Source organism: Watersipora subatra, chromosome 9, assembly GCF_963576615.1.
Source record: "Watersipora subatra chromosome 9, tzWatSuba1.1, whole genome shotgun sequence".
Classification (NCBI taxonomy): Eukaryota; Metazoa; Bryozoa; class Gymnolaemata; order Cheilostomatida; family Watersiporidae; genus Watersipora; species Watersipora subatra.
In genome coordinates, this window is record NC_088716.1 from 27577 (window position 1) to 153937 (window position 126361).

A 126361-nucleotide genomic window follows, 5' to 3' on the forward strand; every position below is an offset into this window, starting at 1 on the left:
TCCATCCTTCTCCTTCATCCAGAGCAACTCGTCTGCTGTTCTTCTGATTGGTGAGAGAAGCAGACGACAGGTTTCTGTGTGGGCTCCGTCTGCAGCTAACATAACAGCTGAGTATGAGTCATGCTTGATAGTAATCAGTAACCTCAGCAGCTCAGCTGGTTGGACTGACTCTAAGGCTGCCCTCAAAGCACTAATCTCCAACTTTCTCTCTCTAACATAATCCTTCAGCATCCCTTCCATGTTTAACTGTAACATATGTACTGCACTCTATTAGCTGCTGCATACAGTAAAATATGATAGAGAAATGAGTACAAAATGTGACTCAACTGCAGAGTTGGAAAGCTGCCAACCATAACAGAGTGGCTGCAGGTGAACCCTGGATATTTACAGAGTATAAAAATAAGGCCAGGGATGTCATACTCTGGCAGAGCTGAGAAACATGAAATATCTGCAGTAGGAAGTGTTTGCGGGTCTGATTATGACTGAGGAATGAGATCAGAGCTTCCTGACCTTAACTTAACCTCATTACATGACAGACTCTATGAGTCTCCTCAGGGTAGTGAGTGATAGACTCAGGAGGTCAGAGTTATATTATAATCACACTGACTCAGTGACTCTCCTCATCTACTCTATTATTCCCAGTAAGTACAACATCAACAGATGCTACTATAATATACAAGTTATACTCACCTGTTGCTATTCTGTTTGTCACCTGCTCTGACTACTACAGGCTTCTTTATAACTTGTAGCTGGTTATAATAATGTTATCTGTCTCCTGATTGGCTGAGCTGAATAAGAGTTAGTCAAACAGTGATTCATGATGAATTTATCAGATATTGAATAAAGGAACAGGAGCTGATTGTTACTGCAGCTTCATGATTGGCTGGTTCTACAGCCTTGTAATTGGTTAGTTTCACTTTCTGTTTATTATTTAAAGTGAAGTTTATCTGATTAATTTCAAATAATAAAATAACAAACATTATGTTACTTTTATGTTACTCGGTCACTATAAGTATTTACATTGTGACTACTGGCAGTAATGTGACGAATAGCATATTTTTTATAAAATAAACCTTTATACAATTTGTGTTGCTACAATTAAATAGAACTCAAGATAAATATCCGTTTTTGATTAACATTTAGGTACTAAGTACAATGTTTTACATTACGTTTTAGTAATAATCTATCACAAACAGTAAGTAGTTAATGAAATTATTTAAAAAGTCAAGTAAGTACATGTATGTTAAACATCCCAGCATATCAGCTACCAATACTGAGCTAGCAACAATAATGTATAACTTATAGACACTTGCTAGCCAATGTCACACACAGTAAGATAGCTAGTGGCAGGTGCTAGTCAAGGTCTACTAATTAAGGCTACTGTTTCTCAAATAAGTTACCAAATACCAAACACTTAGTTTAAGGGCAGATAATTAACAGCATTGAGGTCAAGGATGCTTAAAAGCTTGTTACACTTTTCAAAGACACATGAAGTTTGGTTTGAAATAAGGATTTGTCTGCTCATTGCAAAATGTGGCTATAGTTGTGACAAGGTACCCCAGCTTAAATCAATAAAATTAGATATTTTATCTTTGGTCAGTTGATCATGTGACAAGGCAAGCTAGCAGTAAGTGAACACTATTTAAGTATTATTACAACTTTTCTAAAGACAAAGTTTGGTATTAGAAGCTGCAATCAAACAGCAGTAGATAAAATCTTTTCAATTTATTTTAACTTACTGTAAAACCTTTAAATGAACTCTACCTCCATTTGAACATCACTTTGACATTCTTTTAACTTTACAAACCCATAATAGCAAGTGAACAGTAGAAAATTGTTCTCAAAATTGTACTAATAATGACTCAGTTCTATTAATAACAAATATTTATAATTACCTTTGAAAGCAACGCCATAGAAACAATAAATATCTGTATCAGAGTAATAGTATTTCCTTTGTTTGACACGTTCTTGATTCTTTGATGTATGTAAAAACGGTTTACATTTACGATGGTATGTGAGCGACTAGTTTTAGTCTAAAAGTTGTGCTTAGCAATGCCGCTATAGGTTTATCATTTGCATAAAATGCAACACGTAGGTGTTTTGCTCTGCTCAAAAAATTGTTTGAACGCTAATATCATTTAGTTCAGCGGCGCAGAAGAAGAGTTGAGGTCAGAAAACATTATGGAAGGTATTGAATAGCCAGAAGATGTTTGTTCTATCAAATGCAACAATCAGAACACAATTGGCGAAGCTAACGAGCAAATATTCAGTTTCAGATATCTTAATTTTTATTTCTACAGGTAGTAAGTTGGTTTGTTTATGTTACTTGTTTGTGAATGTATATACGCTTGTGACATCTGATAAATTATTACTATAAAGCTTGTAAAGTTCCAGATTTATGGCGTATTATTTAATAGCATTCTTGCAGTTATCCTAACACGGATTGCAATGGATCAACCCTCATAACTCCTCTTCTATTGCATGTAAATGTCAGTTTTGTTTGCAAACTGTAGCAAACCTATCAATGAATGCAATGAGCTTGTATGCAAGTATGTTAAATATAATTTAGCATGAAATGATACCTCCAAACTTGGTACAAAATAAAAAAATTCAAAGCTTTAACAACTTGCAAGGCAGGGTAACAGAATCACGTGCTCTAAGTATCATCGCTGGTTAACTGTAAGCAATAGATATCAACTGGTAGAGATATTACTCGACTTCCCATGCTTGTTATTTAGAGATCCTCAACAAGTTAGCAGATTTATTGCATTCAATAGGGTTAATAACATTAAGGGTTAAGACATTGACTTCACTTGTAAAAGGGTCAAACTTAGCTTCCAAAATTCAGCCGAGCTATTTGCAAAATACAAAACCACCGTTTATTTGACTGCCATTATATAGGAAAGGTTAAAAAATAGAATGAAATGTCATTCAAATAGAGGTTTCACTATAAATTTAGTAGTAAACAATTCTAAATTATGAACTGAATATCCTTTGACATACCCTCCAAGTCAACTTGCTCTGTCATTCAGCCAAAGTTCCTCCGTGGATGACATAGTTTCATACGAGCAAAGTACAGAATAATCCCTGTATATTGAGCGTACATTGTCAACCTTTGGTTGGGTGTATCTATTCCTCAGATAGTTATCAAAGAGCAATAAAATTCTTGATGATATCAAACTTTTTATTACGGTGACCTGAAATTGTAAAAGAAGATGGAACTGTCCTGTAAAAATTAGCATGACTGTTACTCGCCATGATGCGCCTTAAATAAAAATTCCATATAAACACACAAAATCTTTAATAAATAATACAGGTGTGATACAGGACGGAATTAAAGCATGTGATACCACTTCTCTATCTGTTTAGAAAACAAGAGAAACAGAGCTATAAACAAAGTATTATTAATGAGTTACTAGTTATAGTTGATAGCTATAAAGTACTATAAACAACTATTTTTAATAATATAATTACTATTATTACTTGTTACTATTATGTCTTATTGAGAGTCTCACCATAGAGTTGAACTCCAGCCCTTTGCATCACACTCAAGGCCCACCTACTATCCTCTATTGTTGAACTCAAACTGACAGTTTTTAGCTATTGCCACACAAGGAGGGACCACCCAAGCTACAAGTTGAGCTATTTTAAAGCAGTGAATGGAAATAAAGAGAGCACTCAATTAATGTGACCAGCTATGCATTCACCAGATTGTCTGTCACATAATATAGCTTGTAAGCGAAACTTCACCGGGCTACAAAATTCACAAAAGTTTAAAGTAAAATAAAAAGTTGTTTTCACTTGTATGCATAGTCAGCTCAATTAATTTGAGTTGAATATTTGACCGAGTTGCGGTCAAATATTTCCCTAACCACCGCTAGACTCTACTCTGCCAGCCGCTAGCCTCTAAAACTCTATACAGTACTGCAAATAAAGAAGTTGTTTTATTGTAGACCATAACCAATAGATATGTACTTGTTACTTTGTGACAGCAGGTGGTGAATTAAACCAATGAAAAACATATTTCCATTGTATTATCCACTTTAGCCTCCTTATTCTACTGGAAGTAACCAATTAATTCCTATTTATTAATTACATAAAAAAAATTGTTTTGAGATATGAGAATTGAAATGGTAGCTATGTTCCAGAACTCATTAAGCTCGTATGTTGAGGTATCGCTCTATTTCTGTTGATGAACCGGAAGATATTAAACGGGAGACAAAAAGTAGCAAGGGATTATTTTGTTAACATCTCTAGATACTTTGACTAGCAATACATAAAGGTACGTTGATATCCTAAATTAACACTCTCCCTATAACAATTCAAATCTGATATACCGTAAAACCTCTGAACGCTACCTACATTTGAATACCACCTCTATTTGACTGTCACTTTGACTTTCTTTGACCTTTATGAACCCATAATATCAAGTGATCAGTAGAAAAGGGCCCACAACATTGTATTAATAATTAATCGCTAACAATAATAAAAATCGTTATTAATGTAAACGATACGATTATTTTTAATAGTGATAATATTTATGTTTCCCTTCGCCTGTAATAGGGCTAAATTTATCTTTCGAGGATTCTGACGAGCCATTCGAAAAAATACAATGCCTGCCTCTATTTGAATGCCGCCTCCAATCGACCACCACTGTAAAAAGGGTAGAAAAATAGAGCGCCATGGCGTTCAGTAAGAGGTTTTACGGTAATATATTTAATACACAAAGTGAAAATTTAAAATTAAAACCAAGAAGATTCTTCGAAGCAAAAAGTTCTAAAAAAGTCAAAACTTTTTTTACTCTTGTTTTTTATTGGTTACAATACAGTTACTAAGCCTTCTCTAGCGGAAGTACTGGGATGCTAATATCATTTAGTTCAGCGGCGCAGAAGAAGAGTTGTGGTCAGAAAACATTATGGAAGTATTGAATAGCCAGAAGATGTTTGTTCTATCAAATGCAACAATCAGAACACAATTGGCGAAGCTAACGAGCAAATATTCAGTGTCAAAAATTATAATTTTTGTTTCTGCAGGTAGTATAAGTATGGTTTATTTATGTCACTTGTTTGTGAATGTATACATTTGTAACATCTGATAGATTATTACTATTAAGCTTGTAAAGTTCCAGATTTATAGCATATTATTTAATAGCATCATTGCGGTTATCCTAACATGGCTTGTAATGCATCGACCTTCATAACTCCTCTTCTATTGCGTATAAATGTCAGTTTTGACTGCGAACTGTAGCAAACATATCGATGAATGCAATGAGCTTGTATGCAAGTATGTTAAATATAGTATAACATGAAATTATACCTCCAAAATGGTACAAAATAAAACAATTCGAAACACTAACAAATTGCAAGGTAGGGCAACAGAATCACCTGCTATACTTATCATCACAGGTTAATTGTAAGCAATAGATATCAACTGGTAGAGATATTACTCAACTTCCCATGCTTGTTATTTAGAGATCCTCAACAAGTTAGCAGATTTATTACTTTCAATAGGGTTAATAACATTAAGGGTTAAGACATTGACTTCACCTGTAAAAGGGTCAAACTTAGCTTCCAAAATTCAGCCGAGCTATTTGCAAAATACAACACCACTATCTGTTTGACTGCTATTATAAATAGGGGAAAGGTTAAAAATAGAATGTAATGTCATTCAAATAGAGGTTTGGCGGTAATTTTTGTAGAAAACAATTCTAAATTATAAACTGAATATCCTCTGACATACCCTCCAGGTCAACTTGCTCTGTCATTCAGCCAAAGTTTCTCTGCAGATGACATAGTTTCATACGAGCAAAGTACAGAATAATCCTCATGTATAGTGAGCGTACATTGTCAACCTTTGGTTGGGCGTATCTATTCCTCATACAACATACATGTTGTGTCTAGTATTAAATTAATAAAAATTCTGTTTATTATGAATTTTTAGAAGAAAAAAGGCTCAAGCTGGGAAAGCTCAATTGCAGAAGGGAGCAAGAAACCTGTTCACCAAGATGACCATGTATGTAGCAAGTAATATAGACATGAAATATACTTGCTGATTGGTGATATCAATAATACACTTTAATAAAACAGATATCAACTGCGTTATTAAATCCTATTGATTAAACAACTTGTCATGGAAACATCAAAAAAACATTCGTTTCACTACTTTTAATGCAATCTAAATAGCAATGAAATAATAAATATACATGTACCTGCCAACTTGTGAATATGTTAATCGTGCATAAATAACATAATAATAACATTTTTAGCAATGAAACTGTTTGCTCTGTCACTTTAGGAATAGCTGAAATTGTTTATAATTATGTAACACATTCAAGGACACCGAGAGATGCAAAATGGCTGCATGCATGAAAGATGGCGGTGCAGAGCAGCTGCAGTGGATTCAGTGTGATGAATCCACCGCAATGCACTCCATCCAATGTAGGTAATTATCCTATCATTATTTGTTGCGAAATGTTGCGTTTGTCAAAACCTTTACTGGATGTGCTCCACCTACGACAGCTGAACTTGTTCCTACATTTCGTTTTTTGGATATGATGTTTTGTCCTATGACTATGCTGTTTAGATTCTTTCCATATGCCACGATAGTAGGGTTTGTGTTGCAACCATTAAGAACATCTCGTTGCGATGAGAATAAGTTTTCAACAAGGTCCGAGTTTAACGGATGGAGTTATACTGCTGGAGATAAATCCTGAGTCAATCGTATCTTTACATATGAGAGCATATGCATAGCTTTCATCATTGAAGTTAAATCTTTAAAAGCTTGAGGGGATATAAAAGCTTTTGGATGAATCTTAGTTTCGTTCCAGCTGGTCAACCATTATAGAACATGTTTGTTTGATTGGAGTCTTGGGTCAAGCATGCTTGTAACGAGGGAACTACTGGTATAGGTTTCTACCAACTGACTGGCATAAGTTAAAAATTCTATCGTGCCATTCAGATCGGTATGAGCAGCTGCATCTTTATATACCTAAAAATAAAATGCAAAAGTTAGTACAAAAATTAGCATATTAATTCACATAGTAGGTCCAATTACTACTGCTTTGACCAGTTATAGTAATAACTAAAATGTTTGGGATATGCAGACAAATATGTGACAGTTTACTTGTTTGGTTCTTTTAGCGTATTAATGTAACTGCATCATTTATAACTTCTCATTCTGTTCACTACCTTACCTACATACATAAAATATACATAGAATTTCAAAGGTCTTTTCCTGAATTTTATCCACTTGTAGGCCTAGTCGCTATTAGTGAATGCTCACTAGGTATACTACTTGAGGAGTGGAAGAAGCTGGCCAAGACTCGCACTTCCAGAGAAAGTGAATCTCCTTGCTCATCAATTCATATGACACTTGAGAAAGATTTGTTAAACATTCATGTTCTCAGCAGTGTAAAATCTTGCAGTGCATGTATTCTTGTTTTCAAGTGTTGCTTTTGGTGACAATACACACTTTTATCAATTGGATGTCATGTTTTAGACTCAGAGAATGAGTAGTAAAGTTATGTAGCGATCTGAAGCTTCATACTTAGTAAATGTTTAGTATTTTTGGAAATTTAAGTTCACTCAACCGAAATAATGGGTGCACTATTTCTTGAGTGAGAGAGTTTTGGCTACCTGAAAAAAGTGTTGCATAATAAATGTTGCTTTTTACATTTATTGGAGGTTAAAATAATCCTTTAATTTATATTATTTTGGTTCTTTCTAGTCTTAGAAATCTAATATTACATACATTTATAGTGCTTGGGTAGTAAACTCTAGAAATAATGAATCATAGTTAGCTAATTCAGTAACAGCTTTACAACAGTTTTTGACAGCACATGTCTGTTATAGTGTTCATCTATTGGCATAAATGAACTGATTTAACTCTAAAATAATAGATTATACTTGCCTTCATCAGATGTAACATCTCTTTATTCAAAACTTCAACTGCCAAACTATTTCACATCAGTTCACTATTATCAGGATTAATATGATGTGGAGAAAGCACGTAGTAAACGCAAAGATTGTTAGTACAATAATCCCAGTTGTAAGCATCTCTCCAGTGTGACCAGAGAATGTGATTGGGCCCATGTCGAAGTAAGCGCATACCTCCATCTTTGCTCTTTAAAACGCTATTACTAATATTCTTAAAATCATGCTGTAAATTATATAAATGATTTCTCAGCATTTATTTTCAATAATTGTATTGTTTCAAATTATTTTGGAGAGGTTATAATGCTGTAAAACAAAAAGCTTATTGGCTGTAGATATATTACAGCGGTCATTACAGATTATGTTAAACATAATATGTTTACATGGGTATTTCATCACTTGAAAATCCATGTATTTATATCTTACCATAGCATCCATCATCATAACAAGTGAGTATAATTAGCCTGTCTTGACAAACTGTTGTTTTTGCGAATTTGTCCCCGTCGAGCGGGCGAGCACAACAGCTTGTCACAAGACCTACTGCACCTGATGCATCAGCTGCACTAATAGGGAGTTGTTCTCTTCCGTCCACGCGGCTAATGTCATGCGATGTTATGTCGGTCGCTCCATTGGTAATCAACAGATTTCACGCAAAAATTTATGTAGAAAAATTAAGATAAGAACGTTTAACTAGCGACCCGTCTCTGCAGTAAACTTTAGTAGAATTTGAGAACTTAGGCACCAACAGCGACTAAACATGTCGTTATTTGTGCGCTCAGTCAGTTTTATTTCTATTTTTGTATCAGTCAGTTTTATTTGTTTTTATTGATTTGACTTTCAATTTATTTTATTCTTAAGTTCTGCTAAAGTTTACCACAGAGACTGGTTTTTTATTAAACCTCGTAATCTTTATTTTTACATAAATTTTTGCGTGAAATCCGTTGATGACTAATGGAGCGACCGACATAACATCGTATGACATAAGCCGCGTGGACGGATGAGAACAACTCCTTATAAGTGCAGCTCATGCATCAGGTGCAGTAGGTCTTGTGACAAGCTGTTGTTGCTCGCCCGCTCGACAGGGACAACTCCGCAAAAACAACAGTTTGTCAAGGCAGGCTAGAGTATTACATGCTCATTATGAAGTGATGAATATAAGCCCTTTGATTATATTGCGCAATCTCGAGTGAGGAACATAGACTAAAGTGAGTATAATATGCTCTTTATGAAGTGAGGAATATAGGCTCTTCGAGTATATTGCGCAATTTTGAGTGAGGAACATAGACTCTTGTGAGTATAATATGCTCGTTATGAAGTGAGGAATATAGGCCCTTTGATTATATTGCAAAATCTCGAGTGAAGAACATAGACCCAAGCGAGTAAAATATGCTCATTATAAAGTGAGGAATATAGGCCTTTTGATTATATTGCGCAATCTTGAGTGAAAACATAGACCCAAGTGAGTATAATATGCACTGTTATGAAGTGAGGAATATAGGCCCTTTGAGTATATTGCGCAATTTCGAGTGAGGAACGTAGACCCAAGTGAGTATTGTGATGGATTTACTAAGCTGAGCTGCTTTAATTGCTATAAGCATTCAGCTATTCTCAGATTAGCCCTATGATTTAAATGCCAGCTTGCGTGGAAAGCCCGTTGATTAACACTCAGCCCTTGCTATATAAGCAAAGGTGCTTCAGTGTTAAGACGAGAAACAAAGAGCACAGAGCTAGCGATACAGAGTACAAACGACAGAACTAAAGACTGAGAGTTAAGTTCTTAATTTGCATTAAGAACAGTGCGGTAACATTAACCTACCTTTGGGCAGCTTTGTATATTTTTGGTAACATATATATTGCTTAACATTCTTACATTTACAAGTGCAACTGTTTTGAGTATTTATTATTGTAACTCATTTCAGCATTACGCTTGATTGTAGTGAATTGTATCTAATTGTCCTATCTTCTCATGCTTATAGAGCTTGTGTGAATAAAAGCCATTATTCACCAGACACTTTGTTTGCAACAATTACAGTTGTGCATGAGAGCTATTACTCATTCGGTATAAGACAACTTGTCCGCAGAACCCACTTGCTAGTGGCTAGTCAGCGCTGACTTCCACAACATTGGTGGCAGCAGTGGGATATCTGTAATCCTGTTGCTACTGAAAGTTTAGCTGTATGCACAACTTAGTAATTGTTAAACAGCTCTCCGGATAAAAAAGATGGCTCAAGGCGGAGACCCCAGAATGTCTACTAATCCATTTCTGCCATAAGTAAGCCATTCTTGGATGCGACTAATCCATTTACTGATACTGATGAGAAACAGCCAAAGCAAGTCATGCACTCCGATACATCAGTACTCGTTGATGGGATCATCAAAGTGTACTGATGTAACGTCACTTCATTGACGATAATTACCAGAAATATGTGTTGGAACTGCAGGACAGACAGGCTGCCAGCAGTCGCATATCTTCTTCAGCAGCAGAAGGACTCCACAATTTGGCACATTCTACTGTTTCCACTCTCCGACCAACGGAGCAGCTACAGTCAACCAGGTTGGTCGAGCCTACTTCAGAGAAGGGTGATAGTTGTTGGTCTACCCAAGAGTTGTTGCGCACACTCAAAAGACAACTAGACCAAGTCTGTAATAAGAAGGCTGAGGTTCCTAACTCTACACTCAGTGGTCGAGTGGATCTCAGGTTACCACACTTTGATGGGCATGGAAATGTAAACTTATTTATACAACAATTTACTTAAATTTGTGACGTAAGCCGATGGGATGACCGAGTCGTACTAATACAACTAAGATCCTGCTAAGAGCAAACAGCCAAAGGCTGTGGAAGAGCTGAAACGGTTGCTGAAGTAAATATGAAGCTACTACAGATGTTCGGACTGTCTGCATCTAAAGCAAGAGAACAGCTGCACTATTTACACCGACGAGCAGGAGAAGATTACCTATCGTTGAGTAACAGAGTAGAGAGGCTGTCGACGTTAGCCTATGATGATCTTTGGGTGTGCTGTCGAGAATGAGATGGCCTTAGAACACTTCCAGCGAGCCGTGGATGACCCTGCACTTCGGCGGCACCTGCTGCTGGTCAAGGCTTCAAATCTGGAGGAAGCCATAACTGCAGCAAGACATTATGAAATAGCTGGGCGTCAACCAGTACAACCCTCAAGAACTAGAAATCCTCCAAGAGTTACCCAAATAGATAATCCAAGCGGTATTAGTGGCAAAGCTGCAAAAGACAACTCTGAAACGGATCTGGCTAAGGCTCTATTCTCCATGTCATTAGAACTGGAAAAACAGACAAAGCTTATAAAAGATCAGTCTGCCCGGATTGCTGCTCTAGAGCAAAGATGTGTTGACACAACCAATGTCAAGTCTCGTAGAGCCAGATGTTGGTTCATATGTGGAGACTCTTCCCATCTGATGCGGAGTTGTACATTAAGGAAGAAAAGACCACCACCATCCACAAACCCTAATCAAGAAAACTAGCAAGGTTCACTCCTAAGATTACGGGTAAAGTGGGTAGACCGGTGTCAGATACCCGTTACAGAAAGCCAAATAGACAGGGCAGGAGAGAAACAAGGGTGAGCCAACCAGACAGTCCTGGTGAGTTGTCACAATTAAAACCAATCATTATGAAACCTGATTTGCTTCCCTTGCCTCTTCATTGCTCTGGAGATGCCGCAAACCCTCCGGTAGGTCAATCTATTTGCAGTACTAAGGTTGATGCAGAGCATCCTTGTATAAATTTTGCAGCCACTGCTTCTGCACTCTATATTCCAGGAAAAGTTGAGGGCTGTTCAGTACACTATTTAGTAAATAGTGGATGTACCCTCAACTTGCTGGCAAGGAGAATGTTTGATAGGCTGCCACGGAGGTTTCTTGGTGGATTGCTGGCATTTTAACACACTACAGGCACTCTGGCAGATGGATCTGGTTTGAACTTTTATGGACAGATAAAATTAGCTGGCAGATTAAGCTCAGAACCAATCGAATTAGACTTTGTTGTTGCAGATATTGAGCCAGAAGCTATACTTGGAATGCCCTTTTTAGTAAGCCATAATTGTCTAGTTAGTTGTTTAGACTCTACTGTTGTGATGAATAGTAAACACCTTAGATGCACCAACCAGCGTGGTATAGATTTTGTTAGTAGAGTACAGGTAATTGCTAATGAATCTTCCTGCTAGATCTGAACAGTTGGTTCAGTGTCGGTTGTTAAATAACATTTGTACCCCTGTTGGCATAGTAGGAAACACCAGAGTTGCGGCCAAGCATGGCATAGCTATTGCTGCTAGTGTAGGAAATTTTTTGTTAGATGCATTAATCCTGCAATGCAAGTATGTCATCTTAATGCTGGATCTATTATAGGGTAGTGTGTCAGCTTAGAGAAGGGACAGATTGTCAATTCATCTGTTCATATGATGGATGGGAACCACAGGAAGCGTGTCTCAGATGAAAATATCTCTGCTATTCCATTTCACTTGGAGAGCCTATATGAAGAGGCAACTGAGGCATGTTCTCATCTTTCGCAACGCAAAGCGATTGCCAAGTTGTTGCATAGCTTCAGTGATGTCTTTTCAAAAGGTGACTCTGATCAAGGACTGACTTCTTTAATGAAACATTCTATCCCTGTTAAGGCGATGTCACAGCCAATTAAACAGGCTCCCAGATGTTTAGGGGTGGAGAAAGAAGCCGAGGTCAGCAAGCAAGTTCACGAGTTGTCAAATCAAGGTTTTATTGAGCCTGCATATGGAGCATGGAGCTCTCCTGTTGTACTCGTGAAAAAGAAAGATGGCAGCTGGAGGTTTTGCATTGACTACCGCAGATTAAATGCTATTACAGTCCATGATGCTCACCCCCTGCCTCGTATAGATGAAAGTCTGGAGGCCTTGGCTGGCAGCAAACTCTTCTCTACACTGGATCTCATGAGCGGCTATTGGCAAATACCATTAGATGAAGATGCTAAAGAAAAGTCGGCATTTTGCACTAGAGAAGGCCTGCGGAGATAGAAAGTTTTGCCATTTGGTTTGACGGCAGCTCCGGCAACATTTCAACGAATGATGGAGCAAGTGTTACATGGACTGCATTGGAAGACTTTGCTGCTATATTTAGACGATGTTATAGTCATGGGTAGCAGCTTCAAAGAACATTACCTCAACCTTGAAGAGGTCCTATCTCGGCTTCGATCGGCCAAGCTCAAGCTTAAGCCATCCAATTGCCATCTCTTTCAAGAAGAAGTGGCATATTTGGGACATATAGTTAGTAGTAATGGTGTAACAACTGATCCAAAGAAATTATCTGCTGTTGCTACTTGGCCATCTCCGAAGAATGTGACCGAGCTACAATCTTTTCTTGGGACTGTTGGTTACTATCGTCAGTATGTCCAGGACTTTGCCAACAAAGCCCGACCACTGACAAAGCTAACCAGTAAAACAGCCAAGTTTGAATGGACTGAAGAGTGCCATGCAGCTTTTAACATACTAAAGCAGTCGCTACTGATGGCCCCAGTTATGGGTTATCCAAACCCGGCTCTTGATTATATTCTGGACACAGATGCTTCTCTCAATGGGGTTGGTGCAGTTATGTCTCAAATCCAAGATGGCCAGGAACGGGTAATATCCTATTACAGTCGTGCTTTGTCACGTGCGCAGCGAAACTATTGTGTCACTAGAAGAGAACTGTTAGCTGTTGTTAAAGCTGTTGCTCATTTCCGTCCATATTTGTATGGTAAAGGGTTAAAAATTCGTACTGATCATGCTTCACTTTTATGGTTATGCAGGAGGATTACGCCTTCTGCCCAAGTTGCAAGATGGTTAGAGATCTTGAGCAAATTCACCTTTGCCATAGAGCATCGACCAGGGAGAAAACATGGGAACGCTGATGGGTTATCAAGGAGGCCATGCCACGACTGCACCAAATGTGACAGAGTCACCAAACAATGTGGAGGACCAAGCATGGGCCAAATTCGACATGTACTATCAAAGCGGGCACAAAATGAAAACCCTGTGTGTACTAGGATTGCTGGAGAGAAGTTGATTGCAAAAGAGTGTGCCAATGACTTATTGGATGAAAACCGCATTCATGAAGTGGTTGGTACAGACTGTAAAGCGTCAGCTAGGAGTGGACCAGAGTCCTCGCAAGCTGCAAGCTTAATCGTAACTAACGGTGATGGTTGTTGCATGGTAAAAGATTCCAGCACTAGTGATGACTGCCAGAATGATGAGGAGCAGACAACTTTAGATTATTCTTTTCATCAACAAGGGGGTCACAACCAACCTTCACCAACACCACAGTCGGATACACCTAACTCTGATGAACTGTGTCAGGCTCAGTTGCTCCCAAGTGATATTGCGACTATCTACAATGCTGTCAAGAATCAACAATCTCTGGATCCAGCTATAGTCAACCTTGGCAGTACAGAATTACGAAAGCTTAGCACCTGCTCTCTTGAATGCGAATAAGAGAGGATCAAGTGCTGGTAACTCGTATACTTGTTGGGAAAAGATCTCGGGAGGTGATACTTTGTCCCATGAACATGCGGAAGCAGGTGGTGTGGAACACGCATACCCTTTCTCATGCCGGAATAATGAGGACTCTCCAAAGACTTAGACTGACATGGTACTGGCCTGGAATGACGTCTGATGTTCGACGTATAGTAAACAGCTGCGAAATATGCCAACGAGCGAAGTCTGGAGGGTTGCATCATTATTCAAGTCATAGACCTCTCTGGGTTGGCCGTCTTTGGCAAAAGGTTGCGATTGACTTAGTTGGACCGCTGCCTTTGACCCCTCGAGGAAACAGATGGATTTTAGTGTTGACAGATCATTTCACCCGTTGGCAGAATGCTGTACCTCTACCTGATGCTACAGCTCCTATAATTGCTGAAGCTTTAGATAGCCGCATCTTTTGCTACTTCGGATTACCCGAAGAGCTTCATAGTGACCGAGGAACACAGTTCGAAGGTGACCTTATGGCAGAACTTTGCGCCATGTGGAGAATCACTAAAACTCGGACAACTGCCTATCATCTCAATCTAACGGGATGGTGGAATTTGGAAATAGAACCTTGGGCGATTCCCTTCGCTGTCTTCTACTTGGTCAGATGGAAGCGCAAGAAAACTGGGGCATTGCGCTACCACAGATCATGAGGGCCTTTAGGGCAACCCCACATGCAGCAAAAGAAGAAACTGCAAACTATTTGATGCTAGGACGGGAATGTAGGCTACCTGACCAGCTAATAGGTTGTACACATGATGTCGATGAGACTACACGAAGTGAATACGCCTCCCATATGCAAGACCAGTTAGATACTGCTTACCAGTTGATTCGCACTCAACAAATGCTACCTCCTAGATTACCTAAACAGGAGGATGAAATCTTCAAAGAAAGAGATCTGGTGTTAGTGCAAAACAAACGGAGGCGTAAAGGGATTCACCCAAAATTACTACCAAAGTTTAATGGGCCATTCACAGTAAAGAAAGTTTTTGACAACGGCACTTATAAAATTGCTGGTCAAGGAACCATCAATGAATGCCGTCTCAAGCTATTCACACCGGCATCTGATCCAGCTGGACAACTGAGAAGCCCAAGGATCAGCTCGGATGTTGACCAGTCAAGGAATGATTCTCCTAGTGATATAGAAGAGCATATCGGGCCTGAAGAGAATCCAGCATCACCAGATGCCTCACTCGATCAGCATTTTGATGATCTCAACATGTCCTGGGAAGAACAAGTTCCGCTTACTCAACGGCCAAAGCAAGCTTTGAGAAAACTTCCCTGGTTGAAGGATCATGTGTTATATTGAGCTTCGAGGCCTTAAAAGAAGATGTTGGTATGTCCGATGACACCAAGTTTGGAAACTCACTTGGGGAGTCTCGGATGCCTTTATCTACGGTCTCGAGCCTTGCTGTAGCATCAACCATCACTCAAAACATTCAACTCACTCAAACCAGCTGTATTATTAGAACAACTAAGCATTGTAACCTGAGGTTACAACAGGGTTGTCAACATTGGAGCTGGATCCCTAATCCACCCTTTATCGACGCTTGCGAGCCAATATTAAAATACCGGCACTGCATCTAGGGGTGGAGAATGTGATGGATTTGCTGAGCTGCTTTAATTGCCATAAGCATTCAGCTATTCTCAGATTAGCCCTATGATTTAGAAGCCAGCTTGCGTGGAAAGCCCGTTGATTAACACTCAGCCCTTGCTATATAAGCAAAGGTGCTTCAGTGTTAAGACGGGAAACAAAGAACACAGAGCTAGCGATACAGACTACAAATGACAGAACTAAAGACTGAGAGTTACGTACTTAATCTGCATTAAGAACAGTGCGGTAACATTAACCTACCTTTGTGCAGCCAACGATATACAGCCCCCCTGGGGGCTGTATATCATTGGTGCAGCTTTGTATATCTTTGGTAACATTCATATTGCTTAACATTCTTACATTTACAAGTGTAACTGTTTTGAGTATTTATTATTGTAACTCATTTCAGCATTACGCTTGAATGTAGTGAATTGTATCTAATTGTTCTATCTTCTCATGTTTATAGAGCTTGTGTGAATAAAAGCCATTATTCACCAGACACTTTGTTTGCAACAATTACAGTTGTGCATGAGAGCTATTACTCATTCGGTATAAGACAACTTGTACGCAGAACCCACTTGCTAGTGGCTAGTCAGCGCTGACTTCCACAACAGTATAATATGCTCATTATGAAGTGAGGAATATAGGCCCTGTGAGTATATTGCGCAATCTTGAGTGAGGAACATAGACCCAAGAGAGTCTAGTATGCTCGTTATGAAGTGAGGAATATAGGCCCTAGTGAGTACCTATATCGTAATATAAGTGAGGAACATAAGCCCTCATGATTATAATTATATTATAATTGAGTGAGGGACATAGGCCCTCATTATTATATTTATAATAAAATAGAATAAAAAACAGAGACCTTCATGATTTTCCTTCATGATTATGTAGCCTTTGAATTTATCTATAGCCCTTAAAGATATGACTAGAAAAGATGGTTTTTTGCGTATTCGAATTTAATAATTCGTGTATTATCACTACTACTACATTTTTAGTGAACGTTCATTCGTCAGATCTTTTTACACGTACATGTATTTTCTTTCAAGTTCAGAAGAGCGGTTTGTATTTTTCCAACGGCGTGATTTCGCAACGACGGTTTTAATTTAAACAGCAATAATTGCGTTTGCTTTAGAAGTTGTCTATCCTTTTTAGAAATTTCATCCGATTTTGCAGAAAAGTGCGGACACATAAGACCTTGCGGAACATAGGGCGTGCGGAACATAGACCTGTCACCAAATTTAAAACAATTATTCGGTATCAAGTGTTGACCGTTTTGGCTCGAGTTTGTGATATGAGCCCTGAAGGCGCTTCTTTTTCAATTAAGGACATCCAAAGCAATATAGTATTGATCTAAAATTATCTGAAAAACGATTATCGTTGTGTTGTGAAATTACATTTTGGCGAGTCCAATGATACTAATTTTTATAGCTTATGTTCCTAGAATTATTTTTTTTGTATTGTGTGATTTTTCTTTTGTGATCAGATGGCTAGCTTTACTTTTAAATGAGATAGCTTTTTGTTTTGCGTTTAACTCACTCTCTTTTTGATGATCATTCAGTCAATTCGGACGTGTTTTAAGAAGAGTGTGTTAGAGGTAAATAGAATTCCATCGGAATTGTTAATTTTCCTTGTCGTATTTGTAATTGTAATTGTAAATTGTATTGTATTGTATCGTTGTATTGTATGTTTTGAATCTGGGTTGATTCTACAACTTGTTGTACAACCCAGATAGTATTCATTTGTAATAAAGTAAATACTCACTAGACAAAGGACCCGTGTTTTTGATTTGGAATGATATTTATTTGAGATATATAACCAATTCCATTTCAGTTGTCACGTTTGCATTTATATGCTGTTATGTGGTTAACGCAAGGACCCTCCCGTACACGATTACTCCGACGAAACACAAATGATTGAGTATTTCTGCACCTCTCTTGTGGATTTGTGTGTTGTATAAACGTGTACATTCACATGTATTGATGTGAAGAAGAACAGAGTCCGTCTTTTCTATCCCTTATATTCTTTCAGTACTGCCTTATACTGTCTAATCTACTAGCTTTATCCACTCACCGTAATTACCAAGACCACCTTTACTGCCTTGAGCTTGGACACCAATGTAGCCTGAGCCTAACAAATCCCATAATACAGCAGTGTGGTTATTTATCTCTGCGGTGTATAATCCTACTGAGATGGTCAAGTAATGACAGCTTAGTCTTGTTGTGTGCGTTCAGGAAGAAATGATGTTATCCATAATCTACTATATATATATGATCAATCCTTATTGTGGTAATCAATACACATGTTTTACAACATGTTTTCTACCAGGTAATCTGAATGCACACGCAACATCAGTGTTGAATGTGCTTTCTATTTTACCCTATTTTGATTATGTTTAGTTTTGTGCACTTTTTTGACTTGTGGGAACTAATTTGATTATTACCGATTTACAGACCTGCCAACCCAAGAGTGGGGCAATGCGTGAGATTTGGTTTTGGGGCAATTGATGTATCAATGATAGTATATATAAAATTGTGGAAATTGGGGCAAAAATCTCACGCATTTCTCACGCATTTTCATTTTTTCTTTGGGGTGATTGCGTGAGTCTCACGCCCAATGCGTGAGTCTCACGCCCAATGCGTGAGAGTTGGCAGGTATGCCAATTTAGGTACTAGTGAAGGTGTTAAACTATTGCAAGCAATACTTATATTTTCCAGGAATAATTACTCTGCTCTATAATTTCAACAATTAAATTAAACAAATCATAAAATGTTAAAACAATCATGGTAATGACAACAGGTTAAAATAGCCCTTAAAAGTTACACTGTTACTCGAAAGGTCGTTTTGTTTTTTTCTCGTCAGTCCAGCTGTGAGTCATGACAGTCCATAGATATAGCGGCTCAGTTGATGATAGAGGAAGAGGCTTTACAGACAGGGGAAAGAGAGTTTCAGCCGAGTCATTGGAGAAGCAGAGTCATTGGAGCTGTTCTCTTTTGTAGTTGTCTACCATGGGGAAGACTAGTTTGTGGGGTATAAGTTGAATGGTAAGGTTCAATGCTTTATGTCAGGTGTGAAAAATATCTTGTTTGCATAAGTTTCCAGCAGTTGTATGTAGAGTAAACATGTAGGGTGGAGCTCACGACTAACTTCTGGTATTTAGGTCGAGTCTGTGAGAGGTTGGCAGATCTGTATACATGTAATCGTCTGATTCGTCTTCGATGTCTCTTTGGTGATTCTGTGAGTTGCTGAGTTGTGTATCTTTCTGATTATTTTTTGCTTGTTTTTATGAATGTCTTTTTGTGGTTCTCAAATTTTCTAAGTTATGTGATTTTTCTGGCGGAATCTTTTTAACATAGTAAATGTTTTGATGATTAAGTAATTTGTACAAATTCTATCTTTTTCCAATATTTTGTATTGCTAACATTTCCGTACAATAATCTGTTAAGACTTAGCCTAGATCTTAATGCAAACCTAACTATGCCAGCATCAAGATAGCGTTCAACATTAAAGGCGTCTTTTATTCTTAAAACCAATACCTCACTACAAAAGTAAAAAAAATTCTAGAATAACTAGGAATAATAATAGTATAAGCTAGGTGATGGCAAATATCATAAAACTTCTAATTGAACCCCATGGCGCTCTATTTTTCAACCCTTTCTCTCTAGTGTCGGTCAATTAGAGGTGGCTTTCAAATAAAGGTTGCATTCAATTAGATGTGTATGCAAAAGAGGACGAGCAATTTTAACTATCTTGTTTTATAGATGTCTCTACTAGCTTGTGAGCATGTCTCGGTACTCAGGTTTGTATCTGTAGGTAGCAGGTAGTTAATATACGAATGAACGCTGTCTTTTGTTACATCGTTGTCATGCAGGTCCAGTAGGAGATGATGCCATTATTGTGTAGTTTTCTTATTGTGTGAGAGGTTGGCTCTTGTATACGTCAAGAGAATGTATTAGGTTGAGGTGGTTATAAATTCTCGTGATTGGGGTCATGTTTAGCAGTAGCTGGTAGGTGTAATTGTATCCAATTTTCTCTTGCCGGTTTCTAGCAGATCAATTGATGCCTCTGTTCCCATGGATTATTACTTATACTAAATGTTCCTAATCGTGTGCATAGGTATATGATGACTGTTTCTTCTTCGATGTATCAGTTGTTTCATTCATTGAATATTGTGTATATCTCCGTTAGTTAAAGGATTAGATCCTGCTGGCAACTGAGTTTGTTCATATTTCTATGCAACCATGTTAGGCATCATGCGCAACACAGGTATGCAGTTAAGAATCTCATATCCCGCTGTTACAGGCTACATCAATAGTTATAGTTAAGGGATTTTGTAACGTTAGTGTAAGGTGCACCGCCAGATCAAACGTTATCATCTTCGTTCCTGTATGCATTATCACAAATTCAATAGTAAAATCTTTTCCAAATTTTGTTTTAGTTTTGTTTGCGTTCTTGCATCGACAAGTTCTAATCATAATCCTACCCAAGCCACATTCTCTGACTTGCTTTTCTTGAATGTGAACCCAATGTTGGTTTTGGCATAAGCACATAAAAGCTTGTATTTTGTTATGTGGACTACGGAGGAGTTATGTTATACTCAATTAATCCACATATACATTAGTTTTGGACTTGCTTTATCATCTTATTCTATTTTGATTACTTTTAGTTTTTAGTGAGGACTAATGTGATTATTATTGGCTCAGACAGTAACAAAAGTTTTACGTTATAAACGATACCAATATTCATCAGTAAAAGATACTTCCTTATTTCTGTAAGACCAACAATTAAAATACTCAACTAACAAAAATCTAGAACAATAATATTAATGACAAAAAGGTAAATCAGCCAATAAAAGTTACACCCTTACTCAAACGGTCATCCGTGTTCTTCCGCTCAGTCCCATTTGGCTGTGAGTCTTAACTGTCAATTGAAAGTCTTGGCAGTTCACAGCTAGAGAGGCTCAACAGCTAGAATAGAGAAAGCTTTGGCAGTTTGAAAAGCCAATAGAGCCACAAGAGGGTTAGCAGACAAAGTAAAAAGAGAGAGTCGTTGTAGCTGTTCTTTTTTATAGATCTCACTTAGAGCTGCAGAACGATTATAAAAAATTAATCGCAATTATTAACTGGTCTGAACGAGTTAATCTTTGATTAATCTTAAAATTAAATTAATCTCGCAAAAACCTGCATATTTTATAACGAATAATACAGCTGCATGTAAATTAATTACATTTGAAACATTTATTGTTAACAGGAGTACATGTTATGTACAATGTATATAAGTTACAATGTAAAAAATCTTATGCGTATGAAAAGTGTCTATGAAAGTCTATAATTAGGCCAGCCAAGAGTTGAGGCAACACAGTTAATTCACATTATCTGAATGAAGAGATGCCCTTTTCCTACATACAATATTGCCAGCTTTAGAGAATAGCCGCTCACAGGGGACAGTAGTTGCAGTGGTACATAGGTATTTTCTCGCCAACCTACTAAGCCTAGGATATGCAGATGATCAGCCTTTCCACCAGACTAGTGGGTCCACATCATCATCAGCTTCGGTACCATGCCTGTAGTTTTGTAGTTTTTCATGCATTGAAGTGCTTGTAAATTCATTCTCACTGTCTTCATCTTCACTGGAACTGTATTGGTATCGACTTCTTTTTATAGAACGCTCATCAAAGCTACTTGAAGACTGACTGGTATCTCCTTCCTTAACCTTGTTAAGTATGAAATTCCACACAGTTTTTCGATCTTCCTTTGATATAAACTTCAATGTCTTAAATCTCGGGTCCAGGGCAGAGGCAGCTTTAACATGCATGTTGGATTCAAGGACATCAAGCCTTGGTCTCAGATCACTAGTGCAGGCTTGCTTGAACTCTGATATATATCCAGGATCGTTATCATCCACACACATCAACTGCAAGAGATGATTGAGCTCTGGTAATGCGATTGATACAGATACATACTTCTCACCACCAAGTCTCTAAGTAGCTGCTTCCAAAGGTGTCAATAGATCTCGGACTTTCCTTAGCTTCTCCATTTTTTTACCTGGTATAAATACAAGTAGCTAATAAACCTGTAAAAGCACTTCCTTCTTGTGGATAGGGACTAAAATAAAACATTTACCTGTTGGTGATAAAATTTTCTTATGACTTTCACCACATCAAACAGCTTGAAAGCAATCAATATTTCGTAGAACACTGTTAATCATGGTTATTGTAGAAGCCCACCGAGTAGGTACATCTTGTTTCTGTAGCAAACAAAATGTGGATTTATGCTTACATTGTTGAATAATATACCAGTTAAAGCTGGGCATAATCATTTAAAATGAACACTAACCAGTGACTTCTTTAGAAGGTCCTGTTTGACTTGCTCGGCATGTAAAGAAGCAGTGTTTTTTGGAGAGTGCTTGAAATGACCTACAAGTTTTCGAGCTTTAGCCAACACCATCCATTTCTGCAGCTTTAATTCCCTTGTTGAAGAGAATGAACAACACAAGGAATGTGAATCCAATCAAATTTGGCTGCAGCACCCAGCATGTTTTTAGCAGAGTCAGTCCCTAAGCTTACTACTTTGTTGCTAATGCACCACTCATCAACAATAAATTGGATTTGTTTTGAGACCTTGTCAGCTGTATGACGTCCATCTTATTTTTTCTCAGCCAGAGTTAGTGTCTGCATCTTCCAATCATTGTCTATATAATGAGCAGTTACCCCAGCAATGCTTTCATTAGCACAGCTTGTCCAATAATCAGTTGTCAGTGCGATGAACTCGACATTTTGTAATTCGGCTTTGATACACTTCTTTTTTTTCGTATAGGCCTTCAACCTTTCTACTAATAGTGGTTCGACTTGGTGGTTTGTATTGTGGGTTAGCCACAGCTGTCTGTAGCACAGGTGTCCTTTAGCAAGATATTGCGGAGGCCGGGCCGTAGTCTACACACACAAAAAACAACAAAGGCCCACGTAGTTATGAGCAAAAACATAAGTATCCACCCAAATATCTCACCAATTCGATGAGCAGCACACACAAAAACTAAACCAATCGACAGAGCCACCCATCATGTCAAAATATTCCAAATTTCAAGTCATGTCTTGCACAACTCACCTTATGGTTTTTCAAGACTTGCCCAAAGTCCCTATTAATTTGAGACTGTCCCATTGCTGCTTTAGAAATGGTCGCCGCTAGCTTAACCTAACGTCCTGATTCAACATCTTACTAACTATCGGGGCATTGCTAAAAGAGGGAATCAAAAAGTTCGGGAGCACTCAGCAATGCCCCGATAGTTACTAAGATGTTGAATTAGGACGTCAGGCTAGGCTATCAGCGACCATTTCTAAAACAGCAATCGGACAGTCTCAAATTAATAGAGACTTTGGGACAAGTTTTGAGAAACCATAAGGTGAGTTGTGCCGGACATGAATTTAAACTTGGAATATTTTTACATGATGGGTGGCTCTGCCGATTGGTTTAGTTTTTGTGTGTGCTGCTTATCGGATTGGTAAGATATTTGGGTAGATACTTATGTTTTTGCTCATAACTACGTGGACCTTTGTTGCTTTTTTGTGTGTGTAGACTACGGCCCGGCTTCGGCAATATCCCGCTAAAGGACACCTGTGGTCTGTAGCAACTTGATAAATCGATTATCTTCAACAATGTTCATGGCCCTGACATTCATAGCAACCCATCTTGCAATAGCATTAGTGATCTTGTTTGACCTGTTTGGGGTAACAGGTCTAGTAAATGACACGATGGTTAGTTGCTGTTGCTTATTGTTTGCGACAGCTGGTAATGATTTCTGAGCGGTAGGATGAGAATTAGTTAAATGATATCTTAGTGAGGATGTGCTGTGGTGGTAGGCAAATTCTTTCTGGCATATATTGCACTTCACTTTCTTGTTTATGCTTCCAACAACGTTTGAAAACGTGCCACCGAGTATGGAGGACATATTTCTGCTTTTATGTTCCAATAAAGTGTCAATCTTATACAATTAATATTCCGAAGCTGAATTATGATTGTGATTTTTTTGGAAAATTAAAATCCTTGTGTAATTGATCTAAAAAAGTTGTAAAATGTAAACAAAAAATAGACTGTAAGATATTAAATAATACCGAAATCGCTTTTGTTGCTATTACCCAGAAACACTTCCAAACAACTAACAACATGGCGGCTTACAGCTAGATCGACTCAGTGCTTGTGTCATTGTACTGCAAGTTTTATGTTAGTGACTCCCTTAGTGTTTTCATAGATGAGTGCAAAATAATTGTGGTTGTATTTAATTGGTAAAAAAGTGCTGCTTGTCATAATATTTATTTGTTAGTAAATTAAATGCTAGCAACCTGCCACGTTGGTATCATATAGGTACTAAACAGTACAAAGGAAAGGAACCACATCAAGATCATCACCTCGGTTGCATTTTAATTGAAGACTAATTGGCTCGACTCAGTTAATCGTTTATTTGTATTGATCACGTTAATCGTTTAATTAACGCAATCATTGTGCAGATCTAATCTCACTATTAGTCTGTGAGAAGGTGTTTAGGTGGTTTAGGTTTAGCATCCTCATCCAGGAGCACCTGTCATTACCCGCTGAGTGTGCTGAAGAACCAGTTTCTGAAAAGAGCCTCCATTCTGTCATCTATCTTTGGCCGAGGGTATGCATCCTATTCGGTAACGGCATTCAAATGCCAGTATTCAATACGGAAACGCAACTTCTTGTCTTTCCTCTAGATCAGCACCACCAGTGGACTTCAGGCTCAGCCAGCTGGCTCTATTAGTTTGTTTTGCAAGTCTCGCAATCGTTGTTCGGCCTCTGCCCATTCTGATGAGGAAGATACCAGATAGGTCTGGTCCCCTCCCTGAGTGAAATATAGTGCTTGACCTTGGAGGTCTGACTCGCATCGTTGTTACTCATGCTAAAGGCAGTATCGCACGGGTCAGCAGGTTGGCCAACCTTTCCTCCTGGCTTGGTTCTTGGCAGTTTGGTCTGACTGTCTGTAACAGGGCCTCCTGTTATGCAGGCACTCATCCTTCTGACGCAGATTTCCTCATGACTCCTCGTGACCCATTCTTCCATGCCTATTTCTTTGCTGCAGAGGCGCTTTGTCATGCACCTGTTGGCTTTCTACGGCTGTGTATGTCCCAATGGTAGGGCAAATCAGGGGTTGTTTTGCAATGTTGAGGCACCTTGCAACCACTTGACCATCCAACCTTTGGGCAATTCCGGCTGGTTGTCTGTGGCGGACTTTCCAGGCAGCTTTCTAACACCTCCAAAGGGTAATAATTTCAATTGGTAACCCGGCAGTGAATAGCCATCTCCATTTGGGTCGGTTTCACCGATTCTCGCAACATTTGGGCTCTGCTTTGCAGCAGTTAGCTTTGCCTGTTCATACAAATCAGTGACTTCTCATTCATCGAACCCCGGCTACTCCAAGGAAGGTACTTACAAACAGCAGTAAAAACAACTACCTGGTTAAATTATAGTTAGGAACAGCAGTAAAACAACATCCTTAGTTGAATTATAGTTACTTAAAGGTTGACTTACAACAAAATTCACATTGCAGTTATTTGGTATCAAAAGATTCACCATGTCTTACTCTGCTGTGTTGTAGGTGCAAAATATGTGGAAATGGGATTTAAAGCTCAAAAACGAACGCATGATCGCCGCCATCACGAAACCGCCGTAAATTGGAATCGATTTATTTCTCTGACGTACTCAAACGATTTGGTTAGTGTTTTGACATGTGATGTTCTCACGTAAATTGAAAGACCAATAAAAGGCTCAATATAAAACTTCTCGTAGTACTAGTTTATGACAAACACTTCGGGTTTTACCGAAGAGCCTTTACCAAATATAGATGCTCGCTAGTTTACAGTTTTGTTTCTGCTTAGTCTAATAGTCTATTCGTAATCTGATCATTTGACCCATACTTCCTACCAAACAGCGCGAATAATTTCTGCAGCCTGTTTTAACTATTACAGGTGACCAACAGGCTCGTCATGTTTTTCAGAGGATGATATGCACTCCTTCGAGCTAAGGTTAAACAATTAAATGAATTTTTACAGTGGGTTTTGAGATATCAGTGCTCAAAATTACAGCATTACAATGATGATGAAATTGGCATGTAAGGATAATAGACATGGTTTTATTGAATGCGTGAAGTATATTTGTGAAAATATTTCGACGAATAAGGTTGCATGAAAGTGTAAACAGAAGCTATCTTGTTCAACTACGTCCCATTTGAGCTGTTTTGAAAAGCGAATCTAATCTACGGCAGTTTTGTGATGGCGGCGATTAACTGTTCGTTTTTTAGCTTTTAAGAGCTTGTAATCACATTTCCACATCTTTTGCACCTATAGCACAACAGAGTAAGACACGGTGAATCTTTTGATACCAAATAACTGTAATGTGAATTTTGTTGCAAGTCAACCTTTACAAACAGTGGTAAAACAACCACTTAGTTGAATTGTAGTAACTAAAGAACAACATTAAAAACAGCCACCTGGAAAATTATAGTTGCTTACAAACAGCTGTATCATACCTAATCTGTGTTAAACCTTCTATTATCAGCTCAGCATCGCCAAAACTTCTTCACGTAACCTCATACAGTAAATGCAAGTTTATTATCTTCACGTTTTCAAAATCTCACAGCCGTGTAAAATCTTTTCTCCACAATAGACATTCTAGCTTATATATCTAAATTATTTGTGCTAGAGACTGTGGTAGTATAATAGTAGTTGCAGTTTCTTTGGAACGCTTAATAAATTAACCTTTAAAGTGAAATCTACATTTCACTATTGTGATCGTGTTACTGACACCAAAAAAGTGCACCAGGATCTTGTCCGTTTAAAATCTACCAATTACATGGTATGTGGTTTTCATAGTTGGTTGTCATAATAATAATATTATGTCTCTTGATCAAATTTGCACATTGGTCAAGTCAAACCTTCATCACATTTGTATCACCTGTCAATTGTTTGTTGAAAGATTAGAGGTGAAATGAGACAGGTCTTTTATGTTCGAGACGAGACTCGAGGCACTTTCTTGTAAAAATTCGAGACACAGGACAGTAAAATAATGAGCATTTGGTGATGATTTCACTACACAAGGACTAGCGCACTTGATGTATGAAATTGATAAACCTCTTTAAATTGAGTTTTCTCCTAGTGTAAATGGTTTAAATACAACATTTTCATAGCGATATGCATGTATTTTTTGTAAACAGAAGTAACACAAACTGCTCTGAAATAGCGAAGTTATATATGTTTAAGAATTTTGAGCTTGATTGATAATAACTATTATAAACATGTTGCTTTGTACATGTATATTTTTACCATCTATTGAATAGGTCTTACTTTATTTCCTGCAACTTTATTTACCTTTTTCTGCAGCCATGTTTTAACAGCCATGCGCAGCCGCTTTAGTTTTATTTCCTGTATCGAGTTTGGCAATATTTAGGTCGGGGCGAGATAGATCCTAGACGAGACAGGTCGATACTCAAGATGTTTCGTTCCATCTCTATTAAAGATAGCAGCTGTAGCCATGCTACATGTTTCTATGAAAATGTTTATCTTTCTCGAAATATTCTGAGTGTTTCTCGAAGCATTCAGTATGTTTCACTACTGAATGCTTCAATTGCTGATGTACTGAGAGTAGTTCATCTTAATTTACTGTAGAAAAGTCTGAGTGTATGTACCCATTTTTCTTCCTTGAGCTTTTTATAGACAGTTTTTTATTATTATACAACCCCATATACTTACTTTGTGTGGTTTCTCATTTCGTTAGGCACAATGATAGATTCTGATAGCTCATTTGATGATCTGCTATTAGAGGGAAAGGAGGCGAGACAGCTTAAGAAGCAATCAGGTACTTTTATTCCAGGTGTATGGCGCTTCATATTCTTATAATACCTACTTATTCAAGTAGGCATGTATCAGGTATATAACTCATCATCTTCTTATATTACCTACTTGTTCAAGTAGACATGTATCAGGTGTATAACTTGTCATATTCTTATATTACCTACTTGTTCAAGTAGACATGTATCAGGTGTATAGCTCATCTTCTTATATTACCTACTTGTTCAAGTAGACATATATCAGGTGTATAACTCATCATATTCTTATACTACCTACTTATTCAAGTAGACATGTATCAGGTGTATAGTTCAACATATTCTTATATTACCTACTTATTCAAGTAGGCATGTATCAGGTGTATAGCTCATCATATTCTTATATTACCTTTTTTATCAAGTAGTGCTCTATGGTTTAAAGTCAATGTTCCACCGAAGCATATAGTGAGCTGCAGTTTATGTAGGTTACTTTGCTGACAGTTCTGTATTGTTATAGAATAGCTATTAGAATAGCTATTTAGAATCTGCTATATCGGTAGTGATGCCAGCAACTACAGGGTCAGTATCGTGAGCCTAGAGTTGAACAGATCTGCCATGCAACAACAGAAGTTAATTCTGCAGAAGGCCAGCATATTCATATATTCTTTGATGAATTAAACATGTCCTACTTTGTCCTTTACAGATATCATCAGCTACCAACTTGCAGATTTACTTACAGACGATGAAGATGATGGTTTGTGTCTTTCAAGGTACTCGCTATGCCTTCGGTAGTACTTCCTCACTCGCAAAAGTATTCAGAAAGACCAAATCAGTTATTGGTTCTCTATCATTAGAAAGATGAAAAAGGTTGTATTTAACATTTCTTTTGTTTTCAGGCCAACTGGCTCTGATAGTCTGACTGAGAATTCGGACTCTCCTAACAGTCTTTTATTATCACAAGCTTCATGCTCTGATCTTTCTCACTCTTCGTCTTCGGGCTCTAAGCGACGACTCACTTCCTCGATTGATGACTTTGATGGCCACCATCGGCAGTCATGTTTGACTGACTGCGAAGATTCCTCTTGTTCATCAAAGACAGACAGCGAGCTGCAAAGGGACTGTCAGTCAGGTGCGACGCATCACTTGTCTAGAGGTGATCAGTCCAGCCAGTCATCTGACGGTGATGAAGCTTATGAAAGATGTAAGCCAGCTTTTATCGTTAAAGATTTATGTATATTCCTTTACAAATCTCACGCAATCTCACTGAAGTCATTATCATGGGGTTGTCTTGTTTCCTATAGATTTAGAGAGAATTAGGGGAGGCCCTTACAGCCACCAGCAGCGCAACGCGGAGTACTTTACTGATGACGAAAGGTTAGTTTGCTGAAGCTTTTTTGCTTGTGTCTGTACAAACAATTCTCTAGGCTGTAGGATGGTACAAAGATGCCTCTCACACTCATTCCATAGACTCTTCTCGCAAAGTTTACTTTCGTTCACTATTATTCACCCATTATTTTTGTTCATTCTGATCATTCATGACACACTTTGACACACTCGCCTCTTGTATCTCTCTACTTTCATGAAAGTTTTTTAGTGTTTTGCATAAGCTAGCGGGTACCCTAAAACCTTTTTAATTTTTTATAAATCATTTTTTGTACAGGAGCGAAAGCTAAGTGTTTGCATTAATTACCAAAGTAATGACATCGTCTATTTGGGTCATGAGGTTGAGCTACTCTAGAAGCTTGTTCAGTACATTCATCATCTATTCCAATGCGTTCAATACTACAATGTCATGACGTTCTAGTTACAGTCCTATGTCAGCTAGAAGGATGCATTAACTATATTTCTATTTTTGCTTTGTTCACCAGTTTAGATGATTTCATAGTCTCTGACGAGGCTTCACTTAGCGGTGAGAGTAGCGCAGATGATAGGCTCTTCTATATCAAGACCACAAATTTACTCGAGGAGAGGTAAACTAGCTCTGCTCTACTATTTTCACTTTACTCAGCTCTTTGAAAGGTCGGTTTATTAGTGCTTTACTAGCCGCTGTGTTAGCTAGCTAGCTACTTGCTGACACATATCAATTCTGCGGTTACTAGTTTGTGATTTGCGTGATGTCACACATGGATGGGGAATGGCTAATAGTATATTTGGTTGTCTTCAGGTCAACTAGCGTTGCCGAGTCCTTATCATCTCAGGCTTCTGATGATTCAGTGGGTAGGTGCTTTACTTTAGTCTAGTCGGGTACTTAAGCTCAGCTTTATCTCATATGTCATGATATCATTTATCTTCTATTGTTTTTACCCTACCATGTACATTCAGTTAAATACGCTGCTCATTCATACATGTGTATATTGAAGAGGATGTTCCTCACTTCAATCTCTCCGGTGACATGACATCGATTTCCTTAGAAAAAACAAAAGAAGAATCAAGCTCAATATATCTACACAATTCAGTATCAAATGAAGGTTGTCTCAAAATTCCTGGTAGGCAATATATGTCATTCTCTGTATGGTTGATATGACATACAGCCAAACCTCAATATGTGAAATTAACCTTTTTGGCAAACATAAAACCTTTAATTGAACCCCACCTCTATTTGAACGCCACCTTGAGAGATGATTTGAAAAATAAACCGCCACTCTCCAATTGTACACCACCTCCGTTTGACCGCCACTTTTGACATTATTTGATCTTCATGAGCCCATAATATCAATTGATTAGTAGAAAAATGTCCACAAAATCACATTAATAATGAATCATTTACATCAATAACAATTAATTTTCTCGTTGCTCAATTCCAAAGCTTTTCGTTTTTTTTTCGTTAAAACTTTGAACGCATAGAAACATAGAATTAATTAATCACTCTCTCAGGTTAATAGTATAGTTTCTTGTTTAACGCGGTCTTGGTATTTCAAAGTGCATGTATATATAAAAAATGGTTTACATTTACGATGGTGGATGAACAACTAGTTTTAAGGTGAAGGTTGCGTTTAGCAAGCAAAATATTTACGCGTTGCTTTTGTGCTAAATGCTACCCGTAAAAGTATTGCCCTGCCAAGAATTAGTTTGAACTCTAATATCGACTAGATCAGCAAGGCGGAAGAAGAGTCGAGGTTAGAAGACATTGCCGAAAGTATTGCACAACCAGAAGAAGCTCGTTCCATTGAAAACAAAACTCAGAACACAGTTATTCAAGCAAACGATGGAAATATTTTAGTTTTAAAAACGGTAATTTTTTTTTGCATGTGATATATGTATGGTTTGTTTGTGTCACTTGTTCATGAACATATATCTTTGTAGCATTTGATTGATTATCATTATATAACTTATAAATTTGCAGATTTATAGCATATTATTTAATAGCATCCTTCCGGTTATCTTAACACGGCTTACAATGGATCGACGCTCATAATTCCTCTTCTATTGCACATAAAAAGCTAGTTTTGGCTGTAAACTGTAGCAAACATATCAATGAGTGCAATAAGCTTTTAATCAACATTGTTAAATATAAAATAAAAATTTGCATTCAAATTTAGAATTAAAAAAAATTCAACGCTAAAAAATATCATGGCACAGGCTATATATAATATCATCACGGATTAATTGCAATCAATAGATAACAACTGATAGAAATATTTCTCAGCTTCCCAATGCATGTTTTGTCTAGAGATCTTTGACAAATTAGAGGTAAGTTAGCAGATTGATTGCATCCAAAAGGTTTAACATCGCTCCGCTGGAAAAAAAGGGCAAAATATGTATAGGCGACATTCAGTTCGCCTGTAAAAGGGCTAAATTTATCTTCCCAAAATTCTGACAAGCTATTTAAAAAATACAACGCCAGCCTCTATTTGAACACCACCTCCAATTGACCGCCACAGGAGTGGTTGAAAAATAGAGCGCCATGGCGTTCAATCAGAAGTTTTACGGTATTTTATGTTAAAACTGACTCATTCCTAAGCAAATATTATTACAAAGATTCATTATATTCTATTTAATTCATTTTACAGCAAAAACACTTATTAATAACAACTTTGAGAAATGACTTGTATATATCGCTTTAAAACAAACGCAGTATAATACTATTTTTAGAAATCTAAAGGAAAAAGAGTAATTTACATTTAAAAACTATCAAGTAATAATACGTCCAATATTGCTACTTTTAGTGACACATCCGTGTAAGCAAAGATTTGACGATATGTAGATTCAGTGGTAGACTGATGCGTGTAGCTTACTCGAGCTTACCATAGATACAGTTTAACTCTACTAGATCTATAAATTTGAATTAATTTAGTACACAAATTTTTAATTATTTTTGTGTTATAATTATTTTTTTTATTAGCCTTTAACTTACAAAAGGGTAGTGTTTTGAGAATGTTGTATTTATTTTGTATGTTGATACAAATGTTTGCTATCGAAGCATTTTTATGTACAGGTTTAAATATATTGCATCGTGTGTGTTCTTATCGTATCTTGTGTACATTTTTGTATCCTACATACAATAAGGTATCTTGTGTACCGTGCTGGGTCATACATACAATATGGGATCCTATGTACAGTACATATGTACATTGTATCAGCAACCCATGGAAATAATGTCCTGAAGCATAGCTGATTTTGTGGAATTGCCTCATAGCTAACTGAGTCGCATTGATATTGAATTGAATTTATGACTATCCTACAGCTGCGAGAGCTGCATTGATATCAGATAGTGATGAATCCTTTGATGAGTTGATTCAGGAAGGAGTGAAGAACCAGAGGGAGGCAACTTCTCATCGTTCTGGTAAATATTGCATTCGTTGTCCATCTACACTCTACAGTATGTGACTGAGATACTTTTATGTGAAATGCTTGAGTTCCTCGTAAAAATTGGAGGGTTTTATTGTGCAAATTTTATTTGTTTAAACACTGTTGCCTCTCTCTCTCCCTCTCAGGACTTTTCATATAAGATTCTGTACGGTTGTTTCACTGTGCTACTGTTACCTTGGCTTTTAGATGGATCTTCAGACAGAAACACAAGCTCTTCACTCGCGAAGTCAAAGCAAAAAGATTCTCTTGACCTGGTGATGACATAATACCCATAGTTTTCCACTTATCATTTTCATTTCGTCACCGGTCACTCATTTCATCATGTTTCGTCACTCTCTATCCCCTCTATTCACTGACTCTCTACTTCCTCTATTCACTGACTCTCTACTTCCTCTGTCCACTGACTCTCTACTTCCTCTATTTACTGACTCTCTACCTCCTCTATTCACTGACTCTACTTCCTCTATTCACTGACTCTCTACTTCCTCTATTTACTGACTCTCTACCTCCTCTATTCACTGACTCTCTACCTCCTCTATTCACTGACTCTCTACTTCCTCTATTCACTGACTCTCTACCTCCTCTATTCACTGACTCTCTACCTCTTCTATTCACTGACTCTCTACTTCCTCTATTCACTGACTCTCTACTTCTTCTATTCACTGACTATCTACTTCCTCTATTCACTGACTCTCTACCTCCTCTGTTCACTGACTCTCTACTTCCTCTGTTCACTGACTCTCTACCTCCTCTATTCACTGACTCTCTACTTCCTCTATTCACTGACTCTCTACCTCCTCTATTCACTGACTCTCTACTTCCTCTATTTACTGACTCTCTACCTCCTCTATTCACTGACTCTCTACTTCCTCTATTCACTGACTCTCTACCTCTATTCACTGACTCTCTACTTCCTCTGTTCACTGACTCTCTACCTCCTCTGTTTACTGACTCTCTACTTCCTCTATTCACTGACTCTCTACCTCCTCTGTTCACTGACTCTCTACCTCCTCTGTTCACTGACTCTCTACTTCCTCTGTTCACTGACTCTCTACCCCCTCTATTCACTGACTCTCTATTTCCTCTGTTCACTGACTCTCTACCTCCTCTATTCACTGACTCTCTACTTACTCTATTCACTGACTCTCTACCTCCTCTATTCACTGACTCTCTACCTCCTCTATTCACTGACTCTCTACTTCCTCTATTCACTGACTCTCTACTTCCTCTATTTACTGACTCTCTACCCCCTCTATTCACTGACTCTCTACTTCCTCTATTCACTGACTCTCTACCTCCTCTATTCACTGACTCTCTACTTCCTCTATTCACTGACTCTCTACTTCCTCTATTCACTGACTCTTTACTTCCTCTATTTACTGACTTTCTACCTCCTCTATTCACTGACTCTCTACTTCCTCTGTTCACTGACTCTCTACTTCCTCTGTTCACTGACTCTCTACTTCCTCTATTCACTGACTCTCTACCTCCTCTATTCACTGACTCTCTACTTCCTCTATTCACTGACTCTCTACCTCCTCTATTCACTGACTCTCTACCTCCTCTATTCACTGACTCTCTACTTCCTCTATTTACTGACTCTCTACCTCTTCTATCCACTGACTCTCTACTTCCTCTATTCACTGACTCTCTACCTCTATTCACTGACTCTCTACTTCCTCTGTTCACTGACTCTCTACCTCCTCTGTTTACTGACTCTCTACTTCCTGTATTTACTGACTTTCTACCCCCTCTATTCACTGACTCTCTACTTCCTCTATTCACTGACTCTCTACCTCCTCTATTCACTGACTCTCTACTTCCTCTATTCACTGACTCTCTACCTCCTCTATTCACTGACTCTTTACTTCCTCTATTTACTGACTCTCTACCTCCTCTAATCACTGACTCTCTACTTCCTTTGTTCACTGACTCTCTACCCCCTCTATTCACTGACTCTCTACTTACTCTATTCACTGACTCTCTACCTCCTCTATTCACTGACTCTCTACTTCCTCTATTCACTGACTCTCTACCTCCTCTATTCACTGACTCTTTACCTCCTCTATTCACTGACTCTCTACTTCCTCTATTTACTGACTCTCTACCTCCTCTATTCACTGACTCTCTACTTCCTCTATTCACTGACTCTCTACCTCTATTCACTGACTCTCTACTTCCTCTGTTCACTGACTCTCTACCTCCTCTGTTTACTGATTCTCTACTTCCTCTATTCACTGACTCTCTACCTCCTCTGTTCACTGACTCTCTACCTCCTCTGTTCACTGACTCTCTACTTCCTCTGTTCACTGACTCTCTACTTCCTCTGTTCACTGACTCTCTACTTCCTCTATTCACTGACTCTCTACCTCCTCTATTCACTGACTCTCTACTTCCTCTATTCACTGACTCTCTACCTCCTCTATTCACTGACTCTCTACCTCTTCTATTCACTGACTCTCTACTTCCTCTATTCACTGACTCTCTACTTCCTCTATTTACTGACTCTCTACCCCCTCTATTCACTGACTCTCTACTTCCTCTATTCACTGACTCTCTACCTCCTCTATTCACTGACTCTCTACTTCCTCTATTCACTGACTCTCTACTTCCTCTATTCACTGACTCTTTACTTCCTCTATTTACTGACTCTCTACCTCCTCTATTCACTGACTCTCTACTTCCTCTGTTCACTGACTCTCTACTTCCTCTGTTCACTGACTCTCTACTTCCTCTATTCACTGACTCTCTACCTCCTCTATTCACTGACTCTCTACTTCCTCTATTCACTGACTCTCTACCTCCTCTATTCACTGACTCTCTACCTCCTCTATTCACTGACTCTCTACTTCCTCTATTTACTGACTCTCTACCTCTTCTATTCACTGACTCTCTACTTCCTCTATTCACTGACTCTCTACCTCTATTCACTGACTCCCTACTTCCTCTGTTCACTGACTCTCTACCTCCTCTGTTTACTGACTCTCTACTTCCTCTATTTACTGACTTTCTACCCCCTCTATTCACTGACTCTCTACTTCCTCTATTCACTGACTCTCTACCTCCTCTATTCACTGACTCTTTACTTCCTCTATTCACTGACTCTCTACTTCCTCTATTCACTGATTCTTTACTTCCTCTATTTACTGACTCTCTACCTCCTCTATTCACTGACTCTCTACTTCCTTTGTTCACTGACTCTCTACCCCCTCTATTCACTGACTCTCTACTTACTCTATTCACTGACTCTCTACCTCCTCTATTCACTGACTCTCTACTTCCTCTATTCACTGACTCTCTACCTCCTCTGTTCACTGACTCTTTACCTCCTCTATTCACTGACTCTCTACTTCCTCTATTTACTGACTCTCTACCTCCTCTATTCACTGACTCTCTACTTCCTCTATTCACTGACTCTCTACTTCCTCTGTTCACTGACTCTCTACCTCCTCTGTTTACTGACTCTCTACTTCCTCTATTCACTGACTCTCTACTTCCTCTGTTCACTGACTCTCTACTTCCTCTGTTCACTGATTCTTTACTTCCTCTATTTACTGACTCTCTACCTCCTCTATTCACTGACTCTCTACTTCCTTTGTTCACTGACTCTCTACCCCCTCTATTCACTGACTCTCTACTTACTCTATTCACTGACTCTCTACCTCCTCTATTCACTGACTCTCTACTTCCTCTATTCACTGACTCTCTACCTCCTCTGTTCACTGACTCTTTACCTCCTCTATTCACTGACTCTCTACTTCCTCTATTTACTGACTCTCTACCTCCTCTATTCACTGACTCTCTACTTCCTCTATTCACTGACTCTCTACCTCTATTCACTGACTCTCTACTTCCTCTGTTCACTGACTCTCTACCTCCTCTGTTTACTGACTCTCTACTTCCTCTATTCACTGACTCTCTACTTCCTCTGTTCACTGACTCTCTACTTCCTCTGTTCACTGACTCTCTACTTCCTCTATTCACTGACTCTCTACCTCCTCTATTCACTGACTCTCTACTTCCTCTATTTACTGACTCTCTACCTCCTCTATTCACTGACTCTCTACTTCCTTTGTTCACTGACTCTCTACCCCCTCTATTCACTGACTCTCTACTTACTCTATTCACTGACTCTCTACCTCCTCTATTCACTGACTCTCTACTTCCTCTATTCACTGACTCTCTACCTCCTCTGTTCACTGACTCTTTACCTCCTCTATTCACTGACTCTCTACTTCCTCTATTTACTGACTCTCTACCTCCTCTATTCACTGACTCTCTACTTCCTCTATTCACTGACTCTCTACCTCTATTCACTGACTCTCTACTTCCTCTGTTCACTGACTCTCTACCTCCTCTGTTTACTGACTCTCTACTTCCTCTATTCACTGACTCTCTACTTCCTCTGTTCACTGACTCTCTACTTCCTCTGTTTACTGACTCTCTACTTCCTCTATTCACTGACTCTCTACCTCCTCTATTCACTGACTCTCTACTTCCTCTATTCACTGACTCTCTACCTCCTCTATTCACTGACTCTCTACCTCCTCTATTTACTGACTCTCTACTTCCTCTATTTACTGACTCTCTACCTCCTCTATTCACTGACTGTCTACCTCCTCTATTCACTGACTCTCTACCTCCTCTATTCACTGACTCTCTACTTCCTCTTTTCACTGACTCTCTACCTCCTCTGTTTACTGGCTCTCTACTTCCTCCATTTACTGACTCTCTAATTTTATTAGCGTACTGATTAATTTTCTATCTTTTTAGTATTTTGGTAACAACTTGTAACAACCTGTACGTCGCTGCCATTGTTTACTAATATCAGCTTTAAAGGTTGACTTGCAACAAAATTTACACTACAGTTATTTGGTATCATAAGATTCACCTTGTCTTACTCTATTGTGTTGTAGGTGCAAAATATGTGGAAAGGTGATTGCAAGCTCTTATTAGAAAAATATCATCGTCATTTCCTTTACTTTCACTGCTTAGGACATCAGTTGAAATACCAAAGTACTCATTATAAGTGTCCAAAATGTCAGAGTCCGGCAGAATCGGCAAAAAAGAAACGATTACTTTTCAGTACTTTGACGTTTATTATGATGTGTAATATGTTACTGTTATTATATTTCAAAAGTATTATCTGCGAAATTAAGTAATAGGCCTACATTTTCTTATAGATATACATCTATTTCTATGACAACCAGCTAAAATCTGTTTGGATTTCTAAATTCAGCATAGTTTTTTAGAAATAAATACAGAAATCTAGATGAATATCACAGCTTTTTGATATTGGTTGCTATGACGTTTTGAAATGTAAACAAAAATGTGCTTTGGTTTTCGTTTCGCAAACTTTCACACCAGTTTTCTTAGAACTATATTTTCGCACTAATGGTAAACATGCATTCAGTTTGTTGACCATAAAATCTGCTGTAATTAAGCTGGAATCAAGTTTTTTTCTCAAAATAGCTGGGAATTTTCTCCTTCAGCTACTAATGTAGATAACTCTAAATCTCACACACCCGACTTAACCATGGTTTCTGTGACATGGCCCATTTCTTTATTTTGCTCCAGTTTGCAAAAAACTTCCAGACACACGTGAATGCTAATGCTTGCTTTCTGTTACAGATACTGTCAAAACCATTCTACATTCAACACAACCAACTTTCAAACTGTGTATATTACACAGCAGTTTGCCATTTTACTTCTAATACTGCATTTCTCCTATTGCAGGGGAGAGATATAAACATATAATATTTTCCTTTCATTATTGCTGTTTATTGTACATAATAACACCCAGTACTTTACAGCTACCATTGCAGTTCTCCTATTGCACTGCAGTGCCATTCGACTGCTAATATTGCATTTCTCAACCATCAGTACCCTTTCTTTTACCATTATCACTTTGGTCGTGGGCTGTATGATGGGAATTTCTAGTATATTTTCAATGTTTGCAATGATAATAGATGCACATCCTTGTTTTCATGTTATAACTGTGCAATAAAGCATACGATATCTGCTCTTTCCTAGGATGTATCTTCTCTGGTATTGACTGACAGTGATGATCAGGTAATGATCGTAAGCGAACCTATTAAAACTTCTAGTAGACGACCTATTTCTACTAATTCTCAGACTTGCCGCCCTTTTGCTCCCAGGGGCTTTGGCAATAACTATACACCACCAACTAACAGGTAAGTTAGCATCTAGTTAAGCTATTGCCGTGTATCATGCTAGGTTGTCTCTGCAATAGTGCTGATTGTAGGACAATATTTAACAGCAATCTAAAGCATGTGACGATGACTTCAACAATCGGAGATACTTTGGCTGTCTTAGCTTTATCCACAAGAATGTGTTATTTTCCCATTTCTATAAATAGCAGTCTGACTTACTCTGCTTCTCATTATATAGATACAGTGCACCCTCGAGATCCGATTACCCTGATATAAGATTTTTTCACCTTACGAAGTGGAACATGGTAAGACATTCACCTCGCCATACAAATTTTATTTCACCATACGAGTTCAAGAAAATTTTTGTCGGAGTTCGAATTTGGCAGTCGGTGAGTTTATTACGTACGTCGAAATAACAGACCTGCCAAAATGCGGTTCGCCGAAAACATTTTCACAACCTTTAGAAGAGGCACGATGACCGAATTTTCTCAGGTCGGCTTTCCATGTGGGAAATTTTGTGAAAAGCAAGAGCAAATATTCATTTTTAGCATTATACTCCATATTTTTATAAACTTTTATTCAGCATACAATATAACTACATGTATCTATATTTAATTTGTTAGCTATGGAATCTGAGACCGATACAAACGCTACAAGACGAAGGAAAAATTATTTTTATGACAACAAAATTGGAGGTCATAAATAAGTTAAAAGAAGGCGCTGGTATTGCTAATATTGCCAAGGAATATGGTCGCAATCAATTAACAATTGCGATTATTGTTATTAAAAACAAGAAATTCGTTAAAGCAAACTCAAGGAGGAGCTTAGGACTGGCGACTTGAAGGAGTTCAAGGCACGAGATCTGTATTTAAGTTGAGCATCCATTTAGTAGTAGCAAGTAAAAGAGAAAGAAACCTACATCGGCAGAACAATGTCAAGTGTTTAATTTACTGGTGTCTACTGGTACATAAAAACAATACCGTACGATGCATGTATTAGGTATATCATTAATTTATCTTCTTTGTGTGGCGTGTTCTTCATGTTGTATTCACTCCATGTTTGATTTTATTTCATGTTTAATTTATTTCATTTTGATTTGTTTTATTTTCTTGTTTAATCATGACTTTGCAGGTAGGCCTCTTTTTTACTACGTAAATATAAATCATGTATGTATGTAACTCTTATATAACTAGCTACTCAAGATAGTTGGCACATTCACATTACTTTCTAGAATTTGTTAAAGCCTTGCCTTTTGGGGTGTAAATACATACAAACTTCTGCATGTACATTGATTCTTGTGCACATTTCATACAAGGCAAACTACTGTACAACCTTTTCTGGACCCTCTTATAAGCGTTAGCTAGCTAGCAATTTCCTGCATTGCACCAGCATCTACAGTGCACCAGCAAGCATCATCCTCAATAAGTGATGAAGTAAGCTATTTTCTACATGGCACCAAGTTAGCTTGTTTTTTAGAGCATTCTCTGCACCAGCAGGAAAGCTGTGTCTTCCTGGCCATTTCTGCTTTTTATGACCCTAAAGTATAAAAAATTTTCTTTCAAAAACGTTGTAACAAATTGGAAAAAACAATTGGACAGGACTAGACAACCTTTTTTAGCCTGCCAAAAAAGTCCATTTCATTACGTAGTAAATTTAGTTTTTAACTGTATTGTAACATAATCAGCATTGATACGTCTTTGCCTCTTTTCTGCTCTACTCGCTACATGTACCATCTCAAGTCATGTTACTCCAAAGGTATGTACGTCCTGTATAATTAGCATTGATACGTCTTTGCCTCTTCTTTGCTCCACTCGCTACATGTACCATGTCAAGTCATGTTACTCCAAAGGTATGTACGTCCTGTATAATTAGCATTGATATGCATTTGCCTCTTCTCTGCTCTACTTGCTACATGTACCAGCTCAAGTCATGTTACTCCAAAGGTATGTACGTCCTGTATAATTAGCATTGATATGCCTTTGCCTCTTCTCTGTTCTACTCGCTACATGTACCAGCTCAAGTCATATTACTCCAAAGGTATGTATGTCCTGCATAGTAAATAAAATTTCACTTTTTTTTTTCGGTAGCCATTAAGTGGTCAAGTGCACGAGAGGCCACTTTTGGTAACTGCATCGCTCGGCCTTTCTTGTTGAATTAGGTTGAAAAAGGTTTTAACCAGACACGCTAAATGTCAAAGTGGAGACAGCAGCTGATGATGAATAAAATTTTTGTGGTATAAAGTTGAAATTCAGTAAAATTGTTGAAAAACATACTAAAACTCAGTTTCAAGTGTGAGTTTAGTAAGCTAAACTTATTTGAAGTGGACTGAAAGTTTATGTTATGCATACGTCTTAAAGGTAAGAACTTTTTACCGTATGTACTGCACTTAGTCACACATTATGATGTTGCATTTTACAGTATTGCAGAACATAATCACTAGGTGCACTTAATACAATGCAGCTACTGTAGGTAACTATAGTTACTAATATTGACATACTATTTTGTTACTATTTTTCAATATGTACAGCATTTTAATAAAATGTTGGACGATTTTTACCATTTTTATTTTGCATTGTATAATTACAATGGTTTCTATACCCCTACATACAATTTTTTCACCATACGATGCCAACCTTGGAACGGATGAACATCGTATCTCAAGGGTGCGCTCTATGTGGTTAATGGCTCGAAGTAGAGCAAGCACGTAAACTTCTGTTCACAAGCTATCTCCATGTCCACGAACTTCCTTTCACACAAGTTGGCATTAATTTGTGTTTATCTTGTTCTGTCAATTTGTATGGTGCTGGTAGACCCGTTACTGCAAATTGTGTTTTGGGGTAAGTTTCTATTGTTCATTTTCAGAACATTTTCTGAAAAAAAGCAGCCCGTATTTCAAGCAAAGACTGAGCCGAGGCTCCGAACGACTGAAAGCAGTTTTTTGTCATCGTTGTCAACTCATCTTGATAAAAATCAGCGAAGACACCATGCTGCTGAGAAGTAAGTGAGCACTTAGCATTAGCTCAACTTGACAGAGTTTTGTTGTAATTGAACAATGCAGGAAGTTGGACGACATCGAAAGCTCAGTCTATCACAGGTAATCAGTTTGTTACGGGTACTTGATTTGTTAAAGGTACTTGGTCTGTTGCCGGTACTTGATCTGTTATGGGTACTTGGTCTGTTACAGATACTTGGTATGTTATGGGTACTTGGTCTGTTACAGGTACTTGATCTGTTATGGGTACTTGGTCTATTACAGGTACTTGGTCTGTTACAGGTACTTGATCTGTTACGGGAACTTGGTCTGTTACATGTACTTGATCTGTTACATGTACTTGGTCTGTTACGGTTACTTGATCTGTTACAGGTACATGAGCTGTTACGGGTACTTGATCAGTTATGGGTACTTGGTCTGTTGCAGGTACTTGATCTGTTATGGGTACTTGGTCTGTTACAGGTACTTGGTCTGTTATGGGTACTTGGTCTGTTACAGGTACTTGATCTGCTACGGGTACTTGGTCTGTTACAGGTACTTGGTCTGTTACAGGTACTTGATCTGTTACGAGAACTTGGTCTGTTACAGGTACTTGATCTGTTACAGGTACTTGGTCTGTTACGGTTACTTGATCTGTTACAGGTACTTGAGCTGTTACGGGTACTTGATCAGTTATGGGTACTTGGTCTGTTGCAGGTACTTGATCAGTTACGGGTACTTGGTCTTTTACAGGTACTTGATCAGTTACGGGTACTTGATCTGTTACAGGTACTTGATCTGTGACGGGTACTTGATCTGTTACAGGTACTTGATCTGTTCTAGGTACTTGAGCTGTTACGGGTACTTGATCAGTTATGGGTACTTGGTTTTTTACGGGGACTTGATCAGTTACGGGTACTTGATATGTTACGTGTTTTCGATCTGTAACGCGTACTTGATTCGTTTTGGATACTTGGTTTGTTACGGTTACTTGTTCTGTTACAGGTACTTGAGCTGTTACGGGTACTTGATCAGTTATGGGTACTTGGTCTGTTGCAGGTACTTGATCAGTTACTGGTACTTGGTCTTTAACAGGTACTTGATCAGTTACGGGTACTTGATCTGTTACAGGTACTTGATCTGTTCCAGGTACTTGAGCTGTTACGGGTACTTGATCAGTTATGGGTACTTGGTTTTTTACGGGTACTTGATCAGTTACGGGTACTTGATATGTTACGTGTTTTCGATCTGTAACGCGTACTTGATTCGTTTTGGATACTTGGTTTGTGACGGTTACTTGTTATGTTACAGGTACTTGAGCTGTTACGGGTACTTGATCAGTTATGGGTACTTGGTCTGTTGCAGGTACTTGATCAGTTACAGGTACTTGGTCTTTTACAGGTACTTGATCAGTTACGGGTACTTGATCTGTTCTAGGTACTTGATCAGTTACGGGAACTTGATCTGTTACGGGTACTTGATCTGCTCCAGGTACGTGCGGGAGTTTAAGAAATACAAAGATGAGCTAGTGAAGAGGCTCAATGCTTTTTACAACCAAAATATATATGGTAACAAAGTAAGTTACGATACTGTTATCTATCTTATTACATGCTTTTTATCTCATTCAGCAGTTAGATTTTGGTTTTGTCATTCTGTTTATCAAACTTTCTGGTATCCTTGTTTCTTTACCGCAATGGCGTAGTAGCTTTATAGTATTACTACTATAGTTGCGGTGTAGGTGTAGTATCATTATAGTTACGCTGTACTATTATAATAGTTCTATATAGTATTATCTTAGTTACTCTGTACTATAGTTGTATGTAGTATCATCATAGTTACGCTGTACTATAGTTGTATGTAGTATCATCATAGTTACGCTGTACTATAAGTCTATATACTGTAGTATCATCATAGTTACACTGTGCTATTATAATAGTTCTATATAGTATTATCTTAGTTACTCTGTACTATAGTTCTATGTAGTATCATCATAGTTACTCTGTACTATAGTTCTATGTAGTATCATCATAGTTACTCTGTACTATAGTTGTATGTATCATCATCATAGTTACTCTGTACTATAGTTTTATTTAGTATCATCATAGTTACTCTGTACTATAGTTCTATGTAGTATCATCATAGTTACTCTGTACTATAGTTGTATGTAGTATCATCATAGTTACGCTGTACTATAGTTGTAAGTAGTATCATCATAGTTACGCTGTACTATAGGTCTATATAGTATTATTATAGTTACTCTGTACTATTATAATAGTTCTATATAGTATTATCTTAGTTACTCTGTACTATAGTTCTATGTAGTATCATCATAGTTACGCTGTACTATAGGTCTATATAGTATTATCATAGTTACGCTGTACTATTATAATAGTTCTATATAGTATTATCTTAGTTACTCTGTACTTTAGTTCTATGTAGTATCATCATAGTTACGCCGTACTATACGTCTATATAGTATTATCATAGTTACGCTGTACTATTATAATAGCTCTATATAGTATTATCTTAGTTACTCTGTACTATAGTTCTAGTTAGTATCATCATAGTTACTCTGTACTATAGTTTTATGTAGTATCATCATAGTTACGCTGTACTATAGTTGTATGTAGTATCATCATAGTTACTCTGTACTATAGTTTTATGTAGTATCATCATAGTTACTCTGTACTCTAGTTTTAGTGCGATTGTAATAGTACAGCTGTTGTCATTCTAGTACCGTGTTACGAGTCTGTGAACCTGTTTCAGTTGAATGATGTTACCATAACCTTCAATAAACTGCTACTTAAAACGGCTGGGTTGTGTAAATACATGAAGACCAGTGCCAGTCACGCTAGACAAGCCTCCATTGAGCTCTCGGAGAAAGTCTGTGATACAGCAGGTCGGTACAGCTAGTTGTGGCTTCTGTCCATCTCGAGAGATGGTTGTGATTCCTGTTATGGAGGCATCTACAAATTATTCGTGGTTGCAAACAAATTACATACAGATATGAGGTTTGCTTCTGTCTTCAATTTTTTGTATGTTAAACTGCTTTGTAGAGAGAGTTAGGGATACTTTGATACATGAGATGTGCCACGCTGCAGTTTGGATAGTGGATGGTGTAGAAGATGGCCACGGCAGGTAAGTTACATATCATATCACCCAGTACAATAAGTTACATGTAGGTATATTATCACATATCACATGTAAGGGGTATCATAAATACCCCTTACATCAGGTAAACTATTTATGACTGCGGCTAAGCTAAGAGGCACGGCAGGTAACCTATCCATTACAGACTTGCAACAAAATTCACATTACAGTTATTTGGTATCAAAAGATTCACCATGTCTCACTCTGTTGTGTTGTAGGTGCAAAATATGTGGAAATGTGATTACCAGCTCTTAAAAGCTCAAAAACGAACAGTTAATCGCAGCCATCACGAAACCGCTAGATTGGAATCAGTTTATTTCTCTGACGTAGTCAATCCATTTGGTTATTGTTTTGACACGTGATGTTCTCACGTGAATTGAAAGGCCAATAAAAGGCTCAATATAAAACCTCTCATAGCACTAGTTTATGACAAACACTTCAGGTTTTACCGAAGAGCCCGTATCAAATATAGATGCTCGCTACTTTACAGTTTTGTTTCGGCTTGGTCTAATCTTCTAGTCGTAATCTGATCATGTGACCCATACTTCCTGCCAAACAGCGCAAATAATTTTTGCAGTATTTTTCAATTATCACAGGTGACCAACAGGCTCGTCATGTTTATCAGATGATGATATGTACTCCTTTGAGCTAAGGTTAAAAAATTAATCGAATTTTCATGGTAGGCTACGAAATATCAGTGCTGAAAGTGACAGCATTACAATGATGATGAAATAGACGCATAAGGACAATAGACATAGTTTTATTCAATGCAAGAAGTATATTTGTGAAAATATTTCGACGACTGAGGTTCCGTGAAAGTGTAAACAAAAGCCATCTCGTTCAACTACGTCCCATTTGAGCCGTTTTGGAAAGGTATTCTAATCTACGACAGTATTGTGATGGCGGCGATTAACTGTTCGTTTTTGAGCTTTTAGGAGCTTGTAATCACATTTCCACATATTTTGCACCTACAGCGCAACAGAGTAAGACATGGTGAATCTTTTGATATCAAATAACTGTAATGTGAATTTTGTTGCAAGTCAACCTTTAACTACCGGTATTTATCGCCGCAGGCAAATTATTTATCAAAGCAGGTAAATTAAAAAATGCACCTGTCAAAGCGGGTAATCTACTCATCACTGCAGGTAAACTACCTGTTGTTTACCTATCAAAGCTGGTAAACAACCTATCATGTCAGGTAAATTCTTTCTCACAACATGTAATCTACTACTTATAACAGGCAAACTTTACTGAAGGTAAACTACCTCTTACAGCAGGTGAACTATCTCTTACAGCAGGTAAGTTACCTTTTACAACAAGTATACTACCTTTTAGAGAAGGCGAACTGCCTCTTACAACAGATAAACCACCATTCATATTGTGTGCATACAGCTTGAAGCCTTTATTGAAATTTTCAGCCTAGTAGCTCCATAGTCGTCACAAGTATTTCTCATCTACATAAGTGCTAAATACATTTCAGCTCAACATAGCCACATACATGTACATTATGTTCTACATACTTTGTAGAGGCTGTTTAATGACATGTGAAGTTTCTTAGTGCAGCTGCACGCTTTTTATGAGTTATGTTTTAAGGCATTCGTTTTACACATTCCTAACTTTTACAAATGTGATTATCACTTGAAATGGACTCATCATTACACATTCATATGCATTACAAATGTGATTATCACTTGAACTGGACTCATCATTACACATTCATATGCATTACAAATGTGATTATCACTTGAACTGGACTCATCATTACACATTCATATGCATTACAAATGTGATTATCACTTGAAATGGACTCATCATTACACATTCATATGCATTACAAATGTGATTATCACTTGAAATGGACTCATCATTACACATTCATATGCATTACAAATGTGATTATCACTTGAAATGGACTCATCATTACACATTCATATGCATTACAAATGTGATTATCACTTGAAATGGACTCATCATTACACATTCATATGCGTTACAAATGTGATTATCACTTGAACTGGACTCATCATTACACATTCATATGCATTACAAATGTGATTATCACTTGAAATGGACTCATCATTACACATTCATATGCATTACAAATGTGATTATCACTTGAAATGGACTCATCATTACACATTCATATGCATTACAAATGTGATTATCACTTGAAATGGACCCATCATTACACATTCATATGCATTACAAATGTGATTATCACTTGAAATGGACTCATCATTACACATTCATATGCATTACAAATGTGATTATCACTTGAAATGGACTCATCATTACACATTCATATGCATTACAAATGTGATTATCACTTGAAATGGACTCATCATTACACATTCATATGCATTACAAATGTGATTATCACTTGAAATGGACTCATCATTACACATTCATATGCATTACAAATGTGATTATCACTTGAAATGGACTCATCATTACACATTCATATGCATTACAAATGTGATTATCACTTGAAATGGACCCATCATTACACATTCATATGCATTACAAATGTGATTATCACTTGAAATGGACTCATCATTACACATTCATATGCGTTACAAATGTGATTATCACTTGAACTGGACTCATCATTACACATTCATATGCATTACAAATGTGATTATCACTTGAAATGGACTCATCATTACACATTCATATGCATTACAAATGTGATTATCACTTGAAATGGACCCATCATTACACATTCATATGCATTACAAATGAACTTATCATCCGTATTACAATTGTTGCTCCATCTCTTTGCTATTGGTCTCTGTATGACTGTAGGTATTGGCAATTCTGGAGTAGAAAGGCTGAGCTCGCATGTAAAGAACTTCCTCCCATCAGGCGTTGTCATAGTTACGATATTACAACTAAATTTGTCTATGAATGTACAAGGTGCAAGTACCAGTAAGTACCAAGTTGAGTGTTAAAGTGCTTCTTAGAGTGCTTCTGTCTAATTGTCCCCAAGTTCTTGTCTGTAATTACTAATAATCAACCATGTCTAAGTGTCCCCAAGTTCTTGTCTGTAATTACTAATAACCAACCATGTCTAAGTGTCCTCAAGTTCTTGTCTGTAATTACTAATAACCAACCATGTCTAAGTGTCCCCAAGTTCTTGTCTGTAATTACTAATAACCAACCATGTCTAAGTGTCCCCAAGTTCTTGTCTGTAATTACTAATAACCAACCATGTCTAAGTGTCCACAAGTTCTTGTCTGTAATTACTAATAACCAACCATGTCTAAGTGTCCCTAAGTTCTTGTCTGTAATTATTAATAACCAACCATATCTAAGTGTCCTCAAGTTCTTGTCTGTAATTACTAATAACCAACCATGTCTAAGTGTCCCCAAGCTCTAGTCTGTAATTACTAATAACCAACCATGTCTAAGTGTCTCCAAGTTCTTGTCTGTAATTACTAATAACCAACCATGTCTAATTGTCCCCAAGTTCTTGTCTGTAATTACTAATAACCAATCATGTCTAAGTGTCCCCAAGTTCTTGTCTGTAATTACTAACAACCAATCATGTCTAAGTGTCCCCAAGTTCTTGTCTGTAATTACTAATAACCAACCATGTCTAAGTGTCCTCAAGTTCTTGTCTGTAATTACTAATAACCAACCATGTCTAAGTGTCCCCAAGTTCTTGTCTGTAATTACTAATAACCAACCATGTCTAAGTGTCCCCAAGTTCTTGTCTGTAATTACTAATAACCAACCATGTCTAAGTGTCCCCAAGTTCTTGTCTGTAATTACTAATAACCAACCATGTCTAACTGTCTCCAAGTTTTTGTCTGTTATTACTAATAACCAACCATGTCTAATTGTCCCCAAGTTCTTGTCAGTAATTACTAATAACCAATCATGTCTAAGTGTCCCCAAGTTCTTGTCTGTAATTACTAACAACCAATCATGTCTAAGTGTCCCCAAGTTCTTGTCTGTAATTACTAATAACCAATCATGTCTAAGTGTCCCCAAGTTCTTGTCTGTAATTACTAATAACCAACCATGTCTAAGTGTCCACAAGTTCTTGTCTGTAATTACTAATAACCAACCATGTCTAAGTGTCCCCAAGTTCTTGTCTGTAATTACCGATAACCAACCATGTCTAAGTGTCCACAAGCTCTTCTCTGTAATTTTTAATAACCAATCATGTCTAAGTGTCCCCAAGTTATTGTCTGTAATTACTAATAACCAACCATGTCTAAATGTCCCCAAGTTCTTGTCTGTAATTACTAATAACCAACCATGTCTAAGTGTCCCCAAGCTCTTGTCTGTAATTTTTAATGACCAACCATGTATGATTGTGTCCATGTTTTAGTCTGTATTTAACAACAACCAACCATGTCTGGATTTCCGATGTTTTTGTCTGTAAGCAAGTACTAGCTAGATGTGTATTACATTTATTTCACTAAACAGCATAACTTCTATTATCTGCCCATCACAGAATAGGTCGGCACTCCAAGTCACTCGACACGGAAACAAAAGTCTGCGGCAGGTGTAGAGGAAAGTTTCAGTTGTTGACTCGTACATCTAAAGGACAGATGACTCCAGTTTCTTCCACTCCCAATAGATTTGCCTTGTTTATCAAGGTAAGCTTGATGACACTATGGGTTTCATAGCTTGACATCAGCCTCTTCGCGGTGTATTTCAAGCCATTGTATGTCATGGCTGTGTGAAATATTCTGTAGGACAATTATGGTCCGATTAGGAAGGAAACCTCATCACACCAGCAAACCATGCAGCAGTTGTCAGAGAATTTTACTAGGCGACTCAATTTCTAACCATACATGGATGTAATTTCATTTTCTTACTCAGTTGCTAGTCTACACGGACCTATCATATCGTTACGTATTGTAAAATCACGCATGACTACTATCATCTGATTTCAGTGAACTGTCTAATATATTTTTCAACTAATCTAGTTTTAATCTAATCCCTGGTTTGCATTTTTACCACAAGTGTTTGTTTTTGCCTTATTTAACGGTTGCACGATGAGTAGATAAGGAATACAGTCAATCATAAGACGCTCAAGATATGCATTCTCACAGAGAAACACATTAATAAAAGCTGTTATTTTCAACTTTTACATTATGTTATAGGTTATTAGAGCAAATTGATGTGGATAGGCATGATCAAATGTTGTGGGACTGTCAATCATTCATGGTTGATCATCAGTATAAATATCATCGGTCGTTTATAAGTACTGTCAGTCGTTTTTAAGTATCATCAGTCGTTTTTAAGTATCGCCAGTCATTTATAAGTATCGTCAGTCATTTATAAATATCCTCAGTCATTTATATATATCATCAGTCGTTTATAAGTACCGTCAGTCGTTTTTAAGTACCGTCAGTCGTTTTTAAGTATCGTCAGTCATTTATAAGTATCGTCAGTCATTTATAAGTATAATCAGTTGTTTATAAGTATCGTCAATCGTTTAAAAGTATCGTCAGTTGCTTAAAAGTATCATCAGTCATTTATAAGTAACGTCAGTCGTTTAAAAGTATCATCAGTCGATCATAAGTATCATCAGTCGTTGATAAGTAGTTAATGTGTATTTGGCCGCTCCTAAGTGGTATATTTAGTTGTTTATTAGCATCGAGATGTTTAAATTAATTTTATAAGGATGAAGTTGTGTTCTTTCGTACATATTGGTTCATAGAATAATCCACTGTGAGTAGGATATTAGCTTTGAAGGAAAACTAGTTCTTATTCGTAATTTCAGGTTTGCTTGTAGGTGAGCACTATACCAATGCATCTAACAAATTGCACTTATCCTCTATGCATAATTATATTCACAATCTCAGGTTTGCTTGTAGGTGAGCACTATATCAATGCATCTAACAAAATGCACTTATCCTCTATGCATAATTATATTCACAATCTCAGGTTTGCTTGTAGGTGAGCACTATATCAATGCATCTAACAAATTGCACTTATCCTGCATGCATAATTTTATTCACAATCTCAGGTTTGCTTGTAGGTGAGCACTATACCAATGCATCTAACAAATTGCACTTATCCTGCATGCATAATTTTATTCACAATCTCAGGGTTGCTTGTAGGTGAGCACTATATCAATGCATCTAACAAATTGCACTTATCCTGCATGCATAATTTTATTCACAATCTCAGGTTTGCTTGTAGGTGAGCACTATACCAATGCATCTAACAAATTTCACTTATCCTGCATGCATAATTATATTCACAATCTCAGGGTTGCTTGTAGGTGAGCACTATATCAATGCATCTAACAAATTGCACTTATCCTGCATGCATAATTTTATTCACAATCTCAGGTTTGCTTGTAGGTGAGCACTATACCAATGCATCTAACAAAATGCACTTATCCTGCATGCATAATTATATTCACAATTTCAGGTTTGCTTGTAGGTGAGCACTGTACCAATGCATCTAACAAATTGCACTTATCCTGCATGCATAATTATATTCACAATTTCAGGTTTGCTTGTAGGTGAGCACTATACCAATGCATCTAACAAAATGCACTTATCCTGCATGCATAATTATATTCACAATTTCAGGTTTGCTTGTAGGTGAGCACTGTACCAATGCATCTAACAACTTGCACTTATCCTGCATGCATAATTTTGTTCACAATCTCAGGTTTGCTTGTAGGTGAGCACTATACCAATGCATCTAACAAATTTCACTTATCCTGCATGCATAATTATATTCACAATCTCAGGGTTGCTTGTAGGTGAGCACTATATCAATGCATCTAACAAATTGCACTTATCCTGCATGCATAATTTTATTCACAATCTCAGGTTTGCTTGTAGGTGAGCACTATACCAATGCATCTAACAAAATGCACTTATCCTGCATGCATAATTATATTCACAATTTCAGGTTTGCTTGTAGGTGAGCACTGTACCAATGCATCTAACAAATTGCACTTATCCTGCATGCATAATTATATTCACAATTTCAGGTTTGCTTGTAGGTGAGCACTATACCAATGCATCTAACAAAATGCACTTATCCTGCATGCATAATTATATTCACAATTTCAGGTTTGCTTGTAGGTGAGCACTGTACCAATGCATCTAACAAATTGCACTTATCCTGCATGCATAATTTTATTCACAATCTCAGGTTTGCTTGTAGGTGAGCACTATACCAATGCATCTAACAAATTTCACTTATCCTGCATGCATAATTATATTCACAATCTCAGGGTTGCTTGTAGGTGAGCACTATATCAATGCATCTAACAAATTGCACTTATCCTGCATGCATAATTTTATTCACAATCTCAGGTTTGCTTGTAGGTGAGCACTATACCAATGCATCTAACAAAATGCACTTATCCTGCATGCATAATTATATTCACAATTTCAGGTTTGCTTGTAGGTGAGCACTGTACCAATGCATCTAACAAATTGCACTTATCCTGCATGCATAATTATATTCACAATTTCAGGTTTGCTTGTAGGTGAGCACTATACCAATGCATCTAACAAAATGCACTTATCCTGCATGCATAATTATATTCACAATTTCAGGTTTGCTTGTAGGTGAGCACTGTACCAATGCATCTAACAAATTGCACTTATCCTGCATGCATAATTTTATTCACAATCTCAGGTTTGCTTGTAGGTGAGCACTATATCAATGCATCTAACAAAATGCACTTATCCTGCATGCATAATTATATTCACAATCTCAGGTTTGCTTGTAGGTGAGCACTGTACCAATGCATCTAACAAAATGCACTTATCCTGCATGCATAATTATATTCACAATCTCAGGTTTGCTTGTAGGTGAGCACTATATCAATGCATCTAACAAATTGCACTTATCCTGCATGCATAATTATATTCACAATCTCAGGTTTGCTTGTAGGTGAGCACTATATCAATGCATCTAACAAATTGCACTTATCCTGCATGCATAATTATATTCACAATCTCAGGTTTGCTTGTAGGTGAGCACTATATCAATGCATCTAACAAAATGCACTTATCCTGCATGCATAATTTTATTCGCAATCTCAGGTTTGCTTGTAGGTGAGCACTGTATCAATGCATCTAACAAATTGCACTTATCCTGCATGCATAATTATATTCACAATCTCAGGTTTGCTTGTAGGTGAGCACTATATCAATGCATCTAACAAATTGCACTTATCCTGCATGCATAATTATATTCACAATCTCAGGTTTGCTTGTAGGTGAGCACTATATCAATGCATCTAACAAATTGCACTTATCCTGCATGCATAATTATATTCACAATCTCAGGTTTGCTTGTAGGTGAGCACTATACCAATGCATCTAACAAAATGCACTTATCCTGCATGCATAATTTTATTCACAATCTCAGGTTTGCTTGTAGGTGAGCACTGTACCAATGCATCTAACAAAATGCACTTATCCTGCATGCATAATTATATTCGCAATCTCAGGTTTGCTTGTAGGTGAGCACTATATCAATGCATCTAACAAATTGCACTTATCCTGCATGCATAATTTTATTCACAATCTCAGGTTTGCTTGTAGGTGAGCACTATATCAATGCATCTAACAAATTGCACTTATCCTGCATGCATAATTATATTCACAATTTCAGGTTTGCTTGTAGGTGAGCACTATATCAATGCATCTAACAAATTTCACTTATCCTGCATGCATAATTATATTCACAATCTCAGGTTTGCTTGTAGGTGAGCACTATATCAATGCATCTAACAAAATGCACTTATCCTGCATGCATAATTATATTCACAATCTCAGGTTTGCTTGTAAGTGAGCACTATATCAATGCATCTAACAAAATGCACTTATCCTGCATGCATAATTATATTCACAATCTCAGGTTTGCTTGTAGGTGAGCACTATACCAATGCATCTAACAAATTGCACTTATCCTGCATGCATAATTATATTCACAATCTCAGGTTTGCTTGTAGGTGAGCACTATATCAATGCATCTAACAAATTGCACTTATCCTGCATGCATAATTATATTCACAATCTCAGGTTTGCTTGTAGGTGAGCACTATATCAATGCATCTAACAAATTTCACTTATCCTGCATGCATAATTATATTCACAATCTCAGGTTTGCTTGTAGGTGAGCACTATATCAATGCATCTAACAAAATGCACTTATCCTGCATGCATAATTATATTCACAATCTCAGGTTTGCTTGTAGGTGAGCACTATATCAATGCATCTAACAAATTGCACTTATCCTGCATGCATAATTATATTCACAATCTCAGGTTTGCTTGTAGGTGAGCACTATATCAATGCATCTAACAAATTGCACTTATCCTGCATGCATAATTATATTCGCAATCTCAGGTTTGCTTGTAGGTGAGCACTATATCAATGCATCTAACAAATTGCACTTATCCTGCATGCATAATTATATTCACAATCTCAGGTTTGCTTGTAGGTGAGCACTATATCAATGCATCTAACAAATTGCACTTATCCTGCATGCATAATTATATTCACAATCTCAGGTTTGCTTGTAGGTGAGCACTATATCAATGCATCTAACAAAATGCACTTATCCTGCATGCATAATTATATTCACAATTTCAGGTTTGCTTGTAGGTGAGCACTATACCAATGCATCTAACAAAATGCACTTATCCTGCATGCATAATTATATTCGCAATCTCAGGTTTGCTTGTAGGTGAGCACTATATCAATGCATCTAACAAATTGCACTTATCCTGCATGCATAATTATATTCACAATCTCAGGTTTGCTTGTAGGTGAGCACTATATCAATGCATCTAACAAATTGCACTTATCCTGCATGCATAATTATATTCACAATTTCAGGTTTGCTTGTAGGTGAGCACTATATCAATGCATCTAACAAAATGCACTTATCCTGCATGCATAATTTTATTCACAATCTCAGGTTTGCTTGTAGGTGAGCACTGTACCAATGCATCTAACAAATTGCACTTATCCTGCATGCATAATTTTATTCACAATCTCAGGTTTGCTTGTAGGTGAGCACTATATCAATGCATTTAACAAATTGCACTTATCCTGCATGCATAATTATATTCACAATTTCAGGTTTGCTTGTAGGTGAGCACTATATCAATGCATCTAACAAAATGCACTTATCCTGCATGCATAATTATATTCACAATCTCAGGTTTGCTTGTAGGTGAGCACTATATCAATGCATCTAACAAATTGCACTTATCCTGCATGCATAATTATATTCACAATCTCAGGTTTGCTTGTAGGTGAGCACTATATCAATGCATCTAACAAATTGCACTTATCCTGCATGCATAATTATATTCACAATCTCAGGTTTGCTTGTAGGTGAGCACTATACCAATGCATCTAACAAAATGCACTTATCCTGCATGCATAATTATATTCACAATCTCAGGTTTGCTTGTAGGTGAGCACTATATCAATGCATCTAACAAATTGCACTTATCCTGCATGCATAATTATATTCACAATTTCAGGTTTGCTTGTAGGTGAGCACTATATCAATGCATCTAACAAATTGCACTTATCCTGCATGCATAATTATATTCACAATCTCAGGTTTGCTTGTAGGTGAGCACTATATCAATGCATCTAACAAATTGCACTTATCCTGCATGCATAATTATATTCGCAATTTCAGGTTTGCTTGTAGGTGAGCACTATATCAATGCATCTAACAAAATGCACTTATCCTGCATGCATAATTTTATTCACAATCTCAGGTTTGCTTGTAGGTGAGCACTATATCAATGCATCTAACAAATTTCACTTATCCTGCATGCATAATTATATTCACAATCTCAGGTTTGCTTGTAGGTGAGCACTATATCAATGCATCTAACAAATTGCACTTATCCTGCATGCATAATTATATTCACAATCTCAGGTTTGCTTGTAGGTGAGCACTATATCAATGCATCTAACAAATTGCACTTATCCTGCATGCATAATTATATTCACAATCTCAGGTTTGCTTGTAGGTGAGCACTATATCAATGCATCTAACAAATTGCACTTATCCTGCATGCATAATTATATTCACAATCTCAGGTTTGCTTGTAGGTGAGCACTATACCAATGCATCTAACAAAATGCACTTATCCTGCATGCATAATTATATTCACAATCTCAGGTTTGCTTGTAGGTGAGCACTATATCAATGCATCTAACAAATTGCACTTATCCTGCATGCATAATTATATTCGCAATTTCAGGTTTGCTTGTAGGTGAGCACTATATCAATGCATCTAACAAAATGCACTTATCCTGCATGCATAATTTTATTCACAATCTCAGGTTTGCTTGTAGGTGAGCACTATATCAATGCATCTAACAAATTTCACTTATCCTGCATGCATAATTATATTCACAATCTCAGGTTTGCTTGTAGGTGAGCACTATATCAATGCATCTAACAAATTGCACTTATCCTGCATGCATAATTATATTCACAATCTCAGGTTTGCTTGTAGGTGAGCACTATATCAATGCATCTAACAAATTGCACTTATCCTGCATGCATAATTATATTCACAATCTCAGGTTTGCTTGTAGGTGAGCACTATATCAATGCATCTAACAAATTGCACTTATCCTGCATGCATAATTATATTCACAATCTCAGGTTTGCTTGTAGGTGAGCACTATATCAATGCATCTAACAAAATGCACTTATCCTGCATGCATAATTATATTCACAATTTCAGGTTTGCTTGTAGGTGAGCACTATATCAATGCATCTAACAAATTGCACTTATCCTGCATGCATAATTATATTCACAATCTCAGGTTTGCTTGTAGGTGAGCACTATATCAATGCATCTAACAAATTGCACTTATCCTGCATGCATAATTTTATTCACAATCTCAGGTTTGGTTGTAGGTGAGCACTATATCAATGCATCTAACAAATTGCACTTATCCTGCATGCATAATTATATTCACAATCTCAGGTTTGCTTGTAGGTGAGCACTATATCAATGCATCTAACAAAATGCACTTATCCTGCATGCATAATTATATTCACAATCTCAGGTTTGCTTGTAGGTGAGCACTATATCAATGCATCTAACAAAATGCACTTATCCTGCATGCATAATTATATTCACAATCTCAGGTTTGCTTGTAGGTGAGCACTATATCAATGCATCTAACAAAATGCACTTATCCTGCATGCATAATTATATTCACAATCTCAGGTTTGCTTGTAGGTGAGCACTATATCAATGCATCTAACAAATTGCACTTATCCTGCATGCATAATTATATTCACAATCTCAGGTTTGCTTGTAGGTGAGCACTATACCAATGCATCTAACAAATTTCACTTATCCTGCATGCATAATTATATTCACAATCTCAGGTTTGCTTGTAGGTGAGCACTGTACCAATGCATCTAACAAATTGCACTTATCCTGCATGCATAATTATATTCACAATCTCAGGTTTGCTTGTAGGTGAGCACTATATCAATGCATCTAACAAATTGCACTTATCCTGCATGCATAATTATATTCACAATCTCAGGTTTGCTTGTAGGTGAGCACTATACCATTGCATCTAACAAATTTCACTTATCCTGCATGCATAATTATATTCACAATCTCAGGTTTGCTTGTAGGTGAACACTGTATCAATGCATCTAACAAATTTCACTTATCCTGCATGCATAATTATATTCACAATCTCAGGTTTGCTTGTAGGTGAGCACTATATCAATGCATCTAACAAATTTCACTTATCCTGCATGCATAATTATATTCACAATCTCAGGTTTGCTTGTAGGTGAGCACTATATCAATGCATCTAACAAATTGCACTTATCCTGCATGCATAATTATATTCACAATCTCAGGTTTGCTTGTAGGTGAGCACTATATCAATGCATCTAACAAATTTCACTTATCCTGCATGCATAATTATATTCACAATCTCAGGTTTGCTTGTAGGTGAGCACTATATCAATGCATCTAACAAAATGCACTTATCCTGCATGCATAATTTTATTCAATGAATAGCAAAAACGACTTCAATATATCGGCCTGAGCTCCTTTTGATAAACATTGAATGTCTGTTACAGCTATGAAACTGATAAGGTAGGCAGTGGAATCATAAATTTTAGTAAGAGGTTATCATATCTTCATTCTGTCATCTGTCAGTCAGTGGGTCTCAAGGAGTTGCCTAAAAGTAGGGACAAATCAGCAATATACATCAATTGATGTCGTGTTTAGTAAAATTAAAAATGGGAAAAAAGCAGTATTTCTAAATATTAGTAATAAATTTATGTGAGCCAAGTGTACCGTTCCATGTGGTCATAACCCAATACATGCGGGTGTGTACCCAATACATGTGGTCATGTGCCCAACACATGCGGGCATGTACCCAATATATGCAGGCATGTACCCAATACATGCGGTCATGTGCCCAATGTATGCGGGCATGTACCCAATACATGTGGTCATGTACCCAATATATGCGGGCATGTACCCAATATATGTGGTCATGTGCCCAATATATTTGGGCATGTACCCAATACATGCAGTCATGTGCCCAATACATGTGGTCATGTACCCAATACATGCGGGCATGTACCCAATATATGCGGGCATGTACCCAATATATGCGGTCATGTACCCAATACATGCGGTCATATATCCAATACATGCGGTCATGTGCCCAATAAATGTGGTCATCAGTTTAGTACTTGTGGTCATGAGCAATGCATACAGCCATGTTTCTACGAACCTAGTATGTGGTTATGAAAATAATATATTACAATTAGAGAAATGTTGTCAAACGGGATCAACCAGAATGCTTTTTATTATCAGTACCATAATAGTATGTTACTACATTTTATTCTGCGCTAGGCCAGGCCTTCAGTCTAACCAAGTAGTATTTAGATTTTAAACAATAAACTGCATTTACTTTCAGAAACCTCACAATTGCTAATCTTATAAGTAATAAGATGGACTAACAGTATCACTGCTGCAATAAATAAGGGTAAGACTTACCATATGTAGGCGGTAGCTTTACAATTGGGTGAGACTGTGTTATATTAGATGCTGTCCGTTCGTTTAAGCTTATTCAAATTTCGTTTTCGCTTTTTATATTTTCCTATTAAGATCATTTTGCTTCACTTTCACAACTGTCTCGTATGCTTGTATGCTTGTCTTGTATGATAGTATCTCTAATTAGTCTCATATCTCAAGGTGTGTATTGGCTCAGAATTCATCTCGTATCTCAAATTTCTTACCAGTTGGAACGCTCTTTTGTCGAAGCATACAGTGTTTCTATGGTTCATTTTACAATGGAAAAGAGGAGATGTTCACATGAAATCAATATTGCTATTTAAGAATATTTTTGTACTATAATATATTACTAAATAGATTACCAAAAATAATGTCATCACCGGTAGGTTTCACTGCTGATTTTTTACCCTAGTTTATCAATGAGTGTTAGATAACCCAATTTCTGTGGTGATTGTCACAAGATGAAGAGGTGAGGGTCAGCATATAGTAGTACACTAAAAATTTGCTTACAAGCTAGTATATTATATGACAAACAATCTGGTGAACGCCAGCTGGTCACATTGATTGAGTGCTCTCTTCATTTCCATTCACTGCTTTAAAATAGCTCAACTTGTAGCTTGGGTGGGCTCTTCTTGTGTGGCAATAGCTAAATACTGTCAGTTTGAGTTCAACAATAGAGGATAGTAGGTGGGTCTTGAATGTGATACAGAGGGCTGGAGTTCAACTCTATGGTGAGACTCTCAGTAAGACATAATAGTAACAAGTAATAATAGTAATTATAATATTAATAATAGTAATGTTTATAGTACTTTATAGCTATCAACTATAACTAGTAATTTATTAATAATACTTTATTTATAGCTCTGTTTCTCTTGTTTTCTAAACAGATAGAAAGTGGTATCACATGTTTTAATTCCGTCCTGCATCACACCTGTATTATTTATTAAATATTTTGTGTGTTTATATAGAAGTTTTTATCTAAGGTGCATCATGGCGAGTAACAATCATGCTAACTCTTCCAGAACAGTTCCATCTTCTTTTACAATTTTAGGTCAACGTGATAAACAGTTTGATATCATCAAGAGTTTTCTTACTCTTTGATAACTATCTGAGGATTAGATACGCCCAACCAAAGGTTGACGATGTACGCTCACTATACATGGGTATTATTCTGTACTTTGCTCGCATGAAACTATGTCATCTGCAGAGGAACTTTGGCTGAATGACAGAGCAAGTTGACTTGGAGGGTATGTCAAAGGATATTCAGTTTATAATTTAGAATTGTTTACTGCTAAAATTACCATGAAACCTCTATTTGAATGACATTGCATTCTATTTTTAACCTTTCCTATATAATGGCAGTCAAATAAACGGTGGTTTTGTATTTTGCATATAGCTCGGCTGAATTTTGGAAGCTAAGTTTGACCCTTTTACAGGTGAAGTCAATGTCTTAACCCTTAATGTTATTAACCCTATTGAATGCAATGAATCTGCTAACTTGTTGATGATCTCTAAATAACAAGCATGGGAAGTCGAGTAATATCTCTACCAGTTGATATCTATTGCTTACAATTAACCCGCGATGATACTGTACTTATAGCACGTGATTCTATTACCCTGCCTTGCAAGTTGTTAAAGCTTTGAATTTTTTTATTTTGTACCAAGTCTGGAGGTATCATTTCATGCTAAACTATATTTAACATACTTGCATACAAGCTCATTGCATTCATTGATAGGTTTGCTACAGTTTGCAATCAAAACTGACATTTACATGGAATAGAAGAGGAGTTATGAGGGTTGATCCATTGCAATCCGTGTTAGGATAACTGCAAGAATGCTATTAAATAATATATGCTATAGATTTTGAACTTTACAAGCTTTATAGTAATAATTTATCAGATGTTACAAGCGTATACATTCACAAACAAGTGACAAACAAACCATACTTACTACCTGCAGAAACAAAAATTAAGATATCTGAAACTGAATATTTGCTCGTTAGCTTCGCCAATTGTGTTCCGATTGTTGTATTTGATAGAACAAACATTTTCTGGCTATTCAATACCTTACATACCTTACCGTTCATTTATAGGTTTCACGGTAAGTTGAAATACATTGAAAAGAATTTATCTACTGCTGTTTGATTGCAGCTGCTAGTACCAAACTTTGTCTTTAGAAAAGTTGTAATAATACTTAAATAGTGTTCACTTACTACTAGCTTGCCTTGTCACATGATAAACTGACCAAAGATAAAATATCTAATTTTATTGATTTAAGCAAGCGTACCTTATCACAACTATGTCCACATTTTGCAATGAGCAGACAAATCCTTATTTCAAACAAAACTTTATGTGTCTTTGAAAAGTGTAACAAGCTTTTAGGCACCCTTGAATTCAATGCTGTTAATTGTCTGCCCTTAAACTAAGTGTTTGGTATTTGGGAATTTATCTGAGAAACACTAGCCTTGATTAGTAGACCTTGACTAGCACCTGCCACTAGCTATCTTACTATGTGTGACATTGGCTAGCAAGTGTCTATAAGTTATACATTATTGTTGGTAGCTCAGTGTTGGTGGCTGATATGCTGGGATATTTAACATACATGTACTTACTTGACTTTTTAAATAATTTCATTAACTACTTACTGTTTGTGATAGATTATTACTAAAATGTAATGTAAAACATTGTACTTAGTACCTAAATGTTAATCAAAGACGGATATTTATCTTGAATTCTATTTAATTGTAGCAACACAAATTGTATTAAGGTTTATTTTATAAAAAAATGCTATTCGTCACATTACTGCCAGTAGTCACAATGTGAATATTTATAGTGCCGGAGGCCATTCTGTTACTAGTAAAAGTAACATAATGCTTGTTATTTTATTATATGAAATTAATCAGATAAACTTCACTTTAAATAATAAACAGAAAGTGAAACTAGCCAATTACAAGGCTGCATAACCAGCCAATCATGAAGCTGCAGTAATAACTAGCTCCTGTTCCTTTATTCAATATCTGATAAATTCATCATGAATCACTGTTTGAATAACTCTTATTCAGCTCAGCCAATCAGGAGACAGATAACATTATTATAACCAGCTACAAACTATAAAGAAGCCTGTAGTAGTCAGAGCAGGTTACAAACAGAATAGCAACAGGTAAGTATAACTTATATATTATATTAGCATCTGTTGATGTTGTACTTACTGGGAATAATAGAGTAGATGAGAGACACTGAGTCAGTGTGATTATAATATAACTCTGACCTCCTGAGACTATCACTCTCTACCCTGAGGAGACTCATAGAGTCTGTAATCTAGTGAGGTTAAGTTAAGGTCAGGAGGCTCTGGTCTAATTCATCAGTCATAATCAGACAAGCAAATACTTCCTACTGTAGATATTTCATGTTTCTCAGCTCTGCCAGAGTCTGACATCTCTGGCCTTATTTTATACTCTGTAAATATCCAGGGTTCACCTGCAGCCACTCTGTTATGGTTGGCAGCTTTCCAACTCTGCAGTTGAGTCACATTTTGTGCCCATTTCTCTATCATATTTTACTGTATGCAGCAGCTAATAGAGTGCAGTACATATGTTACAGTTTAACATGGAAGGAATACTAAAGAGGTATGTTAGAGAGAAAAAGTTGGAGATTAGTGCTTTGAGGGCAGCCTTAGAGTCAGTCCAACCAGCTGAGCTGCTGAGGCTACTGATTACTATCAAGCATTACTCACACACAGCTGTTATGTTAGCTGCAGACGAAGCCCACACAGAAATCTGTCGTCTGCTTCTCTCACCAATCAGAAGAACAGCAGACGAGTTGCTCTGGATGAAGGAGGAGCATGGATGGACAGCACTACACCTTGCTGTAGGGAGGGGAGACAACAGTGAGTGTGTAGAGTTACTGATAGACACAGTGAGTGATGAGAGGAAGTACAAGTTTGTATCTGAGAAGGGTGAATATGGTAACACAGCTGTAGCAGTGGCTGCAGCGTGTGGAAGTAGCAAGTGTATAGAGTCCCTCCTCTACAACTTCTCCTCACAACAGAGAGACTCCCTATTAAACATACAGGATAACTACCTCTACACTCCACTACACTGTGCAGCATACAGTGGAGAGACAACTGCTCTGAAGGTCATGTTAGGATCCGTGTCTCTAGTGACTGCCTCTTCACTCCTCATTATAAAGAATAAACACAAAAGGACTCCATTGGAGGAAGCTGAGGTTAGGGGAAAGAAGGAATCATCAGAGCTGTTAAAGAGATGGAAGAAGCAGCCAGTAGTAGAAGGTAGGATTGTTATACAGTGTGATACCAGCTACTCACTTGAACTGTTCTACTGCTAAACTCTTCAGTCTCAGCAACTTTCTACTGAAAATCTAAACTAAATGCTAGTAATTCATTCATTGTGTACATTTACTGTTGAACCCTGGGACATACCCTGGATAATTACATCTCTATTTTCCTGTAAACTCACTGAGTCTTGCATAGACAGAGTGCTGCTTGTCTTCAGCCTCCAGCTGAACAGTTTATAGTCTGAGTATTTAAATTAATATTAATATTCAAAACTGGTAGGATTGAAGTGATGTTAGCAGCTCTTTAAATATCAACTCCTTGTGTCAGACTCAGTATCTTGACTCTCGTGTTCCACACTATTCTGTCTGTTAATATTTCTGTATTTTGAAATGTCTGAGATGTGAAAAATTTAACACAATAGTAATAATACTATGAGTATTGTATGTAGTGGTAGACTAGTGAGTCATTCCTTCAAGCTGAGGTTAAAGGTTAAACATTACACTCATTTTTATGAATAGCTGATCATCTATGCAGCAGTTTTTGATGGAAAGTAGAAAGTATTACAACCATGTTTTACACTGCTGTAGATTATCCACAGCATTTTAATTGTTCCTAACATAACATGACTCTATCCTTTGTCATGTTTAGTAGTGGACTGGATGGAATTCTGATGGTAGACTAAAGTACATATTGTAGCAGCTTCATGCCTCGATATTCAGAATTTAAATCTATAACAAAAAATAATGTTTGATTTGAAGATTAAAATCACAATCGTGATTGCCGTTATTATGAACTATTAGACATTGTGTGGTTACATTTCCTAAGGCAGCTGTATTAAGAACATTTAGTATGATAGTATGATGCTGAGTATTTGATGATTTTTATATTTGCTGGTGCTGCTCAGAGGATTTCTTACAAAATGACATCAACATTTATTTCTACCAGATGCATTCAAACTATCTTCCATTAACAGCTGTAGATATGAAATGATGTTTTAGTTTTATTCATTCCACATATCAGATATTATGGTATGATTGGCTTGGCTGGCAATAACCAAACCCCTGCTTAGAAGTCCGCCAGTCAACCTGTCTGCAAGCTTGTGCCGAGTTCATTATGCTCATTCACTTTCGATTTCAAGTTGCCGGCGATTGCACAATTTCAATGATGAGTACTCGACTCGATGGATCGCATTTCACAGAGTCTGCCTGCCTGTCCTTGCCTGCAGGTGTGCACGATCGCCAGCCTCTACTCTACTACTGTATACACAATGTATATATACTACATCTACATCTACATAACGGCTCAAGTCGGAGCTCGGCCACCCACGGAGCTCGGCCACCCACGGAGCTCGGCCACCCACGCCTGCCAGGCCAGCTTGCATCTGCCTCTAGGCATTTGCCTCAGGACATGCCTCAACATGCCTCTGTGCTTCTACATACATTCTTGCTTCTACACCTCAGCCTCTATGCTACTGTATACATTTTTACCTTCATGCCCAATCATTCAGTTGCTTCTATAATTGACAATGCCTTGTTAGCAGGTAAATGTGCTAAGGTACATCCTGGCACCAATGTATTCAGCACGTGCTGTGATTGGCAAACGCAAGCAGCAAAATCGCAAGCAGCAAAATCGTTGCATATCTGTCAGCAAGTTCATTTTTCACAATGTTGTAGCACTGGATGACGCTAGACAACGAATTACAACACTGCAAATAGAAAGTGACCAGAAACTTTCCGCTCTACAGAGAGAAAGTGACCAGAAATTATCCGCTCTACAGATAGAAAGCGACCAGAAAGTCTCAGCTCTACAGAGAGGTGCTCAGCAGCAGGCAGAAGGTAACTCCTTATGTTATTGTTTCACTAGTCCATTGTTAGTATAGTACTGAGGAGGAGAAGTCATTTGCTTCCGTAATTGACAATGCATATCAAAGCTTTGTTAGCATGTAAATGTGCTAAGGTACCTCCAAGCGCCAATGTATTCAGCACATGCTGTCATTGTCAAATGTGAGCAGTGAAAGTGTTGCACATCTATCAGCAACTTCTTTTTTCATTCTGTTATAGCTTTGGATGACGCTAGACAACGAATAACAACATTACAAATAGAAAGTGACCAGAAATTATCCGCTCTACAGAGAGAAAGTGACCAGAAATTATCCGCTCTACAGATAGAAAGCAACCAGTCAGTCTCAGCTCTACAGAGAGATACTCAGCAGCAGGCAGAAGGTAACTCCCTATGTTATTGTTGCACTAGTCCATTGTTAGTATAGTACTGAGGGAGAGAAGTGTGTTACTTTTGTAATTGGCTATGCATATCAGAGTCAGAGTAGGCAGATCTATTTACGTCCAAGCACAAATATATGCAGTAACAGTGTGGCACATGTAACAGATGGTTATCACCCAATGCTAGTAATCTATAAATTACCTACTAGTGTATATTATACTAGCTGTTGTATTGCTCTGGTGGTCTGATTCTATAAGGCTGTGGTTGATCAATCATGACTCACTCCTGGTAACTTTATGTAGATATGTTGATGTTGCTTGAGTTACATAGTATGTGAGAATTTACTGCATAAGTTCATGGTGTTCAATCAAAATGGTGGCAGTTTGATTTTTAGACTGCCTTTAGCATGTTAATAGAGATTCGTCATTGATATCTCCCGGCTCTTCAGTAAAAGTAACCCTTGTTTATATATTACTTATAATGAGAAATATCTGTTTATTCAGATTTGGCTGCTACTCAGCAGAAGCTGGAACGATTCGCTGCGTATCTACAGACTACTGGTGATACACATTTGACAGGCAATCAATGTCACCACCCGGATAGTTAATAGTGTGGCAGCCGAGACTGACAATCTACCCAGACAGACACTAAAGATGCCGAGTGACCTACGTTTTAGCCCAACTAGCCAATGAGCAATGACAAGAGAAATGACCAGCTAGCCCTCAAACTAGAGGGCAGGCTTATAGTAAATAAGGACACACGGGAGCCCCACTAGACGCGCATTGTCAAAGTGATCACATGATCTTGTTCTCTGCATTGTAATACACCATGCTTATATTTTATTATTCTTGATTAAAAATACTTATTCTTTCAACCTTCTCTCTTCATTCATATGCAATGCACCGTTAGACTTTTTTTAACAATCACAATATATAACTAAATCTCTTCTTTTAAAATTCATAACTTTGCTATATGAAGCAGCAATGGAGTCACATTGATGAACATAACTAGTCTCCTGGGTATTAAATAGCCTTTATAAACCATAAGGAATTTGTTGAACCTTAGGCTATGTCAAGGAGTGCACCATTAATTATAAGTTACAAGAAATTCTCTCATAGCAAGCAATATAATGTCTGGTTCCTTATCAATCTAAATAAAACTTATGGGTTATTTCATGAAAAAGTCCTACAGATTAAAATTTACTGTTTATATAATATACAAAGAGCTGATGGCTGTCTCGCCTCCATTAATTGAGTTTAAAGGTGCTCCATCTTGTCGCCATGATCTGGTGGAATTATTGACACAAATGATAGAGATAAAATATATTATTCTCATGGTTTTTGGCATCAGCCGGCATTATCATGGGTGTTGCAATGCTCAGATAAGACAGTCATTGACGTGGATTGTATACATAAGGAGTCTAAATGTCGAGAGCTTTATTTATTAAGTGATAAGATATCAGGGGGCGTTGTACTTGTAGTTAGCATGTGATCTAGTTTATCAGAGCTCTGATGCCAGTCATGACTAGTCAGCTGCCTGGTTCACACTTCAGCTACCTGCCATGATTGTCACTTTATATAATACCAGATGGGGAATAAACATTCCGATAACAAAGTTCATAAAAAGGGAAAAGAATCCAACTGACATTTGAGCTCTTAGCTAAGCAATTCAAGCTGATTGGTACAGAAAAATTGAATTCACAAACTGGAACTGGTTTGTTATGAATATTGTTCCAAGCCATATTGTGCAACAGGTAAAACGCAGTTGCTCAACAGGAATTTTACGCCTGATACACCTTAATAGACTAAATCACATTCCGTAATAAATATAATGATATTTGCTACCATAGTGTCATATATTCTGTCAATAAACAGTCTTTAAACAATGTATAACACAGATCAAAGGTTAGTATAGATGATTGAGATATCTAGCATGTACATACAAGTTGTCTTCATGTTACAGACTTGTTCTACATTGGCTTGGAGTTACGACCTCGTGTTTAGATAGAAAATTGTGAAGTGATAGCATTGTGACAGAAGACCTATGGTAAATACAAATGGTAAATGAAAAGAGAAATACAATGAATGTACACATATAATAATTAAAAATACATCACATCTACCACAATGTACTCTGCAATAGTCTAACATTTGTTTACATGCTTTCACATTAGCAAAAGTTGATTTGAGAAAAAAAAATTGATATTCTATTTAAAATTCAATGAACTGGTTAAAAGTTTACACAACCTATTAAAAGCCAATAGAGAATAGAGAGAGAGACCAGGTGAAGAGGTCCATTACAGTGTACATAATGGCTATGGTAGCACTTGGCTATGGTAGCACTTCATGACGAGATCTTCAGAAGGTAACACTGTTGCTAAGGGAAGACAACTTCTGTGGCAATTTAAATCTGACATGAAAATACTAATAACAAAAGGGTTAATCATGAAAATGTACCAATAAGGAAAAATAATAAAAATGAAATTAAGCTGGAGGAACCACGTAAGGGCTCTGTTAATAAAAGTACAGTAGATGCTCTCGTAATAACGTAAGTTCCAGACAACTTAAAGAATTCATGTGAGGTTTTTTGCATTGTACTACATAAAATTTTTTAATAAACTAAAGAGTCAGGCTGGGTGAGTTTTCAATTTCAACTTGAATGTCAACATATCTCGTCGCATCCGCTAGAAAAACTACGACACGTGTAACGCGTTACATCTATTATATTTACAACTTCCATGACATTCTAGTTTGTCGTGATAGATCGTCAGATGTATCGACAAAAATGGGAATAAGTAACTGCACAATTGTTTATAAATACTGAATATCGATAGATTGGTGCAGGTGTTACAGTGTCGGTCAAATAATCTAAATGTCACGAGTTGGAGTATCGTCAAAAGTTATCTGTTATCTTAACCTTGACCCTTGCATACAGATAGACGACAAACAGGCAGTACCTCTTATAATTGTAGAAATATTTTGTTGTATCGGTTTGTTGGACACGTATAAATTATTTGTTATTAGTTTAAATTTGCAGAATAGACTTTGTTGTTTAGAAAAAATAGGCCAATCATTGTTAATGAATATCGAAGATGTGCAATTCCCATGAACTACTTATAAAATTACGGCAACCATGGTTCATAAAACCAGTAAGATTTAGCGGTTAAAAAGAGTAAAGTTCTCCATGCAAACCAATAAATCAGCAGTTATGGTGCAGCTCACCAATTAGAAGAGTTGAGTCAAGTTTTTCCCTTTTGTATGGCCAAAAGGTGAGTTTGAAAAGATCTTGGAGTAGATTAGCCAATTTACCTGTATGTTACTATTTACCTATGAATCCTCACATTGTAAACTTTACTGGAACGTATGATTTAAGTTGTAGGAGCGCGTACTGTACTTTGAAGTATCACGACTGTGTTAAACAAAGAACTATTATTCCCCTGAGGCGATTAATCCAATCCAATAAAATCCTCCATCACCAAAGACCCGGCCCTCTCATGAAGATGTGGTGAAGATGTTGAGAAGGCTGAAAGAAGCACACACAAACCTCTGAGAGGAGCAGATGGCCATCTGACATGGGGACCAAAAAGAGCTTCCCTTATTTGCATCGGAAAACTGAATCTGGCTTCTGAATAAAAGAAAAAGCGAGGAGACAACACCAAATTTGAAGTAAAGTTTGTAGGGCCTGTCCAAGTAAAAAAGGTATGGTGAAACCATAATTGCGTAGTAGATTGGCGGGACTAGTTCTTGGTGCAGAATGAAAGCAAGCTGAAACCATTCCATGTTTGTCTGGAGAAGCGTTGACAGACACCAGCCACTATAGAGCCAAGAAAAGGCCCAACATGCAAGGGGCACGGGCTAGGAGCCAGCAAAAAATACAGCTTGAGATGGAAAAGCGACGATCAGAGACTTACACTTTCTCTGCATTCAGTAAATAGCTAGAAGACCGGCTGCAGAAGCTTCGAAGGAGCTAGGAACTGGAGAAACGACTGTAAAAAGACAAAACAGAAAAAATTCCAGGAGAGGCAGCTGAGCCCGTGAGTCCAGCACCGGTCTAGCTTCCTAGCCGCTAGGAAAAAACGCCTGGGGTCGGTAAGTACAACCTCCGGCCACGAAATCTTCTGTCCCAAACAGGTTTACCCATAGCAGTTAAATCTTGGCTCCTGATTGGTTCAGATCGCATGAACTGCACTTTACTATAATTGATAATTGAAATGCAAGCATATTCACACACAGGAACTTATCGGACTTGTCTCGACATTGTAAGATTTTTTCACTTGTCAATTCTTGAAGATTGTTACATAAAATATGTTATGTATGACTACAGGTACCATGAACTACCACTTTGTATGTAATATATTGATGTCTGTTTTGTGCTGTCAATCAAAGACAAATTGTCGAATAACCGTTCGAGCGTGGACGTGGTACACACGATGCCGATTAACGATCACTGCTACATCACTTACAACTTTATAAGTAAAGTTTATAAGTAAGCGAGTATTGAAAGTATTACCCTATTAGTATTACCTTCAGAGATCATAATATGAATATTAATTATGCGTGTATCTGTGCACCAATCAGGAGCCAGGATTTTACTGCCATAGGTAAACCTGCTTGAGAAAAAAAATGTTGCTCTCCGGCCAGCTAGAAACGCTCGGCCACCTGAATGTTAAGGAAAGTTGGAGGGGTCAGCCATGGTGAGAGCCAATGAAGAGCACAACAAGAACAGCGCTGCCAGAGCCCAAGTGAGGGGGAGTGCTGATGACAAGAATGACATAACACCTCTTGTTTTTAAAAGATAAAAAAAATGTATATTGTCTGGTCTGGGTAGCACACAGCGGCACTAAAACAGCAAAAACCTAATTGATGTCACAAAATGATGAGGATATTAATACTTTTGTCCATGATTACATTTGGTAGGATTACTGGCACAGTGAAACCTCGGTTCTGAACATAATCCGTTTCAGAAGGTTGTTCAAAAACCGAGTTGTTTGAGATCCGAAACAACTTTTCCCATTACAATAAATGCACGTAAATTTTGATTCGTTCCAAATCGAGAAAACCACTACAGTAAAGTATTTTTAACGTTTTACACCATAAACTGTACACTGCATACTATAAATAAAAACCAGCAGATAAAAATTGTGTTTAATTTTGATAAAATATTTATTATCATGATGAAAAAAATAAAACAAAAAGTAAACATTACTTATGTTTTGCTCTCAAAGCATTGAAAACCTTAAAGGTTAATATACAATAACAAACATTGCAGAAATTGATAAGGAATTGGAAAAAAGTGAAACAGATTAGTTACATCAAAAATTGCACACAAAAAAAAACATAAATAAACAGCAATGACACATTTATTTCACATGTTTGAAGGAGAACCTTCCTGCAAAACAATTTAGCGTAACTCGACTGTCTCTCTTGAGAAAATGGCTTCAGTAGAAGAGGCATTGTTCAAGGTGGGGCTTGGAAATCTGTAAAGAACTTATGAAACATAACTGAGGCTATTGAGGCTATGTCAACGAGTGCATCATTAGTTATAAGTTACAAGATATTGTATCATACCCAGTTATATAGAGTCTGGTTATTTTTCAATCTAAATAAAACGAAGGTTTTTTCATGAGAAATTCTTTCAGTTAAAATTGACCGTTTTTGTGAAATACATAGACCTGACTGCTGTCACGTATCCGTTAAATGGGTTAATAGCTGCTCCTTCCTGTCGCCAAGATAACGTAGAATTGTTGACGCAAATGGTTCAGATAAAATATATTATTATAAGGATCTCTTGGCAACAGCCGGCAATATGGGTGTTGCAATGCTCTGATAAGACAGTCATTGACGTGGATTGTATGCATTAGGAGTCTAAATGTCGAGAGTTTTATTTATTAAATGATAAGATATCAGGGACGTCGTAGTTGTAGTTAGCATGTGATACAATTTATCAGAGCTTTGATGCCGGTCATGACTAGTCAGCTGCCTGATTCACATACTACGGTCACTTGCTATGGCTGCTACTATATATAATACCAAATGAGAAACAAACATTCCTATAGCAAAGATATTAAATCATAGATTAAATTATCTTCAGTCATAGAAGGGAGAGGAAACAAACTGCCCTTTTGGCTTTGCAGTTTTGAAGCATTTGCTTCAAGCTGTTCGGTACAAAAAATGAATTCACAAACTGGAATTGGTTTGTTATGAATATAATTGCAAACCATATTGTGCAACAGATAAAGTGCACTCGCTCAACAGGATGTTTTTTGCTGACGCACCATGATAAATCAAATTACCTTCAGACATAGAATTAGAATTTGCTAAAATCATGTACAGTAATTTATTCTATCAATAAGCTCTGTAAACAATGTATGTATAACACAGCACAAAGGATAGCATGAATGATTGAGATATCTAGTAAGTACATACAAGTTGTCCTGCCTTGACAAGCTTGTTTTACAATGGCTTGGACTTACGACCTCATGTTTTGGATAAAAAATATGTGAATTGGTGACATTGTGACAGAAGAAATTGGTAAATACAAATGCTATATGAAAGGATAAATACAATGAATGTACATAAGAAAGAGTAAAAATACATCACATAGCATACCACAATGTACTCTGTAGTACGCTAACATTTGTTTACATGTTGTTGTACTTGTGAAATGCGAATAAAAAAAAAGTGGGAATTTAAAATTTGACTTAGTCGTTAAAAGTTGACACCTAATATTAAAAGCCAATAGAGAATAGAGTGACCAGGTGAAGTGGTCCATCACAGTGTACATAACCTATACATATACAATACAGTAGCCTACTACCAGGTACAATGTTTATCAAAAGAGACACAAAGGAGAGTTTATTTAACCATGGTAGCACTTCATGACGAGATCTTCATAATGTAACACTGTTGCTAAGGGAAGACAACTTCTATGGCAAAATAAATCTGATATGAAAATACTAATAACAAAAGGGTTAATCATGAAAATAGACTAACAAGGAAAAATAATAAAAATGAAATAAAGCTGGAGGAGCCAATTAAGGGCTCTGATAATAAAGGTACAGTAGATGCTCCTATAATGTAAGTTCCAGAAAACGTGAAGAATTTATGTGAAGTTTTTTGCGTTGTACTACGTAACAAGTTTTATACAATGTAAAGTGTCAAGCCGGGTGTGTTTTCAATTTCAACTTGAATGTTAACATATCTTGTCGCATTCGCTAGAAAAAGAACGACACGTGTCAAGCGTTACATCTATTATATTTACAACTTCCATGACATTCTAGTTCATCGCGATAGATCGTCAGATGTATCGACAAAAATGGGAATAAGTAACTGCACAATTGTTTATAAATACTGAATATCGATAGAATGGTGCAGGTGTTACGGTGTCGGTCAGACAATCTGAATGTCACAAGTTAGAGTATCGTCAAAAGCTCCCTGTTATCCAACCTTGACCCTAAATACAGATAGATGATAAACAGGTAGTACCTCTTTTTATAGTAAAAATATTATGTTGTTTTGCTTCGTTGGATACATATGAAATATTTGTTATTACTTTTGGTTTGAAGAATAGACTTTGCTGTTTAGAATAAATAAGCAAGTCTATATAAATGAATGACGATGTGTGTTTCCTATCAACTTCTTATAGATTGCCGCAACGATGGTCTATAAAACCAGTGATATTTATTAGTGAAAAAGAGAAAATTTAATACAAACTAATAATACAGCAGCTATGGTGCAGCCCGCAAATAAAAAAAAGTTCAGTCAAGTTTTTGTATTTTGTATGGCTAAAGAGGTGAGTTTAAAACGATCTTTGAATGGATTAGCCCATTTATATGTATTTTAATGTTCTTATAACGTAAAATCTTTATAACATAAATGTTCCTGTAACAGATTATTTACGCTGTAGAAGCAAGTAATGTGTTTTGAAGTATCAAGATCGCGTTAAATAAGTAAATACTATTAGTCTGAGACAGTGAATCCGATCCAGTACAATCCTCCACCACCAGAGACTCAGACCTCTTATGAAGATGTGGTTATGTTGAGATTGCCTTACCAGGATTGCTCATCTTAGAGCAACACTTTTTGAAGGCAACAGGGGTGCCTCAAAAAAATGGACAGGACCTGGATCAAACAAAAAGACTACGGAGAACCCAGTTGTGTTCGATTTAAGGCTAGACCTGAGCAATGGGTTTTCAAAAGTGAAAGAAAAGCTTCTTGTTCTGAAGGCAAAAGGAAAGCCCTTGAACAAAAAGGTAACAAGAAAAATGCCTGTGTTCGCTTGACTGGTCACCAAGATTGGGAGTACCCAGATCTAGAGTACCTGGATTGGAAGCATCCGGATTAGGAGTACCAAAATAGGGAGCACCTGGCACCCCCATGGCGTAGCAGTGCTGCAGGTTTTAAAAGAAAGCACACTATTTTTTTTAGAAGAGAACACGCCAGAAGCACAAAAACAGGTCAAAAAAGGTGCCCTAGCACGAAAAGTAGAACTAAAGTGGCATGTGTGCCTAAAAGCAAGTAATTACGGCAGACATGGGCAGAGTGAGCTAGCTGAAATAGCTACTTCCAAACACACTAATAGTATATAAGCTGCCATCCAGGAGGATGGTATCACATGTTGAGCCTGTCAGCTCAGCTAAGATGCTCCATTAGGATGCTCCTCAAACTCAGTTGGTCACAAACGACCCTATCACTTAAAAACAAGAGGGACAATCCGAGGACAAAGTGCGCAAGAAACAGTTGCTACCCGGCATATTTACTCACTTGGGCAGCTGGCGCATTTCAGAGCCGAAGCAGGAATTCACTCCAGGAAAAATAATTTCTACCACGAGTTTCGAAACAGCTATGGACAGGAAGTTGTAATAGCCCCTATTCTACCCTATCTATCTATTTTATCCCATATACAGGTCGCGGAATGGGAGCTTTCATGAACAACTACAACAGGATAAAAAGATGTTGGCAAGACCAAGGTCAACACGGCCTCTTGTTAGCTTTATAAGCATCTAGGCAAGTTTAGCTGGGGTTTTACCCATAAATGAATGTATATATAAACAGCACAAACTATATATTGGGCAGTTGTGTTTGTAGCCTTGTATAACTATTAGACATGTTTCTTTATCAAGAATGCCCGAGATCTCGCAGACGCCATTATCTGTTCCAAGAAAGCTAAGTTTATGTCAGCTTAGCAAGGTCTTTGCCAGTTTGACACAAGTTGACGCGGTACTTACGAGAATCAATAGTAAGAGGTGGTAATTAACCAGGAGCAACTTTGAAGGTAGTTGCACCAGATAATTACACGTACTCGAGTTGAATAGCTAATTTTTATCAACATAATTGCCAGACAAGACAACACACTTTTTGCCATATTTTTACTAGCATTTTTATTCCTTCAGCATAAAATTTTGTAAATTGCCTTTGTAATAATTTGCTCACAGAAGCTATGACCTCATTGTGAATTATCATTATTTTGGTGGAAAATGAGGCCACAAATTGCAAACCTCTTTTCTTGTTATTCATGCCTTTTCTCACATGGTAGAAACTGGCACAGCAAACTGTAGTGGATGCAGCGCATAGAACAACGCATTGAAACTGGCAAAACAAACTGAAACATATAAACTGCACTGAAATAACACACAGAAAAAGCAAATTAAAACTGGGAAGACAAAATGAAACTAACAAGATAAACTGAAAATACAATATAAAAAGCGACGAGGTGTTTTATTCAATTAATATCTTTGATGGCCTTGCATGATTATTTAGGATGTTGGAATGAAAGTGGGATGACTCCAACAGCATCCTGAGTTCACATACTGGTGAATTTCTAGTTAATGGGTGAGCCTTCATTCATATTTTGGTGTCCACAAGGTAGCTATGTTTCTAGCTGTCTAGGAGTTACTAAAATGTGTGTTACTGTTGCAGCAACATCTATGTACTATATTCTGTCAATTCCTTATTGTTATGGCAGTCCACATTACCTGTTAATCGGATGAGCGAAACATGCTATATTCAGACTGACAATGGTTGCAGGTACTCTATAGCTACCTTAGTTTCAGCAAAAAAACTTTCAATTGCTAACAATCCTGCAGGGGTGAATTTAGAGCTCTGCCAGAGACAAAACACGCTTAGGTGGTCTTTACATTGACCTAGCTCTCTCTATGTCAGAGAAACGACAGCATTAATAAATTAGAGTGAGGTCACAAGGACAGGAATTCATTTCACTGTATACTAAACAAGCCTCAAGCTATTACCTTCAGTCAGCTTAATGGATCGTGTAAAAACTAACTGAACAATTTTTGGCAATCGGGGACTAACTTCTAAAGGTTGACTTGCAACAAAATTCACATTACAGTTATTTTGTATCAAAAGATTGACCATGTCTTACTCTGCTGCGTTGAAAGTGACAAATTTGCTGAAATGTGATTACAAGCTCTTAAAAGCTACAAAATGAACAGTTACCGCAGACATCACAAAAACTCTTTAGATTGGAATCCATTTCCAAAACGGCTCAAATGGGGCGTAACTAAACATGATGGTTTTTGTTTACACATTCATGCAACCTCATTCCTTGATATATTTTCACAAATATACTTCACGCATTTAATAAAACCATGTCTGTTGTTCTTACGCGTCTTTTTCGCCGTCACCGCAATCGTAAAAATCTCAAAACCTACCGTAAAAAAATCAATCAACTTTTCAACCTTAGCTCGAAGGAGTGCATATCATTCTCTGATAAACATGAGAAGCCTGTTGGTCACATGAGATAGTGAAAATTGCTGCAGAAACTGTTCGCGCATTGACAGAAAGTATGGGCCACACGATCAGATTACTACTAGATGATTAGACAAGGCTGAAAAGATACTGTAAGGTAGTGAGCATTTATATTTGAAACAGGCTCTTCGGTAAAACCTCAAGTATTTTTCATAAACTAGTGCTACGAGAGTTTTATATTGAGCCTTTTATTGGCCTTTAATTTCATGTGATAACATCATATGTCAAAACAATAACCAAAATGTAGGAGTACGTCAGCCAAATAAAGAGATTCCAAACTACCGCATTTTTTGTGATGGCTGCGATTAACTGTTAGTTTTTGAGCTTTAAGACCTTGTAATCACATTTCCACATATTTTGCGCCTACAACACAGCAGACTAAGCCATGGTGAACCTTTTGATACCAAATAACTGTAATTTGAATTTTATTGCAAGTAACCTCTAAGTGGTGTTTCATTATCTTACATCAAAAAGGATCACATAACAGCCATACATATACCTTAGAATAGAACTAGTCAAGCTGCATTATTAATATTCATTCTACGTAATTGTTATACAGCAGGTAAAATGGAAAGCGAAAGGTCTGATGCAAGAGCAGACAAATCCATAAGTTATCTAAAGAGGAAGCTGGTATCGCTGACATAGTAGGCCCCTTGAACATGTTTGACTGAGCTGAAGATTGCTGTGCCTGCTAGGTTGATGAATCGAACTTTCGTAGATTTTATCTGTGTTCATAGTTGGCCAGGTACTCCCCGTTTACGTATGTATGTAACATGATTTAAAGTAGATATTTATGTTTCCAAGGCTATGGCAGCACTATCAACCCACCGATTCACATATTAAAACTTGATTCTACTCTCACCTCATAACCATCATCCCCCACATTGAACTGAACATAGAACTGTCTGCCAGGGTAAAAAGCCTCTGGGAGGGGATAAATCGCCTCATCTCCCCATTCTCCATTCTTCAGAGTGTTGAGTACAATTTCACCTGCAGAGAGCTTTGCATTATTAGGACACGAACATGCAGCAATTTGTGCCTCCTAAAGAAGGTGATAGAACCCTGTATGTCAGGCCACACCTCCTAATAGTAATTGAACCCTGTATATCCCAGGGCAACACCTTCCAAGGACGATAGGATTCTGTATATCAGGCTATTACTTTTTGCTATCATGAATCATTGCTTCACATCTTTTATCATTTCACCTAGCTATAACATCTGCTTAAAATTTTTTTTGGCTTTTTAAGCTAGTAAATTAGATTTATGATTAGAATTTACGTTCATTTCTCACTTGTAGAAAGTGAGGAACATTGATTGATCAATGTTCATCTTCAACTCTCAGAAACAAATCTTCGAATTGTTGGCTTTGCGTATTTATGCTTTTGTTAAACATGGTCAACCATTCATTTTGAAAATTACACTCACAATCTATCTAACTCTCAAATTGAAAGCTTTCAGTAGATACGCGTTAGAACGACGTATACATGGATGACATTTTGTTTTATTGTTACAGGATGTTCATGTGGTTCACCAGAGGAGCAGTTGTGTCGGTCGGGAAACAGACATAAATGAGAAAGGGAAACACAAAAGTGTACTGCACAAACCATAATATGTTCTGTTTGAGTTTGCAGCAGTAGATTCATTTGTCCAATTGTATGAGATGAAACAATGTGACACAACTTGGATGGATGGTTTAATAATAGCTTTACGCTGCGGCAAAAATTGCAGTTGTTTTCGCCATATATTTGAACATAATTTTTTCAAAGATGGCGGCATGCTTATTTTGTTTAGTAGCCAGTTTCCAGTGTGAGTAGTAACTGAGAACTTAGCTGATACAAAGGCCACGATGAAACAAGTTAACTCAACAACCTAATTACCCTAGACCAGCAGAATCGTAGTCGGTACTCAGATTTTTACACAGCATTTAGAGATAGCTAATATGACAAGTTTCTAATTTCCCTTATTTGAGGCGCTTGAGACATTCATAATAATGCATCTGTAGCTGGATTAAAAATTTCATTCTAGCAAACATGAGCAAATGCAAAATAAAATTTAAGCCAATAGAGCTGCTAGTAGGAGCCAATAGTAGGACTAGACTTTTATCGCAATAGCCAATGTGAATATGAGAGATAGAGACAGGTTGTATCACTGGTTACATCATTTTGGGCAAGTCTGGGCATGTTTTTTGGCCTGAGTGTTCTTACTGTGATCAACCTTTTTCGATTTTAATTTTCAAATATCTTGACAATGACATCGCCTAACACAACAAACAACGTATCAACTGATAGACAAAAAAATGCTTTCTTTTAAATGTCAACTCAAATTTGACGCAACCACATTTTTAAGTCACACTTAATGATGATGAAACCCTGTATATCAAGTCACACCTCCTGGTGCCGATTGGACCCTGTATATCAGGCCACACCTCCTAATGGTGATAAGACCTTGTATATCAGGCCACACCTCCTGAAGGTGATAGAACCATCTACATGTATGCAAGACGACACTTTTACCTTGGTCCCATCTTGGATTAAAGTGCAGAGGAATGTCTGTGTGTTTCTCTTCCTCATCAGAACTTGACGACGACTCATCCGGAGTCTTACCTTGAAGGTTGATGCAAACTCTGAAAAATGTACAAACAGAGCTTTAACCAAATATCTAGTCTCAAAACGCCTGTTTAGTCATCTGTCACCTTCTACAAGGTGTAGATGCTTGTAGGCACCTGTAAGCACATGTACAGTCCTGGCTAATGCTAGATGCCCATATGACTAGACCCTTTTTGGCACCTATAGGCGGCACAAATTATGTTCAGGTAAAATTTGCATATTTACACAGAATGCCTTAAATGCCTTTGCAAAAGGTTTTAGCATTTTGTGCCAAGAATATACTTTAGGCAAAGTCTTGGCAGATTCATGTCTATGACAGAATTGTGACATAAGCAAGTATCTAATAGCATCTTAAACAAAATGTACTTTTAGTCTTCAAAACATGAACAGCCACACTCATTGCACCTTCTACTGGTTCACTTCTGATTATTACAATTATTATTGAATATTACATCCATACACCAAAACAGGGCTCAAATTTGATTAATTTAGAGTTATCGTCTCAGCAAGGTAATGACACAAAATGAGGCAACTCCAACACCACATTATTTACAATCTTGTTGATGCACATTTCCGTCTAAAAACAGTCATTTTGCTGTAAACTCCAAATGACCAAAATGCAATAGTAAACACAATTTCCAGGATATTCCTCAATTGAAAACTTTACCTGGGATAGAGAGAATAATGAAGAGTCATAGGAACAATAAACACATTAGTAATGAAAATAAAACAAATCACTTGTTTTTCTATTGTGCAGTACTTAGATCATGGATTACATACACTCCAGAAATACACAAAAAGTATGCCTGGTCCTTTAATTGTGCCTCTAATAAATAATCAAATAGAAACTCTTGATATCATGCTGTTTCATTACTCCCTGCATTTGACAAGTTTTGTTAAAATTTTGCGCATGCTCAAACTTTTCTCACCTCAAAGTCGAAAACCTGACACTGTTTAACCTCTATGTTTACCTTTCTGGGTCATCCTTGACGGAGCCTATGACTGTAACAATGTCTCCTGACTTCAGACCTGGCACTTAGCGATAGGAGTTGTCTTCCTACAGCAGGTTATCACACTGCATCACTACTTCAGTGAATATGAGTCAAAATTCCTGATCCAAACAAAGAGAGAAAAGTCTACTGATGGTTTTACGGATAGAGACAATATGGCCAGCACTTACCAAGGAGCCAAGGAATCTAACCTCCAATACAGACATGTTAGATGATACTGTTAGATGATGAACATACTGAGCATCACATCGATGATTGTATGTCACATATGGCTCACCGTTCACATACACCTGCAACAGTTGTCAATATACCAAGCATAGGACTAACTAGTCATATATACCTGCAACCACTGTCAATAGACTGAGATTTGGGGCATTGTTAAAAAACACTTGCAGCAGCTGTCATCAACATGCATGCCAGACGTCACTGAATGCTACAAGATAAAAGTTTAAAATGAACAAAGATTCAAAATTTTGCGCGCATGACTATAATATCCTGTACATATATTCTGTCATGGCTAGGTGCAGGTTTATGTAGCTTTATATATGTTTACACAACACAAGATTAACTACAAATGTTATGCATGACAAGCAGGGTTGGCTCGGTTTAAACCAGTAAAAAAAAGCGGGTTTTATGGTTTTTTCATTTTTTTTTGTGAAAAACATATTTTAAGCTCCTAGTGGTTTCTGTGCGGTAGAAATGCAATTATATATAATTATCAGCTGTGGAAGTTTATTTAGGACACAGTGGTGAATTGATGGCAGAGCTCAAGTTGCAAATAGATGAAATCCTAGCACAACAAAGAATTAGTGAATTTCATTTTCAATTGGCTTTATCAAGTAATATGATGATCCCTTTACTGATGAAATATAAAATAATAAATAATAATAATAAATACTTTCTTAAGTCTGGCCAGTGAGAAAGGATTGCTTATAATTAGAAATTAAAATAATAAAATCCTTTGGGCAAAAGCTTTAAGTTTCAAACTAATATTTCATTTATTGTGCACAAGCCAAAGTATTTGGATTGTTAGAATTCCGCTTATTAAGTTTTTTGTGTTTTGAGAGGTTACTTGATGGTGATATTAGTCAGACATATGCATCAACCACTACTAGGAAAGGGACTAACCTGAGATACCCTCTATTATTAGCCTGTATTGTAGCTGAAAATGGAGGATGATTGAGGCAATTGATCAGAGGTTTGTTAAGAAACGTGCTGACTTTTTTATGGATGTCAGCAACCTGAGGAGCTTTGGTAAGTGCTGATTGATGGTCAACCACTGAGGAAAGAAGGGTACTTGCTTTTTTGTCAATATATTACTCTACTCTGTGTGATGGCACTGAAGACACGTATGTGACAATTTTTTGTTGGTTCTGCCCGAAATCACGAATTGAAAGACAAACACAGAATTACTCAGCCAATTTGACAGAATTGTCTGAGATGTGCCTGCACCCTGACAATGTAGACAAAACGTTTTTATTTGGTTGAAGAAATTATTAGCAATCAAAATTTTTGCAGTTTTGCGATTGGTATAGTCCGAGACCCGTATTACGTATTATGTAAACATAGTACATACAATGTAACTGCCTATAATGAACTATTTTTCATTCTTTATCGTTCGGACTGTATGGCTATGAATTGTTTATTTTTTAATAATAACAATTTCTTTTTAGCAGCAAAAATTGTGCTGTAAAAAGAGTTGCCATCTTTAACGCTATCAAGTCAGTTGCATCGTATTTACTATGACAAATCACGTCAGTATTTTTCTTAAGTGTCCGTTATGGGTCTAGGAATATATAGAATCGTGCTCGCTTACAATTCGTTTAATCAATTAAAAACGTTTCGACTATGATTTCGGCAATCAATCAGCACATCAAGCAACTAAGTGGGCCAACTGATGAACATTACTTTGGTTTCTGCTGCTAGGCAGACGGTTGAACATGAAAAAATCCAATCGGGAGCTACTATCCACCCCACCATCTATCAGTTGAGTTCATGGAAAATGATGAAAACCCTTGAAACGTCTGGCTGACCAACTCATACAGCATTGAGTTGCTGTTCTATTTGTTACAAGCAGACATAAGAATACTTTCTCAGACGTTAACTGATTTACAGCCACCTGAACAGGTGTGTTGGTGTCTGTATATCACCCAATACAGCTAATTTTTCACCAAGCACTAACACAAAGACCTGCCTACATATTGGCAGAGCATCAATCTCTTTCACCGAGGTACATGATGCTCCATGTTATTCTATTAATTGATGTCTATGCAGTATCACATCAAACACAACTAGCAACTAGTTATCAGTATCTTCACAAGTACCAGTAATTCTACCAAATGTAGTCTTGGCCAAAACTATTAACACCCTCATCATTATGTGACATTAACTAGACTTTTGCTCGTTCAGTGCCACTCTGCGCTACTCAGACCACACTATACATGGCAAATAATTCTTCAGAAGATTTTCTATCCTTTAAAAACAAAAGGCGTTATGTCATCCGTTTCATCAGCACCTCTGCTTACTTAGGCTCTGGCAGCGCTGTCCTTGTTGTGCTCTTCACTGGCTCTCACCATGGCTGACTAATCCCACTCTCTATGGCGTTCAGATGGCTGAGTGTTTCTGGCTGGCCGGGGTTGTACCTAATGACCCCATGTGTTTTCACTGTTGGTTAAAAAACTGGACTAGGGCTGGACTGGTGCCGGGCCCGTAGGCTCTGCCGGCTCTCATGGAATTTCTTTTTTCTCTAGTCGTTTCTCCAGTTCCTGTCTCCTTCGAAGCTCCTGCAGTCAACCTTCTAACTCGTTACTGGATGGAAGGGAGGTATAAGCCTCTGTCCTTGGCTTTGCCATATTTAGCTGTGCTTCTTCCTCCTGGCTCCTAGAGCTTGCTTCTTTCCGGTTGTGCCATCTTCTTGGCTCTATGGTGGCTGGTGCCTGTCCCAGCACCTCCGGACATACACGGGATGGTTTCAGCCTGCTTTAATTGTACACCAAAGACTGACTATGCCTCTCTACTAGGCATGCATGGTTTGACCAAATTTCTTCTACTTGGAAAGGCCTTACAAATTCCGCCTGCAATTTGGGGTTGTCCCCTCGCCATCATATTTTATTTAGACGCCAGACTCAGTCTCCCGATGCATATAGCGGAGTCTCTTCTGGGTACATTAGTCGGATAGCCATATGCTTCTCTCAGAGGTTTGTGTGTTCTCCCGCGCAATCTCAATGCCCTCACCATATCTTCATGAAAGGGCTGGGTTTCTAGTGGTGGAGGATTGTACTGGATTGGATTCACTGTCTCAGACAAATAGTATTTACTTATTTAACGCGATCTTGATACTTCAAAACACATTACTTGCTTCTACAGCGTAAATAATCTGTTACAGGAACATTTATATTATAAAGATTTTACGTTATAAGAACATTAAAATACATATAAATGGGCTAATCCATTCAAAGATCGTTTTAAACTCACCTCTTTAGCCATACAAAATACAAAAACTTGACTGAACTTTTTTTATTTGCGGGCTGCACCATAGCTGCTGTATTATTAGTTTGTATTAAATTTTCTCTTTTTCACTAATAAATATCACTAATAATAAATTCCACTGTCATACAGCCCACGACCAAAGTGATATTGGAAAAAAGAAAGGGTACTGATGGTTGAGAAATGCAATATTAGCAGTCAAATAGAATAACTGCAATGGTAGCTGTAATGTACTGTAATGTAATGTCTCTTTTTAACTAATAAATATCACTGGTTTTATAGACCATCGTTGCAGCAATCTATAAGAAGTTGATAGGAAACGTACAATGTCAACATTCATTTATATAGACTTGGTTATTTATTCTAAACAGCAAAGTCTATTCTTCAAATCAAAAATAATAACAAATATTTCATATGTATCCAACGAAGCAAAACAACATAATATTTTTACTATAAAAAAGGGTACTACCTGTTTATCATCTATCTGTATCTACGGTCAAGGTTGGATAACAGGGAGCTTTTGACAATACTCTAACTCGTGACATTCAGATTGTTTGACCGACACCGTAACACCTGCACCATTTTATTTATATTCAGTATTTATAAATAATTGTGCAGTTACTTATTCCCATTTTTGTCGATACATCTGACGATCTATCACGATGAACTAGAATGTCTTGGAAGTTGTAAATATAATAGATGTAACCCTTTACACGTGTCGTTCTTTTTCTAGCGAATGCGACAAGATATGTTGACTTTCAAGTTGAAATTGAAAACACACCCGACTTGACACTATACATTATAAAGAATTTTTGATGTAGTACAGCGCAAAAAACTTCACATGATTTCTTTAAGTTATCTAGAACTTACGTCATTACAAAAGCATCTACTCTACCTTTATTATCATAGCCCTTGCTTGACTCCTCCAGCTTTATTTCATTTTTATTATTTTTTCTTGTTGGTCTATTTTCATGATAAAACCTTTTGTTATTAATATTTTCATATCAGATTTATTTTGCCATAGAAGTTGTCTTCCCTTAGCAACAGTGTTACATTATGAAGATCTCGTCATGAAGCGCTAAATAAACTCTCCTTTGACTCTCTGTTGATAAACATTGTATTTGGTAGTAGGCTACTGTATTGTATATGTATAGGTTATGTACACTGTAATGGACCTCTTCACCTTTACTCTTTCTCTAATCTCTATTGGCTTTTAATATTAAATGTAAACTTTTAACAACTAAACTAAATTTTAAATTCTAATTTTTCTCTTTTCATTTACCTTTTACATGTGCAAAAACGTGTAAACAAATGTTAGACTACTTCAGAGTATATTGTGGTATATGTGATGTATTTTTACTAATTCGCTATATACATTAATTGTATTTCTCTTTTCATTTAGCATTTGTATTTACTATAGGTCTTCTGTCACAATGTCACCACTTCACAATTTTTACAATATTAAACACAAGGTCGTAACTCCAAACCATTGTAAAACAAGCCTGTCAAGGAAGGACAACTTGTATCTACTTACTTGATATGTCAATCATCTATGCTAACCTTTGTGCTGGCTTATACATAGTTTACAGTGCTTATTGACCAAATAAATGATACGATTTTAGCAAGTATCGTTCTATGCCTGAAGGCAATTTAGTCTATTAAAGTGTATCATGTGTGAACATCCTGTTGAGCGAGTGCACTTTACCTGTTGCACAATATGGTTTGGAATTATATTCATAACAAACCAATTCCAGTTTGTGAATTCATTCTTTTGGTACCAAACAGCGTGAAGCAAATGTTTCAAAATTACAAAGCCCAAATGGCAGTTTGTTTCCTCTCCCTTCTATGACTGAAGATAATTTAATCTATGATTTAATATCTTTGCTATAGGAATGTCTGTTCCTCATCTAGTATTATGTATAGAAGCAGCCATAACAGGTGGCTGTAGTGTGTGAACCACACAGCTGACTAGTCATGGCTGGCTTCAAAGCTCTGATAAAATGGATCACATGCTAACTACAAATACAACACCCCCTGATATCTTATCATTTAATAAATAAAACTCTCGACATTCAGACTCCTTATGCATACAATCCTCGTCAACGACTGTCTTATCAGAGCATTGCAACACCCATAATGCCTGCTATTCCCAAGAGATCCTTATAATAATGTATTTTATCTGAACCTTTTGCGTCAATAATTCCACCTTATCATGGCGACAGGAAGGAGCAGCTTTTACCCCAAATAATAGAGGTGTGACAGCAGTCAGGTCTTTGTATTTTACATAAACAGTAAATTTTAATCTGGTGGATTTTTTCATGAAACAACCCTTAAGTTGTATTTAATTTGATAAGGAACCAGACATTATATTGCTTGATATGAGAGAATGTCTTGTAACTTATAATAAATGGTGCACTCCTTGACATAGCCTAAGGTCATCAACAAATTCCTTATGGTTTATGAAACTAAGGCTATTTTAATACCCAGGAGACTAGTTATTTTCATCAATTAGGAACTATTAGTCATGTTCATCAATGTGACTTTATTGCTGCTTCATATAGCAAAGTTATGAATTTTAAAAGAAGAGATTTAGTTATATATTGCGGCTGTTAAACGAAGTCTAATGGTTCATTGCATATAGATGAAGAGATAAGGTTGAAAGAATAAGAATATTTAATCAAGAATAATAAAATACAAGCAGGGTGTATTACAATATAAAGAACAATATCATGTGATCACTTTGAACATGCATGTCTAGTGGGGCTCCCACGTGTCTTTATTTATTATAGACCTGCCCCTCTGGCTCGAGGACCGGGTGGTCATTTCTCTTCCAGGTGGAATTGGGCCGGTTTGACTCGAGTTTGACTCGGTTTGGTTGGACTAAATCGTAGGTCACCAGCACTTTTAGTGTCTGTCTGGGTAGATTTTCAGTTGCGGCTACTACACTACTAACTGTCTGGGTCATGAAATTGATTGTCTGTCAAATTTGTATCACCTGGAGTCTGTAGGTACGCAGCAAACTGGTCCATCTTTCTCTGAGTAGCAGTCAAATCTGAATAAACAGACATGCTTCATTATAACTAATATATAAACAAGGGTTATTTTTATTAACGAGCAGGGAGATAACAATGACAAATCTCTATCAACATGCAAAAGGCAGTCTAAAAGTCAAACTGCCACCATTTTGATTGCACATCTTGAGCTTATGCAGTAAATTCTCACATACTATGTAACTCAAGCAGCATCAACATATCTACATGAAGTTACCAGGAGTGAGCCATGATTGATCAACCAGAGCCTTATAGAATCAGGCCATCAGAGCAATACCACAACTAAAATAATATATACTAGTACGTATTTTATAGGTTACTAGCATTGGGTGATACTAGAGACTTAAGATATGAGGTGGAGAGTAGATAATCTTATAGGAAATAAAAGTACCTGCTTTCTGCTGTCTAGCCTCTTCCCGTACTAATGACAACATCCTCTCGCTGTCCTCCTGTAGCATTGTAACTTGCTGTCTAGCATCAACCAATGCTATAAAAGTGAGTGTAAAAAACCTTCTGTTACATGTGCCACACTGTTACCGCTTATATTTGTGCTTGGATGTAAATAGATCTGCCTACCCTGACTCTGACATGCATAGCCAATTACAGAAGTAATTGACTTCTCCTTCTCAGTACTATACTAACAATGGACTAGTGAAACAATAACATAGGGAGTTACCTTCTGCCTGTTGCTGAGTATGTCTCTGTAGAGCTGATACCTTCTGGTCGCCTTCTCTCTGTAGAGCAGAAAGTTTCTGGTCACTTTCTATTTGCAGTGTTGTTATTCGTTGTCTAGCGTCATCCAATGCTACAACATAGTAAAAATAGAACTTGCTGATAGATATGCAGCATTGGCATTGCTCACACTTGACAATGACAGCAGGCAATAAACACATCGGTGTGTATATGTGCCTTTGCACATTTACCTGCTAACAAAGCATTCATAAGCATTGTCAATTACATAAATAACTGACTTCTCTTCCTCAGTACTGTAACAAAAATGGACTAGTAAGACATTTATATAGGAAGTTACCTCCTGCCTGCTGCTCAGTTTTTTTTGCAGTGTTTTAATCTGTTGTTTAGCGTCATCCAATGCTAAAATTAGTGAAAAAAATCATCAGATAGTACATAGAACCGTAGAGACACTGGTGGATGTAAAAGCACAAAAATAAAAGGGGTGTATAGACAGAGGTGTGTAAAGGCAGAGTTGTGTAGAGACAAAGGGGTGTAGATGCAGAAGGGTGTAATGACAAAGGCGTGTATAGGCAGAAGGGTGTAGAAACAGGGGTGTAGAGACAGGCACACGCAGAGGCAGGCTGGCCTGGCTGATATGGGCAGCAGAGCTTAAACTTGAGCCTCGAAAAGCGAGCTTCAAAAATCGGCTTATTCAGGCGAGTTAGCTTGTTGCCAGATATTCTCGTATGCTGGACAAACATGCTGACAAACAGATTAAACGTGGGCGCAATCGTGTCAAATACTTGGCCGCAAGAATGCGCAATCGTAGACGACTTGGCAGCGTAAGAGTGTGACCATTAGTTAGCTCAGCGTTAGTGGCCAGGCTTGCAAACAGGGCAATCGACTCGATAATTTGGCGACCAGAACGTACGACCATTGTGTGCCAAATGACAGTAGCAAGAAAGCCTAGTCGACTCGGTGGTGAAATGAATGACTGTCATTGAGTCAGTGTTAGCTCAGGGCAAGCAAACTGGCGTGCCCAGGCGGACGCAGTCAGGTGCAGGTAGATACAGACACCAGCAGACACTGCTGGCAAGCTGGCGTGGGCAGGCTGCTAAGCTTGCCGATTTTCTTGAAAGGCGAGGTGCTGTGCGATACTATTAGCAGTTGTCCTATTCAGTCCTACTCAGCTAGCCAGAGGCTATCTATTTGCTTGAGCTTCTTGAGAAGTGAAACTTACTGCATACACGCGATTGTACCCTCCTGCAGGGGGGTTACTAGACAATAATTTGATCAACGAGAGTTCGGTGTGCCGTTTAGTATACCTACAAATAGCTGTAAAAGTGTTTAATTGTTGCCTACCAAGCCAAACAAGAGACAGTATCTGATGTGTAAAAGTGTGACTTGAATAAAAGCTAATAAGATAATAAAGCTCATTTCACATCTATCAGTCTTACTGGAATTAAGGTTACACTAAAAGTTAAAGGTTACATTAAACGCTGTGGATAATCTACAGCAGTGTAAAATATGGTTGTAATACTTTCTACTTTCCATCAGAAACTGCTGCATAGATGATTAGCTATTCATAAAAAGGAGTGTAATGTTTAACCTCTAACCTCAGCTTGAAGGAATGACTCACTAGTCTATCACTACATAGAATAATCATAGTATCATTACTATTGTGTTAAATTCTTCACATCTCAGACATTTCAAAATACAGAAATATTAACAGACAGAATAGTGTGGAATACGAGAGCCAAGCTACTGAGTCTGCCACAAGGAGTTGATATTTAAAGAACTGCTAACATCACTTCAATCCTACCAGTTTTGAATATTAATATTAATTTAAATACTCAGACTATAAACTGTTCAGCTGGAGGCTGGAGACAAGCAGCACTCTGTCTATGCAAGACTCAGTGAGTTTACAGGAAAATAGAGGTGCAATTCTCCAGGGTATGTCCCAGGGTTCAACAGTAAATGTATACAATGAATCAATTACTAGCATTTAGTTTAGATTTTCAGTAGAAAGTTGCTGAGACTGAAGAGTTTAGCAGTAGAACAGTTCAAGTGAGTATAGCTGGTATCACACTGTATAGCAATCCTACCTTCTACTACCGGCTGCTTCTTCCATCTCATCAACAGCTCTGATGATTCCTTCTTTCCCATAAACACAGCTTCCTCCAATGGAGTCCTGTTGTGTATATTCTTTATAATGAGGAGTGAAGAGACAGTCACTAGAGACACGGATCCTAACATGACCTTCAGAGCAGTTGTATGTCCATTGCGTGCTGCAAAGTGTAGTGGAGTGTAGAGGTTGTTATTCTGTATGTTTATTAGGGAGTCTCTCTGCTGTGAGGAGAAGCTGTAGAGGAGAGACTCTAAACACTTGCTACTTCCATTCCATGCAGCCAGTGCTATAGCTGTGTTACCATATCCACCCTTCTCAGATACAAACTCGTACTTCCTCTCATCACTCACTGTGTCTATCAGCAACTCTACACACTCACTGTCTCCCCTCCATACAGCAATGTGTAGTGCTGTCCATCCATCCTTCCTCTTCATCCAGAGCAACTCGTCTGCTGTTCTTCTGATTGGTGAGAGAAGCAGACAACAGATTTCTGTGTGGCCTGCTGCTGCTAACATAATAGCTGTCCATGAGTCACGCTTGATAGTAATCAGAAGCCTCAGTAGCTCAGCTGGTTGGACTGACTCTAAGGCTGCCCTCAAAGCACTAATCTCCAACTTTCTCTCTCTAACATAATCCTTCAGCAGTCCTTCCATGTTTAACTGTAACATATGTACTGCACTCTATTAGCTGCTGCATACAGTAAAATATGATAGAGAAATGAGTACAAAATCTGAGTCAACTGCAAAGTTGGAAAGCTGCCAACCATAACAGAGTGGCTGCAGATGAACCCTTGATATTCACAGAATATAAAATAAGTCCAGAGATGTCAGACTCTGGTAGAGCTGAGAAACATGAAATATCTGCAGTAGGAAGTATTTGCAGGTCTGATTATGACTGAGGAATGAGATCAGAGCCTCCTGACCTTAACTTAACCTCACTACATGACAGACTCTATGAGTCTCCTCAGGGTAGAGAGTGATAGTCTCAGGAGGTCAGAGTTATATTATAATCACACTGACTCAGTGTCTCTCCTCATCTACTCTATTATTCCCAGTAAGTACAACATCAACAGATGCTACTATAATATACAAGTTATACTCACCTGTTGCTATTCTGTTTGTCACCTGCTCTGACTACTACAGGCTTCTTTATAGTTTGTAGCTGGTTATAATAATTTTATCTGTCTCCTGATTGGCTGAGCTGAATAAGAGTTATTCAAACAGTGATTGATGATGAATTTATCAGACAGCTAGTTGTTACTGCAGCTTCATGATTGGCTGGTTCTACAGCCTTGTACTTGGTTAGTTTCACTTGCTGTTTAGTATTTAAAGTGAAGTTTATCTGATTAATTTCATATAATAAAATAAAAAGCATTATGTTACTTTTATGTTACTCGGTCACTATAAGTATTTACATTGTGACCACTGGCAGTAATGTGATGAATAGCATATTTTTTATAAAATAAACCTTTATACAATTTGTGTTGCTACAACTAAATAGAACTCAAGATAAATATCCGTTTTTGATTAACATGTAGGTACTGAGTGCAATGTTTTATATTACATTTTAGTAATAATCAATAACAAACAGTAAATAGTTAATGAAAATTTTTAAAGACTCAAATAAGTACATGTATGTTAAACCAGAGCTGTCAACTCTCCCGGATTTTGCGGACCCTCCCGGAATTAAGATTACCCTCCCGCAAAAATAAAACCTCCCGTTAAACTCCCGGATTTATGTTTTGTGCTCTAGAACACATGTGTCAATCACGTCACGGGCTAGCGAGCCACATGTGGCCCACCACATCATTTTATGTGGCCCGCGAGAGCTCAACTCATTCGCACCCGACGGAGTTAACTCCCGTATTTATAAGGTTGCTAGGCACCTATCATGAGTTAACTTGCCTCTGAATTTTACCTATTCCTTGTATCGTTTTTTTTAAATTTCAGAAGAATATTTGTGATTAGTTAGAACAAAACTTTTTGGCTAATCAAACAAACGTACAAATATGCGTCAATGATGTCTATGGCAAAAGTTATAACTAAAATACTAAACCTTTTTGACATCTAACTAAACCGGAAATCTTCGCGGTCACTTTAAATTTTATCGTTCGCGATCAATTTTTTCAACTTCAGAAGTAAAAATGCAGATTCAGACAAGGTAAGACAGTGAAAAACTGCATGAATCAAATTAAAACATTGTTTTTAATGTTTCAAAGTTCATATTAACTTTTAATTTTGTCAATTTGAATCGTTATGCTCGAATGAAAATGCACTTTTTAGGCTGTCAGCCGTAGTCAGACTAAAGCTGTCATTCAATCTCGATAGGATCATATTGATTCTTAGCGCTGCCTATGAAGTCTGAAAAGACAAGAACAGAGTTACTGAACATATTTTTATTATTTGAAACATGTTTATGACAGTTTCTTGGAGTCATATTGGCATGGACATTTGCTATGCTTTGGTTTGAAGATCATTTCATAGGAGACTACTCGTCTCCTACACCATTCAGCATTGTACCTGAGGATAATTCTACCTCATGCTAGCTCTGGCCAACCCCTTTAACAGCTTTCATTGACATTATATTTTTAATAAGTGTTGTTAAAGACAATCTTAAGAAACAGCTTTATATTTAGAAAACTGATTTTGCTGTTAGAACATGGGCCCGGGTGAGAGGGTTGAGAGGGTGCTCGGCACCCCTCTCGGACTCTCCCCGCAGTACCATTTTCAAACAGGTAGATACAGCCCTGGCCTCATTGTATCAAGCACTAAGGGTAGTTGGGTTTTGAGTTAAGCATAATTTTAGAGCTGAACTCCTATGGTAACCTGCCTGGTCCCCATTTAACAACTTGGCCGCTGGCGCGAGGCTTAAGACCCTAATTTCTCCCTCATTTGCATAGCACCAGGTTGACAGGTCTGTGTTAAACATCCCAGCATATCAGCCACCAACACTGAGCTAGCAACAATAATGTATAACTTATAGACACTTGCTAGCCAATGTCACACACCGTAAGTTAGCTAGTGGCAGGTGCTAGTCAAGGTCTACTAATTAAGGCTACTGTTTCTCAAATAAGTTACCAAATACCAAACACTTAGTTTAAGGGCAGATAATAAACAGCATTGAGGTCAAGGATGCTTAAAAGCTTGTTACACTTTTCAAAGACACATGAAGTTTGGTTTGAAATAAGGATTTGTCTGCTCATTGCAAAATGTGGCTATAGTTGTGACAAGGTACCCCAGCTTAAATCAATAAAATTAGATATTTCATCTTTGGTCAGTTTATCATGTGACAAGGCAAGCTAGCAGTAAGTGAACACTATTTAAGTATTATTACAACTTTTCTAAAGACAAAGTTTGGTATTAGCAGCTGTAATAAAACAGCAGTAGATAAAATCTTTTCAATTTATTTTAACTTACTGTAAAACCTTTAAATGAACTCTACCTCCATTTGAACATCACTTTGACATTCTTTTAACTTTACAAACCCATAATAGCAAGTGAACAGTAGAAAATTGTTGTCAAAATTGTACTAATAATGACTCAGTTCTATTAATAACAAATATTTATAATTACCTTTGAAAGCAACGCCATAGAAACAATAAATATCTGTATCAGAGTAATAGTATTTCCTTTGTCTGACACGTTCTTGATTCTTTGATGTATGTAAAAACGGTTTACATTTACGATGGTATGTGAGCGACTAGTTTTACTCTAAAAGTTGTGCTTAGCGATGCCGCTATAGGTTTATCATTTGTGGGAAATGCAACACGTAGGTGTTTCGCTCTGCTAAAAAAATTGTTTGGAAGCTAATATCATTTAGTTCAGCGGCGCAGAAGAAGAGTTGAGATCAGAAAACATTATGGAAGATATTGAATAGCCAGAAGATGTTTGTTCTAATGAATGCAACAATCAGAAAGCGTTTGGCAATCGCGAAGCTAACGAGCAACTATTCAGTTTCAGATATCTTAATTTTTGTTTCTGCAGGTAGTAAGTATGGTTTGTTTGTCACTTGTTTGTGAATGTATACGCTTGTAAAATCTGATAAATTATTACTATAAAGCTTGTAAAGTTCAATATTTATAGCGTATTATTTAATAGCATTCTTGCAGTTATCCTAATACGGATTGCAATGGATCAACCCTCATAACTCCTCTTCTATTCCATGTAAATGTCAGTTTTGATTGCAAACTGTAGCAAACCTATCAATGAATGCAATGAGTTTGTATGCAAGTATGTTAAATATAGTATAACATGAAATTATACCTCCAAACTGATAACAAAATAAAAATTCAAAGCTTTAACAACTTGCAAGGCAGGGTAACAGAATCACGTGCTATAAGTATCATCACGGGTTAATTGCAAGCAATAGATATCAACTGGTAGAGATATTACTCGATTTCCCATGCTTGTTATTTAGAGATCCTCAACAAGTTAGCAGATTCATTGCATTCAATAGGGTTAATAACATTAAGGGTTAAGACATTGACTTCACCTGTAAAAGGGTCAAACTTAGCTTCCAAAATTCAGCCGAGCTATTTGCAAAATACAAAACCACCGTTTATTTGACTGCCATTATATAGGAAAGGTTAAAAAATAGAATGCGATGTCATTCAAATAGAGGTTTCACTGTAAATTTAGTAGCAAACAATTCTAAATTATGAACTGAATATCCTTTGACATACCCTCCAAGTCAACTTGCTCTGTCATTCAGCCAAAGTTCCTCCGTGGATGACATAGTTTCATACGAGCAAAGTACAGAATAATCCCCATTTATAGTGTCAACCTTTGGTTGGGTGTATCTATTTCTCAGATAGTTATCAAAGAGCAATAAAATTCTTGATGATATCAAACTCTTTATTACGCTGACCTGAAATTGTAAAAAAAGATGGAACTGTCCTGTAAGAATTAGCATGACTGTTACTCGCCATGATGCGCCTTAAATAAAAATTCCATATAAAAACACAAAATCGTTAATAAATAATACAGGTGTGATACAGGACGGAATTAAAACATGTGATACCACTTCTCCATCTGTTTAGAAAACAAGAGAAACAGAACTATAAACAAAGTATTATTAATAAGTTACTAGTTATAGTTGATAGCTATAAAGTACTATAAACAACTATTTTTAATAATATAAATACTATTATTACTTGTTACTATAATGTCTTACTGAGCATCTCACCATAGAGTTGAACTCCAGCCCTCTGTATCACACTCAAGGCCCACTTACTATCCTCTATTGTTGAACTCAAACTGACAGTTTTTAGCTATTGCCACACAAGGAGGGACCACCCAAGCTACAAGTTGAGCTATTTTAAAGCAGTGAATGGAAATGAAGAGAGCATTCAATCAATGTGACCAGCTATGCATTCACCAGATTGTCTGTCACATAATATAGCTTGTAAGCGAAACTTCACCAGGCTACAAAATTCAAAAAAGTTTAAAGTAAAATAAAAAGTTGTTTTCACTTGTATGCATAGTCAGCTCAATTAATTTAAATTGAATATTTGACCGAGTTGCGGTCAAATATTTCCCTAACCACCGCTAGCTATAAAAAATTCAAATCTGATATATTGAAAAACCTCTGAACGCTACCTACATTTGAATACCACCTCTATTTGACTGTCACTTTGACTTTCTTTGACCTTTATGAACCCATAATATCAAGTGATCAGTAGAAAAGGGCCCACAAAACTGTATTGATAATTAATCGCTAACAATAATAAAAATCGTTATTAATGTAAACGGTATGATTATGTTTAAAAGTGATAATATTTATGTTTCGCTTCGCCCGTAATAGAGCTAAATTTATCTTTCGAGAATTCTGACGAGCCATTCAAAAAGTACACTGCCTGCCTATATATGAATGCCACCTCCAATTGAACACCACTGTAAAAAAGGGTAGAAAATAGAGCGCCATGGCGTTCAGTTAGAGGTTTTCCAGTAATATATTTTAATACACAGGGTGAAAATTTGAAATTAAACCAAGAAGGTTCTTTGAAGTGAAAAATTCTAAAAAAGTCAAAACTTTCCTCACTCTTGTTTTCTATTGGACATGACATGTACTAAGTCTTTAAAGAAAGTACTGGGATGCTGAAACTGGAGCCAACCACTAACCTATCTGGCCTGACACTAGAACTGCCAGAATAAGCGAGTAACTGGGAAGGGAACAGCACACAATGTAACAGGAAGCATACAGAAGAAATACGGCAGCTGCATGTAGTTGTGATGATCAGGGTACATGATGAGCTGAGATAAGCGAGTCTGCAAGTCTTGTGGGTGGTAAATAAGGGAACATATCTTTAAAAATAAAGATTAGTAATGACATGAAATCTTTGTAAATAGGTAATGGTTAAATGCTATGATAATGAAATGCTTGTTGTAGAAGATTCATGGTTGATGAACGTGACAAATGCTCTTATTAGTGTCACTAATTGATCATTTTCTAATCAGAGCAATATGCATATGGAGAGTGTAACTCCCAATTTACAGACATTTGCAGGTCTATGTGGTAGATTATCGAGTATCCCTAATATATGATAGATATTGTTGCACCATAATTGTTCTATTCCATCTGCTAGTCAATGAGGCTGAACAATCAGATTATTTGAACATAGAAGAGCACATAACTCCTGAATGTAAAAAAACCGGTATAATAGCAAGACCTTGTTGATGCCAGCTGTCATATTGGAGACTGTAAGCAACCAAAGGGACAGGTTAGCCTTGAACTATGAGAAACTTATAGAAATACACTGTTACAGTGGTAGTCAGTGTAAAGTTAGTCTTCAGTTCATGGTTTGCTCTGATTTTAAAATATGGCTGGCAACATCAAGCAGCAGCACTGATAATGTAAACATCGAGTGCAGATGTACATGTACATGTATGTAGATGCTTCAAATGAATAAAAAGTTGAAAATTTGAAATTTGAAAATAGGATTTGAAACACAAATAAGATGACATGTTGTTTCTGTCATGTGACTTATCACCACAGTCATGGACTATTGTGTTGATAGTTTAAAAATAGGGTAAACTGACTAAATATATGATAAAGAGAAGACAACTGAATAATAGAAAGCAATAGAAATCTGAGACTAGAAAATAAACTGATATGTTTCTCCTTTTATCTCATCAGACTTTAAGAGCATAAAAACTCAGTCAAGATTAAAACTGATGATGAGTGAAGAATGAGACAGCAAAACAACAACTACTAAAGAACATATAAATACTGTTTGACAAAAGTTTTGACATTGCCCAAAACCTCCAGCTAAACTTGAGGTTTCAACAGAATCCTTTTGATATTATAGCTTGCATACAATTAATGAACATAGCTTGGCTGGTTGTGACTGCGTGTACACTGCAAATAGCTTGAGGAAAGATTTGGCTATTTGAAATGACATCATTCTAATAAATTGGGAGTGGAAAAGGCACTGACTGAAATGGAAACTAGTGTTTGGGTGTTGTGAATGTGTTGGAAACTAACATAACTGACTTAGTCATAACATATTCAGGAGTATATTAATGAGCTTATGATGATAGAGCTAGCTGAAGGACTTGGATGAAATGTGCCTGATCATAATTCTGCAAGAGTGTATATCTATATATATAAATCTCAATGTTTGTCGTCAGCCCAGTTATTGCGAGTAAAAATTAGGAATAAAAAATCTGCCTCGCAGATGATTTGATCTCAGAACCTCCCTGTCGGCAGGCCAGCAATCTAATCCACTACAATATGATAGCAAAACTTTCAATGGCTGCTAGCATTTTCATTGCATCGGTTAAAATAATCAAGCTTGAAGCTCATGGAGTCATTAACTAAACAGTTGGTTATAGTTACGCAAGACGTAACTATTATTTAGTCGTCTGCAGACGCAGTCATTGTTTTAGTAAAGATAAGTTTACCTACGCTGGCTTACCAAGTATGTTACTCAAATTCATTGCGTTGTTGTTTATTACTCGTGCAACTCTGCCGGGCATTTGGCTAAAATATATTAATGTGGGAGTCGGTCTGTCCAGTGATAGAGATCAGAGTTTAGTGACAAAAATACGCTTCACAGATAATTGGATTTTGGAGCTTCTAGTCCTAGAGGCCACGAGTTTACCCATTAGACTATGCTTTCAACTGAGTACAGCAATCAATAATCGTGAAGACATTCATTACATTGGTTATAATATACATAACAACATTGTGTCACACGCTTGGCTCTCAGCCTCACCAGATGAATGCACGGAGTAGAAGGAGTAATGGTGCGTTTACACTGGCCGATTTTGTCACCGATTTTGTCGTGCACAGACAAATTTGATGAGTCGGTGTCGGTAGGTGTGAACAGATAGATCGGTGTCGGCACCGATCTGAAAGTCGGTGTCGGAGAAACCCAGCAGTGCCCGGTTGCACCGACAAATCGGACGCTCATCAGCCAATCAGAAGCTAGGAGCCTCTGATTAAATGAGCCTAGGCTTTAATGACAGTGCTAAGTTTATGAAACGAAAGGGCTAGGTTTAATGAGAGGCTAGGGGACTGTCATTAAACTTTCCCTCGTTCTCTTTTTAATAGTGAACCAGCATGGCTAGCAACGATGTGAACGCGAGAGTACCAAAAAATCAAGTTAGTTCTTTTATTTAAATTAATTAAAAGTGAATAGTCAGTTGTACGACTACTACTAGTTCTACTACTAGTACTATTGTAAAGGAATTTGCAGGCCCTTACTTGGCACGATCTAGATTATGTCATACAGAAATAAATTGCGTGTGAAATCATTCAATGTTTTATTAGCGAAGGAAATTCACTAGCCGAGGAGCGTACGGCCATTTTCTCTGTCTACTAAGTGAGCGTTGCTCCCTTATATACAATAAAAATGCCCGTTCCGGCCAACGGGACCAAGTGAGAACACCGGCTAACAATGTTTAAATGGCCAATAATTAGGCCCGCTAGTGCGTTGATATGACATCATAAACGACGACAATTCATAGCGTAACGAGTAACAAGGCCAACAATAAAAAGGGAATAAAAAGGACAACCCATATAATAAAATATTTACAGACATATAAAATATATACCAACAAATAATCACCACACTACTTCTACCACAAATATACATTCACCATTCAATTTTCTTCATTATTCATTTTATTTATTATAATTACTCAGACGAAAGAACTGTACGTACAGTTCTTTGCTCGGATTTTCATTGCCTCATCATTCATTCATTGCTTGGCATTCAGTAGTTGCTTCTAGCGGTAGTAGTAGGAGCAGTAGTAGTGTAGTACTAGCATATAATTTTCCACATCAAGCGTGTTGATTTTTATGTGTACTCGTCTTCGCGTGGTCGGGTGAAGGTCAAAACGGCGAAACGCTGTGATTGGCTGTTGGTACCGACAAAAATCGTTTGATCATTGCAATGTAAAGGGGGAGTCGGTGTCGGTACCCATGAGTGAAATGTTGGAGGTACCTGTCTGAGTCGGGGTCTTGGCAGCTAATTGAAGTCGGTGTCGGCCAGTGTAAACGCACCATAACAAAAGCAGCTTATAAACAGTTGTAGGTAGTAGGCCTATACCCTAGGACACTTATAATTCGCTAGTATTTAGTTTCGTGAGCAGCATACAGAGTAAAATTTCGCAGCAACTTAATTTCGCAGCTCTGATGAGTGCGAAAACATAGTGATGTGAAAATAAATGCAGTGGAACAAACATAATTAGATTCATCAGGTCCAGTTCACTGTTACGAAACTGTTTTCAATTTGCGACTAGTTTGTATTTGTAAACCGCAGTTAGAAATGTGTTGACGAGATTGATAATGCAATTTGATCGCTTGCTGCCATTTGCTTCTTGGACTATCAATGATGTCAAGGTCCCTCCCGCCGTGACTGATGCGGTGCCAATATGAGATCTCAAGTATTTGTAGCATGCGGTGGCCACGGCTCCGGGTTGTTATTGTTTTTGGTTGGTAATAAAATTCATCACTACAATAATTATTATTAAATTTTATGACTTTCCATACCAGACTTTCATCCGCATCAGTTACAAATTCAGTGGCTAAACTAATATCATCATCTTCCTCATTTGTCTTGGCTTTTCCACAAAAAACCTGTTATCGTAATTTGCTTTGCCTTGCAGCTCAATCGGTGTATTAGCTATAATCAGTTTAGCATAAATTGCCCAATGAGCCAACCACACACGAAAAATGCCTGCATTTCTAATGTGTATGACGATTTTGTTGTGAATATTAATGACCAAAGCTATTAATTTCGCGTTTTCACTCGTTCGTTATGTTAGTTTAGTTTCGCTCATGAAATTTTCGCGAAATGCTGACTCCGCGAAAGTTAGATGAGGCGAACACATAAGTGTCCTAGGGTAGGGTAGGAATGGCATTTGTTGTTTGAAAAGGTGTTATCAACTATCGTTGGAGTTGTCCCATCGATAGCGATAGTATCGAACTATAAATGAGCAGACAGAGTTCACCGATAGCTATCGAGTGACTTGGCAGCTGGTAAAACTATCGAATTACCGTGACTGAAAAGATCGAGGATTGTGGGAAGGAATAGGAAAAGGTGTTCGAGTTATCAGAGCGTTCAAGTTATCAGAGCACTCTCACAAGTCCATGTATTTATTAGTAGATAAATGTACAAACTATATATAAATCAAATGCATAGATGGCTTGTTGCAAATTAAAAGGCGTTTAGTGTAAAGTTAAAAAAAAAATTTCATCAGAAAGTATCGAGACTTTTCTATTATTTTAGATTGATTTGTTTTTTGAAGTGATGTGATTGCCATGATGTTTTCAGATTAAAATTAGCCAAACTTGATCGCTGTTGAAATGCTCAGAAAAAAAGACCTCTTTTTTGAGCATTTCAAACAATGATATACAGCCCCCAGGAATGATATACATGGGGCTGTATATCATCGTTTTAACCAAGATAAAGTTTGCCAATTTTTTTAAAAGTTTATTTGAAGGTTAGCTCACTTTTCTTAGCTTTCGGAGGGCCATCGCTAATCGGATGATTGGCAAAATTTGATTTTTGCAAACCTTTAGAAAAGTTGTTACCGAAAATATTTTGCTGATGATGGTAATAACAACATCTAAGAACTACTAAGAGTTGAGGTTTGTCTCTATGGCTTGGAATAAAGCGATATTTTAAAGCGATATCAACCGTCGTTGTAGCCGTTGGGCAAAAAACTGTTCGAGTCAACCAAGTTGAGGTCGAGTTATCTAAAACAATTTATCATCGCGTGGGAACGGATCAAACAAATCCATTGGAGTTAACCATGTGTTCGAACTATTCGACGGCGATAACTATCGAGTTATATTATTTTTTATTATTCAAATACGATATATTTGTTTCGGATGTTTCGATAGGCTAAAATAGGCAACATATTCATATCGAGAAAGACAACTATTGACTTTCGAAATCGACTATCGAGCTATCGTGCAACCCTAGTATAGTGTAAAGGTAATGTATTAGGTAATATAGTGTAGGCATTGTAATGTCAATTGTAATGTAAGGTAATGGTAATGTAAAGGGCATTCACTCACTATTATATATGAGTTTAATAAGTTACACAAAGGCTACAGTTTAGACACCCAAAACAGTTCTCACATGTCAGGCAATGTCTCAGTGTCTTGATTTTCCTTTTGGCCATTTTTTAAGGAAGACTAAGAACTGAACAAATTATGGCCTATATGAATAGATCACATTTTTACAAAAAATATCAGGAGTAGGCTACAATGACCGATGATGAGAGTGGAATGAAAAAGTGAAAAGTGATGACAGTGTAGAATGTTTTTAATCTTTCATTTATTTTTTACAATTTAAATGTTTGTTGGTTACAACTAGTCTGTTTCTGCTTACAAGTACAACATATGTGACTATTAAAATTGGAACTCAGCCATCAAATTAAGGAACTTTGCTCCTACATTATTGGAGAAGAGAAAGCACAAAAAACTGTTATGAAAATACTTATTATTTTTAGCTACGGCGGTTTCATGATGGCGGTGATTAACTGTACGTTTTTGGGCTTTCAAAAGCTTGTAATCACATTTCCACATATTTTGCACCTACAACACAACAGAGTAAGACATGGTGAATCTTTTGATACCAAATAACTGTAATGTGAATTTTGTTGCAAGCATACCTTTAACACTAACGCTTCAATCAGCTATTCAAGTTTTTGCATTAATTCATCATTAAGTTTGATTAATCGTCATGCCCTTCTGTTTAGTTCACAAAAACAATATAACATATTTTTTATAATTTATTATTGCTTCTAAACTAGTAAAATTAGAATTTAGCTATTAAATTAAGGCACTTTGCTCACATCTTATTGCAGAAGAGAAAGCACAAAGGAGCTGCTATGAAAATACAGCCCATACCGCAGTTCATACGCTCAAAACGGTCGATAGACGCGTGTAGCTTATCCACGAAATCGGTCATGCTTCATGGTCGCCTGATCTCGTCGATGGGCGTTCTACGACGCATACGGTCGAATTGTCCCTAACGATTCTGCACCCAATGAAAAGTTGTGTTTTATCTCTATATCTATGCCGAGCCGTAGATTTTTTTGTTAGGTGCGCTGTTGTATTCGGACAGCACCGCTTGCGAAGGGATAAATATTTATTATTTTGCTTGACAATTCTTCAGCACTAATAACTTGAACACAACGCTTCGCAAGACTACTAAACTACTAAGTCTCATAGATTTTGGCTCGTGGAAACGCTCAAAGAACTTGTGGAGTCTGGTCGTGTCAGGAGAAACAGAATGAGAAAAGGTCTATACTTTACCAATTATTATATTTGACTATAAACCATTATTTTTTTGTTATTATTTACTAAAATTAATATATTCAATATCATATATAATTATTTATGTATTTAAAGTTGGTTTATTCAATCTTGACTTATGATAATGGATGGGCTTGTATTTGGTAACCTTTGGTGAATGATTTTCTGGCTCCGTAAAAGAGCTAGTATAACAAAATGCCGCGACGAAAATGAAATTCTTTTTCTGAGTGACAGGCGAGACAGTCTGGATACCCTATTTCTGAGAAAAATTGAAGCGAGTCTCTATAACATACAATTAAATGAATACATTAAATTTGCACTTGTGACACATGACACTAGAAGTAAGATATTAAGCCACCAACACCGAACAAATGTGTGGCGATTTAGCTTTTACAATCGCATTAAAAACCAAGTTAAAATCTATTTTCCGCCCACAGACAATCAGACTAATAATACTCACTGATATGCACAAATACTCATATATATCATTTATATCACCTTTGGCCTTAGACAATCGGACTGATGATACATAAATACTCGTATATATAGTTTTTACCACTTTATAACCCTCATTTTATGCCAACAACTATACTTTGATTCACTTTACTCAGAGCTCAGTTAATACTCGGTGATACAGGTTAATATACCCTACATGCCTTGAACTGGCATTTAGGATCAATTGGAAAGTAAGTAGGATCGTTGGTTCAGCAAGGCCCAGTGCTGGCTTTATATTTTTTGAGCATTTATCATGAACTACCACACTGTCAAAAAGTTTGACAGTGATGCAGTTTTATTAATATGCCATGTGTAGCGTAATTATGGGTATCATGATTCTTGCCTAGTTGTTAACATGCATTGTATGTTTCAAGAGAAGAGGCAGAGTAAGAGCCAAAAAAAGCCCAGGAGAGTCTCCATAAATTGAATAATGCAATTGACAACAGTAGAATAGCAGCAACCACTTTTACAGGTGAGAGCCGAAGCAAAGGAAATACTATTATTAAATCAATGTGCTGTTGTGTGCTTTCTATTCTTGTTTGTATTTTTTAATTACCAATATTGATTTTCATATTATAGATACGTCAGCTTGTGATATGGAAATTGGTGATGGCAGTGGAGGTGATGTCATAACAAACACAGGCTGCATAGGTAATAAAGACCCAGCACACCTACCACGGGGATTATCAGAATCAAGTGAATCGATTGGTTGCAGGCTTAATTAACCATACCCTTATACCCATTTAGCAAAACTTATACAAGGTGGCTGTACCAATGAATCATTGCACTCACATGATGATAGGACTGGTCAAGGTCAATCAAATCAAGTGCTGCCTACTGCTCAAATAGAATATCTTGAAACCTACATGTGGTCTCTAGAAAAGACTTGGTATGGACAGTTTTGGTCTATAGCCAATGAAGCTGGCTACGTTTTGTGGCATTTGTGCATGGCTGGCTGTTTGTATTGCCAAAAATCTTAGACCTAAGGTCATTTGACTGAACAAGCTTGAATCTACCGCTATAATGAGTCTGCTGCAATCTGATTGGTACTTTTACATGTCTGAGAGGTTGTAAAATGAATATTTGTTTCCTCATACATCTTATAATTTATTAATATTCATGTTTAACTAACACACTGGTTGTACTATCTAATGTATTATTGTAGATGAAACTATTTTGACCAGACTAAAGTCATTGAGACACCGTAAGAAGACTAACATCCAGACCCAGAAAGGGAATTGGGATCTTCACCGAGAGGAGATTGGGAGATTGTTTGCAGATGGAATGAGAGTGCGAAAAATGAGAGTTGGTGAGCATCCCTGTGTTATTCCGTTATCTGAGATGATCAAGAATATGTCGAATATATATATATCACAAATTCAGAAGATAATAAAAGGCGATTATGTTTTTCATTTTTCATATAATTTTACAGATGATCGTCAGTCTGCCATTCATCAGGTTTGCCCAGACTGCAATGGAACCGTGTTCTGTCTACCTGGTAGATATGAGATGGTTAGAATTATTTCTTTTGAAGGTATGTTTTCAACTGAATTGATTGGTTATACTAGCAAAGGTTAGCTTTACGAGCACTAGGTTAGCTGTATTAGTATAGGCTACCCTAGGTTACCTGTACTAACATAGGCTACTCTAGGTTAGATGTACGAAAATAGACGTTTTGGTCTGTGAAGCATGTTCGTGGTCTTCTTGGCGGGAGCCTCAACAGCTGGTCCAGTATGGACTTTGGCCTGTTGACGTTGAGGGAAGAGCCTACTTCAACTTTAGTTTTCTTCTGAGTGCTTCAATCCTGCAGCACTTCTCACCATCTCTAAGCCTTAAAAGTCTGTTAGATTCCGTCAGCTTTATCTCATCCTTGGATGGCGAGGTATTACATCTGATCGTTATGTTCACAGTGGATGTTAGTGATATCATCATTATATAACGTGTAGAGTGTCGAGCTATATAGTCAGCCAACTTGCGCAATGCCGCATTTGTCATCAAGCAAGGCTCCAATTAGCAGAAAAACTAGACACAGAGTCTTTTGTGACATTTCTTTGACTTTTCCATTAGATTTGAAAGGTGTTGTGTTGTTATTTAGAGTTTCATGCTCCAACAAGATGTCTTCAACTATTCAATGTCGGAATGGAGGATTCAAGAGACAGACTATTTATCTAAAGCTACCGGTGGTAGTTTGTTCAGTTGCCCTGCATGTTTGGACAAGCCCCATGCGATTCACATTGACGGGAATGCAAAACTATTTCACTATAGAGCTGCCGGCAGGTATGATATCTAATGAAAAAACCATATATCAGATTTTTGCATTCTCTGTGTTTACAGATAGTAAGAATTTAATATGGGTTAATTTCATTTTGGGACAGTGGGTTCTGCCTATCATCAAATCTTCAAATTACTAAGCACTAGCTCCATTCAGCATATAAAATGTTTGGACGCACCCAACGCTTTTCATATGATGTTGTGTGTTTAAAGTTTTGATGTGCAACTATATTATTCGCATTATATTACTAGATTTACCAAGTAGGGCTATTGTGTAGTAATTCAAAGAGGCGGCCTTTGTTTATTCATTTTTTAATTTGATTCTGCTCATTGATCTTAGAGTTTCATCAGGAATTGAGGAGCCAAGTGAGTTTTTTGTTTCTACCAGTGACGTTGAAGAGCAGGTCACGCGTATAGAGAACAGCAAACACAATTCGGTGAGTTTAAGGTCGTCAAAACTATCTAGCAACCTCATTAGTCTTAATCACAGCCAAGTTTTTAAACCCTGTTGATTAAAAACCATCCAATCACAATTCAGTTGTAATGCATTTCTGAAATCTCATACCTTATGAAGACCCAGAATAGGTACCCATAGGTATAGCAGAATCAAGTGAATTGTTTGGTTGCAGGCCTAATAAACCCCATACAGCAAGGTGGCTGTACCATTGAATAACCAATCAGTGCACTGAATTGATAGTGCTGCCATCCACCCGAGTTAAAAAAATCTTAGTAAGTTTGATGGGTCAAATTTAGAATATTTTAAAAACTATATGGAATATCTTGAAAAGATAACTGCTGGGAAGTCCTGGTCTATAGCCAATGAACCTGGCCAATTGTGGTTGTCTTTATATACCTCAATTATCTAGATTGTTATTACAGGTCTCCAATAGATGTGGTGATATGGTGTGGAAGGCTGCGTCTGCCAAAGGAAAAGCATTCTCCAAGAAGGATGTGACTGGTTGTTTGCTAGCCACATGCCGCCACTGTTTCCTGTTGAAGGGATTGGATATGACTAGGGGGGAGATATACGCGTATCCATACACTATGCAGGTATTGGTGGTTGTCCATAATACCTCATCATCGGTCCAGTCAACCTTTTTTATTGTCACAGAAAAAATTCACAAACCTCTCTAAAACCTACAACTTCTTTTCTGGCGACAGGAATGTCTGTCTACTTATTACAATGGTCTTTCTATTGCAGAAATCTTAAATAGTTTTTGCTATGATGCTCCCTCCATAAAGCTAATGTATTATGTTTTTAGAGAGAATTTCAAGGTGCAAAATTCATTGCCCTTGATACAATGTGCAGATACTGGCCTTGGCTAGAGCGGCTGGAGAGGCTACCACAGCAGCAACGCCCGTTCCTTAGTATCATGCACGCCAAAGCTCACCGTTGGAGTTGTCAGGTATCTCTCTAATGAACAAAGCTCACCGTTGGAGTTGTCAGTAATCTGTCTAATGAATAAAGCTCAGAGTTGGAGTTGTCAGTAATCTGTCTAATGAATATAGTAATCATTCATCTACTTTAGTTTAAGTTTCGTATTACCAAAATTTTCTTTTTTTGCTTTATTCAGATGAAATGGAGTGGAAGAGTCACTGAAGGAACAGGATTAAGTACTGGGGAGACTACAGAACTTGTTAATAGCTACATGTCCCGATTGGGAAAAGTAACAAGACACATGACATCAGATGGTGAGTTTATTCAGTGAGCACTATTTTATATATTGTCAAGGGAGGTATCTTTTAGGCCTTAACTGTCGGGTAAGCTAATAACTTACCTGATAGTTAAAACCTATCGGGTAAGTTATTAGCTTTGCATTTGACAATGTTAAACGTATTGTACCACTGTGATATGTTTTATAACTTGGTTAATGACAATACACATTGGTGACTTTGGCGCCTATTGTGCCTAAGTGCCAACTTGTCAATGGTATGACTTCCCAATTTATTCTCTTGTTTCAAGGTAGACGGAGACGCTTGGAGCAAGGGGCAGCTTTTTGGAATCTCCGAAAGTTTGTCAATCTGCCCAAACAGATATTTACATCTCATTCCAAAGTATGTAGAAACGGCAATCATAGGATGAAATCGTACTGTTACCCAGGTTCAATTTGTTTTAACTATTGACAAAAAAGCCAAGCTTTCTCAATAAATAATTGGCTTTATTGCAGTTATACAACAAGTGAAGAATTATAGTGCCGAGTACGTCTCATTTTAGGCCAATAAACAACTACCCATTCTAGAGGCACAAGTGGATGCACACTGCCACTCATTTGGGTTAACTTTAGCTGAACTTGAGGCCAGAGCAATCCTTGTTGCCAAGCCGCCGCCAAGTGAGTTTTTTACTTATACTATTTCCGAATGCTTAGAGAATAAATGATTGTTTTTCTGTGTCAATTAGCAGTGGATGATATGTATTTCATGATAATGCTCATAATAATATGAGTATGAATAATATGAGGCCCTGATGCAAAGATGACGTTTCACGTTTCATGGTGAAAGATGCTCATTGTAGTTTATAGTAACAACTAGCTGTGCCTCCGGCGTTGCCCGGGTATTAAAAATCAGCTTATAAACAATGAGGAGTGATGAGAGTTGCCTGCCACTTAGCCTGTCTTGAAAAACTGTAGTTTTTGCGTAGTTGTCCCCCGTCGAGCAGGCGAGCAACACAACAGCTTGTCACAAGATGTACTGCACCTGATGCATCAGCTGCACTTATAGGGAGTTGTTCTCTTCCATCTATGCGGCTTGGTGGCAATGTTATGTCGGCCGCTCCATTGGTAATCATAACCGATTTCGCGCAAAAATTTATGGAGAAAGAAATAAGATTATAACGCTTAACTAGCGACCAGTCTCTGCGATAAACTTTAGTAGAACTTGAGAACTTAGGCAACAACAGCGACTAAACATGTCATTATTTGTGCGCTCAGTCAGTTTAATTTCTATTTTTGTATCAGTCAGTTTTATTTGTTCTTATGGATTTTATTTTCAATTTATCTTATTCTTAAATTCTACTAAAGTTTACAACAGAGTTGTAAACAACCAACAGTCTTTGGTTAAACGTTGTAATCTTATTTCTTTCTACATAGTTTTTTGCGCGAAATCGGTTATGATTACCAATGGAGCGACCGACATAGCATTGCCACCAAGCCGCATAGACGAAAGAGAACAACTCCCTAAAAGTGCAGCTGATGCATCAGGTGCAGTACGTCTTTTGACAAGCTGTTTTGTTGCTCGCCCGCTCGACGGGGGACAACCCTACAAAAAACAACATTTTGTCAAGACAGGCTACCTGCCACTTTGCTATTAGCCTGGCACACTGCCACTGGAAAATTCCATTAAGCTTGCTAATAAGCGTTAGGCTTCTAATGACATACGCCATGATGTTGCGTCAGCATTGTCCAGCTGTAGCTATTTTAATAATAGCAATTTTAATAGTAGCTATAGCCGGAATACACACATACATACTTTGAGAAGTATATATATAGATGTATGATTAGAATGTTGTGATTGATATATTGTATTATCTTTCAGAACCAGATAACATACAAGCTGTCTTAGAAGACCTCAGAGTCAATATCCTGCGGCAAGAAGATGTTCTTAAGAAATCAGGTAGGTTTGTCAGGTGATCTCTCTGAAAAAAATCAAAGTTAAAAATTTTCTATGTATTGTGTTATCGAGAATGTAATTGATATTAACAGAGAGTGGAAAAATTGCACAGAAGTTGAGATCGTGTCTGCGTGCAAACCATTGCAGCTATAAGAAAAAGGCTTTAGAGTACAGCAACCTCCATCTAGAAACGACAACAGAAGAGCTGCAAAGCTGTTTGAAGTCAGGGTTATTCCCATGGGCAGTTGTCCATGGAGGTAAGTTTTTTCATGAAATATCAATTCCCCGCAACAAATCCAGACATTCCTTGTTCAACTTTTACACATGAAAACCCTATATTAGCAAGCCATGCTGATGTCACTTTTTGATGTTTCAGATATAACCTTCTCACAGGATGTTCTTAAGGCAGTGGAGAGCTATCAATTGTGGCAGAGAACTGTAGAAGAAATCCCTATTCTAGAACAGGAAAGCATACAATGATAAGAACAATAGGTGAGTTTCTTATCCGTGTTTGTAGATGCTTAATATACATGATATAGTATCAATAGTGATGTCTCAGTTGTTTTTAGCAAGTCCATTCTATAACAAATTGTCTACAACATCACGTTGAAACATAAGATACTTTTTTAATTATTTAGTTGAATTCTGAGTTCGGATTTCTGGCTAATTTGGTCCTCTTCATTTTCAGTCCAGCAACTTGATACATGCAATGGAGAAGAGGCCATATTTCTTCAAAACATGGTCGAAAAATCCTCTGTTTTCTTCTCTGAGGAAGTTGAGGTACGTACTATTAAATTGGGGAAGGACAGTATCGCAATAGTGATCAAGCTTTTGCCAATCACTGTTTGCCAGTCAGCAACAACATTTCATATAGCAGAAAATGACAGATTTAAAAAACATCCAGTATTATTTGATGCCATGACCGATGATTTACCTGGCTGGATCGAGAAAACTCAACCTGTCTATTTCATTCATTGAATTATTCTATTGTTAGGATATGCAGCTAGCCGTATCACTATGCCAGGACTTAGATGTATCTGATGATGACGAGGACGACGATGACTCTGATGGAAGTTTTTATGGGGATTGAAATGCCATGATTTACATGTATGCTGATCTACTTTCTGTATTACTTTTTATGCTGATCTTCACAAAACAATATTGTAATAAAGTATATTAATTTATTTCTCAATAATAAATGAAATGTCTTTTGTATAACCTTTAGTATATGTGACCCCGGCCGTCAGAATGTACAATCGTGCGGTAATTCCAGTGTTCACAATAGCGCGCTAAGCGTGCTTCACGCTATTATATGACTCACCGTCACTATTTTAGTAAACAGTGGTTTACAGTGCATTCAACCCTGCTCTTTCACATGGTCTTGTTTATTTTTGTGTCTGACCAATCATAAATCCAGAATTGCCATTTAGCTATACCCAGTGTCGTATGGTTTCACAGAGTCCGGCGACCAACAGAAGCGTATACGGGAGGGAGCTCGATTCCAAACAAACAGGCCACGCCTACTATTTTTATATAAGTTATAATGTAGAAGCCGCAACATTAATCAACAAAAACTACTCCCATTAGCAGTCGCTTTGAAATTGATAGTTGTTATAGGAATACACGGGATATATACCTGTTAGTCGAGCGTTGACGTCCTTCTAGTAAGCCTCCAGGTTGACGAATGACTCCGTAGCCTTATCCCCGTCCTCTCATGCGCATCGGATCAGTCCGACCAATCAGACACCTCTTACACCTCCCCTTCAAGTTCCTTCCGACGTGGAGTCGTCTTCTGCCAGAGGTGCACTCACACCTTAACTAAAATACATTCGCACACGAACAGCAGTATCATATGTGCATATTTTATTTTTTGTGTTGCGATGGTTAGATAAAGTTAATGGTGGAGCATGTTAGTCATATATACAGTTTTATGAAAAGTGAGTAAAACTATGAATTTTTTTTTTTTTTGTTGAAAGCTATAACATATTATTAACGACAATTCACTCTTAAATGATTTGTAGGGTTGACCCGCTTTATCTCTTTAATCCAATCCTTCGTTATTTGTCTCCTAGGATGAAGCCCATCCCTCAAGAAATAGTTTCTGAATGCATAAGAGTGATGTCTCCTAGTAAAAATTATCTTATGTAGGTATGGAGTAGCCCAATTATTTTGCATGTTAAAGTTAACTATTAATTGGATTTCAATAACAACTAGGCTTCTGAGGAGTTCGGTATTATTTTTGTGCTTGATAGCAGAACTCCTGTTGTACCTATTGAGGCACGCCGGGTAGATTGTACAGATCACTATGTTAATATTATTAGCCCTGAGTGCCCCTAACCATGGGCGTAGTATAGATTTAGGTGTACCATACGGGCGGTCAATCAGTATACATTCCCTATCATGTGTCATCCTAGTGAATCTCACTGGACCTATGTGCAAGTATGTGATGGAATCCCTGAAAGAATTTACATTATTAAATATGTGTTCCAGCAGATCTTTCCAATCAGCTCCTGGTATGGAAATGGTTCTCCAAGAGGAGTCATTCAACTCCGTCACAATGGAATTTCCCAGCACCAGCGTCTTCATTCCTGGGATAAATAATATCTAGAGTCAACTTTGTGGATATAATGAATTTGAAACTATAGGTTTAATTTAGTGGGCCTTTTAAACTGCCTACCATAGCGGCTCCTCTTAACAGGAGATTCAAGTGAGATATTCTCAGGAGATTTCGATGGTCTAGTCTTGCTGATCGGCTGCTCTATGGGTCTATGTAATTTTTGTTTAACTGGAGTCCTATACAAGGAACCAGGGGTTTGGACCCCGCCAGGGAGGCCATCACCAAAAGTTCCAGGAAAACAAGGTTCTTGGCCCAGATGTGGGTTGTCAGGCAAATCTTTAGAAAAGACATCTCCTGTGTGCTCATGACTAACAGTACTTTGTGGGTCATTGGAACTTGGGAGAGTGTTGCCGGAAATCTTCGCCGGTGACCTCGATACTAACTCCCTGTTTCTGCGAAGCAAATTTCCTGATGCTCCAAGAGCTACGACCTCGCGACCTTTAGTGCCGATCACCATAGCCTGTTTCGGGGCTGTGCCTGGGTCTCGAATTATTACCGGCTGCTGCATCGCAAGAGGGCTTCTATCTCTGGCTGCATGTCTGCTATTATACCACCTAGCTTGTTTTTGTCTCTGGTTTCTTTCAACTTTTTTGAGTCTGTTGACATCTATCTTATGGTCTGATAGAATACCCATAGAGTTCATAGACCTGCTGTTTAGCAATTGTGAGGGTGAGTACCCATTAGCCAGCGGAGTATCTCTATACATGCACAGAGCTGCCTTCCAGTCTAGATTCTTATTCATTAGACCCTTCACTGTACGAACAGCTCTCTCAACCTCCCCATTGCTTCGGGGATTCTTTGGAGAACTGGTTATGTGCTGCACATCCCATTTCCTGAGCAGCTCTCGAAACTTTTCCGACATAAACTGAGGACCGTTGTCCGTCACTACTGTGTTTGGCACCCCTAGTGTACAAAACATGTCTTTCACCTTACCGCAAACTACGTGAGCTTCCGTTGAGTCATCCAACTCATCTACTGCAATGAAGCGACTGTAATAGTCGATTGTGATAAGGTAAGACTTTTGCTGCATTTCAAAAAGGTCTATCGCCAATCTCCACCAAGGTCGCTCCGGAAAAGGGGTAGAGATCAGTGGTTCCCTTGCTTTTTGACAGAATTTTTCACACAACTCACACCTAGCCACCATTTTCCTGATCTCTCGGGTCATTCCAGGCCACCATACTATGTCCGATGCTCTCCTGATGCACTTAGATTCTCCTTGATGGCCCTTATGTATGTCTTTCAGTATATTGTCCCTTTCCAATTCAGGAATGAAAACTCGGTTCATGAAGAATATGATGCCATCAACTTGTGTCAAGTAGTCTCTAAATGTGTACACGTTCTTTACCACATCGGGAATCTGCTTACTGTTTGGCCAACCCTCATTGGTGAATTTAACAAAAATCGTCCTGCGTCATCTGCTATCAGCGCCGCTTTGATCCTAGCCAGCCTGCCTGAAGCTATTGGTAGTTCGGCCAAACTCTCGTCAGCCCATGACTCTCCAGTCTCTGTCATGGCATTTACCTCTAGCGAGGTCGATCTAGACAATGCGTCCGCCAAGACGAGCTTACTCCCGGGCGTGTAAAAAACTTTATATGAATATGTCATCATTCTCAAGCGAAATCTTTGGACTCTAATGGGCAACTTAGCCAATTATTTAGTACCCAAAATAGCTACGAGTGGCTTGTGATCTGTTTCTATCAGAATGTCTTTCCCCAAGATATAGTAGGAAAATTTATCACAGGCCCAACAGATTGCGAGCGCCTCCTTCTCAATCTGAGCATATTTTCTTTCGGTAGAAGACAAAGAACGAGAAGCGTATGCCACTGGTCGCCAGTCACCTTCAATTTTTTGCATTAGTGCTGCACCCAAGCCAAAAGAAGATGAGTCTGCACTAATCAGTGTGTCGGCTGTCACTGAATAAGGTGTGAGAATGGGAGTCTTTGCCAGCAGCTCTTTCAAGTGTCTGAACTGCTCAATCTGCTCAGGACCCCATATCCATTCACAGTCATTCCCGAGAAGCCTACGTAGATGTCCTGTTGACTCTGCTAGCCGAGGGGAGAACTTTCCTAGATAGTTGACTATCCCAAAGAAACGTCGTAGCTCCTTCTTAGTGGAAGGAGTCGGGAATTCTAAAATGGCTCTAGTCTTTTCCGGATCTGCTCGAATCCCTCTACTGTCTATCACATGACCTAAGAACTTAGTCTCCCGCACGCCAAACTCGCACTTATCTCTATTTAGTGTGATTCCAGCTGTTCTTAACCGAGCCAAAACATGATGGAGACGTTCTTCGTGTTGCTTCTTGGTGGCTCCGTGCACGAGTATGTCATCCATGTGACACACTACGCCCTTCAAGTCAACCAACACTTTCTGCATCTCTCTCTGAAATATTTCCGGCGCGCTGCTAATGCCGAAGGGCAATCGCTTACAGAAGTATCTCCCAAAGGGAGTAATGAAGGTTGTAAGTTATTGGGAAGCAGGCTGAAGCTTCAACTGCCAATACCCTGAATTAGCATCTAACTTGCTAAACAACTTAGAAACTCCCAACTCACTTAACGTTTCTTCTGCTGTTGGCAAGGGGTGATGCTCTCCTTTTATAGACTTGTTAAGATTTGTAAAGTCTATACACACCCGTAATTTACCATTTTTCTTGGGAACTACTATGCACGGTGCACACCATTGAGTAGGTTTCTCGATACGCTCGATTACCCCTAGCTGTTCCATTCTATTGAGTTCGTTCTGCAGCATATCCTTTCTTGCAGCCGCTACTCTCCTAGGGACAGCCTGAACAAATGGTGTACAGTTATTTTCCAGGGTTATTTTCACCTGAGCATCCATTGTTCCCAGACCTTTAAACAATTCCGGGTAGCTTGCAAGCCAATGTATATCTGCTTCTACACTATCAGTGAAGTTAATAAGACCTAATTTAGAAATGGCTGGCTTTCCCAACAGCGGCGTCACCAAATTCTTAACAAAATAAACTGTCTCGCGAACTTCCACCTCCGAAGAGGACAATGTTACCTCCTTTTGGCCTGTAACAACCAATCTATGGTTTCCAGCGCCTCTGAGGATTTTGTTAGAGTGATTGACGTTTTCCACTAAATTGGCCATAGACGTCGGCACAGCTGTAACTGCGGCTCCCGTGTCTAGTTTAAATTTCACCTGATGTGAATTCAGTCTGATGTTCGCGATCCATGCTTTTGGAGTTTCAGTAATATTTTCAATCGTGAGTCCATCTAGTCATTCCGAGTCGGAGCCAAAGTACAAACTCTCTAGTCCCTCGGACTCCTGCGTGAGCTCGCTAGTTATATTTATCTGCGATCCTTTTTTTGTTTTACATGCCTTAGCTCTAGCCCAGTGCCCTTTCTCTTTACAGATATAACAAGTCGCGTTGCGTGCAGGGCATCTCTCTCTCGGATGCGAGTCTCTGTTACAAAAGAAACACTTTTGTTTGCCCTGTTGACCGTAAGTTCGCTTTTTGAATTTGTCGCTAGTTGCAGTATAATTTTTTACCGCATCTAAGTTATCATCATGGGTTTCCCCTAATAATTTTGCAGCTTGAGCATGGTGGGATATGAACTGTTTAGCTTTTCGAATACAAGTCGCCAAGTCTAACTCTTCAACATCGATAAGTTGTTCTCTGAGTTTGTTATCCGCCACTCCTACCACAATTCTGTCTCTTATCAACTGGTCACGCATGTTGCCGTAGTCACAGTTGTCAGCCTGGGTATGAACTTCAGTAATAAATTGGTGAATTGACATAGATCCTTGTTTAAGACTGTTGAATTTTACTCGTTCATAAATTACATTTCTGACGGGTTCAAAATGATTGTCAAACATGGCGATTACATTCACCAATGTTCTTGTTCTACCTTCTTCCGTATCATGAAAATTAAATTGGTCATAGATAGGAACACTGTCCGATCCCATTAGCATTAGCAGGTTTGCAATTTTCTCTTCTTCTTCCATATCGCCATACTTTTTGGCTATTCTGAGGATATTAAATTGCCTTTTGAATGTTTTCCACGATACTGAAAGATTTTCATCTTTGAAATTTAATTTCTTTACAAAGCGATCATCTTTACTTCCTTCCGCCATTATTTATTTATATACTGGTTTCTAACAACTATTTACTTAGTTATTCAGTTCCTAGGATTCATCCAAATCCTCAACTTACCTCACGAGTACCGAACAACGCAAATTATAGTTAGTAAACCCGGTAAGATTCAGCCAAACCTTCACTACTAGGCTTAGAGGTAATTAACAACGCTAGCGTGAGTACGCTTATTCCGACACCATATAGGAATACACGGGATATATACCTGTTAGTCGAGCGTTGACGTCCTTCTAGTAAGCCTCCAGGTTGACGAATGACTCCGTAGCCTTATCCCCGTCCTCTCATGCGCATCGGATCAGTCCGACCAATCAGACACCTCTTACAGTTGTATTATACACCACTTGAAAAAGGACAAAATTTCCTACAAGAAACTACAAATTATTTTTTGTAATAAAGTAAATGCAAAAGAGTGAGATGTTGAGAGCGAGGTAAGAATATTCCAGTAGAGATCAGCATGTCGATCGGGTTTGTTTGGAATCAAGCGTTTTTGTTTCCGGCTTTTGGTCACGGGACTCTGTGAAACTACGTATACGGCTCTGACTATACCCATATTGGTAGTTGCTATGGAATTTTTCATAACCCAAGATCATAACTGTAGGCTCTAACTGCGGGTGCGCGCATATATGTGGCCATTTCCTCTTTTAATGCTTCAGGCTAGAACAAAATAAACAATCGCAAAATTACGGCTTGTTGATGCTAGATGAGTATTTCTACTTAGAATCTGAGTCAGCTGCCTCAGATCATAGTGAAAGCGATGATGAGAATTGTGATAATAGGGCAACCTTAGAAATACAGCTGCTTACGCAGTATGTGGCTGCTAACGATAATGCGAATTAATTAAATCAAATTACAGAGAATAACGATCAGCCTATCACTGCTAATAACATTCCCATTCTAGCTGTTGACATCAAACTAATAAGTGGGTGCAAATGTAGGGAATCTGATAAGGAAATTATGTCATCTGAACAATTAAGCCTCATTAGAACTGTATATCAAGGATTGCCGAAGGAAACATTGGATATGGTTGCGTTGGGACAAATTGCCACTTGCATAACAAACAAACCTCTCCAATGCGCTACAATAAATCTCTGCAGCGTACTCGTGCTACACTGTGTGAGTGTTAAACTACATAAAAAGAGCTCTAGATTGAATAGTCACTTGATGAGTTGGGTTGATATTTTCGCATCACATATTTTTCGCATCGTTGACCTTACCACGACCTTCTGTATAGGTGGACGATTCTGAATACACATCCAGCTCTTTGTTAAGTTGTTGGACTGTCATTATATGCAGTCATACCAATATAGCTTGATGAGAATTGCCCAGTTTGAAGCATACCCTTTTAATGAATACATCCAGGACGGTGAGCTTTTAGCCACATGTATTGTTAACCTTACCATGACCTTTGGGATGTCAACCGTCAATCGAATTGGAATAAAAATGCAACGATCATCTGTTTCAAGGTTTTATTGTGAAGAATGCCGGGTTTCATCAATATAGGTTGAGATTAAGTGGTTGGTTGCTATGGCATTTTGATTTGTAAGAAAATACCATGATTTACAGTTCATGAATCACCAACTTTATTCTGATTAAACTCAAAACAACAGTTTTAGTTTATCATGAGACCTTCTCTACTAAATCTTGCCTAACCTGGGTATAAATAATCCAAATTAAAAAAATTTTAAATGCATTAAAATCCTCAGAATTCGCTGATTTTAAATCTTTAAATAACTCAAAAATGTGGTTTTAGCACAATTGTACATTCTGACTGCCTGGGTCACATATGTTATCAGCCAGAATAAAATGGACAACCCCTCTCAGGTGAGTCTAGGCCATGCGACAATAGGTGAGAATGTCATAACAAGCCTGTCGGGCCCCTAGTTTTAACTATTTTGATACCTTTGGATACAGGTGAGAATGACAAAAACTGCATTGCAATGAGCCTCCTGTATCCATTATATAAAATATTCAATTATGACAGGCAACACAAGGTGGAGATAAATCCTGAATATCTTTTACTGTTTACATAAGAACTAAGGCAAATGTAGCAATATTGAAGTAATATTCAGTATTAACATAGTTCAGCAGTATAAATGCCAAGCTGTTATACATGTGGCCTAAAAATGGTAAAAATTCATTCTCACAAAACTATTCAGGGCGACATGAGTAAACAAAGTAATAGGTTTCCACAAGTATTGTGATTTGCATGGAGAAGCAAGTCGGGCACCTAATTTTAACCATTTCAATTTTTTCAGGATACAAGTCAAAATGACTAAAATGCATTTCCATAAGCCTACTGTATCTATTGAGTTGAATTATTAAAATATTCAACTATGACAGGCAACACAAGGGGGAGATAAATCCTGAATATCTTTCACTGTTTACATGGGAACTAACGCAAATGTAGCAATATTGAAGTAATATTCAGTATTAACAAGGCTCACCGGTATAAATACCAAGTTTTTATACACATGGCCTAAAAATTGTAAAAGTTCATTCTCACAAAACTATTCAGGGCGACATGAGTAAATAAAGTAATAGGTTTCCACAAGTATTGTGATTTGTATGGAGAAGCAAGTTGGACACCTAGTTTTAACCATTTCAATTTCTCAGGATACAAGTAAAAATGACTAAAATGCATTTCAATAAGCCTACTGTATCTACTGAGTTGAATTATTAAAATATTCAACTATGACAGGCAACACAAGGGGGAGATAAATCCTGAATATCATTTACTTTTTACATGAGAACTAAGGCAAATGTAGCAACACTGAAATAATATTCAGTATTAACATGGCTCAGCAGTATAAATACCAAGTTTTTAGACATGTGGGACAAGAATTGTAGAAATTCGTTAATAGATAAATATTATCTATCTACTCTGGAGTTGTCTATTCATACCAGCAGGTGTCCGCACCAGTGAGACAGCCATGACACTTTCAGCCATCACTGCCTTACCAAAAAAACAGTGATTTACAAAACTGTTCTGGACCACATCAGTGCACATCCTAAGGCTTCGAAAACTTTATGATGGTTTGTATGGACTAAGCAGGTGAGCAAGTTGCATAAATCAACCTGATTGGACAACAGGTTAGAATTGTGTTAGAATGTTGTGGTTATGTGTAGAGGGTCCCTGTGATCACTTTTATTGAACATAATTATAAGATTACACAAAGGATCACAACAAAGCTGTGTAGGGAACTCCACTCAAGAGTAAGCAAGATTCCGTTCTATTCTATTTCTTCTTCCTATTGTTACCAATCCTCAAATAGAATAATGCAAGCCGGGTAGTTTGATCTGATGAATTGATTATTGCAACAAAGTGTTATTTTCTGTTGATTATTAATTGATATATTATATTACTATTATATTACATATTTTTATATTATACAACTTTGTGGTAAAAAAGTAAAGAATGTCTGTGTATGTGGATGCTTGCTGGTGGCAGATAGGAGTTGCTGGTCATGTTGACTGGACATGTTCCTGCAAAAGAAGGAAAAACGGTAAAGAAATGCTGTCTAAAGTGACAAAACAAGATGTGCATTAGTTACCCGGTAAAAACACATGGCTATATGATGATTCAGCTGGAGAGGCGATACCCTTTTCGGCTGATGTCCTTGCAACTAACTTGTATGATATGAATGCATTGCGTGACAAAAATCGGGCGACCTATAGCCATGAATGGGGTGCAGATTTGACTCCATGATTGTGGCAATCTTTATCAATGATTAGGTAAACAATAAGACTTTCAGCAAAGCACTTTTTGCTTGCGTAACTGGCTAAACTCACCTTATAGTTTAGCAGTGCCAAAGTTTGTTTGAGATTTCTAGAGGGCTCCCAGGTGTTACTTCGGCAACAAAATAAAATTGAGATGATTATTAGTCTGATCAGCTGGTGGGTTTTAAGATGCTACATGTTTCCGCTCTTAACATAAGGTCATTGTGCTTTGTTGCAGCAATGACTAAATAAATAAATGACAACTCAATACAGCATCAATTGCTCTATTGTTGATAATCCTGATTTGTGTATACTCTGCTAAATTGTTATTTTCATCGTATTGACTGGCTGAAGCTGAGTCATGACTAAAAGCATGGATTTTAGTCACGACTCAGCCCATGAATATTCGCCCCTAATAGACATTCGGCTGACGTGACTTACTGTGATGAATAATGTTTCCACTTGACCAGGTACAGTGTTCTACCATTCTTGTCCTGAAAAAGATTCAGAAACAAATTATGAGAATCGAAAAGTGAAAGAGAGAGGAGAGGAGGGGCAGAAAATCTATGTCAAACATATTGTAACATGTGGCAGTGAATGTAGTCCACGCATGACCAGAGGTTGAAACTTTTTGAACACAAAATATCAATTTGCATTCCAAATATGTGTCAAGTTGTCTTTTCTCGACAGTAACATTACCCATTGCTGACACAAAAAATTGATCAAATTTGCACCTATCTAATAAAACAGTGCCATAAGATATTGAACGTCATTTAAAAATAATACACATAGATTACCGAGTACACCATTTCAGGTATTTGTAATGATCATACCCAGTTAATTAACCAATTTAGTCCTTTTAGGCAATTTTTTGCCAAAGGATAGATCCCCAGGATTATAGATGTTTATTGGCATGAAAAGACGAAAAATTACCATGATTTGGACCTTGGTATACTTCAATGTGTACTCTAAAACACTGGAAAAGTGCCTTTGACTGTTCATCAACTTACCAACTTTTCACTGAATATCTCTTCTGCATCTGAGTCAGAATTGTTTGGGTTAATATATTCTGCTGGAGTAGTATTTCCTATACAACAAAGAAAAACCATATCTTTGGTGAAAAAAGACGCAATGATTGAGCTGCTAGCAACCAGTGCATATCACAGCATGTTAGCGCAACAAGTAATTTGTACAAGCGAAAAGCCCATCCCGAATCAGACCTGAAATCAACCATGGTTAGCTGAAGAAAGCAAATTATTTGATCATTTACTGCCACCCTGTGGGCTGTTGGCATGTCGTGATTATGACAAAGCTGCTAGTGAGTGAGGCAAACGCAAGCTGTGTTGTGGTTATTTGGCTGCCAATTAAAATACAAACATGTCAAATTATGACATGTTAAACAAAATGGTAACAAAATCACGACACCAGGTTGTTATAACTGATAGTATTGCAGGGTTGTTTTGTGAATTCCACTATAGGCAAAAAAAGACACCATCCATGGGCAGCAAAAACTCTTTTTATTCTTTTCTTTCCTTCCTCTCCCACCTCTCCTCGCAAGAAGAGTGGTGAGGGAAGGAAAGAAGAGAATAACAAGAGTTTTTGCTGCCTATGCACCACACAGAAGAAAACTTTTACCTGCGAAGCAGCCATCCTCTCTAAGAGAAAATAAAATAGCAAAATAGTCAATTTCATCATGGTCATAGCGCATCACTGTACAATTGATAAGAGATTCAACACAACAACAATGAAAAATGAAACAGCATTTTCTACTTACTAGAGCGCTGCTTATTCGGCCTTTTTCTCTGCTTACACTGGAAAATAACAGTACTGAGGTCAATGGCATTCAGAAATTATGGGTACTTTAAATTTGAGTAAAGGTCAATTGCAAAGTAAATATCTCATGACGTAGACAAACATATCAGCAATGAAATTGCTTGACTGAGGTTCAACAAAATTAGACAGTGAGAAATGAGCTATGGCTTTACTTACTTTGTGTGTCTGTGTGTGCCATGCTTTGTCAGCACACCTTTTCTACAACAAACGATATTGAACATTTCATTGCTGGGTCTGTATTAGTTTTTCTGAACCGTTTGTCTATCTTATATGTCATAATTTGTATGAAGAAAGATGACCAAACAATGGGAAGCAATTCATATGCATTGTTTCTCTAAAGATCTCGTATTATTTAAAATTTTGGTTTCTTTTGGGACGAAATATTAGGAATACTATACTTACAGCCTTTGTAGGTGTTGGTGTGGTTGAGGAAGTAGTAGTAGTAGCTGATCTGGGAGCAGAGGTAAAAGGTAATGTAGGAGCAGATGATATGGGAGCAGATGTAGAAGTTAATGTGGGAGCAGATGTGGAAGGTAATGTTGGAGCAGGTGTAGCAGGTAATATGGGAACAGATGTAGAAGGTAATGTGGGTGCAGATGTAGACGTTAATATGGGAGCAGATGTAGAAGTAGCAAATGTGGAAGCTGATGTGGTAGCTGATGTGGAAGCAGATGTGGGGTTATACGGTTTATAGGTCCTTTGCACATAGTCTTCTGCAACAACACAATCACATAGGGGAGTAGGATGTAATATAAAACAGGCAATTAAGTTATGCTGTACATTGAAAAGACCAAGGGAACTTACTACATCTTGTCATATCATTGAACGCTTCTTTGATGACTGACACAATTTCAGTCTGGTGGCATCCTTCCTCGATAATAGTAGACAAGGTACCTTTGCCTGAAGGTTTGAATACCAGGCATAAAACAGATAAACCTGCACCGTGGGCGTGGGCAGCCTGTAAAAATGAACATTAACAATATTATAAGAGTGTATGATACATTCGTTCATACCATGAATTACAGCAACAACATGAAAAGCAAATCTTCTACTAGCTGATAATATACCATTGCACTAGACGTGAGCTGGTACAGATTTGTTGAGCTTGGAGAATTTGCACTATTTTCTCAGTTATTTGGATGCTAGGTATTCCTAAAATAACTCTTTTGCATGGGTTGTTGTCGCATTCATTTCATCTACTAAGGAAAGCTGTCCTATATTCAGTTGGGCTTGTGCAACTATTACTGGCATGTTAAGCTTCAGGGGACCAATCAATAGTGTTGTAGTCACCGCCATTACAAGGCTTCAAAACCAATATTACAAGTGATTTTTCACATTAACCACGTTTGTATCTGAATCTACTATACTTTGATATCTGCATACTTTCGGACATTTTTAATGTAAACAAAACCTGAATTGCAGCCACAAAAGTAAGTTGTTTTAAAGTTGAGCCTGAGCGTATTTAAAGCTTTCTATTTACACAATTTGACATGTCAGTCTTATAACTTGACGTAAAGCAAAATATATTTTACTTCACTCACAGCACGCTCCAGTGCATCCACATAGTATTTTGTGGTCTTCTTCCCAGCCCAGCCCTCCTCCCGCCTTTTCTTAAGTGTAGACATCCTTGTCTGTGCCTTCAAATCACGGAAGATGATAGCTGTGAAAACAATAAATGGGTACAGATAAAACTATCGCAAACAGAATAAAACTTTGACATTTTGACATTGATGGATAACCTGGCACTGCAAAGCACGCATTTCCACATGGGGTGGAGTTCTGATGATCTAAAGCTGTTATTGAGAACAGTGAGATTTAGGCAAAACAAGAAAAGAGTTCTATGCTAAAAGACCATGCAAAGCAATCACGACTATTAGTATTAACACAGAAGCTTTTAAATGATGATTGTTTTAGACTTACGACATGCACTACACTTTGTGGCATTGATGGCATTAATGGCCCCACACTGGCACTTCATCTTGACAACTAAATGTAAATGCAAAAAGGAAAATTTAAGGACAGCTTACTTTTATTTTGATGTGACTGGGTGCTTTGCCTGTGAATCATAACAAATTATTATAAATATTGCAGAATTAAAAGGGTAGCGAGCTCACTGTTTTAAAACAAATAGACAAACTTACCACATGCATTACATTTATTTTTAGATACATTTCCTGTGCTACCGCAAATGCTACAACTTCTTTTCATAATGCTGCAAGCTAAAACACAGACAAAAGAACATCAGACAATAAAATATGAGGTGGTGGTAGCGTGATACCAGTAATATAAGTAATAACAAGGAGACACCCCAACAGTCTGACCGCTTCCAGCATATAAAATGAGCTGTTAGATATGTTCATAAAACAAACAATAACATGAAAAGACATATTGTAGAGACTTTATTGCTTCAAGCCATATACAGTGAAACTTGGATAACTCGCCCTCGGATAGCTCGAACACATGGTTAACTCGAATGGATTTGTTTGGTCCGTTCCCACGCAATGATAAAATGCTTTAGATAACTCGACCTTAACTTCGTTAATTCGAACAGTTTTTTTGCCCAACGGCTACCGAGACGATTGTTATCGCTCTAGAATATCACTTTATTCCAAGCCATAGAGATAAACAACAACTTTTAGTAGTTCTTAGGCGTCATTATTACCACTATCGGCAAAATATTTTCGTTAACGACTTTTTTAAAAGTTTGCAAAAAATTAAATTTTACCAAACATCCACTTGGGGATAGCCCTTCGCAAGCAAGGAGAAGCGTCACATCACCAAAAACAAACAAACGAATCTCAAGTAATAAGAGGAAAATATTTATACTTTCTGATAAAAATTGTTAAAACATTACATGAGAGGTCCCTTAACTTGAAACAAGCAATAAATGCTTTTGATTTATATATAGTTTGTATATGTACTGATAAATACAATAATACATGCACTTGTGAGTGTTCTCATAACTTGAACGCTCTAATAACTCTAACACTTTCTTTCGGTTCCGTGAATGTCGAGTTAGCCGAGTTTCACTGTATTAGATTTTTGTGCGTGGTTCACTGGTGATTCATGATCATAACTTTTTTTTAATAAACTGAGCGCCGCTTCATATGGTACATGTCCAGCTTAGGAGCCTGGTCTCCAGTCTCAAGATGAAGTCGAAAAGTTGTAATGTTAAATATGTACCAATTGACGTACCGTCTAAGCAAAGAAATCTACACTTGAGTCACCTGGATCACTCTCATTGTAAAGTTAAGGTATGGCTAAGTTCAGAATTTTAGATTACCAGTACAGCCGTAGTAGGTAGTGATTATGAATTTTCAACTACACATGACCTTCAGCAAAGATATTAAACACATATGTCCTGAATCGTTATTCAATTGTGCAGCCACCTCGCTAAATCAGTTTATGGATAGGGTTAATTAAGCCTGCACCCAATCAATTCCCTTTATTTTGCTATACTTATGGGTACCTATGCTGGGTCTTTATAAGGTGTGTAATTTCAGAAATGCATTACAACTGAATTGTGTTTGGATGTTTTTTAATCAACAGGGTTTGAAAACTTGGCTGTGTGTAAGACTAATGAGGTTGCTAGATAGTTTTCACGGCCTTGAACTCTCCAAATTGTATTTGCTGTGAGCTACCCTTTAACTTCTGCCCATGTACAAATTTAGCTATCGGCCTACTGCCAGCCTTTTACCGAAAATTGCCGATTTTTCTTCATGATATGTATACAATTTTTTCTTCAACTTCAAACTTATCTATAACACTTTGTTATATATTTTATTTTGCTAACATGTTAACCAATAGTACTATGCAAAAAAATTCAATGTATCCACGCTTTGTGCATTGCTAAAGCTATGTGAAGCCACGATCGCTTCGAAGCTAAAACGATCCTCTAAAATGTTCATTACTCTCCCAAAACTATTACGTTCACCATCATCAGAGTCAATGATGCTATTTTAATTATCTGTGTCATCACGAAAAGCTGAATCTTAATTGGTTATGATGGCACCAACACAAATAATTTTCTGTTTTCTGGCTCGCGCGGTACTTAACAAAACTTACACAAAAATGTTCGTTTTTATGTTGGAAATTCACAAACAAAAAATTACAACTACTTCGTTATTTGAGGACCACTTTAGGGAGAAATCTTCGGACAACACTGTCAATACTATAAAAGTTAATACAATAAAAATACTATAACTGTAACAAATTAACAAATGGTACAGCACAGTTCGGACATTTTCTCATTCTGTTTCTGATGACACAATCAAACTGCACAAGTTCTTTTAGCGTATCATTAAGCCTAAGTCTATGGTACTTAGTAGTCTAGTTATCTAGCGTAGCATTATGTTCAAGTTATTAGCGCTGAAGAATTGTCCAACGAAAGAATAATAAATTATTTCTCCGGAAAACGTGTGGTGTCCGAATACAACAGAGCACCTAACAAAAAAATCTACGGGTCAGCTTGGATGGACACGCCCACCACTATATCGACTAATATAGTCGTGCAGGTGAAGAATGTACTGCAATATTATAAGCGGGTTGTATTGTTGACGATATCAGTCGTATACGCATAGCCTTTCACCACAACCACATACGCCGACCCGCGCCCACAACTCTATCGACTAATATAGTCGTACAGGTGAGGGATATACAGGAAAATACCCATTATTTTTATAACAGGAGGCGGTGAGAAGAAAGAGAGAAGGGAATATTGCAAAAACATCGCACCATCATATTGACATTTCCAACGGTACACATTTTTTAGACAAGTGATAGCGGGCATAAACTGAAGCCTACTGTAGCCTGTAGTATATCAGGATTTGACTTATAGCAGCTACTGTAAAATATTATGTTAAAAAATTTTAACCTCTCCACTGGGCTTGTTACAAACACATGAAGCATCAATGCCTTAATGACTGCATTTGCCCGAACACATTTGCGCCCAAACAACAGCAAGGTTAAAAGGTTAAAATAATATGTTCATCGTGAACATATTCTTTCACTGCAGCCGCTACATCTATATATCAAATTTTGGTATATGAAGATCTGCAATGGACTTTTTCTGCCAGACATCGACCTTTGAAAGTTGTTTATTATTGGATGTTTTGAGTGCTAAACCTTCCTGCTTCTCGGTTATTTGATGTCTAATTCTGTTGAATGTAATTGAAGAGTAAATGAGATGTTGCGATGTTTGAACTGCAGACTTCTCTGTTGCTTCTCACCACCACCATTCACAATGCATGTATTGCTGGCGATATGAGCCCGTTATTAATTTATGTTCTCTCATGTACCACCTATGCTCATGAAACGATGGCCAATACTAGTGAAACTACCATATACATTTTCATATTATAAAAAAAACTTGGAAGCACCAAGTAGCCTAATCGTGCAAACAGGTAAAACGTTTGCACTACTTCAACAATTTCAGACGTAGATATTAATGCAAAACCTTATGCAGTGAAACTAGGCTGGCTTTACACTAAGTGTTGTCTTCCTTGCTTATATTGTGCTACGTGTTTTAGTCCATGACATCGGCAGTCATTCATGGCGCAAGTTAACACTAATAAACTTTGAGTGAAACTGCAATTTTTCAAGTATACATTTAGCCACTGAATCGCCAAACGCAATAGAACTACAATGACGATATCAAAACAAGCTCTTAGTGAAAACAGCTCTTTTTAATTACCAA

General features: G+C 37.5%; 5 protein-coding genes and 1 long non-coding RNA gene across 6 annotated transcripts in view; 3 read left to right on the forward strand and 3 right to left on the reverse strand.

Annotated features, from left to right (window-relative positions):
* The window catches only part of LOC137404123 (inversin-like), a 14577-nt gene extending 14337 nt beyond the window's left edge, over positions 1 to 240 (reverse strand). The window contains exon 1 of the mRNA XM_068090277.1: positions 1 to 240. This exon is cut by the window's left edge and continues 442 nt beyond it. Coding sequence (XP_067946378.1) covers positions 1 to 240 — 240 coding nt within the window.
* A 27564-nt stretch (positions 241 to 27804) lies between these two features.
* Positions 27805 to 28813, forward strand: LOC137405506 (uncharacterized). The gene is made up of 3 exons (XR_010979769.1): positions 27805 to 27886; positions 28558 to 28624; positions 28751 to 28813. It is a non-coding gene; the product is annotated as an uncharacterized lncRNA (long non-coding RNA).
* Positions 28814 to 28881: 68 nt separating this feature from the next.
* Positions 28882 to 49759, forward strand: LOC137404129 (germ cell nuclear acidic protein-like). Its single transcript, XM_068090282.1, has 16 exons — positions 28882 to 28911; positions 28950 to 29055; positions 29156 to 29228; positions 29723 to 29824; positions 30019 to 30071; positions 30215 to 30340; positions 32539 to 32637; positions 32850 to 32917; positions 38697 to 38857; positions 41699 to 41833; positions 43299 to 43383; positions 44574 to 44706; positions 44864 to 44945; positions 47763 to 47885; positions 49423 to 49567; positions 49667 to 49759. The coding sequence occupies exons 1-16, from the start codon at positions 28882 to 28884 to the stop codon at positions 49757 to 49759; spliced, it is 1614 nt and encodes a 537-aa protein (XP_067946383.1).
* A 12854-nt stretch (positions 49760 to 62613) lies between these two features.
* On the forward strand, positions 62614 to 66128 carry LOC137404131 (ankyrin repeat, PH and SEC7 domain containing protein secG-like). The gene is made up of 4 exons (XM_068090284.1): positions 62614 to 63295; positions 64975 to 65115; positions 65404 to 65523; positions 66025 to 66128. The coding sequence occupies exons 1-4, from the start codon at positions 62614 to 62616 to the stop codon at positions 66126 to 66128; spliced, it is 1047 nt and encodes a 348-aa protein (XP_067946385.1).
* Positions 66129 to 110083: 43955 nt separating this feature from the next.
* On the reverse strand, positions 110084 to 112167 carry LOC137404133 (uncharacterized). Its single transcript, XM_068090287.1, has 3 exons — positions 111063 to 112167; positions 110810 to 110973; positions 110084 to 110203 (listed from the first exon to the last, which is right to left on the reverse strand). Exons 1-3 carry the CDS (start codon positions 112165 to 112167, stop codon positions 110084 to 110086), a joined length of 1389 nt encoding a protein of 462 aa, XP_067946388.1.
* Positions 112168 to 119270: 7103 nt separating this feature from the next.
* On the reverse strand, positions 119271 to 122646 carry LOC137404135 (uncharacterized). The gene is made up of 7 exons (XM_068090290.1): positions 122587 to 122646; positions 122208 to 122326; positions 121471 to 121624; positions 121069 to 121379; positions 120379 to 120439; positions 119844 to 119920; positions 119271 to 119327 (listed from the first exon to the last, which is right to left on the reverse strand). The coding sequence occupies exons 1-7, from the start codon at positions 122642 to 122644 to the stop codon at positions 119271 to 119273; spliced, it is 837 nt and encodes a 278-aa protein (XP_067946391.1). The 5' UTR covers positions 122645 to 122646.
* Between the last annotated feature and the right edge of the window lie 3715 nt (positions 122647 to 126361).

Coding starts and splice junctions, on each gene's coding strand:
- LOC137404129 (XM_068090282.1), top strand. CDS start 28,882: ATGACTTTGATGGCCACCATCGGCAGTCAT. Junction 28,912..28,949: donor TGGCCACCATCGGCAGTCAT/GTTTGACTGACT, acceptor TGTTCATCAAAG/ACAGACAGCGAGCTGCAAAG. Junction 30,072..30,214: donor GGCTTCTGATGATTCAGTGG/GTAGGTGCTTTA, acceptor TGTATATTGAAG/AGGATGTTCCTCACTTCAAT.
- LOC137404131 (XM_068090284.1), top strand. CDS start 62,614: ATGGAAGGAATACTAAAGAGGTATGTTAGAGAGAAAAAGTTGGAGATT. Junction 63,296..64,974: donor GAAGCAGCCAGTAGTAGAAG/GTAGGATTGTTA, acceptor ACAATGTTGTAG/CACTGGATGACGCTAGACAA. Junction 65,524..66,024: donor TACTCAGCAGCAGGCAGAAG/GTAACTCCCTAT, acceptor CTGTTTATTCAG/ATTTGGCTGCTACTCAGCAG.
- LOC137404133 (XM_068090287.1), bottom strand. CDS start 112,167: ATGACCCGAGAGATCAGGAAAATGGTGGCTAGGTGTGAGTTGTGTGAA. Junction 110,974..111,062: donor TGTTAAGAGGAGCCGCTATG/GTAGGCAGTTTA, acceptor TATTTATCCCAG/GAATGAAGACGCTGGTGCTG. Junction 110,204..110,809: donor CATACTTGCACATAGGTCCA/GTGAGATTCACT, acceptor AATGTATTTTAG/TTAAGGTGTGAGTGCACCTC.
- LOC137404135 (XM_068090290.1), bottom strand. CDS start 122,644: ATGAAGTGCCAGTGTGGGGCCATTAATGCCATCAATGCCACAAAGTGT. Junction 121,380..121,470: donor CAATGATATGACAAGATGTA/GTAAGTTCCCTT, acceptor GTGTTGTTGCAG/AAGACTATGTGCAAAGGACC. Junction 119,921..120,378: donor CACTCTTCTTGCGAGGAGAG/GTGGGAGAGGAA, acceptor TTTGTTGTATAG/GAAATACTACTCCAGCAGAA.